The 122,142-nt window shown below is 38.1% G+C and overlaps 1 protein-coding gene and 1 pseudogene across 1 annotated transcript; both read right to left on the reverse strand.

Annotated features, from left to right (window-relative positions):
- Window positions 1-21,078: 21,078 nt before the first annotated feature.
- On the reverse strand, window positions 21,079-21,192 carry LOC132222988 (U2 spliceosomal RNA; annotated as a pseudogene).
- Window positions 21,193-25,931: 4,739 nt separating this feature from the next.
- Window positions 25,932-112,098, reverse strand: LRRC9 (leucine rich repeat containing 9). The gene is made up of 32 exons (XM_059694735.1): window positions 112,051-112,098; window positions 111,568-111,786; window positions 110,267-110,407; window positions 109,698-109,761; window positions 109,049-109,119; window positions 104,308-104,490; window positions 101,024-101,179; window positions 97,478-97,674; window positions 96,181-96,312; window positions 92,191-92,367; window positions 91,752-91,869; window positions 85,672-85,804; window positions 82,284-82,406; window positions 81,540-81,655; window positions 77,614-77,826; window positions 72,951-73,070; window positions 69,118-69,309; window positions 67,710-67,835; window positions 63,940-64,074; window positions 62,735-62,912; window positions 59,899-60,119; window positions 58,449-58,571; window positions 54,426-54,556; window positions 52,338-52,446; window positions 51,531-51,670; window positions 47,785-47,921; window positions 44,022-44,239; window positions 40,361-40,429; window positions 34,754-34,894; window positions 29,672-29,813; window positions 26,915-27,083; window positions 25,932-26,045 (listed from the first exon to the last, which is right to left on the reverse strand). The coding sequence occupies exons 1-32, from the start codon at window positions 112,096-112,098 to the stop codon at window positions 25,988-25,990; spliced, it is 4,500 nt and encodes a 1,499-aa protein (XP_059550718.1). The 3' UTR covers window positions 25,932-25,987.
- Between the last annotated feature and the right edge of the window lie 10,044 nt (window positions 112,099-122,142).

Below are 122,142 nucleotides of genomic sequence, written 5' to 3' on the forward strand. Positions count from 1 at the left end.
ATTTCAGATCCGGGAATCATTGCCCGGGGGCCCCAAGTCCCTAGTTGCTCTGGTGTAAGACTTACCCTTGCGCCCTGTGCCCCTGCCTCCATTTCCCGTGTTCCAGTTTCTTTCCATGTTCTGGACACCTTACAGATTGCCGGTTGGAAGTCTGCAAGGCAGCCCCTGAGAACTCGAAATTAGCGATTCGGCCGCCCCGTCAAGGGAACTTTAGGGCCAGTTCGTGGGTCTCAGTTTACCCGCGCGTCCGCCTTGTGACGGTAGCGGACGTATCGGTTCTGCAGAGCTGGGCTTCTGGGTGGCCTTACGACTGCCTCATTGGGATCTCCTAGTCTCAAAATTCTATACACGACCTTTTCTTTTTTTTTTTTTCCTGGCTTTACTGGAAATGATGGCTTAGTTCTTAAGCATTTAGGTTTTTAGGCCATAAAGGGGAAAATCGTGTGTGTGTGTGTGTGTGTGTGTGTGTGTGTGTGTGTGTGTGTGTTAAAAGAAATCCAAGGCTTGTTTTTATAAAAGGATGTGACTAACCAGGAGAAAAGTGCAGCTTATTGGAGGCATGTGGAAGAAAACCGTGGTGTGCGTAGCCTTGTATTGAAGGGCACATCTTACAGGGCGAACCTTCCGTCGTTAGGTGTGAAGGTGAAATGTGCCTCTAGTCATCCAGAATGTTTTATTTACACTCTTTTGGGGAGGACATAGCCCCAGCCCTGTTGGGTCAGGGCGCCACATGACGCATCTTTGAAAAATGAGCTACTTCCGCCCGGGCCGGTGTGGCTAGGTTGGTTGAGCGTCTTCCTGAAAGGGCGCTGGTTCGATTCTGGGTCAGGGCACTTGCCCAGGTTGCGGTTTGGGTTGGGTGGGGGTGCGTGGGGAGCTGTGTCTCACGTCGATGTTTCTCTCTCCCCCTCTCCCTACCTCTCTAAATTAAAAAAAAAATCAGTAAGAGCATTAAAAAGTAAAAAAGAAAAATCAGCTACTTCCACCAGTAAGAAGTCAGCACATTGCAGTTAAGGGTAGAGGCTCAGGAGTTAGGAAGCCCGCGTGGGAACCCAGATACCGCCCATCACAGCAATGCCTGTGTGATCTTTCAGTGACAGAATCTCTCCGGCCCTCCGTTCCCTTATCTCATAAAATCGGGCTAATAATAGAAATAGAACTTACCCCAGAGGGGTTTGTGTGGATTAAATCAAATAACTAAAGCGCTCAATAAGGAAACGAACTGGCACAGCTTAAGTGCATAACTGTTATCTCCATGTAGAGAGGCTGTACTTATAATGCCGGTTTTCACCATCTTGACTTACACATGACCCCACCAGAATGAACATTTTTGTTAAAATACCTGCAGTAGATATTTGGTGGTTAACTTTTTCTTTTTCCTTGATGTTTGTACTTTGCTTTATCTTAGAATAAAATTAGTAAAGCTTATGGTACAGGCATTTGGTTAATTGTGTACAAAGTAATCATTCAACATTTATTGAAATAGTGGATGCTATTTGCCAGGAACCACAGTAATTGCTGCAGATACAAAGTCAATTGAAACACGATCCATATCCTAGGGAATTCACCAAGATATGACTTGGGAGACTGACAAGGACATTAGTAATTACAGTGTGTGATAAACAAATATGCACTGGAGCTATAGAAACACGGAGGCGGGACACAGAAATCATTGTTGGGAAACTCAGGTGGCTGCAATCAAGTTTTAAAAGACAAGTATAAATTAGCTGACTGAAGATGTGGGAGAGGAGGTGTTCCAAGTAGGGGTACATTCATTCATTCATTCAACAAATATCTAGAGCATATATAAAGTCAGGTACACATATACCTTATTAAGTCTTAAACTTATGAGGTAGCCAATTATTCTCATTTCAAATATAAGGAATCAGAGCATCAGAAAAGTAAAATGAATGATAAGATCTGGAATTGAGCATATCTGTATGTCTCCAGGATCCGTATTTTTTGTTGCCCTGCTGGTTTACATAAAATGAAACTTCATAAAAAATGTAGAGCTGCTTTTTCAGCCAGAGAAAATGTTTACTCAGGCATTATAATGGCATACATGTTACTGTGTAATGGTAATATCCATTTTCAGTTCATAACTGAAGTTGCTCCTTTGTACTAAAAGCAAACAAACCATAAAATCCTCTGCCCCATTGCCCATAGACCATTTACCAGAGGGTTCTGAAAATAACCACAAGGTAGGATGGATTAATGAGGAGGTGAAATGGCCTCATGGGATTAGGAAACTGAATTTCCAGGGAAAGGCAGTAGATTTGCTAAAATTTAGTAAAAGATTGGATTGGGGGTGGGAATGAGTTGTGGTGGTAAGGAGACCAAAGAAAAAAGATGAGCCAAACCTTCAAGCTGGGTGACCACAATTTTTGAGGTACCCTAAAATAAATAAGCACAGAAGGAAGAATAACTTTGAGACATGTATTTAAGGGGCTTGTGGGATATGTCCGGTTAGAAATAATTAGATTGGATGTTGTGGGGGAAGTCAAGACAGACTTGGGAATACTTTACATTTTTAAAAAGTTGAGCCCTGGCTGGTTTGGCTCAGTGGCTAGAGCATCGGCCTGCCGACTGAAGGGTCCTGGGTTCGATTCCGGTCAAGGGCATGTAGCTTGGTTGCGGGCACATCCCCAGTAGGGAGTGTGCAGGAGGCAGCTGATCAGTGTTTCTTTCTCAATGATGTTTCTATCCCTCTCCCTTTCTCTCTGTAAAAAAAAATCAATAAAATATATTTTTTAAAAAGGTTGAAATCATAAGATTAGAAGGCAATGCCAATGTTTGGATATTAGTGGACATGAAGAAAATCGTAAGGCCCTGGCCCGTTTGGCTCAGTGGATAGAGCATTGGCTTGCTGACTAAAGGGTCCCAGGTTAGATGCTGGTCCCAGGTTAGATGCTTGGTTGCAGGCTCCTCCCAGGCCCAGGCCCTGGTCAGGCCTCATGGAGGAGGCAACCAATCGATGTGTTTCTCTCACATCGATATTTCTCTCTGTCTTTCCCTCTGTCTTCTATTCTCTCTAAAAAGCAATGGAAAAATATCCTCTGGTGAGGATTAAAAAAAAAGAAAATCATAAGGAGAGCAGAAAAAAGGGATTCTGAAATAAAATGGTCCATTTCTTACATGGTTTGTTGAAATTCATCTCATTGCTTTATATTGCAGATCATGATATAAATACATACAAAAACCACATGAGTGGGAATGTGGTGGGGAGAAATTTGTGTGCCCCCGCATGTTCACAGGTGCATGGGTTGGGTGACATTGAGTTAGGATAAAAAAACAAAACAAAACAAAACAGGGAGTGACCAATTATTAATTACAAAGTTTCATATCAAAACTTCCTTTAATATAGAAAAATTCCATAACATACCACATAAGTATTCATAAATAGAAACATTAAACCATGTATAATGCAAGCATAGCTTTGCCATTAATTGGTTTTACGCTTTATTGTGAAATACAATATATTTTTCAATTACAGTTTTGAAAATCTTACAGTAATTCTTGATGACAGGGTGAAATGATAGTGTTTCTGAGATTTTCGTTTTGATTAAAGACTTTGAATTTTCTTGTGTAGCTCTTAGGTTTTATTATTTCACATCAATAACCACAGATTTTTAACTTAGAAGTGCTTCAATTAAATGTTATTTTTGAAAATTATCACCACTGGAAACATTTTTTATTTAAAAAAATTTATTAAACTATGTTGTCATATACTATTGTTATTTTCAGGTGTGTTCAACTTAGCGATTTGATGATTATGTACCTTACAATGTGATCAAGGTGTAAGTCTAGTTACCATCTGTCACTGATAGAAACTTATTTTAGATAATTATTTTAAAAGAATATAGAATTATTGGTAGACTGAAAATTACTAATTTGGGATATTTTAAAGGCTAGAATTTCATTTTGTTAATTATGTTAAATTTTGTAAAAGCTTGTAAATATAACTTCAGTGGAAGATCAAATTTTAAGAATAACTGAACTCTGTAAATACCCACAGGAATATTTACCATTTGACTCTTTATAAAAATTAAGTTACACACATATCTGAATTAATAACAATAATTCCCCTTGGGGGGGGAGAGGAACATCTGTAATAATCTGAACAATAAAGATTAAAAAATAATAATAATTCCCCTTTATTTAGCACACATAATTAAGAGTTGACTATGCAGATTTGATAGTCTTTATCCCCAGTTCCTATACTAAGCTTTGAAAATTAATTAACCTCTTCTATTGACAGTGTTATCAAGGATGTTATGTTTTCTTATTAATAATACTAGTGGCCCTGTGCACGAATCCGAATCCGTGTGTGAGTAGCTTGCTGCCGCTTGCCTCAGCTGACTGCCCACCCACCGCAGCTTGTAGCTCTCCGAAGCTCGTAGCTCGCTGCTCCGCCCTCCTGTAGCTCTCTGCCTGCTGCCCCGCCCTCCTATAGCTTTCTGCCACTCCTAGCTCACTGCTCTGCCCTCCTGCTAATTGGTCATTATGTGACAGTGTCCTGACTAATTTGCATATTACCCTATTATAAATATAGATGAATTTCTAAAGCTAGAATTGAAGTTAGTAACCTGAAATAGATGTCCTTTTCCTGGCATTTGCCTACTAATACTTTTGTTTATAAATGTACCATCTGTTTAGAATTCTGTGAATATTATCTTTGCTTTCCTGTAGAATGAATGTACTAGTATAAGGAAATGCAGTGAACAAGTTACCTGATAAAATTTGTTTGAATCTGTAATTAAAAAAGAATGTGGGGATGGGAGGAGAGTTAGTTGTAATTTGCCTAAGGATAGAGGAATCCTATATAATAAAAGGCTAATATGCAAATTGTCACCTTGACCGGGAGTTCAACCTGGAGCTAAACTGGGAGTTCAACCAGGGGGCAGGGCCAGCCAGCCAACCACCCACGGCCCCTCCTCCCGGCTGGCCTGCTTGATTGGACGGAGGGATGGGCGGGCCGACCGGCCCCCACCCGTGCACTAATTTGTGCACCAAGCCTCTAGTAGTATCATGAGTCTGCAAAGATTGCTGCTAAATGGAAAAGTCCACTCTGGTTAGAATTACTTTCTACAGCTTATATTGTGATACCCTATTCAGGTTAATGTATTTAAAAATATGAGAACTGGAGGTTACTCACTGATAAATATTTAGGGAAAATGAAACCACATTTGGTAAATAAAATTTATACATAAAATATAAATAACAACATCAACAATATCTATTGTTGGCAGGATGGTATATTAGAGGTACATTTAAAACTTGGCTTGGTTGTAACGAAATTTAAAATCCAGTTCCCTTTGACAGAGAAATGCTATCTCTAGGAAACTACTTTATAGATATTTCATCTTGACAGATATCTCACCTAAGTATGCAGCAAAACTGTATTTGTACAAAGATGTACATACACCATTTGTAGTAGCAAAACACAAAATATTTTTCAATAAAAACAGGTTAAATAAATTAGTTAAAAAGTAAAGGAGGTGCATTTACATGTACTGTTATAAAAGCATGTTCACCTTATATTAAATAAAAAGTCTAAAAATTAAAGTTTGTATAGTATGATCTTATATAAAAACTAGATGTGTGCATGAACAACCATGCTTTATATATGCTTATTTTGGAAGGATACATATGATGCTATGAAAGAAGTTAACTCTCAATAGTTTAATGAGGGTTTGATGGGAAAGAGAATGTTTTACCGTTATTTTTGTGTTAATATAGTTTGCTTTTATAATCTTTAAATCATAAAATAAGGAACAATTAAATTGACAATTAAAAATATTCTTTCTACCCCCCAAAACCACATCAAGCTGCTTATAACCAGAAAAGTGGCATAGTGAATTTTTATTTTTATAATAGTACCTTTATCCAGAAAATCACTTAGAAAATATAGTTGCTAGTTTCTGTGAATTAATGACTATACTGTTGATGCCTTACAGGAAAATGGTATATTTAGTGTTATATTAGAGTTGAGAATTATAGTAAGTATTGCTATACCAGTAAATTTTGAGCTTTGATACTCAGATACTGCTTAGAATCTGCACCACTTCAATGCTTCATCAATAGGAATTCTTCATTTATCTTATATTAAATGAGAGCATTTACTGAATTTATGTATTCTCAAGATTTCAAATGTTGCATATAAAATCCTAATTTTTAGTATAGTATATGTAAAATATACATGTATTAATATATTTCTACAGATATATTTTTTACATGTAAAATAATTATATTTTTAGAAAGTATGTTATAAATAATATACAAAATAAAATACATGGCAGTCTTATTTTTTTGAACCAGCAATGACTAAGTATTAATAGAAGAAATCTTCATAAGTGTCTTATCTTTAGGAACATAATTTTTTTTAAATGTCTTTATTGGTTAAGGTATTACAAATGTGTCCTCATCCCCCCATTAAAGTACAACAAATTTTAATAAAATTTATGCAAGTAATTAAAAATTTCTAGTTTACTGTAGACACTTTATAGGCTCTTAGTTTAAATGAAAACCAATGTATAGAGATTGATATTAAAATAATTATTAATCCTACTGAATTTAGAAGATTCTGTTATTTATGAATTTCAAACCAAATATCAGGTTAAGGTTTTAAATGGAAATTTTCCTCCTAAAAGACTTTGTAATTATTAGAAAATGTATTTACCAGTAAATAGTAGCAGCAAGAAAGATGCATTTACTTGTAGAGGTAACCATATATTAAGAAACAAATTATGGATATTTTTAATTGAGGTTTTATAAAAAACTAGCCTATGGCTTTTTTTCCCTGTGAATTTTTTTATAGCTTTTTCTCCTTGCGATAATATTGAATAAATTTTTAAAAACAAGCTTTCTTTAAGGGTATAAATGCCCTTCCTACCACATGTAATAAAAACAAACAAATATGCATACTATCTACTGAAAAAATCAAATAGAATATTTCATTTTCAATGACCGAATTAGTGCAGAGTGGCATACATTGTAAATTCCACAATTCAGTATCCCTGGACAACTTGTTTCTGTATTATTAGTATACCCCAGCGTACTCTGGGCTAGAACACTGGCCTATGAAAGCATAAAAGTTACATCTACTCTATAAAAAAAGACTTCCTTTGTTTCTGTATGTCTCCTTTACCCAGCATACATTTTCATTAAAAATATAGTACATCTTAAAAATACTAACCTGAATGTGATATGGTTTCTCCCAGAAAGAATTTTTATTTCTTTTTCTCCTCATGCATGTAGTGAAGTGTTTATGAGACAGTGTACAATCTTTAAGAACAAGGGAGTCCTGAGCAGATTTCCCCCTCCTTTTGATTATAGCTCCAATATCCCATCCATTACTGCCTCCTCCCAAAGAGAACGTTTCATTCTGTTCAGAAACAAAAGCAGCCCTACCTGAAAACACTCTGAAATACTTGTCCTCTTTTCATAATCTCCATTTACTAGACCAGCATTTTCCTCACTCCTATCAAAGCATGAATCCAATAACTGATTTCATCTTTGTTGGGTAAATGGACATGGGAACTTTATTCCAGATTAAAATAGTGGAAATGTAATATTGTGAAGGAAAAAGCTAATGCTTTTCTTGGTGCTATAGAAAGCATATTTCATCAGAAATATTAAGACCTGGGTTATAATTCACTGTCAGCAAGGAACTTGATAATTTGACATTGGGCAAGACTCTTAAATTCTTCCGATTTCAGTTTCCTTAGTTAAATGAAGAGGTTGAGCTATATCACTAAATTTCCATTTAATTCTAAAAAAATTTCTGCTGTTGTATTATTTTTGTGTTAAATTTATCATGTTTGGATGGAAATAAAGACAGGATATAATATTTTTATGTAGTTTTTTTTAAAGGCGTACTATTATAATAAGTTTTCTAAACATACTTTAAAAATAACAGTGAGCTTTATTTATTGTTAAATAGACCTAAACAAAACATGATTATTATTGGAAAACTAAACTCTACCAACTTCTGTATTGACCATTTTATCTGGGACAGTGATTAAGTATTAACATTATGTAATATGTCATCTTAATCAGAATTCATTGAGTACCAACTATTTGCTTTCTGAGGCCTCTCTTTTCAAGGTCAACTAATAAAAATGTTAAAGCCAGCATTGTTAAGATTTCTGCTACATAATAGTCAAATTATTTTATGTTTAGCCTCTTTGATTAAAAGCAGTGGTCAAAGATGTTGAAGCTCTTGAAGGTGATTTTGAAGATGTAGAAGTGCTGGGACTACCCAGTCAGCAATCAGAAACAATTAGGAAAATGTACCAAATGTTTCATTCTTTCTCTAGGCTGCATGACAAATTACATTTAATATTTCAGGCTAGTAGAATTTTAAAATAAGGCCTCCAACTAAGTAAGCATTTTTCAAGACAGCTCCAATCAAAAGATACTGCTTAAAATTTTCTTATTGCTATAGAAATGGAAAGACTGATTATCTATGTTGATTAACTTGAAGATTGCTTTGGGGAGAATTTGACAGTTCTGGTAACATTCCCATAATTTACAGCCTGTGAAGAAGAATCGAATCAGGGTAGTTTAAAGCTTCCTTTTTATCTGATAATTTTATCCTACTACTTTAACATAAAGAAAGGATCCTTGTAATGTCTATTTTTAAATGAATATATAATGTATTTTATAATGATTCTTGAAAATTATTCTCAATTAGGTCAAACAGAAAATTAATATATAGCATGATAAATATACCAAAGTATTTATTGATGCCTACATGTGCAAAATATGTTGTGCTAGTCGGTTTGGCAGATACAAAGATGAAAAAATAAACATCTTTTAACACCAAAGAACTAGCAATTGAATGAAGAGGATTCACAAGAAAAAAATAAAATAAGGATAACTAATTACACTTTAGTTATGATGAGTTGAGTATGACTGGTACTATTTAATTTGCTTATACATAAATGCTAAATAGAACCTATATTTCTGATACCACAGAATGTGGCAAGTTAGGAAAGTGATCCCACAGTAATATTTTTTGTTAAGAAGAAAGGTTATAACTGAGGGAAATTACATTACACTTGGCAATGTATAGGAAAATGTTAAATATCAAGCTCAAAACATGCTCAGTCAGTAATCATCTGAGAGATGGAAATCAAAATGACGAGGTACCATCTCACACCTGTCAGGATGGCTATCATCAACAAACCAACAAAGGACAAGTGCTGGCGAGGATGTGGAGAAAAAGGATCCCTCATGCACTGCTGGTGGGAATGCAGACTGGTGCAGCCACTGTGGAGATGAGTATGGAGTTTCCTCAAAAAACTAAAAATGGAACTCCCATTTGACCCAGTGATCCCACTTCTAGGAATATATCCCAAGAATCTAGAAACACCAATCAGAAAGGATATATGCACCCCTATGTTCATAGCAGCACAATTTACAATAGTTAAGATTTGGAAACAGCCTAAGTGTCCATCAGCAGATGAGTGGATTAAAAAACGGTGGTACATCTACACTATGGAATACTACGCTTCAGTAAAAAAGATGGAATTCTTCCATTTGCAACAGCATGGATGGAACTGGAAAGCATTATGCTAAGCAAAATAAGCCAGTCGGAGAAAGATAAATATCACATGATCTCACTCATTTGTGAAATATAATGAACAACAAACTGATGAACAAAAACAGATCCAGAGACAGAGAAGCATCGATCAGACCATCAAATCTCAGAGGGAAGGTAGGAGAGGGTGGAGGTAAAGGGGAGAGAGCAACCAAAGGACTTGTATGCATGTATATAAGCCTAACTAATGGACACAGACACCAGGGTGGTGAGGGCATGAGTGTGTGTGCTGGGAGGGGGGGGGAGGGGGCGAGGTGGACAATTGGGGGATAAGGACACATATGTAATACCTTTATCAATAAAGAGAGAAAAAAATCTATAAAAAAGACCTTCAAGCTGGCAATATTTTTTAAAATCTAATTTGAGCAAAATAAGATTCAGTGATTATGAGGATTCCATTAAATGGCATCCTCATTTATTCATTAATGAATTCAATTAGTAAACATGTATTGTGTGTTTACTATATGATAGGCAATTTGTTAGAAATTAGTGATGCATAGAAGGATAATAGTACTTTCCATCATGGGTCCCTCTAGTGAGAGTGCTGGGGTAATAATAATCTATAGGATCCCTTTGGAAAGAATTTAGTGATATTTATTAGCAACTCTAAAAATATGCATACCTTTTAACTAATTAATGCCTTCCTATAGAAACTATTCAATAGAAGAAAAAGGATTTATTCATGTGTGTTTATTGCATATTTCTAACATATAAAATTGGAAGTAACTTAAATTTCCAAAGTTTTGATGATTAGGAAAATAATAGTATTTCCCCTTGGTTGAATGTAATACATTAACATGATTACATTGGCTTTGTAATATGGGAAATGCTTAGATGAAAAAAACAAAATTTGGATAAATTATTAGAATTCTGTAAAAATACACAAGTGAGAAAACTTTTGGTCTTTAGAAAATTATAGTTGTATTAGCATGGTGGTATTTTAGATCATTACAATATTTGTTTTTGAAACGTATATTATTTAAAAATTTTATAAAACATTTTAATGTATCAAAGTATCCCCAATTTGGAACCCTTAGACATTGCTGGTGGGAATAGAAAATGGTACAGCTGCTGTGGAAATGGTATGATTGTTCCTGAACGAAGTAAACATAGAATTACCATATGATTTACAAATTCTACTTCTGGATATGTACCCCAGAAATTGAAAGCAGGGACTCAGACAGATTTTTGTACACCAATGTTCAGAGCAGCATTATTCCCAATAGCCAATTGGTGAAAGCAAACCAAGTGTCCATCAGTGGATGAGTAGATAAGCAAAATGTGGTATATACATACATTAGAATAATCTCCAGCCTTAGAAATTCTGATATGTGCACAACATGAATGAACCTTGAAGACATAATGCTAAGTGAAATAAACCAGTCACAAAAAGATGAGTACTGTGTGATTTCATTTATATGAGGTAACTACAGTAGTCAAATTCATAGACAGAAAGTAAAATGGTGGTTGCCAAAGGCTTGGAGGAGGGGAGGTGGGGAGTTATTGTTTAATGGGTACAGAGTACCAGTTTTGCAAGGTGAAAAGATATCTAGAGATAAATGGTGTGGTGATGATTGCACAATGTGAATGTACTTAATGCCAATGAACTGTATGATTAAAAATGGTTCAAATGCTAAATTTTATATGTATTCCACAATTAAATAAAAATGGTTAAAATGGTAAATTTTGTGTTCTGTATATCTTATTAAAAGTAATTTTTAAGTGTTCTTGAAGCTGTGGATGGATTTCTAGATATGTATCAGAAATTGAAAAGAGGGCTAGTTAATAGACTAAGAGGACAGCCTGGCTGGCATGGCTCAGCGGTTAAGCATTGACCTATGAACTAGGACAGTGATGGTGAACCTATAACACGTGTGTCAGAGGTGACACGCGAACTCATTTTTTTGGTTGATTTTTCTTTGTTAAATGGCATTTAAATATATAAAATAAATATCAAAAATATAAATCTTTGTTTTACTATGGTTGCAAATATCAAAAAATTTCTATATGTGACACAGCACCAGAGTTAAGTTAGGGTTTTTCAAAATGCTGACATGCCGAGCTCAAAAGGTTCACCATCACTGAACTAGGAGGTCATGGTTTGATTCCCAGTCAGGGCACATACCTGGGTTGCGGGCTCAGTACCCAATGTGAGGTGTGCAGGAGGCAGCTGATCAATGATTTTCTCTAATCATTGATGTTTCTATTTCTCTTTACCTCTCCCTTCCTCTCTGAAATCAATAAAATAAAAATTCTCTTTAGATTTAAGAGTGCAGTACAATGAAAAAATGAAATGCATAAAACAATTGGAAAAAATAATTTGGTAATGAATATCACCAAATTCTATTCTGTGTTATTCTAAAATTTATGACTTGAAATCTGTTCTACTTATTTTTCATGCTTTGCTTTTTAAGCACATGTATGTTCATAGTAGCAAAAAATGTTATTGTCAGACTGAAATGAACCTTTAATGTTCATTCACAATTTTAGATTTGAAAGTGATGCTTGTTTGTGTTAAAGGTAAAACAAAACAAAACAGAGATCCAGACAAGTTAGGATTATACAAATAGGTAATGACAGATTTGGCCAGAATGGTCCCTTGACTTTTATTAGCATGTTATTTAAGCTCTATACCACCTCACTCAGCCAGATTCCAATAATTTGAAAAATTAATCTTATGAAACATTCAATTATTTTCCTTTTATATTTATCTTCATTGTTCAAAGTATTACAGATGCCCCCCTTTTCCTTCCATTGATCCCCTCCATCCTGCTCCTTCGCCCTCCCCAGGTCTCACTGCACTATTGTCTGTCTCAGTGAGGGACTGTTGTCCCTCTGGAGATGGTATTCCCCTCCAACCTGTCAGAAACTGGATAAGTTGGTGACATTAGAGGATAAAACTGAGGAGACCTACATAAGGACACTCCACAAAGATGGGGAGTCACAGCAGATCTGTCTCATACATAGAAACAAACACAAAGGTAGCAAAATGGGGAGACAAAGAATAGGCCCCAAATGAAAGAATAGGGTAAACCTCCAGAAAAGTGCCGGGAGCCGGTCCATGCTTGCTGTTTCAAGGGACCTGGCATATATGGCATACTGTTCTTAATATGTTTGCTCACCTTCTTGGCACTATGTGTTTTAACCAAGGTCTCTGAGAAAGGTTGTTTTCCCCAGGTAGGGATTTTCCCCTGAAGTTAGGGAGGGAATAAAACCCCTCAACTAAGTGCCAGGCGGGTAATTAATCCCTTTAACTATGAACAATCATGCTTAAACTACATAATCTTTTCTCCCTGGAATGGAGATAAGAAACGCCCTAACCTTTGTAATAGAGATTGATAGGATTGAATCAACTGGTATAAATACAGTTGTAACAAGACAGAAACACTCAGAACTCAGAACACAGAAATCATGAGACAGAATTCAGAACTCAGAACTTAGAACAGAATCAAGAAGACAGAATCTACACGGAGCCTAGAGACAGAAGAACTTCGCTGGCGAGAGCATGCCGGAGGATCCTGGAGAGGGACTGATCTCGGAGCCTAGAGACAGAGCCTAGCAGGAGAACATGGCAAGGGATCCTGGACTGAACCTGACTACAGAGATTGGCAGGAGAACCTGACTGGAACCTGGACACTGAACCTGACTGGAGAGCCTGGACAGAACCTGGCTGGAGAGCCTAGCGAGGGAACATGGCTACAGAACCTCGCTGGAGATCCGAAGCAGAACCTCTCTGGAGATCCAGACCAGAACTTGGCTGGAGATCCTGGCTAGAGATCCTGGCTAGGCTGCTGATCAACTGAACACTGTCTCCTTGTCCTTCCTTCTTCGCCGACTCCGTCCACGCCTTTGGGGAACCCCTGGACCCGCTGGGGCAGGACCCCGGCAGAAAAGGAGCTAAATGAAATGGAGGCAAGCAATTGATCAGTTATAGAGTTAAAAATAATGGTTATAAGCATGCTCAACAGTATAAAAAAGGACATCCTATATAATAAAAGGCTAATATGTAAATTGTCCCCTTGGGAGTTCGATAGCTCACTATGTGTGCTGACCACCAGGTGGTGGTAAAAACAAAGGAAGACCCCAGTCAGCAGCCGGCAGTCGAGTGAAGGTAGGCCCTGGCTGGCAGCCAGAAGGCCCCAATCAGCCCTGATTACTGGCCAGGCCTAAGGACCCTACCCATGCAAGAATTTCATGCACCAGGCCTCTAGTTGAAACCATAAAAAAAGATCAATCAGAGATGAAGAATAGAATTATGAAATGAGAATATACTGCAAGGAATAAAAAGCAGAGGATTAAATCAGTGATTTGGAAGACAAGATAGAAAAAAATACCCAATCAGAGCAGCAAAAAGAAAAAAGAATTCTAAAAAATGAGGATAGTTTAAGGGACCTTTAAGACAACATGAAGTGAAACAGAATTTATATCATAGGGGTACCAGAAGGAGAAGAGAGAGAGCAAGGGATCAAAACCTATTTTAAAAATAATGATCAAAAACTTCCCTAATCTGGTGAAGGAAAAAGACACACATGTACAGGAAGTGGAGAGAGTCCCAAACAAGGTGAACCCAAAGAGGCCTACACCAAGACAAATCATACTTAAAATGGCAAATGTTGAAGACAAAGATAATCTTAAAAGCTGCAAGAGAAAGACAATTATCTGTCAGCTGATCTTTCAGCAAAAACACTTTAGGCTAGAAGGAATTGGAATGAAATATTCAAAATGATGAAAAGCAAGGGCCTGAAACCAAGATGAATTTACCAGCAAGGCTTTCATTTAAAATTGAAGGAGAAATAAAGAGCTTCCCAACAAGGAAAAGCTAAAGGAGTTAGTTATCATCAAAACAGTATTACAAGAAATGTTAAAGGGCCTGCTTGAAGGGGGAGGAGGAAGAAGATGAAGAGGAGGAGGAAGATAGAAGGAGAAAAACAGAGGAACCAAGTTAAAAGAATAAATGCATACCTATCAATAATCACTTTAAATGTAAATGGTTTACATTCTCCAATCAAATGACATAGGGTAGCTGGATGGATAAGAAAACAAGACCTGTATATATGCTGTCTACAAGAGACTCACCTCAGAATGAAAGATACACACAGACTAAAGTAGAGGGGTGGAAAAAATATTTCATGCAAATGAAAGGGAAAAAAAGATGGGGTAGCCATATATATATACATATACACAAAATAGACTTTAAAACAAAAGCCATATAGTAAGAGACAAAGAAAGACGCTACATAATGATAAAGGGAGCAATCAAATAAGAGCATATAACCCTTGTAAACATTTATGCACCCAAAGGAGCACCTGAATATGTAAAGCAAATCTTGATGGACATAAAAGAGAGATGGACAGTAATACAGTTGTAGTTGGGGATTTTAACACCCCACTGACATCAATGGATGGATCTTCCAGGCAGAAAATCACCAAGGAAATAGTTGCCTTAAATCAAATGGATTTAAGCGATATATTCAGAGCAGCAGAATATATATTCTTTTCAAGTGCACATGGAATATTTTCTAGGATAGACCACATGTTAGGACACAAAACTAGTTTCAAATTAAGAATATTGAAATCATATCAAGCATCTCTAACCATAATGATATGAATCTTAAAATCAATCATAGGAAAAACACTGAGGAAACATACAAAGTCATGGAGGCTAAATAACATGTTACTCAACAATGAATGAGTTAACAGCAAGATCAAGGAAGAAATCAGAAGATACCTTGAAAGGAATGATAATGATAATACAACAACCCTAAGTCAGTGGGATACAATGAAAGCAGTCCTAAGAGGGAAATTCATAGAATTACAGATCTACCTCAGGAAACAAGAAAAGTCTCAAACAATCTGACTTTACACTTAAAGGATCTAGAAAAAGAATAACAAAGCCCAACGTGAGTAGCAGGAAGGAAATAATAAAGATCAGAGTATAAATAAGTAAAATTGAGTCCAAACAAACCAATAACAAAGATCAATGAAACCAAGATCTGTTTTTTTGAAAAGATAAGCAAGATTGACAAACTTTTAATGAAACTCATCAAGAAAAAAATAGCACCCAGATAAATAAAATCAGGGATGAAGGAGAAGTACCAACTGATACTAAAGAGATGCTAAGGGTTGTAAGAAAATATTATGAACAACTATATGCCAAAAAATTGGACAATCTGAACAAAATGGATAAATTCCTACAAATATACAATCTTCCACAGCTGAATTAGGAAGAATCAGAGAATCTGAATAGACAGCACAACTAGTGAAATTGAATCAGTAATTTAAAAACTCCTAACAAAATTTTTGAACTGGACTACTTCACAAGCAAATTTTACCAAACACAGGAAAAAACACCTATCCTTCTCAAACTATCCCAAAAACTCCAAGAGGAGGGAAGGCTCCCAAGCTCATTTCCAAGTCAACATTATTCTAATTTCAAAACTAGATAAAGATACTACAAAGAAAGAAAATTATGGGCCAATATCCCTGTTGAACATAGATGCTAAAATCCTTAACAAAACATTAGCAAACTGGATCCAGTAATAGATTAAAAAGATCATACATTATGATTAAGTAGGATTTATTCCAGGGATGCAACATTGGTGCAATATCTGCAAACCAATAAACTTGATACACCACATAAACAGAATAAAGGATCAAAACCTCATGATCATATCAATAGATGCAAGAAAAGCACTTGATAAAATCCAGCACCCATTTATGATAAATACCCTCAGAAAAGTGGTAATAGAGGGAACATACCTTAACATAATAAAAGCCATATATGACAAACTCACAGACAATATTATATTCAATGGACAAAAACTACAAATGTTTCCCTTAAAATCAGGAACAAGACAGGGATGTTCATTTTCATCATTCCTATTCAACATAGTACTGAAAGTCCTAGCCACAGCAATTAAAGAAGGAGAAATAAAAGGCATCCAAATTGGAAAGGAAGAAGTAAAACTGTCATTATTTGCAGATGACATGATACTGTATATAAAGAACCCTCAAGATTCAACCACAAAACTTCTAGATCTGATAAATGAATTCAGTAAAGTCGCAAGTTACAAAATAAATATCCAGAAGTCAGTTGCATTTTTATACACCAACTAGAGGCTCGATGCACAAAAATTTGTGCACTCGGGGGGTCCCTCAGCCCTGCCTGTGCCTTCTCGCAGTCTGGGACCCCTCAGGGGATGACCACCTGCTGGCTTAGGCCCACTCCCTGGGGATTGGGCCTAAGCTGGCAGTCAGACATCCCTCTGGCAGCCCAGGAGCCCTCGGGGGACGTGCACTTGCCAGCAGGGAGCAGGCCTAAGCTGCAGTCAGACATCCTTAGCACTGCTGAGGAGGTGGGAGAGGCTCCCACCACCATCTCTGTACTGGCAGCCGTCAGCCTGGCTTGTGGCTGAGCAGAGCTCCCCCTTGTGGGAGCACACTGACTACCAGGGGGCAGCTCCTGCATTGAGCATCTGTCCCCTGGTGGTCAGTGTGTGTCATAGTGACCAGTCATTCCCAGTGGTTCTGCTGTTAGAGTCAATTTGCATATTACCCTTTTATTATATAGGATAGAGGCCTGGTGCATGGGTGGGGGCTGGCTGGTTTGCCCTGAAGGGTGTCCCAGATCAGGGTGGGGGTCCTGCTGGGGTGCCTGGCCAGCCTGGGTGAGGGGCTGAAGGCTGTTTTCAGACTGGCCACACCCCCTTCAGGGTGGGGGTCCCCATTGGAGTGCCTGGCCAGCCTGGGTGAGTGGCTGATGGCTGTTTGCAGTCTGGCCACAGCCCCTTCAGGGTGGGTTCCCCGCTGGGGTGCCTGGCCAGCCTGGGTGAGGGGCTGATGGCCATTTTCAGGTCGGCCACACCCCCTTCAGGGTGGGGGGTCCTGCTGGGGTGCCTGGCCAGTCTGGGTGAGGGGCTGATGGCTGTTTGCAGGCTGGTCAAGCCCCCCAGCGGGGACCCTAACCCCATGAGGGTATGGTCAGCCTAGGTGAGTGGCTGATGGCTGTTTGTAGGCTGGCCAAGCCCCCCAGCAGGGACCCTCAATCCATGAGGGTGTGGCCATCCTGGGTGAGGGGCTGATGGCTGTTTTCGGACTGGCCACGGCCCCCAGCCACCCAAGCTTCCAGTGGAGGCTGGCTGGAAGCAGATATCTGGGATTTGTTTATCTTCTATAATTGAAACTTTGTTGCCTTGAGCGGGAGCCACAGCCAGCCAGGGTAGGCAGGAAGCTTGGCTTCCTCCATTGCCGGGGCAACCAAGCCTCCTGCTTGCTCCAGCTTCGTGGCTGCCAGCTGCCATCTTGGTTGGGTTAATTTGAATATAGTCATGCTGATTGGCTGGTGGGTATGGCTTAGGCGTAGCAGGGATGCAGTCAATTTGCATGTTCCTCTTTTATTAGATTAGATAATGTATTATCAGAAATGGAAACTTAGAAAACAGTCGCATTCACAATTGCTTCAAAAAGAATAAAATACCTAGGAATAAATTTAACTAAGGATGTAAAAGACCTGTTCTTGGAAAATTATAAGACACAGCAGAAAGAAATTGAAGAAGATTCAAATAAGTGGAAGCATCTACCATGTTCATGGGTAGGAAGAATTAACATCATTAAAATGTTCATACTACCCAAAGCAATCTATACATTCAATGCAATGCCTATCAAGATACCAATGGTATATTTCACAGAACTAAAACGAATATTTCAAAAATAAGGCCCCGAATAGCATCAGTGATCTTGAGAAAGAAAAACAAAATTGGATTCATCACACTACCTGGTATCAAACTGTACTATAATGCCATAGTAATTAAAACAGCATGGTACTGGTATAAAAACAAACATATAGATCAATGAAACAGAATAGAGAGACCAGAAATAAACCGCATTATATGCTCTCAATATACTGAAGCCCCAATATTCTTCCCCCCAATATCCTGAAAAGACACATAAATATTATGAATAAAACTATTTTTATTCATCTTTTGAATATAACTGAAAAAGTAATCAAAATCTATGCAGGATCAAATATTAGAAACAAATTCTAATTTTTAAAGGTTGTTTTTGAGTTACAAGAGAAAAATGGTTCCCAATCAAAAACTTTTTTTCCATTTTTATTTTCTCCACAAAAATAATGCTTTTTAAAAAAATGTTTTGCTTTTATTATCTTTAATAGTTTTTGATGATTTCTGAAATACCCATGCTGTAAGTATGTATTTCTACTCTTATTATAATGCATTAAAATATTAAAACAGCACCATATTAAAACAATTCCATGGTACTAGGCAATCTTCACTGTTCCTAAAGTCTATTGTAGGTGTTTAAATTCTTGATAAAGTCAGTTAATTAGTCAGTTGAGCTAACTCTTAAAAATATTAAATAGGTATTTACAACATTTAATAACAATTACTAAAGGATGACAATTATGTGGCTGACATTCTCATAGTTATTCTTTTTGAGAGTTAACAATGGCACAGTCTGTTAATATTAACATGTTTGGGTTTTAGTTTATTTAGTTTCTATGTGTAGAGGTTTTAGATATATTTCTATACAAATATACCTCTATTCAAAGCATAATATAACAATATAATGTGCCAAAACCGGTTTGGCTCAGTGGATAGAGCGTCGGCCTGCGGACTGAAAGGTCCCAGGTTCGATTCCGGTCAAGGGCATGTACCTGGGTTGCGGGCACATCCCCAGTGGGAGATGTGCAGGAGGCAGCTGATCGATGTTTCTCTCTCATCGATGTTTCTAACTCTCTATCTCTCTCCCTTCCTCTCTGTAAAAAATCAATAAAATATATTTAAAAAAAAAAACAATATAATGATGCTTCCATTCACTGTACATGAAAATATTAGAACTTTGATCTAACTTGAAAAATTATTTCAGTATCTCAGTAGTTGAAAGAACATACACACATAAAATAAGCCAGAAGACAAAAGCACAAATCAGGGACCTTGGCCATAATCAACTTCCAATGTTAGATCCTCAATTCAGGACACATTCTACATTCTTTTCTTTAGCTACAGTTTTTTCTAAAATTGTAAATCATGTACAACTATCAGCCTGAGGCACTATATAAATAATTGAAAACAAATTAATTTATTCTACTGCTAAAACAGGAAAGTATATCAATGCATTTAATAAAAGTTTCCCCCAAATCTAGAAAACAAGTCTTCTGATTGACTTCCAGGTAATTAAAAACATTAAGCCAATCAGTCATCTCAAGGTATCCTATTCTGTGAGTTATATGTGTTATCCAGGTTAATTTTCAAGTTTTTGTAATTGTACACCTGCAACTTTGCCGCTAACTCTAAATTACCCTTTTTTGTTATTGGAGGACAGGAAGTTTGACATACACAGTGCACTGACTGAGATAGACTACAATATTAAATTATCATAGTTATATATGAGACCTATATATTGTATTTTTACTTCCATGTATTGTGTTTGTATAGCTAGTATGTATATATGAAATTCACAGATGTACACTATGTTGTTGCTTAAAAACTCTAATGGTGGCACTTTAAAGACTATTTTATTATTAATAAGGGCTTAATATCTAAAACTGAACAGAGTCCTTCACAAGATAAATTAACCAGGGAAATATGCCAATTTTGACTTCATTTCCATCCTATTGAATGGCTGCATTCATTCCCTTTAAATTTAAAGCTCTTCATTCTACGGTTCCTCAACACTCTATATAGAATTACAGCTTGCTTTTCACCTATCTTTTAACAGTTTAACAGAGATGGCTGGAACAAGTCCATTGTTCCAATTGTATGTAGCTTAAAAAGCTCTGCAGTATTTTACTCTTTTCATTGTATCTGGCTTCCTTGAGTGCTCTGCTCATTGCATTTTACTTGTACTCTCTCTGTTTTCTAAATCCATTTATGCCTATTCTTTCTGAGACACTTGTTTGTCTGGGAGCTCAAATTGACTTCTCCCCATTCTATTTCCTTAACTAAAAATGCACCATTAAGGTTGATTGAACTCTTTTAAAGCACTTCATAAAAAATGAAAGGCCATAAGAAAGTAGGCTACCATTGTTTGTAAATACCTGTTTTCAGCCAAATTGATAGTAATAAGAAATAATTGGAAACTTTAAAATGTTATTGATATATTTTTTACAGATTAGTCTTTTTTTGTTGTTCTTGAGAAACATACTTGTAAAACATTCAGGGGAAAGGTGGGTTGAGGAGCGGCATTGTGTTGTAATTAAAGACGGAACAAATAGAGCCAAACTACTAAAATTATCTGAAACATTTTCTAAAAAATACAATGTTTTACTATAAGCATGATATACAGATCTATACCTTTTAAACCACATGACCTTATTTTTTTTCTAATTAAGATATAGATACTGTTATTTAAAAATAAATATAACCATAAATGGTTTATATAACCATAAACCATAATTGGTTTACAAAAATAGTTAGGTCATCACTAACCTTTTCTCTTATTTGTAATGTTTAATAATGGAACTCTGCTGGTATAAAAGATTTTTAAGCAAATTGGAAGTTAATTAGAATTATATTAAACTGATAAGAACAGATACTACACTTGATCTTAGCCAAAAGGCCGAGAAGCGATTATTAGAATTATATTAAAAATCAGATGTAAATGTAGAATATTATTTGTAAAAGTATTGCACATTAATTTTTATTTTAATGTTTGATCAAAATGTCATTAATTTAAATAAGTTACCAAACTATATTATCCCAATGGACTTTTATTCAGGGCATATAGAAATACGTTTATTTTTAATTATACAGTATAAGGAAAAATCTATTCTAATTTTTAAATTAGCATTTCAGAATCACAGGTATTTTATATGGAAAATAATGATGTTAATGAATTGGCTTTTTGTTTTACCTAAAAGAGCATATAGTTAAGGTAAGGCCTAATAAATAGGACATAAATGATAAATAATTTTATTTCAGGTAATTAACAGTTTCAAAGCTACTTCTTTTTAAGTTCCTTTGAATGTAGCATTTTCAGGTTACAGCATTTCATGTTTTTGCCAAAAAGTCATTCATTTTATTTTAATTAGAAGGAAAAATAATTATCAAAATAAAATTTTAAAATAAAAATGCACAAATTAGATCTGAGAAATATCTTTACAGTAGTCTACAAAACAATTTTATTCACAAATGAAAAAAAGGAGTAAGAATAGAATAGTATAATTCATATATTTATAAGATAAAAATTGTAGAAATAAAATGTTACTAATAAAATAACTGTGTGCTTCTGGCTGTCATCAAACTAAATTTGCAATTCGGTATAAGTTTTCTTTAAAAATATTTCAATAATGGAGAAAAGTGCAGAGAGGAACAGGGAAGGTAATTAAGCACTACAGCATGAGTAACAGTAAGATCTAATGTTTTAAAACATTAAACACTTCTCATAATGTATGATACTTATGAATAAGCAGTGAAATGCCATGTTAATTAAATATAAGGATTATTTTAAAACTAGTCATGAGTGCCTGCAAGCACACACAAAAATCTGTTCACAAACATAGTTGATTTTGTATCGTCAGAGAAATACAGAACTATAAAAATAGAAGTAAGTATAGTTCTTATTGCACAATTAATTATAGTCCATCTTCATATACTAAAATCAAAAGATTACTCTGGCATCATCTATATTCAATTCAGCATAGTAAACACCTAATCTGTAGTTAAAGTGCCCTAATTTTTTAGCTTTCCATGTTGTTTATGGAATTGTCCTTGAATTTAGAACAAGTCATATAATCATGTATATAATCATGCAAAACAAATCTATCAAATTATTTGCTGGGAATAAAATACTAATTTTACTGTAGAAAATTTACCTAAATACACCAGAAGAAAGTGAATAGTTTACAGTTTTTACATACACTAGGACTCTACAACAGTTGCTTAATGGCACATTAGTAAGAATCAAATGTCAATTTACTAGTAGTAACTGAAAGCCAATGAATTTAGAGTTGAAAAAAATCTAGGATTTGGTGTGATATCTGCTCTTTTACTTTTAAAGCCAATCCTATATAATAAAAGGCTAATATGCAAATTGTCCCCTTGACCAGGAGTTCGGGAGTTTGACCAGGGGGCGGGGTTGGCCACCAACCACCTGTGGCCCGATTGGGGGTGGGGCTAGCTGGACCCCACCTGTGTGCGAATTCATGCACTGGGCCTCTAGTCTATATATATATAAACCCTAATATGCCAATGGACCGAACGGCAGAACAACCGAACAACCAGTCGCTACGACATGCGATGACTACCAGGGGCATGCGTGGAACATGGCAGGCATCGGCAGCAGGTGGCAGAGTGTGGAACATGGTGGTCATTGGCTGTGGCAGGATGGTGGAGCAGGTGAGTGGGGGCGCCAGACCAAGGTGGGGTGCCAGTCACTGTCATCAGGGCGAGCCTCTGTTGGTTACTGGAAATTCTTCGCTCCCGTGCACCATGGTCCTGCCAGGTGCTCGCACCCATTGCTGGTGCTGGAGTTGATGCTAGCACCCACTGCCAGTGCCCGGCGCTGGCCCCAATCACTCTCTAGGTGCCATCAGTGGGTGCAAGTGGCGGCTGCCGGCCCTGATTGCCTCTCAGGGCTTCTCCACCTCCCCCTGCTCCTAAGGGGTGATAGGGACCAGCAGCTGCCTCTCACACCCGCTGATGGCGCCAGTCCCAATATCTCTGCACCATCAGAGGGTGCGAGCGGGGCCTTCGCTGTCAGTGTGTGGGAGCAGCAGGAGCGGGGCTGCTGGCAGAGAGAGGACCAGGGCCACAGTGGGAGGTGCTGAGTGGGGGTGCAGAGGATGGGCCAAGTTACATTCAAGGTGCATACATTCGTGCACTGGGCCCCTAGTTTATCTATAAATAAAGGCATTTCATATCTACTTCATATGGTTGTTATTGGGATAAACCATGTTAAAACATGGACTAGTGGTTTGTAGATTTAAAGTACTACCTGTCTGTTTTGTTGCAATGAGTTGTGAAGTGTGTTATAAATAATTTATAACTATAACTTAAAATTTTAGTCTGTGACTTACTTAGACAATTTAGAGCAAATCTAAAGTCACTCCTACAAAAGCATCCCTCATATTCAAGTACATTTTTATTTGTTTTATTGAATAAGAAAGGGTGAAGTTATAGCTATTGTTTTATGAGGTACACATAACCAATGGCTAAACCTATATAGGCATTCCCAGGGGAGTATGTTGTATATTATGTCAGTATCATCTGCCATCAGAATGACTGTGCTAAATTATGTTAGTAATCACCCCTTATAAATAAATTATTTTATATAAATATTTGTATTAAATTATTCCACATAAATTATTTATTGTATATTTATATTATAATATTTCTAAGATTGCGTTTGTGTCTGTTTTCTGTACTTAGCAATGTTTAAATACATGTTTATTATTACTCTTAGTATGATTATCAAATTATATATGCAAATTTATCTTCAAGGAAAAATTCAGATGTGTTTTAAAATTTATGAAATAAGATATCTCAAAATTTAATAATGTGTACGTAAGAATGAAGTTATATATCTGAAATATATTATAAATAGGAAAAATAGCTAAAAAAATTTGGCAAATGTTAAGTGGATGCTGAATAATGAGTTATTTTTTTCCTGCTTTATACTTTTCTATTCTTGTAAAATTTTCTCCAGTGAAAACATGTTATATTTATTTGTCTTACCCAGATTTTTATTTTAAAAAACACATTTTATTATAAAAGTAGAATGTATTTGGTATTTCATTTATACATTATCATAAAGGAAAAAAAGGCAGATGATGCCCGGTTAGTAACAAATAGTGAACAGCAGACCCTTATCACTACACAGTAATGTAAGCAGTTGTCAAAACTAATGGGCAACAAAGACATCTTCTGGACATCTTAAGAACTGCACAGTTGTTTTTTAAACAAAGAATCTTATTTCTACCTAAGAATAATAGTTTTTTAAAAACCACACATTAAAAAGTGTAAAATCAATTTGTATTAGGTTTGAAATTTTAAATATCACATGATTTAATTACAAACATACAGCCTTTAAAGAAGAAAAGATACAAAGTTGTTGCATACACATTGAAATTCGTTTCCAAAATATCTTTAAAACTCCAGATAAATTAAAAAATACAAATATTTTCGTAAAATTAATTTATTTTCATGTTAAGAACATAAAATAGTATGAAAACTATATGCAATTTTGAACCAATACTTGAAAAATTTAAAGAGAATAGGTCATGAATCATGGAGCTCATTTATATTAAAATCTGACTGGTAATTATAGTCATTAATTAATTTGAAGAACTGTATTTAACAAACAAGCTCATTGAACATCATATTTGTGATATGTGCTAGTACTATGCAATGTGATATTTTAGAAAAATTATTTCCAGTGAAATATAATTATTAAGGGTCCAAATTTTAAATGTCTATTCAGTTTGAACATATGTTCTTTTTAGCCTAAAACTGTTTGTAAAATTATAACACTATAGGCTATTAACAAATTTTGTATATGAAATAGCACTCAGTTATTCTTAGAGCACGAATGACTTGTTGAACTCACAATTAGCCACCTTTAGGAAGAGCTAGCTATTGATGTCCATGTTTGCCTCTAAATAATTCTTAGAGCAAACCCAGTTGAGGATTTTTTTTCTAAGTATAGTCCTAAAAAAACTGATCTGTGATTCAATTGGTGAAACTCAACTTGCTTTAGTAATAATTGTTTGGTAAGAACTGTATGCTTTAGTTTAAGGTAACTCTAAATGAACATATTTTACAAATGAAAGCATGCTTATTTCCTAAAATTATGTTTCTTAGTATCTTCACATGATAGACCACAACGAGATTTTATAACCAAAGGTTTCCAATACCAGGACTAAATATTTGAGCCTTTGGACTTTTATGTCACTTGTATCTTTTTAAATTGTTCTATGATATAATAGTTAATAATTTTTCTAATATAGAAATCTAATCAAATAATTAAGATAACCATAAAGAAAATTTAAGAGAGAGCCAGTGTTGCTCAGTGGTTGTACATCAACCCATGAACTAGAAGGTGATGGTTTGATTCCCTGCCAGGGCACATGCTCAGGGTGTGGGCTGGATCCCCAGTAGGGGGGCGTGCAGGAGGCCGCTGAGCCTTGATTCTCTCTCATTGATGTTTCTATTTCTATCTCCCTCTCCCTTCCTCTCTGAAATCAATAAAAAAATATTTTTAAAAAGTTAGTAAATGAAATTCACTAAGGGTGACAAAGATTACCTTCACATGAAACTGAAGTGCTTTAGTAACATAGGTAACATGATTATCTCCCCCCCCCCCACCCCGACATTATCTGCTAGTTTTTGCACAACTACTAAACAGAAAGAGGTTTCTTGGTGTATGTTCATTTCTCTTTAGGTAGTGCCATTCTATTTGATCTTGGGAAGTGTCTGCCAGGAATTCTGTCAGAAATAAAATATTTGAGTCAAATAATTATGATAAGTTCTTAATGGATCAGCTAACTTAAGATAATTCTGCAGTAAATAATTTCTGTATTTTATATGTGTAAAGTTCAAAAAGATACAAAAGAGAAAATGATCCTAATTTTTGGCTATCTAAAAATTGGGTTATCCTGAGGACTCAATGAGACATGACTGATTACAGCAGGGAAGTCAGTTCAGCAAGAGCCAGGCCTAAGCTAGATCTGCTGCTGAGTAGGTCCCTCTAACAGATCACCTAGAGCTTGGCCACCAAGAGGCTGGTAGACAGGTAACAATTGGAAATCAAGGCAAACAGGTTTTGAGCAGCAGAGTGAGTTCTTAATGAGAAGTAGCAGGCTCTTAGGCATTGAGCTGGCCTCTAGGGCTAGAGCCCAGAAGGGGGAGGGGCAAATAGGAACTATAAGGAGAGATTTGAAGAATTTACAAAATTCTCAGTCTTTGTGATTTCAGAGAGTTGAAATTATTGTTTAAACATAAGTGATCTGCTTTGCATATTCAGTGAGTAGAAGTGACTTGGGAGAGAATACAATTAAAAGTAGTTCCCATGTAATTATTTCAATTTTCCCTCACACAAATACTAGGTGAGCACTCTTCTACCTTGATAGCCATTCTAACTAAGCCTTTTTGAATTATGATGCAAAAATACTGGACTTCAGGAGAGATTTGGTGAATGAGATAAGAAGTCCATGCTATGTCATAGTTTTTCTCAGTTCTCAGAATGAATATGCAATAGCATATAATAATATTTCCTATTTTTATAAATGAGTAGCAGATTAAGAAAGTTTTTTTTTAATGGTGAGAAATTATATTAAAGCACAGAATAGCTTTACCTTCCCTCATCTTGGTTGCTTTGGTACATTTGTGCCGTTGGAGATGCCATATTCTGATGTGATAAAAGAGACGGAGAGAGAGTTATTCCTCTGAGTTGCCGAAAAGCTATTTCTGCATGGATGCTCCGAGGATTATTTGTCAGAATTCCTGCATTCTTGTTTTTTTTTCCTGAAATTAGTAGTTATGAAACAATAGATACATTAAGTAATAAAATAAGTGATAAAAATTTGTCCTTCAGCTGAATGTATGCTACACATATTTCATAATATGAATTAAAATTTTTAATATAGAATTGTAATATATTTTTTAGCACTTAATAATGCTTAACTCTCTGAGCTAGTGAATCAATTTGATCCTTTCTAGCTTTTTTTAAGTTGAATTTATTGGGGTTACATTGTTCCATAAAATATATAGGTTACAAATGTACAGTTCTACAGTATATGATCCGCACATTGCATTATGTGTTCAGCATCCCAAGTCTAGTCTCCTTCCATCACCACTCATCCCGTTTATCCTCTTCAATCTGCCCTCTCTAGGTAATTTTTAAGAATATAAATATCCAGAGCAGTGTACTATAATAGATGTATAGATAAAATGACCATAATTCTCAAAATAAAAACTGATAAAACATTCTATATAATAAAAGGCTAATATGCAAATAGACCAAATGGTGGAACAACCGGACAACCGAACAACTGGTCGCTATGACATGCACTGACCACCAGGGGGCGTACGCAGAACATGGCAGGTGTTGGCCACAGCAGGATGGTGGAGCAGGTGAGTGGGGACATCATACCAAGGTGGGCACCGGTTGCTGTCATTGGGACGAGCCACTGGTGGTTACTGAAAATTCTTTGCTTGCACCTGCTGCCAGTGCTGGCCCCGCTGGCACCCACAGCTGGTGCTGGAGCTGCCACTTGTACCCGCTGCCGGCACCTGGTGCCAATCCCAATCACTCAGTGCCATCAGCAGGTGTGAGCTGGGGCTGCCAGCCTTGATTGCCCCTGAGGACCTCTCCACCTCCCCCTGCCCCTAAGAAGCAGTCAGGGTAGCAGCGGGGACACCATACCAAGGTGGGCACCCACTTGCACCCACTGCTGGTGCTGGCCCAAATCACTATGCACCATCAGCAGGTGTGAGCGGGGCTGGTGCCGTCAGCACGTGGGAGTGGCAGCAGTGGGAGCGGGACTGCTGACAGAGAGGGGACTGGGGGCCATGGCAGGAGGGGCCAGGCAGGGACATGGAGGATGGGCTGAGACCCAGCCCTATGCCCACCGCAGCCTTGCAGCCCAGTTCCTTTCAAGGTGCATGAAATCGTGCACTGGGCCCCTAGTAGAATATAAGAAATCACAGGATCTTTCCAGAAAATCCTAAAAAATAGTTGCACAATGAATCTTGAAGAAAGATATCTGAGAAGGAAGTTATGGAGATGAATCCAGGGTTGAACTAATTCCACATACATTGACTAGAGGCTCAGTGCACAAAATCCATGCACTCGAGGGTGGGGGTCCCCCAGCCCAGCCTGCACCCTCTCGCAGTCAGACATCCTTAGCACTGCCACGGAGGCAGGAGAGACTCCTGCCACCGCTGCTGTGCTTACCAGCCATGAGCCCAGCTTCTGGCTGAGTGGCACGCTCCCTGTGGGAGCACACTGACCATCAGGGGGAAGCTCCTGTATTGAGTATCTGCCCTCTGGCAGTCAGTGCAATCATAGCGATGGATCATTCTGCCATTCGGTCGATTTGCATATTAGCCTTTTATTATATAGGATGACTTTCCTGAAGATGGCATTATCTTGTTAAGGAGCCTAATAATTTGGTACATCCAGTTTTACAGATAGCTCTATTTATTGGATAAAAGCATAAACATTCTGATTATGATTAAAACCTTGAAACCATAAGTATGTAGAAGTATGAAAAATAAATTAAAAATATTATCTTAACAGAGTAAATTATGGTGGGTTTTGAGTTTTCTTGAAAAATAATCACATAGAACAATCTGTTATTCTTAGCAGGCTCTTAGTTCTTTTTACAGTTATTGTGATGTTCAGTTTTATTGTCCAACAGTGGCCTGAGCAATGTGGGATATTAAAAGCAATGGAAGAGATGAGCGCCTCAGAGAAGGAGCAGCTAATCCTACTTTCACCAAATGGTCGTCAGTGAAGATCTGAAATTAGGGGAAAGATCTGATCTAAGCCTGAATTAAAATGTACATAATAGAATGAACTATTTCCATGCCCTGTCCTTGTAGCATACTTTCTCCTTTAGAGCTCTACCTCTTAAAATTCTACACTAGTATTGTCTCCATGAATATTTATGGTTTCAAGGATAAAGTCTGATCTTTCTAAGATATCTTTTAAACCACACAAGTCTTATTATCAATATTTTTAAGCCTCTATTTTCTACTTTCAGCAGGATGTACTAATGAATTGGTATTAATTGTCATTTGCTATAAAATATACAAAATGAAATAAAAACTTTGAAAAAAATGTCAGGAAAGAATTGTGCAAGTATCACAATGTTTGAATTGCAAACAAATGTTTAGTTACAGCGTATTAATAGTTGAGCAGAACCAAAAAATACTACAGACTTCTTTGAAATCAGAATGGCCAGATGAAACATGCAATTTTAAAGTGTAAATTTAAAACATGCAATTTTAAGTAGTCATAGAAATTAAACAGAGTTTTGTTTCAAATGAAGTGGGTTTTGTTATTTTTTTGTTTGTTGAATATTCACTTTGAAACTCTGTCAAAATACCTTCAACTTCAGGAGTTAAAGTGAAGTCAGATCCCAAGTAATGGCTAAATCCACCAGGCAGAATTATATTTGTTATCTTTATGGGAGATTTCACTTGGCCAAATGGTCCACCATCCATAGGAGCGTTGGTAACAGGAATAAACTATGTAATAAAATAAAAACAATTAAGAACCCTCAACTCCAAAACTCAAGTCAATAGGTTTAGTTCTACCACAAGCCCCACTTGATAGTAAAATTTTTTTAGGTTATGACATATATTTGTCTAAACTCAGAGTTAGTTAGAGGCAAAATCTGTTAAACAGTCTTTGGGTCTTTAACCTCCCATAGAACCCTATGTTCTGTCTTTTCAGATGCATTATATTCATCACTAGAATCCAATGTGATGGCACCTTCCCATTTCCAAAAGATCTTCACAAGAAAAATGTAGAATTAAGAACATGAAAATTAAGCCTTTCCCCTTTGTAATGTTCGTTCTTCTTTTCTGAACAGAAATTTCTGGACGGTAGAAGTTATATCTTCTACATCTTCATATCCTCACAGTATCTCATCAGGAGCCTTGCAGTAAATTAGTTTTTCAAAACAAACGAACAAAATGAGGACTAAGAAAAGCATCTTATAACAATCACTTGTAATGATTGTGCTCACTCTCTAAATAGTGTTTACCTTTTAAGTTAGTTGAGGATTAAGAGGCTTTTTAAAGAATTTCAGAATCAGTAAATAGAGGAGGGAGACTCTTGGTTTCCCTAGAAATTTGTGCTTTCTGTGTCTTCATTAAGACTGATCCTGTTTATACTTTTAAAAATGTAAATTCTGAATATATGACAATTTCTTTAGAGACATAGGCTTTTGCATTTGTATAAAATAACTGGTTTTCTTCATATTTCAGTGAGTGTTGTCAAGAATGCAGCTTTGTAATGAACACTAAGACATCAGGGCTTTTACTAAAGCTGGCAAATCCCAAATTCCCTAAACCAATTCTTTTCTGGGGCTCTCTCCCATTACTAATCTAGAATGTTGTCAAATTTTCTTCTGAAACCAAAGCACCAAAAATGTGTTGGTTTAAAGTACAATTTTAGATTTCATTTATTCCTTCTTTATTTGCTGTTTAAAAAGAAAGAACAGCAGCAACTTCAACAAAGAAAAATACAAAGATAACTGATAAACTTCAAAAGTATTTTGTCTCCTAAACAGCTAAAAGAAATAATGGCTCAATTTTGTTCTAGGCATGAAAATAAAAAAAAAATTATTGAATTTTAAAATAGGTTTCTCTAGAACAGTGATGGCGAACCTATGACACGTGTGTCAGAGGTGACACGCGAACTCATTTTTTTGGTTGATTTTTCTTTGTTAAATGGCATTTAAATATATAAAATAAATATCAAAAATATGTCTTTGTTTTACTATGGTTGCAAATATCAAAAAATTTCTATATGTGACACGGCACCAGAGTTAAGTTAGGGTTTTTCAAAATGCTGACACGCCGATCTCAAAAGGTTCGCCATCACTGCTCTAGAATAAAGATGTCAAATATCCCATTTATATTATTAATCGTGTTGATAAATTTTTAAAAATTAAATGTTTACGTATAGAATAAGTTGACATATATAAGAACTTAATTTTTATATATGGCTCTGATTCAAATGGCAAGAATAGGTATCTAGAATCACTCAAGACAACATCATAGCAAAGTAATGGAAAATGAGTTCACTATATGAGAAACAGAGAAGAATAGGCATTAAGCAAACCCTCTAGTGAAATACTCATCATTGACTAAATTTGACTTTATGTAATTTTTCTGCTATCTAAGTCAATTAATAATATATATGAAAATTAATGATCTTTAAAGTTACGCCAAGTGATATCCTTATATGTAATTTAATGAATTTATATGTAATTTTTCAAATTTAATCAACATTACCTTGAAATAGAATTTGTAAATTTTAAAAATATACTTTATTGATTTTTTTTTACAGAGAGAAAGGGAGAGGGATAGAGAGTTAGAAACATCGATGAGAGAGAAACATCAATTTAGCTGCCTCCTGCACACTCCCTACTGGGGATGTGCCCGCAACCAAGCTACATGCCCTTGACCGGAATCGAACCTGGGACCCTTCAGTCCTTAGGCCGACGCTCTATCCACTGAGCCAAACCAGTTAGGGTGAATTTATAAATTTTAATGTAACGATTTTTATAGTTCTCTCACTGGAGCCCTCACATATATGGTGTGGTAGACAGAAAACCCATCCCCCTCAAAAATGTCCACACCCTAATCTCCAAAACCTGTAACTACATTACCTTACATGGTAAAGGGACTTTTCAGTCATAATTAAATTAAGGATTTTGAAATGGGTAGATTATCCTGGTTTATCTAGGTAGGCCCAATACAATTATAAGATTGTATTTAGGCCTTAGATGAGGAAGGCAGGAGGGTCAGAGTGAAAGAAGATGTAATTTAATGATGGAATCAGAGGTCAAAATAATGCCATTGTTGGAAGAGGGCCACGAGCCGAAGTTTGAAAAGACAAAGAATAAATTCTCTCCTAGAGCTTCTAGAGGAATGCAGCCCTGCCAATACTTTTGATTTTAGCTCAGTAAGACTGATTTTTTGGACTTTTGACCTTCAGAACTGTAAGATAAAAAAATTGTGTTGTTTCAAGTCACTAAACCTAAGGTAATTTGTTATCGCAGGAATAGGAAGCCAAAGTTTCCCACTCCTGGAAGCAAGTAGTGACTTGCTCCAGAAATATGAAATAGAGAAAGGGAAAGGAGGCTTAAGTCACTGAATTAAATTTTATTTGATTATTTGTTGAGCTTTGAAAGACTGGAACTTGTGACAATAATTTCAGTAGATGACATTAGATCATTCTCTGTCTTAGATATATCATACAGATTAGTAACTAAGATTTTTTTTCACAAAACATAGTTTTTAGAAAATATTTTTTGAGATATAACCCACAAATAAACCAGTTTCCTTGGCCTAATCTAGGTAATCTTTATTAACATTATACACCTTAAGTCTCACAGGCCTCCATAGCTCCTTTGACCTATAATTGAATCTTCTTGGTTAATTAAGAAAAAGTCAAGGCTAATAAAAATGTCAGGGAATAATTAAGAATTATATATATATAATTATATATATATATAGAATTCATATTTCTCTTTAAGAATTTTAAAGCATAAAATACATGCATTCAGCAATGTTTTGATGAAGGGCCAAGGTCTTCTCTGTAAGCAAGAGTCCCTTGATTGGTATTTTATCTGATTGTTCTTGGATAAATCACACCTAAGGTTTTGCCTACAATGTCTAGTTTTGGTTTCTTTAAAGTAGCAAGAATTAAAGACATCTGGAGAAAATTTGAACACAAGAATCTGTCTAGATTTAAAAAAGAATTTTCCCACGTATTTTATCTGAATCTATGTAATTTTCTCCCATATTTTGCCATTTTCCCCTCCTAACCTAATTTGACATTGTGTGTGTGTGTGTGTGTGTGTGTGTTTGTGTGTGAGAGAGAGCTTTATTGACCTTCCAAAGTATCCTGTTTGGTTTTCATAGAAACAGAGAAATAGTAATTTAAAATTTGCATTTTAGTGTATCTGCTTATTTCAAATAAGAGAACATTAAATTTTGAGAACACACACAACCAACTCTTGAAAAATATATGAATATATTACTGAAAGTTAAAATGGACTGGAGAGGAATATAGCATATTCAGTGTGCTCTGAGATTTAGTTTGTTTTACAGAGGGAATGGAAAGAGTCGGGTAATCTAAGTGAAAGCAACTATAGTAAAGTCATATAGTAAGTCATATCTCTTTCCGCAACATAACTTTTAGAAGTAATCTTCATTTGCTAAGGTCTATGCTCTCTGGCTTTCATTTACATTAAAGGTTCACTTACCTTCTCACTGCCCTTCTCCCACCAACAATACCAACCAGTCCAGGTTTTCATAATCTCCTTCTTGGATTATTTTAAAAGCTTTTTAACGGGTTTTCCTGTCTTTAGCCTCTTCTTTCTAAACCCTTGCAAAGGCATTGCTCTAATCATGCTGCTTCTTTAAAAAAAATATATCATAGCTTTTCTGTGTTAAATTTAGTCTTTGGAGGATGGTCAATGATAGAATTTCCTTATGATATACTTTGGTGGCTTCTCTAATTTCTTTCCTACCATTTTTAGGAAAGAATACCTTTTTAGGGTTCATGGGTAAAGGCCCAATTATTCTACCAATATACAGAAAAAGAGATACACATCTCTCTTGTTAGATGAACTACACAGTCCAGAGAATTGTGGTTAGAATTCCTTCCTTCCCTTCCTATCTGCTAAGTGGAAAGAGTTTTGCTAGTTTCAGTTTATAAAAGTGACTAGAGGCCTAGTGCATGAAATTTGTGCACTGGAGGGGGGGCGTCCCTCAGCCCGACCTGTGCCCCCTTGCAGTCTGGGACTCTTCGGGGGATGTCCACCTGCTGGAAGTCAGACATCCCTCTCACAGTCCAGGACCCCTTGCTCCTTACAGCCCGCCTGTAGTGGAGGCAGGAGAGGCTCCCACCACTGCTGCTGCCCTCACCATCTGTGAGCCTGGCTTTTGGCTGAGCAGTGCTCCCCTTGTGGGAGCACACTGACCACCAGGGAACACCTCCTGCAGTGAGTGTCTGCCCCTGGTGGTCAGTGCATGTCATAGTGACTGATCATTCTGCCAGTTGTTCCGCCATTCGGTCGATTTGCATATTAGGGTTTTATTATATAGGATATGTTGTAGTTTCTTACCTTAGAGCATTATCAGACATATTGAGCAAGAGGCACACATTTTAAATAATTAGCTTTATATCAAAGTATGTTATTAGAAAACGGAGCTCCCCTGGCTTGTGAGTGTGTGTGTATATGTGTGTGTGTCTATGTGTGTGTGTGTTGAGTGCTCTATTCACCAGTTCAAGTCTTTGATAGTAATCACTAAAAAGATACTAAATAATCTACAAAAACATCATAGCCTGGGTTTAAATATTTAAGTAAAAATGCACAAGATAGAATGTTCATTTACTAATAATATATATATTTTAAAAGAAAAAGTATAAATAATATAATTGTTACCGAATTTTTCCTTGCTTGTAGTTCAGAGAAGTGAAATTCAGCTTTTGCCTTATCATCTGAATTCACAGGAATTCCATCTAACATCTGTAAGTTAGGTAGTCGAAATATGAGCATATGGCGATGTACCATTTTTCTAGAAATCTGATTAAAGATAAAAATAATTTATTAAGAAAATCTTTTATTTCAAATGTTAACTTTTATAAAGAAGGAAGTTTAGCATAGGCAACAAAGAAGTAGATGATACAAATATGAGCTCCCTTTTTGAAAGATTTCTCAATTCCCTGTTACGCTAAATGAAAGTAAGAACTTTTCTTTTTTCTAACTAAGGCTACCATTTGATGGTTTAATCTCTTTTTTTTAGAGTACATCTATAATAATAAAAGCATAATGTGCTAATTAGACTAGACAGCTGAATGACCATCCAGACGTCCTTCTGGATGAAGCCAGGGTTGTGAGGGCCGAACCCCTTGCATGAATTTCATGCATCAGGCCTCTAGTATATAATATTGTTCATTAATTCCAGACAGTCCTACCTCAGGAATGGGGTTGTATTATAAAAGTTCACTTGTAAGTAATTAGTTTGAAGCATACTTTCCAACAGGCACTATTGGAAAAGTTTAATTCAATACACATCTATTGAACTGTATAATCTATCACTTCATAGTACCAAACTACTCTTAAAAATATTTGCATATGTGCATAAGAAGGTGTGGAGAAAGAGTTAACATAGTAGGCCTGAGGTTTTTATTTTTAGAAGGGTCTGCTTACAAGGATAGCTCTTGACTAATGTTTGGTACTTAGATTTTGGAAGTGTTTCCACCATCCTTAACTTTCACTGTACCTAGACTACTTATACAATAATATTATTTATGCTCAACCTACTTTCCTTCTGAGATCCTGGAATTTTGGTATGTGATAGGCATAGGGTACCTATGTGACTAGCCCCCAACAAAATTCTTGAGTGCCAAGTCTATTGGGATTCCCTAGGCAGAAACATAGCACACATGTTGCTGCATTTTTGTTGCTGAGTGAAGAGTATGTATTGTGTGACTCCTCATGGGAGAGAAATAGCATAAGGAAGGCTGCACATGGATTTCTCCAGACTCTGCCTATGTCTTTTTCACTCATCACCTGGCTGTGTATCCTCACTATACCACTGTAATAAATCTTAGCCATAAGTACAACTATATGCTAAGTCCCACAAGCCAGTCCTTCTAGCATATCCTTGAACATGGGGATTGACAACACAATCATGTGTTGTGCTATTTGTGATAACAAAACAGTCATCAAAAGGGATGAATAAACAATTTATTTCTTAAAAATGTAGCAGATACATATACATTAATGGAAAGAGATCTCTAAGACAAATAATTGAGTGAAAGGAAAATTATTTTTGGCCATGAAGCAAGTTTAATAAATACCAAAGATTATAATAAATAGGTTCCTCTAACTAAAATGTAATAATGTGGCAGGGTAGTAGGAAGCTAGGAAAATTCCTGGGCAAGTGGAACGGGGAAACTGAGATAAGAAAATTAAGCATGGACAAACAGTTTGGGCAGCTTTCAGCTATCTTGTGAATCACAAGACGTTATCTTACCCAAGCACGACACTTGAGAGTAAGTGGTTTATACCTCTCCTTCTAACCAGAGAATACATAGCCTAAATCACCCTGGCCTGGGAAAATAGAGAGCAAAGGCCAAATTAATGTCATTTTTTCCAGCTAAACCCAAGGACACATAAAATCTGGGAGACAAATAACAAAAGCCCTAAAAGCACTGGGTTGGTATCACTTAAGGGGAGAATGTTAGGCAGGACTGATTAGCTGCTAGGGCAGAAGGTGGGGAAGGGGGAAAAAAGGGGAGTTTATCTCACCCACTGAACAAAGAAGTCAGTAGTCTTGGTACTTGCCAAGATAAAATCTCCAGGTGTTTTCTAACTTCTTGGAAAAGCTACAACAATGTAAAAGGGAGACCTTGAAATCTACTCTATCTGGCAAGGGAACCTTGAAACCTATGGAGCAGTGGTTCTCAACTGCGACCCCTTTGGGGGTTGAACGACCCTTTCACAGGGGTCACCTAAGACCATCGGAAAACACATATATAATTACATATTGTTTTTGTGATTAATCACTATGCTTTAATTATGTTCAATTTGTAACAATGAAATTGGGGGTCACCACAACATGAGGAACTGTATTAAAGGGTCTCAACATTAGGAAGCTTGAGAACTACTGCTATAGAGGGTAAAGGTATAAAACCCTTAATCCCCCACCAGGCAGGGCACTCAGACTAGCTGAGTTGCTCGCTTGTGCTTTATGGCAAGAGTATTCTTAATAAATTTAATTGCTTTGCTTCCTTAATAAATCTGCTTGCTTGCCCAGACAGCATGACTTAGTGGTTGAGCATTGACCTATGAACCAGGAGGTCACAGTTCAATTCCTGGTCAGGGTACATGCCGGGTTGTGGGCTCAATCCCCAGTGTGGGGCGTACAGGAGGCACAACGGTTCTCTCTCATCATTGATGTTTCTATCTCTCCCTCTCCTTTCCTCTCTGAAATCAATAAAAATACATTTTCAAAAAAGGAACAGGAAAAACACTATATAGCAAAACTTTTAGAATGCTGCTAATGCAATATTTTGTACCCTAAAACTTATTCAGTTACAAGAAACATAAAAAATTAATGAGTGAGGAATCCACTTAAGCATCTTTTTAAAAGCAAATTCTAAGAAACTAAAAGAAAGAAATAATAAAGGGTGGAAATTAATGAAATAAAAAGAGAAATAATACACTTGATAAAACCAAAATATGATTATTTGAAAAGAGTAATACAATAGACAAACTTTTAGTAAGCCTTGTCAATAATAAAAGAAAAAAGCAAAAATCAAGAAACTTAGGTATAAAAAGATAACAAATAGATATAATAGAGATTTTTTAAATTCATGAGAAAACAATGATAACAATACATTTAAAATTCAGATGAAAAGGATAATTTTATAGAAAAATAAGACTGCTTAACACTGGCTTTTGAAGAAATAGAAAACATGACTAGATTTATAGTCACTGAAGAATTTGAATAAGTAGTTTAAATCTACTTTTTAAGCCCAGATGGTTTTAGAGATAATATTTAATTATCCTTTAAGGAATACGTGTCTTCTCCTAGATAAGCTAACTCATAGACTAGAAAAAGAGGGAGAATTCCACAGTTAATTTCATGAGGCAAATAAAAAAGTTTGATGAACTTGAATAGTATAAGAAGATAGAATTATAGTATAAATTTACTTATTTCTATAGGTACAGATATGTATGCCACATGAAATCTTAGCAAATTAAATCCAGAAAAGTAAAAACATGACTAAATAGTATTCATCCCAAGAATTTTAGAGTGGTTAAGCACTAGAGTCTATTTTTTAAAAATGTAATATATTTTTATTGATTTTAGAGAGGGATAGAGAGCTAGAAACATCAATGATGTGAGAGAATCATCAATTGGCTACCTCCTGCAAGCCCCTCACTGGGAATCAAGCCTGTAACCCAGGCATGTGCCCTTGACTGGAATTGAACCAAGGACTCTTCAGTCCGTAAGCCGACCCTTATCTGAGCCAAACTAGCTAGGGCAGCACTAGAGTCTATTAATGTAATTTACATGTTGACAAATTAAAGCGAAAAACTGTGTTACAAACTAGTCAAAACCCAATATCCATTCATAATAAACTGGAAATAAAGGAATTTCCTTAAAATGTTGAAGGTTATCTACCCATAACCTAGAGCAAACATCATATTTAACAGTGACAACTTAGACACATTCTTTTGAAGTTAGTAACCTACTATAATTGCTTCTATTCAACACTGTACCAGAGGTCCTAGTCAGCACATCAAGTGAAGTAAAGGAAATAAAAAAAACATAAGGATTGGAAAGAAATAATTGAGTCATCCTATATAATAAAAGCCTAATATGCTAAGTCATCTGGTTGGCTGTTCAACCAATCAAAGTGTAATATGCTAATGATATGCTAAGGTTGCTCAACCGCTTTCTATGACGTGCACTGACCACCAGGGGGCAGACAGTCAACCAGTCGACTAGTTGCTATGATGTGCACTGACCACCAGGGGGCAGATAGTCGACCAGTTGACCAATTGCTATGACGTGCACTGACCACCAGGGGGAAGGCACTCCAACAGATGGGCCAGACATTCCCTGGAGCCCTCCTGCAGTCCTCCTGCAGTCCCTCCCCAGCTGGCCAACCTCCCACATCCCTTCTCGGCCCTGATAGTGCACTGGTGGGTTCCCTTGGCCTGGCCTGTGCCCTCTCACAATCCAGGACCCCTCGGGGGATGTTGGAGAGCAACTTTTGGCCTGATCCCACAGGCCAGGCTGAGTGACACCACTGGTGCACAAATTCGTGCACTGGGCCTCTAGTTTATAGATAATATGATAGTCTACAGAGAAAATGCAACAAAGTTTACAGTCCATTAGAACTAAGAATAGAGAGTTTAGCAAGGTTCCTGGATAAAGAAGAATATGCAAAAATCAGAATTTCTATACTCCAGCAATAAACAATTAGAAAAGTGTAAAAAGACATTGTTTAAAACAGCCATTAAAACAACAATAAATCTAATCAAAGATGATTAAAACCTTTAGGAGAAAATTAAAGGACATAAAAAATGTAGGGATATTTGTGTTTATGAATGGGAAGGATTAATGCTATAAATATTAGGGGAGACTGCTTATTGTTGTTTTTTGTTTTTTGTTTTTTGTTTTTTTTTGGTGGAAATAGCTCTCTGATGTAACACTACTGGGCTCTCTCAATCATTTCACTTTTCCACTGGGGAAGTAGGGTGATTTAATAAATCTGGAATTAATAAATTGGGCTTGTTTAGTTCCCATCTTTCCTTTTGGAAAGAGCTCACTGTTGGAAAGAGCTCACTGTTCCTTCAGAAAGTCCTCAGTCAAGTATTTTCTGCTAATGGGTACTCATGATTGCTTATTTCTGGAATCTGTTAGCAGGCCCACTTGGCTTTCTCACTAAGGTAAGCAAAATATTTTCACCTCTCATCTGCCACTATCATATTTCTCAGCTTGTTATTAGGTGAATAATGGTGCTACTTATTAGATGCCTTCAATGACTCCAACAGGAAAGGTGGCAAATTTCTTCCAAACTTAATTTAAATTCAATGCAATTCTAATTAAAATATCAAGATTCTCATATAACTTGAGAAGCTGTTTGCTGAAACTCATAGAAAGAGGGCCAAGAATAGCCAAGACAGTGAAGAAAGAAAAACAGAAGGTAGAATAGAAGGAGAGGTGCTTACTCTATCAGACATCAAGACTTAATATAAAACTTTAGTAATTAACACAGGATAATATTGGTATACAGGAATTGGCAAATGGGCCAATGAATATAATGTAGAACCCTAAAACTGAGCCTCATGTATATGACAATGGAAGTTTATATTGGAACCAGACGAAAGAAGACACTAGTCAATAAATTGTGCTTGGAAAACTGTCTGTGAATACATAAAACAAATAAAATTAATTATGTATATAAAAATAAATTATGTATAACTGTAAGTAAATTAACTAGTAAGTTAGAAAAGTAACATACTCACTGGATTGCCATAAATTGTAAGCTCTCTGAGAGAAGAGATACCATCAAGTTTTTCCAGTTCTGCTATATCCTATTTAAAAGTCAATAAGTTATTATTTGGTTAAATCCAACATCTTCAAATATATACTGATTTGAAGCTAATTACAGCTAGCTCACGATTGAATCTTGTGAAGTTAGCTTGAGTGACAATATTCTGTATTGTTGATTAAAGACAAGTCTGTGTAATATTGATTCCAAATACGTGATTGGCAGAGATGACATTCTATCATGGGAAAGAGGCCATATAGCAGCAGTTACAAGAAAAGACAATTTTTTTTTCTCAGAAAAGTTATGATCTATTCTAGGACTCAGATTATAATTGACTATTTTCCTAGAGAATTGACTCAGAAGTGTGGAAAAGAAGGTGTATCAATCTAAACAAATTTCAAATGTATATATGCAATACAACCTTAACCATAAAGGAACATATGATATTGAGTGGACTGCATCCTGATATATTTACTGGGAATATATGTAGTTGAAAAACTATTTCTCTAGTTGAATTACTTGTCTTCCCTAGGATTGGATTATTTCTTATGTATTTAACATTGGTGAAAGTTTGCAAATGCTGTACATTTTAGTTTTTTGCACAGAAAGTCCCAAACAAGATAAATCCAAAGAGACCCACACCAAGACATATTATAGTTAAATGACAAAAGTTAAAGATAAAGAGGCAATCTGAAGAAAGCAAGAGAAAAATGAGTCACATAAAAGGAAACCCTATATAGCTATCAGCTGATTTCTCATTTAGCAACTTTATAGGCCAGAAGGAAGTGGCAGGATATCTTTAAATGAGATGCTTAAAAGTAGATGCAATTGTTGGATGTCAGATAGGGGAATCATTTAGACACAAGGACCAAGCAGGACTATAAGAATGAATTAAATAACATCTTTCAACTGTGATCCTGTGATTCTTCTTGCAGAAGCAAGACTATTGGCAACAATTTTCCAAAACATGATAGCTAAGTCAAAAGCACCAACTGGAATATGTTATCAAGAATATGCAGTGTATGAAAGACTTTAAAGTAGATTAATAAAGGACTGCATATACCTTTTTTGGAAGTACTAGTTTGCTAATTTTTCAGTGCTTTTACCCTTCTAGGCTATAAATCCTTGTTAATTCAGGAATTATAATCTGATTGGCCACTTGTGGTAATTAATGCTGGTGTAGTCTATCCATGTTGGTATGAATCTAGAGAGAAGATCACTCCCAAAAAGAAAAATTGAACCGAGAGTTAAGAATTTTGAAGAACATAATATTTTCAGTAGAATTAAACAGAATCTCCAACTTAACCTTATTCTTCTCAGTTCATTTCCCCCCCAGCTAAATGTATGGTCATATTAAGGGACTATAATTTGAATGGTCAGAAGAAGTGTAATGGTAAAATGATCAATTTAAATTCAATGAATAATACCATTCTAAGGACACAATAAACAAATAAGGGCTGATAATTAAATAATAATCAATACCCCTTCAATGTATAATCTCCCATGATTTATCCTAGCAGTTGTCCTTTAGCTATCTTAAATTTTGATAATAAATAAGCTTGACTAAGCATTATCCTGTTTAGGTTACTGGAGAGGAAGTTGCTATATCAGTTGATCTGCCTTCCATTCACTTTCTTTAGTGGATTAGTGGGGTGGGGAATTGGGTTAGAGACACTTCTAGGGAAAAGCAAGTTACCTGGTCTAAACTCCTTGTGAGTACACTGATAACTAGATGTTCTGTCAAATAGACCAATGTTATTTACTAGAATGTCCTTGTTTATTAGATGCTCTTAGTGGATCTCTCTGGTTAAGGACTGTTTATAATAAATAAACCTAGGATATAAAGAATTATCAGGCATGGCTCCCTATAAAATGTCATATAAACTATAAATAAAACACTCCCTTGTTGTATGGGATCATATTGTTCAGAGAGCTCATATTTTATTCTAAGCTGGACAGTGTGCATGTGTGATGTGGAAAGAAAGGACCTGAGAAGCCATGGGAATGTCCCAGGTCTTGTATATTCTTGAAATTATTTGTAAAGTGATACTGGGTAAGATCTTTGATTCATGTAGGTCTAACTTGACAATCCTTTGTGTTAACTCAGTTGCTATCATTGGAAAGATTGTTTATAGGATAACAATTTTCCTAATTTATATTTTTTTGTGGATAAAACTTTGTAAGAATCATTGGGTTTTGAAGTCTTATCTCAGATGAATTTTGTTGAACCTTGATAAATTAATTGCATGATGTTTTCTTCTCTGAATGTATATTTTCTAATTGCTATGTAGAAAAGGGCACTGCTTATGATTTCCTTCTAGCTTCAGACACCTTCTAGCCTTAGACCAACCAAGCAAAGGCTATCTGAACTGGAGTAAGTAGAGCCACAGACAAATATTGATTGTGTACCTATTATGTACCAGACACTATATATACTGACACAAATGTGGGCAGGACAGACTCAGTCCCTGCCCTTTGGGGCAGCCCACAGTTCATTTTGTCTTGTAGTTTGTTTTAGAGATATGGGCAGAGTAGTAAAATTGATAAAAGGAGGACTAACAGATCAACACCAAAGCACTGAGAGAAATGTTAGGGTTGTATAAAGTTATGTATACTTTTAACCCTCTCATCTGCATACTATCTCAGGAAAAAGTCTGGGCAGACTCAGTTGAGGCAATGGCCTAGGTTGAATTTTGAGCAGTGAAAACTAAGGCAGGATCCTAAGGAAGCCTTGAGTAGGGGGAGATGGAATATTAAACCATAATTAGGAATGATTGAAATGTCAGGTAGAACAAGTCCATATGTGAAGTTTAAAGGACCAGAGGAAGTTTGAAATTGAGATGCAGAATTAGCATGGACCAAGAGTAAAGTAGTCAAGAACAAAGGCGATCTCTTAGAGAGGACTGCTCAGAAGAGCCGTAGGACATTAATATATATGTATATATATATATATAAAATTTCAGAGAGGAAGAGAGAGATCGAAACATCAATATGAGAGAGAATCATTGATTGGCTGCCTTCTGCACGCTCCACAATGGGGATCAAGCCCACAATCTGGGCATGTGCCCTGACCAGGAATCAAACTGTGACCTCCTGGCTCATACTTCGAAGCTCAACCATTGAGCCACGCCAGCTGGGCGAGCCTTAGAACATTTAGAGCTAACCTTTTTTTGTTTGTTTGGATGCATGTGGGTTGGTTGGATTTATGTGTAGAAGCAGAGTGACATCTTTGCATCACAGGCTATTTCTATGCCTCTGTCTCACAGAGTATCCGGCATATAAATGGTAAGTAACACACTAGCAGAGCTTTCATTGGTGTATTTGGAAGCTTTATGTTCAGAGGAGTTAAGTCTTTTTTTTTTATTGCTTAAAGTATTACAAAGCGTATTACATATGTGTCCATTTTTCCCCCCTACCCTAGACAGTCCCCTAGCCTCCCCTATCCCCCAGTGTCTTATGTCCATTGGTTATGCTTATATGCATGCATACAAGTCCTTTAGTTGATCTCTTACCCCCCTACCTCCTGCCCCCCAACCCTCCCCGGCCTTCCCGCTGCAGTTTGACAATCTGTTTGAGGCAGCTCTGCAGAGGAGTTAAGTCTTGTAAGTCTCTTAACAAAAACAAAATAATGTTACCTGGATTTTATTATATCCTAGGAAAAGTTTTTCTAGTTTTACCAAAGGTTGTAAGTTGTTCAGCTCTCGTAGTCTGTTTTCTTCCAGGTGAAGTGCCAACAGGGAGCTTGGTTTGGCAAAGGCACTGTCATTAAATGCTCTGATGCGGTTATGGTCCACTACCAATTCCTGAAGAACTAGTAAGTTGTCAAGCCCTTCAACTTGACTGATTTCATTCCCTGAAAAAAGATAAGTCATGATATATCAGGTGAGCCCAAACTTCCTGAATGAAGGGTTATCTATCTTCATTTAAATATTTTCATACATTTATTTTTGAAAAAGTATTTAAAAGAATATATTTCCAAGGAGAAATAGAAATGTGATTTTTAAGAAGGAAGACATCCTCAAACAATATTTTGTAAAATTTCCTCTTTATGTTTGAAAGATTAAGATGTGACATACACAATATCTGTTCAGTAATTAAGTACTAAAATAGTCTTAATTACTGGTTTTGACAAAAGCAGATATATAAAAGTGCTGCAAAAGATATGCTCCTGAGTATATCTGATTATTCTAATAGGCATTCAAGTAGGTACATATAATTATTTATTAAAATGATTTTTTGTGTTAAGTTGAAAAAATACACCTTAATACACTTTCTCATAAAAACATATTTTATACTATAACCACATTAAAAATTAAGAATTCATTACATTATGTTAAAAACTCAGTCCTCTATTTTTTAAAAATATATTTTTATTGACTTCAGAGAGGAAGGAAGAGGGAGAGAGAGAGAGAGATAGACACATCAATGATGAGATAGAATCATTATCGGCTGCCTCCTGCACATCCCTTACTCGGGATTGAGCCCACAACCTGGGCATGTGCCCATGATCAGAATCAAACCCGTGACCCTTCAGTCTGCAGGCCAGCACTCTATTCACTGAGCCAAACCAGCTAGGGCTCAGTCCTTTCTTTATAACCTATGAGTTCTCTCTACTGTCACAATCAATAGTTTATAAATATTAATGATCATTAATATGAGAAGATGACTCTTGAGTTGACAAAATACTTTTATATGTGTTTCCTATTAGAGTCCCCAAATAGGACAGGGTAAATATTGTTTTTTAATTATCATAATACTAAGGGTCAGAGAAGTTAAGTGATTTCCTCAAAGACATAAAAATGGCAACACCAGGTCGAAAAATGATCTTTCCATACTGCAAATGAGCAACCTTTCCCAATGACTTTATTCTGCTTTGCTGGGGTCCAGCCCCAGCGGTCCAGGGGTTCCCAAAGGTGTGGACGGAGTCGGCGCAGAATGTTTTACACGGAGACAGCATTCAGAACTCTCTAGCTTTCCTTAGTCTCCGTGGATCTTTCTCTGTGGCCTCAGCCAGGCACAGGGAAGATCCACGGAGACTAAGGAAAGCTAGAGAGTTCTGAACGCACCCGCTGGGGCTGGACCCCGGCACTGCTTTAATACCGCCTTTTGCCCAATTTCCTAATGAAATCATGAAAAACATATCCGACTATATTTCTTTTCTCCCCTAATATATCTAGTTAGTCATTAAATCCTAGTATTTCCTTCTTTTAAACTGCAGTTTGGACTTACCTCTTACTTATTGTTCTCTCTGACACTACTATAGCCGGGGCCCTTATTGTCATTCATGTCCTTTGGAACCAGAAAGAGCATATGCTTGGATCCAGACCTGTGTTTTATCCTATACCATATCATTTACTGGCAAAAATTTAGATACATTATTTAACCCCACTGAGATTCAATTTCTTTTCTTGTAAAATGCTTATAAAATTACTATGCTGTGAAGGTTGAATTAGATAATCTATGTAGACAAATACCTTAACCCATGACTCAATAAGTGACAGCTATTACTGTCAGAGTAAACTGCTTCACTTCCTGCATAAGGCTACCTCAGTGTAATTTGCCATGCTAGACACAGCAACACAACACATTGGTCCTATACATTGTTAGATTAAATAGACCTTCCAGGGGTAGGTTGTCTTTTTTTTTTTTTAATGTCAATGTATCTTTTAAAAGATCTGACATTGTTATGTTCAGTTTTTTGTTCTTTTAAGGCTAATTCTCCATGTTTTTGACCCAACTGACAAGGACCTTTGATAGGCAAAAATATGCATTAAAAACTTAAAAATGGTCTAGAAAAGTCTGTCTTTCAGAGAAAAATTATTATACTTAGATAAACTATGCAGTTATCTTCCTATATGTCTCACAGATGTATCTCCCAATCTTTCTTCTATGTCATTTAATAATTATATTTTGTTTTTAAATTAAATTTATTGGGGTGACATTGGTTAATAAAATTATATAGATTTCAAGTGTACAATAGTATGCTGTATATTGCATTGTGTGTTTACCACCCAAAGTTGAATCTCCTTTCATCACCAAATATTTGACCCCCTTTATTGTTAGACTAATGTTCCAAACCCTGTTTTTTTTTATGCCACTTTTCTAAAAATTTACAATTCCTACCTATTTTCAACTACAAAATGAGCATTATCTATAAGATTGATAATATTTAGAAACTTTATAACTCACCCAGAGAACTATATGTTCTGTTTTAGTTAGGTTAGTGCCTTTCCAAGTGCTGGCCCATAGACACCATGATCTTGGCCTTATGACTCTCTCCTTCCCCCACACCCTCACTTGAAAAACTCTTGGTCTTGCTCACTTTTACTCTAAATTCTTTCACTTTTTCAGACTCCTAGATACATAGAGGGGTCAATGTTTCAATTTCTCTAAACTTCTGTTGCACTTAAGTTAATGACACATATTCAGAACTTAATTTATTTTTGTTTCAGTATATTTCTACAGGTGGATCTTAAATTATTTTAGAGCAAAGATCTAAATTATATATAATAGCAATAATTTAGTATTTCTGTATCCTTTCCAGTACTTAGCACAATTCTGGGTTTAGTAAGTTCTTGTGAATTACTCATTGGTTATTTTTTATTGTTTTAAAAATAGAAAAAAAAAATATATGTGCCTAAGCGACCGTTCGAACATTTGACTCTTCAACCGGTAGCTATGACGCACACTGACTATCAGGGGGCAGATGCTCCTACCAGTAGTATAGCTTGCTTCTGGGGTACGGCTCATCGGGACTGGCCGAGATGGGGCAGACACGCCCTGGAGCTCTCCTTCAACCCCTCCCCACCCTGATCGTGCATTGGTGGGATCCCAGATTGCAAGAGGGTGCAGGCCAGGCCGAGGGACCACACCAGTGCATGAATCTGTGCACTGGGCCTCTAGTATGATATAAAAGTAAATTATGTTGTAATACTATACTGTACATAGTCCTAGGATATTGCATTTTCTAGGGCTATAAAATGTTGCATTTTCTAGGGCAATATTCAATAATCCTAGGATGTTGCATTGACATTATTTATGTAAATAACCCAAGAGAAACCCATTTGTGATCACTAAAATATTTTCATCAGTGAATCTGTTTTAAGTAAATGTTGAGGCTTGTATTTGCTTATCAAAAAGGATGATAATCAAGTCAGTTTTTTACAAATATATTTTTATTAATTTCAGAGAGGAAGGGAGAGGGAGAGATAGAAACATTAATGATGAGAGAGAATCATTGACAGGCTACCTTCCACATGGCATGTGCCCTGACCGGGAATTGAACCCAGGACACTTCAGTCCACAGGTCAACGTTCTATCCATTGAGCCAAACCTGCTAGGGCTATCAAGTCAGTTTTTAATAACAAAGACTTATGTATTAACAGTGTTGCTACTCACCCTGTAGAAAGAGGAATTTTAAATTTCTTAGTCTGTTTAGTTGCAGCTGATTTAAATTACAAATTCCATTGTAGCCCAAATGAAGAACTTCTAAATTGTGCATTATTGGAGGCAAATTTTCATTGCTCATTATATCTCTGAAACACACATGTAAGTTTGATTCCATAAGCTTAATTTCAAACCAGTTATATTATAAAAAGACAGCCTGTATATACTTATCTTAAATTGAAGATTTTTTAAAAGGATGAATTTCTTAATGTATCTGAATTAAACTGTAATAAGTTGTTTCTATATTTTATATAATAATTTTATAATCTTTAAAATATTTTCATATGGTAAAGTATAGAGTTACTTAAAATAAAAAGCAAAAAAAAAAAAAGTGCAATTAGCCAAGAAAGAGAAAAAAATGTATCCAGATTAGAAAGGAACAAATAAAATTGTTTTTATTCTAAGGTAATATGATCTTATACTTACAAAATCCTAAGGAATTCACCAAAAAACAAACAAAAAAACCCAATCCCCTAACGTCCCCCCACATTACTGCACTAATAAATGAGTCCTGCAAATCACAGGTTAAAAACTTAGTTTACAAAAATCATTTGAATTTCTATAGATAAGCAAAAAACAGGATGAAATTAAGAATTCTATCTACAATAGCATAAAAATAATACAATACTTCAGAAAAATTTAACAAAATAAGTGCAAAATGTATACACAGAAAACTATAAAACATTGCTGTGATAAATTAAAGAAGCTCTAAGTGGAGAAATATTTCATGTTCATGGTTTAGAAGTTTAGCATTACTAAAATGGCAGTTCTCCACAGATTGACCAATAGATTCAATGCAATCTCTATCAAAAGCCCAGCAGCGCCCCCTCCCTCTGAAAATAGCCATCTTAGTCTAACAATTGTAAGGAAATTCAACGAGCCCAGAATATCCAAAACAATCTTAAAAAAAAACAAAGTTGAAGGGTTTACAATTCCTGATTTCAAAATCTATATATATAAAAGCCTAAGCGACTATTACAATTGAACAACCAAAATGATCAGAATAACTGGAACTACCGGTCAACCAGTCGCTATGACACACACTGACCACCAGGAAGCAGACACTCAGTGCAGGAGCTGCCTCCTGGTGGTCAGTGCACTCCCACAAGTGGGAGGCTGTTCAGCTGACCAACCCATTCCAGCAGCCCACCAGCCTGGTGGTAGCCACCCACTCCCTCAGTAGTTCTGCAGGTCCAATCTCTGGAGAATGGGCCAGGCACTGATGGACCAGCACCACCAGCTGGATCCCAACAGCGCCACTGGCCTTCTGGAAGTCGGCCTCAGGCATCACAGCCACTTCCCCTCCCTAGATGTTCCGCAAGGAAGATACAATATAAAAGTGGCCGCCAGGTGGCTCCTGACAACCAGCACAAATGTCAATGGGATGGATCCGGATCCTGGCCAGCAAGGGTGTCCCACTGCCCACCTGGAGGGCCGATAGCGTTCCTGACCCCCCCCCCCACCCCTCCCATACATAAATTTGTGCACTGGGCCTCTAGTTCATTATAAGCTGCAGTAACCAAACCAGTCTGGTATTGGTAAAAGGATAGATACATAGATCAATGTAATAGAACTAAGTGTCCAGACATAAACTTCTACATTTATCATCAATTGCTTTTCAACAAAGGTACCAAGACAAGTCAATGGGGGAAAGGATCGTATTTTAAATAGCACTGGAACAAATAGATAACCACATGCAAAAAGATGAATTTAGACTGCACATTTTACCTCACAATATGCACAGAAATTAAATGGTTCTTAGTCCTAAATGTAAGAGATCAAACATTAGACTTTGGCCCAGTGATTGAATGTCAACCTATGCACCAAGAGGTCACCAGTTCGATTCCTGGTCATGTGCAGGAGACAGACGATTAATGTTGATGTTTCTCTCTCATCGATGTTTCTATCTCTCTCTCCCTCTCCCCTCCTCTCTCTCTAACATCAATGATTTCATATATTTAAAAAAGAAACATAAAACTTTGAAGAAAATGAGAAAAATCTTTGCAACCTTAAGTTAGGCAAAGAGTTTCTAGGAACAATTCACAAATCCCTATGTGTTAGAGAAAAAGTTGATAAATTGGACTTTTTTTAAAAAAAAATTTAGACACCATTTAAGAAAATAAAAAGTCACACATTGAGAGAAAATACTTGTAAATCATTTATTTAATTATGTGCTTATATCCAAAATATATAAAGAATTCAATAATAGAAAGTCAAACAAACTAATTAAAATATAAGCAAAAGTTTTAAACAGTTCACCAAAGAAGATATAATAATGGCTAATAAGCACATGAAAAGCTGCTCATTAGCATTAGTCATGAGGGAGATGCAAATTAAAACTATAATGAAATTGCACTTCAAAACCACTAGAGTGGCTGTAATAAAAAATACAGACAATAGCAATTGTTGGTGAGGATATGGAGAAATTAGAATCTGTATAAAGTATTGTTGTTAATGCAAAATGGTGCAACCAATTTTGAAAATAGTTCGGCAGTTTCTTAAAAAGTTAAACATTAAATTACTATAAATGTCTACCCAAGAGAAACTGCTCAGGAGTTTCTCTGGTGGAGGTGTCAGGCCTGGGCAAGGGGCCGATCCGGCAATTGGAGGGTGATGGTGGTTGACGCCTCTGGCTGAGGCGTCAGGCCTGCTCAGGGGGTGGAGCTGGCAATTAGAGGGGTCTGGGGTTCCCCTGCCCAGGCCTGACGTCTCTGGCCGAGGCACCAGGCCTGGGCAAGGGGCTGATCCGGTGATCGAAGGGTGATGGGGGTCGATACCTCTGGCTGAAGCGTCAGGCCTGGGCGAGGGCGGAGCCGGCAATGGGAGGGAGATGGGGGTCCCCTGCCCAGGCCTAAAGCCTGGGCCAGAGGCGTTAGACCTGGGTCGGGGCGGCCAAGCTGGTGATTTGTGTGAACTACAGAGGAAACACCTTTTCTGACAGCTCATTGGCTAAGCTCCCTGTATGCCACTGGTAATATTCTTAGTAACTTGGGTAATAAGAATCCAAAAAGGTGATCTAGGGTTTTTCACCACACTCCTGGTGAAAAAAATGAACGTCCACTGCTGGAGGGCTAAAAAATGTCATATCCTGCCCTAGCTGGTTTGGCTCAGTGGATAATGCCTTGGCCTGCTGATGGCAGGGTCTGGGTTCAATTCTGACCAAGGGCATGTACCTAGGTTGCAGGCTCCCCCCTGGCCGGGGCCCAGGTCAGGGCTCATGCAGGAGGCAACCAATCAAAGTGTTCCTCTCACTTTGATGTTTCTCTCTGTCTTTCCCTTTCTCTTCCACATTCTCTAAAAATCAATGGAAACATATCCTCAAGGTGAGGATAAAAAAAAAAAATAAAGAAATTATTATATGAAAGACACATCTTGAAAATGCCTAAAGAAAGTTGTCATTTTTTCATGGTGAAGAGACTGGAGTCTGTGTTGATGAAAAAACCTTGCTGGCTGCAGTGACTGGCAGTGGCTGCAGCAGCAGGGTGATGGGGCTGGTGTCTTCCCCTGATCAGCCCGGTCACCTCCTACAACGGGAGGCCAGACTGTGGCTTAGGCCCGCTCCCCAAGGGACATCCCCTGAGGGCTCCCAGTATGTGAGAGGCGGCAGGCTGGGCTGAGGGACACCCCCCCCCCAGTGCACGAATTTCGTGCACTGGGCCCTTAGTTTATTTATAATTGTAAAAATAAAAGGAAAGTACCTGTTTATTTTTGAGTTTCCTTGCTGTCCATACCCACTTGAAGACACTTTCTGGTAGAGCACTTGTCTGTTGGTCAAGTGATTCTGAGGCCTTAGTCTGGGTATGATTGATTCAATATGATTATAGTTGAGGCATAAGACCTAGCAAAAGAATACCTTATTAGTCAGGCTATATATATATTTATAAATATATATATAGTTTGAATTAGCATCTCAAAAGCTATTAAAATGGATGGACTGTACAACATAATTTAATAATATCAGTGTTAAAATTACAAATTTTATATTGCAAATTGTCTGGATTTGGCTTTGAATTTTTAAAAAATTATTTGACATGCTGGGAAATGACATTTTAAACAAAATAATGGAGACAAAAGAAAGCTGTTTAACTTTCTCAATCTGCACTGATTTCTCCAAGCCTGATTTAGAGGAAATAACTCTTTAGTTGGAGAGATTGCTATTTCCTTATGTTTAAAAGACCATAAAATGGCTCAGTCTAGCTATAGGACAGGATGCCATGAGGCTGCTTTGAGAACTGCAGTGTCCTCTGACTTCGTACCATACCCACTCACTATAGAGGCAGCCTTCCATCCCCATCTCCTACACTGCGTAAGATTTACTGCTTATAAGACAATCACATAAAACTGAGGTCAACCAAAACAACTTTGGAAGGTAATACTTTTTCTTGTTTGGTGAAAAAAAAACTTTAGGAATTGTTTTTCTTTAATAATATGAAAATACATTTTAATCCAAAGTAAGGAAGATTACAGCTTTCACTGAAAACTTTGAAAGAAAATTTGTGATTTACCTTCACATTAGGCAGATAGATTAATCCACTGAATGAGGTAAGATTATTGTTCTGTAGGTTCACATTACACACATTTCTAAATTGGTCAATTGGAATCAAATCCACGGTTCTGAATTTAGACAAAGTAAATACAGTTACAATTTTAGTAGGAAAATTATTTAGGTGAATCCCTCATGTACAACACCAAAAGCATTTTAAAAAATCTCATCTGACAAATGCTATAAAAGGAATTGCCTTCATGTAAAATGTATGGGCCAAATGATGAGATAAATACATTTTTTGGAGGAGCACATATCTAAAAAATATGACATAGAATTTAATTGTTTTAAAAATGTCTATTACAACATAACACTATCATAAACGAAACTTTAAACAACATCTTCAGTTTCTTTATAAATTCACATGTTCATGAAATCATAGTGAAGTTGATATGGTAAATCATAAGATTTTCAGATTGTAAACTGGAGAGGCTATGAGTGAAATAGGTTATTTCTGAAATGCCAGGAAGAGGTTAGGAATGGAAAAGAAAAGGTGAAAGCAAGTGAAATCTTTGACAGCAGGCTTTTTTGAGAGATCTGAAAACTTTTATTGCATTCCACTTTGTAAGAATGTTTCAGTAATTAAACAGAATGCTTTACTCTTCCACCTCCTTTGAGTTGTGAGAAAGAGCATAAAGCTAAATAACCTTGCTACCCACTTCTTTAAACAAATTCGAAACCCTGAAATTATAATTATGACATACTTTTATTCATTCAACATATTTTCGTTACTATTTCATAAGTGCAGACAATATGCTAGGAAAGGTTATAGCAAATATGAAAAGACACTGTCTCTGCCCTCACGGAGTGGGATCCAGAAAACTGAAATGAAGAAAAATTGCTATAACAGAGTTAGGTGTAATGGCATTTTTAGGAAAAGAAAAGCGTATTTGGGAAAGTCAGGAATTACTTTGCAGGGGAGAAGGATCTTAAAATGAGACTTGGAGAATTTATAGGCATTTGTTAGGCAAATTAGAAAAGAAAGAGTTCTAGGCAGTGGAAGAGGCATAAGCAAAAGCAGAAACATGACACATCATCTTATGGTTGAGATTGAAGAACTATAATATTTTAGGATTTCTGGAGCACAAAGAGTTATAGGGCACTAGAGGTAAGGATTACAAGAGATAAAAATAAACAGGTACTTACAGCGTTTTCTGTGTTGTGCAATGGAACTTTAAATGTTATTATGTAGACAATGGAAAGCCATTGAACAATGTTAGCAAGGGACATGTTCTGATAAACCTTGCATCTTAAAAGGTGGTATGGATTGTAGACGGACTTTCAGGAAAGGTTATATATGACAATAAAAGGTCAAGAAAGTTTCTAAAATTGTTTCTTTCCCAACCTAGGCTAATGGTAGTGACTATGGAAAGAAGAGGGTAATTATGAGACATACTTAAGACATAGACTCTGTAGAACATGGTGATTAATTAAAAACGAAGGACAAAGGAGAGAGAGAAGTAACTCTTAGTTTTTTTGGCGTGGGCAACAATACGTAGATATTATTTTCTTGATGGTATCTAGAAAGCAATGGAATATTCAAGTGTGGAGCCTAGGTTTGGGAAAAATTTGGGGGTCATTATCAAAAATTAAATCCTTTTATTGCCTCTTCTTTTTCCTTATTCTGTGTGTGACTAGTACAGAATAAGGAAAAAAGATAGGCAATAAAAGGATTTGTTAACCAGGAGGACAGTGATGACATTCATAAGAATAGTGTCAGAGGAATGAAGCTAGATTGCATTAATTAGGGTGATATGATGTGAAGAGTAAACTTAGTGTATTCTAACTTTTAAAAGCTTGGTTGTAAAAGAAAAGAGAAATACAAGGTCTTAGAAAGAGATTAATGACATTTTTAACCATAGTGTGTGATGATAAAAATTATAAGAGTATTTCAAAGGGTGGCAAAGTTAGCATGAGATTTTGAAGTAAGGTAGAAAATTTTCTGAATTATAAGTTATATTTGGGTAGATGTATAAATTATAAACCTTAAAAACTGATAATAATTACATGTTTAATTATAATATCAAACAACATATAAAAATGTTTTTACCTGATGGATGATGAGGTCCAATTTAATTCTTGCATTTGGGTGAAGTTTGAATGTCCTTGTCGTTCTGCGATCATGTCAGAAGTTAGTCTGCCACCAAACAAATCTTTTGCACACTCAGTCTCTGGTGGGTCCTATATATGAGAACATTTAGAAAGGAATGTCTTCCCATACAGATGACTAAATGACAGTCATTCTTTGGTTCCTGGTCAAAATGGAGTGGAACTCATTTCTCTCTATTCCTCCTATTAAATACAACTAAAACCCCTGCACATGGTATCCTCCTATATAATAAAAGGCTAATATGCAAATTGTCCCCTAGGGAGTTCGATCACTCGCTATGATGTGTGCTGACCACTAGGGGGTGGTGTGGAACATGGCGGGGGACTGGGGGCGATGGTGGGGCGCTGAGGGAGCGAGGGAAGGAGGAGGCAGGGAGGCCAGGAGGAATCAGATTGGCCCTGATTGTCAGCCAGGCCTAGGGACCCTACCTGTGCATGAATTTCATGCACTGGACCTCTAGTATAAAATAAAGGAGACTGAAAGGTACAGTGAAGACAGACCAACCAGCTAGGGACCTTGGGACTTGAGGAATGACATTGTGGCGAGTTCCCTGGTGCGTTTTATTTATAATAAAAATATATGTGTGAGGTCTTCATCTATTGTTCCTGGCCAAACCATATGATCAGGCAGGAGGGCAATGGAAGCCTGGCCTATTAAAGGGATGCCCATATGGGGCATGGCCCTATGGAAATTTGAGGGATACATTAAAGTAGGTCATGTTAATACCCGTTAGAACGTCCTTCTAGGTTTGGAAAGTAATTGGAATTGGCAAGCAGATATCACCCTATGCTTAGTTAAGGTGGCCATATGGGCCCACGAAGTAGGTGAACATTGGAAGGTCTATAGCAATGCAGAGATGGACCTAATCTGACAAAGAATGCCAATGATACTGTTCTGTCTGCCAGCAAAAGAGAGACTACAGATGGACAAGTTGTAGATTCCCCTGGGGGAAGGCCCTGAACATAGCTGGTAAGTGTTGTGAGTGGGACAGTGATGTAAGAGTAAAGGAAATACACAGAAGTGAATTCTTCCTTTAGACCTGGGTTTTCTTTTTTCCTCATGTATGCTGAACTAGGTGTTGGAGAAGCTAGAAATCCAAAAATGCCAATAAGAGAAAACATAAAGTCCACAAAAAGCCTGCTCTCTGTGGTCACAAGACTAAGAAAGGGGAAGCCAATTAATCAGAAAACTTAGACAATAATGGGTTTTTTCCCCTCCAAACACTACAAAATAAATTATGGCCCCAAACAGAATGGGAGCAATGAAAAAGAACTTGAAGCCCTACCTGGCTTGGTTCAGTGGACAGAAGGGGTCAGGGTTCGATTCTGGTCAAGAGCATATACCTCGGTTGCAGCTCGATCCTGGCACATTTATAGGAAGCAACCAATTTATGTGTTTCTCTCTCTCTGTCTCTCCCTCTCCCTTCCACTCTCCCTAAAAAAATGAGTCAAGGGGAAAATATCCTTGGGTGAGGATTAACAAAAACAACTCTAGAATCATATTGCTCTTCTATTTCCCTGGGCACATACTTCTTATGGCTTCTTTTCCTCTGTAAATTTCCTAAATGGAAGTTTTAAAGCCTCACTTGGATTTATTTACTTCCTCTACTCTCTTAATTTAGACAATATTACATATGCTTTTGGTTTTAACTATCAACTTTCTTCAAATTACTTCCAAATCTAAACAAATGTAAATTAAATTTCCATAATTAAAATTAGTCCTGTGTATTCAACTGCTTGCTTGGCCTTTCCAGTCAGATGATCCACTATCATATAAAACTTAGTGTGCTCAACATTAATCTTATTTCTTAAAAGTGCTTTTCTTCTTATATTCATATTCCTGTTGTAATATCTTTTACTAGTATAGACTCAAACCTTGTAGACATCTTTTACTCTTCCCTTTCTTTGTCCTTTAAATCCAATTGATTACTAAATTCTGTTAGTTCTCCCCAGTATTTCTCATACCTTTCAGCTCTCCATTTTAAAGTCAACTCCCCATGCCCTAGCCAGTTTGGCTTGGTGGATAGAGCATCGGCCCGCGGACTCAAGGGTCCCAGGTTCGATTTTGGTCAAGGGCATGTACCTTGGTTGCGGGCACATCCCCAGTAGGGGGTGTGCAGGAGGTGGCTGATCGATGTTTCTCTCTCATCGATGTTTCTGACTTTCTATCTCTCTCCCTTCCTCCCTGTAAAAAATCAATAAAATATATTTTAAAAAAATAAAATCAACTCCCCTTGATTCAGGTTCTCCGTACCTCACATGTAGACTATTCTAATAGTCTTACTGGTCTTTCATCTATTACTGTAAACACTTCTGTTAGATTAAAGTTCCTAATATATAGTTTTGAATATGTTACCCCCCTACTCAATCTTTTGCCTTCCCATTATGCCTCAATTAAAGTCTAAATTATTCAGTCTGGTCTTCATGTTCCATTATTAATTCATATACTTATACTCTATCTCATCCCACAGAGAATGTGTGGCAGCTTACAGGAAGCACATATAATTCAACAATAAAATGAAAATAATAAATAGTGGAGATGGGGTCCAAGAATGATCTAAGTGAAAATAGATAAAAACAGTGTAGGGACAGATAGACCATAAATCCTACAGGGTTTTCTGTTATTGAACCATAATTTGTCCCTGAACTTTTAGGTAGTCAAAGTGAAAGGAACAGTAGTTAAACAACACTCATTGTCAGTGAGCAGAGCATAACTTTTCCTTGGGGGAAAAAGTTTTCCCACACTTATTTCTAAAAGCACTTTCTCACGTGATCCTTCAATGAGGGCACAGAGAGATAGGAAGGATAAGATCTTTGCCACTATGATTTGAGCACATGCGTTTCCTATGTCTACTTTTAAAACATCCCTCAATGAAAGCCAATATCTAAATAAAACCCAGTACAAGATTTTAGAGAATTTGTTTGTGTTGGGGGAGAATGTTTTTGATTTTCTATTTTGAGGAGTAGATGATCTGTCCACTGTGCCAAACCGGGGAGGGCTTCAAGGCCTCTCTCCTTGCTCCCATTCTGTTTGGGGCCATGATTTATTTTGTGGTGTTTGGAGGGAGTAAACCTATTCTTGTCCAAAAGTTTTCTGATTAATTGGCTTTCCCTTTTCTAGTTTTGTGACCACAGAGAGCAGCAGATTAGAATTAGCAATCTTCTCAGAGCATCTGAGAGTCCCAAACAGTCATAACTATCTCTCAATTTTCTAGATTAATGAATTTTATTGTTTGGCAGGAGCCAGGCAGCGTTACACAGGAGCCCTGTATTAACTTAGTTGTTACAAAATTCAAGTTTCTAAATATTGCTTTCATATTTAGTCCTGTATTATTTTTCTTTACAGTTTACTGGTAATGTTGACATATCATTTGTTGGTTCATTTACTGGTAATGTTGACATATCATTTGTTGGTTTAAATATATTTTTCTTAAGTATAATAACTGTATTTTCCAGGAAATAGGAAGCTATTTTGGAGTCCAAGTGGATGGTAGGACTCCAGAGCAGTTTTTTGGTAGGGTTCCAGAGCAGTTTTTTTCTATCCTGTTCTATAAAATTGTGCTCTTTATTTTTTAGGCATTGAATTAGTGGGTGCAAATGTAGCCAGCATTTTTCTTCCCTGCCACCTCAATTCAGATGATTAGAATTGGCCAGAGGAGGAGGATGAACACACAATACAGTGTACAGATGATGCACTGTATAATTGTGCACCTGAAACCTGTATAGTTTTGTTAACCAGCGTCACCCCAATACATTTAATAAAAAGGGGAAAAAAGAATTGGCCAGAGGAAAAAATTTGAAAACCCAGGTCCATAATGTGTTTTGGAAACCTAGATGTTAATAAGCATAGTAAGTTTGGGTATCATACTAGAGATAAAGAGTGTTAAATATAATTATGGCCTATGAATATGTGAATATTCATATATTCCATATGGACCAAAAACTGAGTCATAAAACAACTTACAATTGAGATTCCATCCAAAGCTTTCAGTTCTGGAAGATGAAATATTACAAACAACCGGTAATTTTCTTGATTCCATACAATAATGTTTCCATACACATTTAGAATGACCAAGTTGCATAAACTCTGGGTAATAAAAATACATACATTTAAAGTTATACATATATATATATAAATCTCATATTTTTTCCCTTTAAGAGTTTATCCTTGAATTTTAATATTTGAATTACTCTATCACTTTATAGTGATTTGAGTGATTGTAAGTATACTATTTAGTACAGGTGTTACCCATTCAGACCATTAGAGTCCAATTTTGTACAATATGACCAGAATCCATTTTTGGATGCTGGTGCTAAATGTATGATCTATCAGTGGTAATAATTTGGAGGGAATTAAGTAAGTTTAAAAGAGTATATTTTGTTTATGGAATAATGGCCTATTAAATAGTACATATATGTGCATAGAGATATAACTGGGATGGAGAACACTGCCTTCTGATGAGGGATAAAACTAAAGTGCTCTTACCTTCTGAGAGTGTGGCAGAATTCATTTTAAGGAAAATGTGCTTTCTTATTAGAGAAGACATTTTAATGTGCCCTTGTTGTGAAGAAATGGTCCTGAGTGGACATGGCTGGGAGAGGTTAAGGTTAGAGGGAGTGAAACTATTTTGTATCATAATGTAAAATGGTTTATTTTGTTGCTGCTATTGTTGATTAGGTTGCCTCTGCAAGCTTTAGAAGAACTATTTATATTGGGGAATAAGATGGGGATAAATCTGAACTTGAGGGAAGATGGGAAATGGACCTACATTTTGTTAGGAGATAAAGTCCTAGAACTATGGTATAAGCAAAAGAAAAGGGGCCAAGGTGAGAGTTCCCGTGGTAGGAAATGGCCATTGAACTTTATAAGCAATTAAACCACACATTACATTAGAAATGAATTCCTATTCTGCATTGTGGTAAACTCCCATTTTATTCAAACTTTTAGTAAAGCCTATTATACAGTAGCTTGAATGAGAGGTTTCTTTGGGAGAACTACAGAGAGCAAAGCTAGGCAAAGTTGACCAGAAAGACAGATCCACCAGTAGGAACCAGTAAGGAAGTGAGAGATAATTAAGAATTGCTCTGAGAACAGGAAATGTTAAAGAATCTTACTCACTATCCAGGTTGGGAAATCTTTAGAAGTACTGAGTTAGGAGGAATGGGGTTTGGGTTATTTTATTTGAGTACTAAAAAAATTTACCCATGGAGGTTATCAACCTGGGGATATTGTGGTTACACATACATTTGTTTGTATGTATATACATAAATGGGATAAACTGTGTTATCCTTGATTATTATTTTCTTTTTACATTTTTCTGTATTTCCCAAATCCTGTACAGGGAACATGCTTTACTTTCAGAGTACAAAGAAACAATATTTTTAAAGACAAAAACATTACCCCAGATAGTCACCTTTAAATTGTAGATCTCCTGATTGAGAGCAACATAGTTATTGCTTATGTATAGTTCAATTAGAGTAAAAGCTTTTTGTAAACCACTCAATGAAGTGATCCTGTTGTTCTCAAGAGAAAGGGAGTGAAGATGAAGCATGTTATTAAAAGTATGCTTTTCCAAACCAGTGAGGAGATTATTATTTATGCTGAGGCGGGTTAATTTAGTCAGGTTGGAAATGCCTAGAAAAATAAGCAAATTCAAGAAAACATTCAGACAGCACTGAAAGGTTAATTTAAAAAATAACCATCTGGTCATTTTTCTGTTTCTCTTTTTCTAAATTCAAGTGGCTTTTCTGATTCTGTAATAGTAACCATCATCGTTTTTACTTTTATTTAAGGATATAATGTGTATGAAGTCCTAGCTAATGTATTAAATTCCAGTTTTGGAATTCTAAGTAGACTCATTCTTCTTAGCTGTTAAAGGAAGGTATTACATAGTAGGAAATAATAAATTTTGCTTTCAAATAAACTTCAAGTGATATAATTAAGATTTTTCACCATCACAGTAACACAGCGGTTCTCAACCTGTGGGTCGTGACCCCTTTGGGGGTCGAACGACCCTTTCACAAGGGGTCGCCTAAGACCATAGGAAGACACATATATAATTATATATTGTTTTTGTGATTAATCACTATGCTTTAATTATGTTCAATTTGTAACAATGAAAATACATCCTGCAAATCAGATATTTACATTATGATTCATAACAGTAGCAAAATTACAGTTACGAAGTAGCAACGAAAATAACTTTATGGTTGGGGGTCACCACAACATGAGGAACTGTATTAAAGGGTCGCGGCATTAGGAAGGTTGAGAACCACTTCAGTAACACAAAACTCTACACAAAGGTAAAAATAATTACCCCATTTAAAAAGAGGGTAAGGAACTGGAATACAATACTCTGGAGCATATTCCTCACTGTGGTATTATTTGCATTAAAAAGAGTCAATTAGGCTAATTCCACTTTTGTATGATTAAAAGTACTCTAGACAGAACTGTTAAAAAAAAATGCCACCTCTCACCACAATCTAACTCCTGTGTATGCTACATAGTGTAGGCACTTTATAACTGTAGATAGGAAGGTACAGTTGAAAGATAAGAGCTTTGGAGTCAGAGTTGGTTCCAAATGTATCACTACTAGATTTGTAAAATGATGTGACCTCTGAGCCTCATTTTCCTCATCCACAAAATGGACATACTAAAATCTACTTCTAAAGGGCTATGGGATTAAGTGGCATGGCATTTGAAGAACATCAATGATAGCTTTTGGCAAATAATTGGTCCTCAGTAAATTTTACCCACTCCCCTTTCCCACCAACTTCTATCACAGGACTATGCAATGCTGAAAGTAAATTGATCTAGGGTCTGTTAAGATAAAACCATCCAAGCAGAAATTCTTAAATGGATATTCCACCTATCTGTGTCTGGAAAAATGAAGAGAAATATCTGTTAAAGTTTAGTGGGGTAGCTATCTTCTCTGAGAAGTAGGTATAGGGAAAGTGAGTATAGGTTGGAGGATTCTTCCCTTCAGTGGGCTTATGGAAGGGAATAAAAAGGAAATGGGGTTCTCAATTATATGTACAAAGCTAAACTAACACCCTATTGTATAGGAATGGAAGACTAATGATGGTTTTCAAGACAAATGCCTGCGCTAGCCTCAGGAGTACTAACTGAAATCTACAGAGAGACCTGTGAATCTGTATATTCAATAATTAGTTCAAGTGATTCTTATGCTCAAGCAAGGTTTAGAAATACATTGTTAACAGCCATTAACATAAAGTATAACCAATGCTATTCATGCTGTTTTAAAAGATATTTAATATTTGCTTTTGCATATAGGATTTTTTGAAATAAAATGTTCTATTTTATGTAAAAGGTAGTACACACACATGTGCTAAAAATAATCCAAGAATTCAAAAGTGAATAAAGTATAAAGTAAGTCTTTTTTCCAGCCATGATTTCCAATTTTTACCTTCAGTCCTTGCAAAGGGCCTCTCTGTTACTAAAATGCACATCCAGAAATGTTTGATGCCCAGATAAGTATGTGTGTGTGTGTGTGTATGTGTGTGTGTGCATACCCAGACATTAGTGAAGCTGCCTAATTGTACTTGCATATAGATCCATATAAAAGGTTACATAGTACATTTGATTTTCAATCTCTTATGAATATTTTCAGTTTTGTTAAAGTCTTCAATTTCCAAATGTAACCTTAATTCCATATTTTGAAAAACAAACAGGGCTGTTTTATCTTTTTTAAAGCACCTCATTCATTCATTTTTTTCAACTCAATAAATACTAATTACTGCCTCGTTTGTAATGTGTTAGGTTTGGTAAGAGTTGGTAAACACTGGCATAGAGGAGAGGAGAGGGAAGGGGAGGAGGTGAAAGTCAGCTACCTGGGCTCATGATATTCAGCAGGTGGTCACTGAGCCCACTAATACAGTGGTTCTCAACCTTCCTAATGCCGCGACCCTTTAATACAGTTCCTCATGTTGTGGTGACCCCCAATTTCATTGTTAAAAATTGAACATAATTAAAGCATAATGATTAGTCACAAAAACAATATGTAATTATATATGTGTTTTCCATGGTCTTAGGCGACCCCTCCAAAGGGGTCGCGACCCACAGGTTGAGAACCACTGCACTAATAGGTGTTTAGAATACTCTGCTCCTAACCTTCTTGGCACTTCTCTAGAGCTTTTCCTCTTCAGGAATGGTACCCTCAGTGTCATTCATTTTTTGCTCTTGTCAATTAGATATTCATATTCTGACTTTCAGTTTCTCAAATACTTTACCTTCTATCTTTGAGATGCAGTTTCCATCTAATGTGAGCTCTTCTAAGTTAACACAGGATTCCAAGCCTTCCATTTTAGTGAGATTGTTGTTGTTGAATGATGCCCATTTCAAATTTTCCAATTTTTCTAAATTTGTGATTTCAAAGAGATGCTGCCCATCTAAATTTAAGGCAGTTATCTGTAGAATAATGAGTAGTTTATCTTACTTTTGAATCTCATCAATAAATTCAGTGTTATAAAAGGAAATGATTAGTGAAATGATTCAAATATGGTAGCATCCAAGGAATTCCTTCACAATATTATGAAGCCCTTAGGTTACAAAAAAGTAAAATTTGACAACATTTTAACTCCAAGAGGGACTTATATGGAATTTGGTCATTGTGCTGTGCCAGTCAGACGCCCACTGCAATGAAAGAGTTGTCCCAGCTGCTAGGAATGCTGTTGGCAGAAAGCTTTCAGCTTTCAGCCCCTTCAGGGACAGCCAGCCTCAGCTGCAGAGAGCTGCCTTGCCCAAGGTCATGCTCCAGCCCAGGTTGGCCCACATCCAATGACAGAGGGATATAAAGGCCTGGCCAACTCAGCCCAACTTGGAACAATTTAAAGGGCTATTCTAATTCCAGAACTCCCTGTGTCCCAAGGCTGTCACTGAGCCTGCATCAAAGCTAAATTATCTGTATATATTCCATCATAAAAATAATGCCACTAATATCTTCCATTTTCAAGGCACAGCTTTTCTTAACCCAGTTTCCATCTTTGGTAAGATATATAAGGGTGCTCTATGCAGCAAGAAGCTGCTGCGGCTCCAGAACCTTTCCTTTAACCGCAGCTGAATTCTAAGGAGGTTCCCCTATGCCCACGACAGGATTTTCCATCCCTTTTACCTTGCCACCCAAACTTTTGGTTTGATCTTTGGCTCCGAGCTTTCAAGTTTGCTTGCTTATTTTGACATATTATCAGAACCTGCTCTTTGATTTTGTAGTCTACCTTTATGCAGAAATCTCCAATTCTGTGGTGACTACTGTCAAGGCCCAGCCCCCATAACATAATTATAAACAACTTGATCTCCCTGTTTAATTTTAATTCAGCTCTTCCACTTTTCTGACACCCATCTGTGTCCTCTTTATGATATACAGAACAAAGCTAATTAAAAATCTATTGAAATTAAGCTTTTTTTAAAAATGGAGTTTAATAGAATTAGCCTTTACCTTCAAGTACCAGTTTACATTCAGATGTGCATGCGGTCCTAACTTCGAAATCTGCGTCAGAATTTTGGCAGAAGGCCATATACTGAGTATCCGCGGTCTCTCCTCTTTACTGCTAGAATGCCGTAAGAGAGATAACTAATACAATAAAAAACACATGATGAGTAAAGGAAATGACATGTAGAAGTTTATTTATATCTAGTTAAAAGTACAGTTTCCTAGCCCTGACTGGTTTGGCTCAGTGGATAGAGTGTCGGCCTGCAGACTGAAAGGTCCCAGGTTTGATTCTGGTCAAGGGCATGTACCTTGGTTGCGGGCACATCCCCAGTAGGGGGTGTGCAGGAGGCAGCTGATTGATGTTTCTCTCTCATCAATGTTTCTGACTCTCTGTCTCTCTCCCTTTCTCTCTGTAAGAAATCAATAAAATATATATTTTTTTAAAAAGTACAGTTTCCTAGAGGCGTGGCCCAATGAATAATTTTAAAATATGACATTTCCGTTGCCTTAAAATGTTTTCAATGTGTAGATAAACCTTAAATTATGTGCTTTATTTTTGTTTTAGCAGATATTTAACCATACAAATCATATTTATAAAATTGTGAAAGGAATACTGTAATACAAACACCATATAATCCATCCTGAAACCAGCTTAAGAGCTAGAATATTCCTATTACCCACCCTAATCCTTTCCTCTTTTTCCTCACAGGCCACCACTCAAGTGTATCAGTTGATCCCCTAAGAAGTGATCAAATGATCTCAAATTTTGTATCTACCATTTACTTACTTTATTGTCCTGTTTGTCTATCATTTAGTCTGCACATATTTGAACTTTATGTAAATTGAAAAATATATAGGAAGTTTTCTATGACTGGCTTTTCTGTCAACATTATATTCAAGAGACTCAACTATGCTGCTGCATGTAGCTGTAGATTATTCAGATGTCATTGCTGTGAGGGGGCATTTCCTATCAACTCTTCTGTTAATGAACGTTGGAGCTGATCTCAGTTTTTTGCTCTTATAGACATTTCTGTCACGAATATTATTGTGCATGACTCCTGGTGTATACAGTAAGAGTTTATTTAGAGTACATGCAAATATGTACCCAGTATATATGCTGGGTTGTAAGGTATATTTATATTCAGCTTTACTAGATAATGCCAAATTGGTTTTCCAAAGTAATTGTACCACTTGTAACATTAATTCAGATCTTTGCTAAAACTTGATATTGTCAGGCTTTAAAATTGTTGCCAAGTGGTGACTATAAATTGGTAAATCACTGCAGTTTTTCTTTTTTTTTTTTAAATCCTCACCCGAGGATATCTTTCCATTGATTTTTAGAGAGAGTGGAAGAGAGAGGGAAAGACAGAGAAATCTCTATGTGAGAGAAACACATTGATTGGTTGTCCCCTGCCTATGCCGCAACCAGGGCCCAGGCCGAGGAGAAGCCTGCAACTGAGATACATGCCCTTGGTCAGAATCGAACCCAGGACCCCTCGACCACAGGCTGACACTCTGTCCATTAGGGCAGTCACTGCAGTTTTAATGTTCATTTTTTTTTTTTAATACAAATGTGGTGGAGCATCTTTTCCTAAGTTATTTGGCTGTTCTGATTTCCTCTCCAGTGAAGTATCTGTTTAAATCTTTGGATCATTTATTTCTGTTTGATGGGTTGTTATTTTCATGATATAGTCTAGTTATATAAAAAAATATCTGTTGTTAGTTAGATGTGTTGCAAATTTCTTTTTCTAGTATGTCTTTTCATGGTATCCCCTTTGAGGAACAGATGTATTAATTTTACTGTGAACAAATCCAATCTTTTACAGTTTTATGCTCTGTTTCTTGTGTAATAAATTCTTTTTGAATTCAAGGTCATAATGAGAATCATTGATATTTTTTTCTAAAACATATTGGTTTTTCTTTTTACAGTGAAGTTCTTGATGCATTTGTCTCTGTGCCTTTTTAAAAAAATATATCTTATTGATTTTTTACAGAGAGGAAGGGAGAGGGATAGAGAGTTAGAAACATCAATGAAAGAGAAACATTGACCAGCTGCCTCCTGCACACCCCCTACTGGGGATGTGCCCACAACCAAGGTACATGCCCTTGACTGGAATCGAACCTGGGACCCTTCAGTCCGCAGGCCGACGCTCTATCCACTGAGCCAAACCGGCTAGGGCTGTCTCTGTGCCTTTTATTGACTAGCCTCCCTAATCTGCAAAGGCAGCTCTGTTATTTGCCAAGTTTCCATGCATGTGTGGGTCAATATTGAGTCTTTATATTCTACTAGAGGCCCAGCGCACAAAATTGTGCATGTAGGGTCCCTAGGGCCTAGCCGCCTTCGATCAGGGCCATGTTCTGCCCGTTTGCCAGTCCCCAGGCCAAACACAGCCTCTGCCGCAGGGCTGTCAGGTGTTTGGGTTCACCAGCTCATCCCCAGCTGCTTAGGGGCTCAGGCCTGCAGGAAAGCAGGTGCCGGGGACTTCATGCACGTGTGCCAGGCCAGCCGCTGATGGAACACGCTGCCCGCTTGGGGCTGCTCACGCCGGGGCGGGTAGGCATGAGCATGCCCCACAGCTTCCATCAGTACCTCAAGACCCAGCAGCAGTGGCAGTGGCGGTGGGGGCGGCACCGCGTGAGCAGCCCCAAGCGGGCATCGTGTTCCATCAGCGGCCGGCCCGGTGCACATGCATGAAGTCGCCGGCACCTGCTTTCCCACAGGCCTGAGCCCCCTAGCAGCTGGGGATTTAGCTGGTGATCCCAACGGCCTGACAGCTGACCTGGTCCTCCTGCCACCTACCCCTATTCCCCTGTTCACCATCCCTGATCCATCGGAGCCTGTGGGCAGGGGGCAGGGACCAAGAGGTCAGCTGTTCGGCCCGCTCGCCAGTCTCTAGTCCCACCCCACCCTGCTTGTGGACTGAGAGGTGCTCAATTCACCTCATGGTGACTGGTCATTTGGTCATCATGGACACTGGCTTTTTATATATATAGATTCTTTTTGGTCTATTTGTCCAACTCTGCACAAATTCCACATTGTCTTAAAGCAGGGATGGGAACCTTTTTTCTGCTAAGGGCCATTTAGATATTTATAACATTATTCTTGGGCCATATAAAAATTAGTCTGCTATATTTGGTCAAACATTTAATTAACTCACCCCTGATGTGTTGGCAGGGCCAGACCAATGATTTCACTGGCCTTATACAGCCCTCCGGCCAGATATTCACCACCCCTGTCGTAAAGGATTTTAATGAGTTTTGATTTCTGGTAGGGTAAATCCCCAACTCTTCTTCAGGAGTTAATTGTATTTTTAATCAACAAAAAAGTATCTTTCCTTCATTTTGATAGATCCAAAATTAACTAATATTTAAGTGCCTTACAAAAAGTAAATAGATAGAAAACTAGACTGGAGATATTTAGACTGTTGAAGCGACTTTGTCCAAAATATTAGCATTATTAATCTGGGAATCATAGACCTCTCCCCTCCTTCAAGTTAATAGATTTTGTTTTTTTCAAACACAAACATATAATACCAATACTATGTAGCTAATTCACTAAATGATTTCTCATGGCCTCTCAGCTTATCTTATTTTATAGAAAGTTAAATGGGATACATTTAAACAGAAAAAAGTTCAAGGGATATGATTGTTATATATTAATTGCTTTTTTATTAGCATGCTAAGACAATATAAAATCTTAATAACAAAATAAGAAAATGGGAAATGTTATTTGTATATTCAAAATATCACAATAAGTATAAATAGTAAAATCTAACCTGAGTAATCTTTGTGCCACTGATGAATTTCATAGCTGCTGTAGCTTCTGCCTCTGAAACTAGAACCCCATCTAAGTGAGTCAGGGTCTTCAGTCTGCCAAGAACACTCAACCTTAGTGTGGCTGGCTGGGGAAAAAGAACAGAAAGTTAATTTTTACAAAATACTACACCTGTTATGGCATGGAAGGGGGTGCTTCTTCATTCCTTCCCAATATAACTCAAAACTATGCATCTTTTATTTTATTATATATCTAAAAATAAAGGCTTAACTTATCTATAATAATAATAAAGGGGCTGAGGAAGAAATGGTTAGGGGCAATCAGGCAGGTAGGCGAGCAGTTAGGGGCAATCAGGCAGGCAGGCAGAGTGGTTAGGGGTGATCAGGCAGGTAGGCAGAGGTGGTTAGGAGCGATCAGGCAGGCAGAGGGTTAGGGGCGGTCAGGCAGGCAGGTGAGCAGTTAGGAGCCAACAGTCCGGGATTGCGAGAGGGTGCAGGCCGGGCTAAGGGACCTCCCCACCACCCACCCCCCCACATGAATTTCGTGCACCAGGCCTCTAGTTCTTTACATAATAGTTGAAATTAAATTATATTTATGAGTTAATCTGTCCTGTTTGGAGGTGGATGGTTCTATTCTTATGAAGGGGGAAATCCCATATGCTGTTGAAAAGCGACTGTGGTGAAAGTGTTCAAAGAACAATGGCCGTGCCTCCTTTTAATCTAGATCAGCAGTCAGCTAGTAGTAAGGGAGATGATAAATTTGTTCCCCCCTTTGTAGTATGTTTCTTTTACTATACTCTATTGTTCTTGGTCCCTTTGCTTCATTACAATAAAGTTCTAGCACACTGAGCTACATAAACTCTCTGAAGTTTTATAAATGGCAATGACATCTAACATTCTTAAAACCATACTACTATCAAACTATTAGATTACAAAAATGTCTGGCATGAAATTATTGCCTTTTATAGGCTATAATGTTACTTCTTATAGTAACATTTGATTCATTTGATAACTATACTAAATTTAACTTATGAAATACTTAAAGAAATTCTAGCTCAACTGGTATGGCTCAATGGTTGAGCATTGACCTGTGAACTAGGAGGTCACGATTCAATTCCTGGTCAGGGCATATTCCTGGGTTGCGGGCTCAATCCCCAGTGGGGAGCGTGCAGGAGGCAGCCAATCAATGATTCTCATTATTGGTCTCTCTCTCTCTCTCTCTCTCTCTCTCTCTCTCTCTCTCTCTCTCTCTCTTTCTCCTTTCCCTTCCTTTCTGAAATCAATTAAAAATATTTTTTAAAGAAGAAATTCTAATACAATGAAGATAATTTGCTTATTTTTGGCTTTCATTGAATAGTAGTGAGAAAATGGCACTGAAATAATTGCTTTCTTATTGTATCTGTTGCATACCTTTTGCCATGGATTATGTCGAATATCAAGAATGAGAAGGCTTGTGGTGTGTTTGCATAATATGTTTATTTCATCACCAGATTTTTTCAGTTGATTCCAGCTCAAGTCTAACTGCTTCAGTTTCATCAGACCCCTGAATCCCTCAAGGGTTATCACATGGTTATGGCTTGCATCCAAATATTCAAGGTTGTACTGCAATAGATGCAAATAGAAGCGATGCTGAAGGGATCATGGTTTGTATTTACGTAGTTCCTTTCTCTACGATCCTCTAAGTATTCTACATGCCTTTTGGTAATCCTCACAGAAACCTAACCATTAGTTATACTGCAATCATGGTATCAATATATGTATTCACTATAGAGCTACAGGTATTTTATTTTAGTCATTCTCTCTTAATTCACACTTCGCCCTTGTTAACATAGAGTGGCATTGCTTGCTTTCAGAGAAAAGAAGGCAAAGAGGAACTGGGAAGATAATTTGTCCCCAAAACAAGGAATTACACTTCTTAAGATTTAGGCTTTTGCTTTAAACTATTGAACATGGTTAAAAGGTTGATCTTCAGAGGTACAAACCAAACCTAGTTTATGGTTTTTCTTATTCAAAAGTGCATGAATTTTAATAATTTTGAAAAATCATTAAAGTAACATATTCTGTGTTAGAAATTTGGGAACTACAATAAACAGATACAAAGAAAATATAGAAAACATATAATTCTATTGCTCACAAAGAATAATTGAAATTTTTTTTATTATATGTACATATTTTTGTATAAAATAGATTATATTGTATAAAATTTTGTATCCTTTAACATGCTACATATCATTAAATGTTCTTCAAAATTATTTTTAATGATAGCATAATATCTAATATGTGTATTATTAGGATAGTTTTATTTTTATGTTTTTTAATTAATTTTTATTGTTGAGATTACTACAGAGGTCTATTTCTCCCTCCCCCATAGCTCCCCTCCACCCGGTTCCCACCTCACCCCAGGCCCTCGCCACCCTATTGTCTGTGTCCATAGGTAATGCATACATGCATATAAGATCTTTGTCTAATCTCTTCCCACACCTCCCTCCCCCCCACACACACTCCCTTTCCTCTGAGAATCATCAGTCTGTTCCATTTCCATGCCCCTCATTCTATTCTATTCACCAGTTTATTCTTTTCATCAGATTTTTTTATTCATTCGACTTTTAGATTCAATGGTTGATAGATATGTTGCCACTTTGTTGTTTATATTTTTTATCTTTACTTTTTTCTTCTTCCTCATCTTAAAGAATACCCTTCAGCATTTCATATAATACTGATTTGGTGGTGATTAACTCCTTTAGCTTTTTTTGTCTGGAAAGCTCTTTATCTGAACTTCAATTCTAAATGATAGCTTTGCTGGGTAGAGTAATCTTGGTTGTAGGTTCTTGCTATTCATCATTTTGAATATTTCTTGCCACTCCCTTCTGGCCTGCATAGTTTCTGTTGAGAAATCAGCTGACAGTTCCCTTGTAGGTAACTAACTGTTTTTCTCCTGCTGCTTTTAAGTTTTTCTCTTTGTTTTTTGCCCTTGGCATTTTAATTGGTGTGGTTTTCTTTGGGTTCCTCTTGTTTGGGGTTCTCTGTGCTTCCTGGACTTGTAAGTCTATTTCTTTCACCAGGTAGGGGAACTTTTCTGTCATTATTTCTTCAAATAGGTTTTCAATATCTTGCTCTCTCTCTCCTTTTGGCACCCTCATAATTCAGATGTTGGTAAATTTGAAGTTGTCCCAGAGGTTCCTATACTATCTTCATATTTTTGGATTCTTTTTTCTTTTTGCTCTTCTGGTTGGGTGTTTTTTGCTTCCTCATATTTCAAATCATTGATTTGATTCTCTGGATCCTCTGGTCTACTGTTGAATCCCTATATATTATTCTTTATTTCAGTCAGTGTATGCTTAATTTCTGACTGGTCCTTTTTCTTTTTTATTTATTTATTTTTTTGGCATTCTCAGTAAGATCCTTGAAAGTCTCACTGAGTCCCTTAGAGGTTTGTAGAAGATTCTTGAATAACTTTATAACTGTGGTTTTGAACTCTATAGCCAATAGTTTGCTTTCTTCCATTTCTTTAATTTGTGACATGTTTCTTTGTCTCCACTTTTTGGCTGCTTCCCTGTGTTTGTTTCTATATATTGGGTAGAGCTGCTATGTCTCCTTGAGTTGATAGAGTGGCCTTGTGTAGTAGTTGTCCTATAGGGCCCAGTGGCTCAGCCTTCCCAGTCACCTGAGCTTGGAATTCTAGGTGCACCCCTTTGTGGTCTGTGAGCACAGTCTTGTTGTAGTTGAGACTTTATTGCTGTTAGTGTCACTGGGAGGAATTGACTTCCAGGCCAATTGGCTGTGAGGACCAGCTGAGACTACAGTGGGGGAGCTGCTGTGTAGGAGACACCCTTATAGAGCAGGACTTGCTTCAGTGTGGCTTTGGTGTTCACTGAATCTGCCCCTTGAGTGTGTCACTAATGTATGTGTAGAGTTGTAATCTGGTATGGTCTGACACTGACCACTGGGTACACTGGCTCTTGGTTCTCCAGGGAGGTGCAAAGTCAGACACTGCCTAGGGCCACCCAGCAGGAGCTACAGAGAGATCTGTAGATTCCTCCTCTTTGTTTCTGGTTTGAAAGTGCCCAGATGAGGCCCAGCTGTGAAGCAAGGCAGGATAGTGGTGGTACCAGGTCTTGGACCTTTTATTGATAGGTTTGGGACTCCCTGATGGAGCTGCAGCTTGTTTGACAGGTTTTTAGCCTGAGAAAGGACAGGCCATTCATATGCAAATGCTTTTGCCCACAGCTTGGGTGGGGTTGTAAATTGGGAGGAGTGGGGTCTCAGGGAATCACCAGGGCAGAACAAACAGAAATGGGCAAAAAGAGGAAAATGGGGACTGAAAGAGACTTTGCTTTGGGCAATGGGTGCACGATACAGTATGCAGATGATGTTTTGTTGAGTTCTACACTTGAGAACTATATGGCTTTATGAACCAATGTCACCTCAATAAATTCAATTTATAAATGAATGAATAAATAAATAAATGGGACTTTGGCTTACCATAAAAAACAAGGAAGGGGGCTTAATTAACACTGAAACCAAAGGCCAATAAACAAAGTAACCACTCCCACATCAGTGGTGGAAGCAGCAGCGCAAGGACTTTGATATGGTTGCTAGGAGGTAGAGAATGAATAAGAGCTGAGAATGATAGTCTGAAAAGGAATGTCAATAAGCTGGGACCAACGGAAACTTGGAATGATGGATTGGAGTTATGAAATTACATATGTAATTAAATTTGCTATATAATATATGACAAGGAAAGCAAAAGCCAGACAAGATCCAAACTAATGTGTATATGAGCATTACTATATTTGTCCTATGAACTACGAGACGACAAACATGAGTCAAACAAGAGCCATGCATGTGACATTCAGGTAGAAAGGACAAGGCAGAGAGAAAAAGAAATAACATGGATAATGAATAGATGGGAGGAACTGACAATCTTAGATGTGAAGTAGTAAGAGCAGAACAAAATGAAAACAACACTTTCCAAAGGAAATTTTAAAAACAATCTGGAATTGTTTTAATAAAATTTTTTAAAGTAGCTAGAAATCTGATATGACCACAGTTGTATATTTGGTTTTCAAATGGAATCTATATTTTAGAGAAAGTAAGATAGTGCAGAGTATGTAGGTTTTGTTCCTGATCTGGGCTGTATAATCTTGAATATGGTATATATGAGGTCATAATTACAAACACAATTTATCCATCAAATTAATAATTCTGTTTTACTTAAATAATTTTGAAAGAACAGTTCTTACCAAGTGGTATACATCATCTAAACAAGTAAATTCGTTAAAACTGATGTTAAGTTTTCGAAGTCCTGTTAACTTGGAGAGATCTCTCAGTCTACTCAAGCTGTTTCCATGTAGATTCAGATTCTGAAGTAAAATAAAACATAAATTAAAAATAAGACACATTATACTCTACACCATAGTTACTTAAATGACATTAAGATTGAGCCAATAAGAAAAAGAAATCTGCCCATCCAGTGGCTCAGTAGTTAAGTGATGACCTATGAATCAGGAGGTCATGGTTCAATTCCTGGTCAGGACACATGCCTGGGTTGCAGTCTTGATCCCCAATGTGCGGTGTGCAGGAGGCAGCCGATCAATGATTCTCTCTCATTATTGGTGTTTCTTTTTTTAAAAAATACATTTTATTGATTTTTTACAGAGAGGAAGGGAGAGGAATCGAGAGTCAGAAACATTGATGAGAGAGAAACATCAATCAGCTGCCTCCTGCACACCCCCTACTGGGGATGTGCCCGCAACCAAGGTACATGCCCTTGATGGGAATCGAACCTGGGACCCTTCAGTCCACAGGCCGACGCTCTATCCACTGAGCCAAACTGGTTAGGGCATTATTGATGTTTCTATCTCTCTCTCCCTCTTCCTCTCTGAAATCAATAAAATATATTTAAAATATCTAATGTATGGTTTTTGGAAGGTATAGTTTATTATAGCATCATTAGATCTGGTTCTTGATTAATTTGACTTTCCACTTGGTCCAAGTTTATCTATAATTGGCATGAAATTATTTTACAAAAATAGTTTAATACTAGAGGCCCAGTGCATGGATTTGTGCACCAATGGGATCCCTCAGCCTGGCCTGCGGGGATCGGGCTGAAACCAGCTCACCAACATCTCCCAAGGGGTTCTGGATTGCGAGAGGGCAGTTCTTGGGTGATGCACCACAGAATCGAGCTCCCTTCTCTCTGGTTCCAGGTGCGTTACCCAAGAACCCCAGCTGCCAAGTCACTGCAGCTCAGCAGCTCTTGTGTTGAGCATCTGTCCCCTGGTGGTCAGTGCACATCGTAGCTACCATACGGTTGGCCAGTTGGCTGGTCGGCCAGTCACTTAGGCTATATATATAGATATTGTTGAGATATTTATGAGGACAGATATATTGCTTAGGCTAGCCAGTGAACAATATAGGCCCTAAAGATTTTGGATATTAGCTGGGTAACTCACAAGAGAGAGTGGATGGCAAGGATATACCTTGACTGCAAGAAACCCTGCGAGAGCACTGGACTGAGGAAGAAAGGCTGAATGAGATGCTGAAGTAGGAGGGCAGAACATCAAAGAAGGAGGTGGAAGAGTGGATAAGACAATTTCTATGTCAGGATTTGGCCCAGACTTCCCCTGTCCATTTTCCTGGGCTATATAAAAATGATTATTATTATATATTTTTATATTTGGGGAAGACCCTGATATCTACATATCTTTTTGTCTTTAAGCTACAGCATTGTGAATGGTATCAAGCGAAGATTATGTTTATGTATAGTCTACAAAATAAACAGTGGCATAAGAAATGTATTAATACAACTTCCTGCAGTAGTCACAATAAATTGGTATTATGATAAAATTAGGTGTCTACCTCCCAATCTTCTTCACTTACCTCTACCATCTAATACCTTATTATATATACTATGGACATAACTAAATTCCTGGTAGGGAGAAACAAGTAAATGTCAAATAGTTGTCAAAACTTAGCTAAAATTAAGAAGGGCCAGTTTATGCATACTAGTTTATTCCACAGGTCATATGTAGGTATCAACCATGATAAACTCTACAGATACCTTACACCTAACATGTCCACAACTGAATTCATCAACTTCCCTATATATTTGCTTGATAGTTTATGTTGTCAATCCTGATTAAGAGTTTCACTATCTAACAGATATTGTTGATCACCCCATTTCCCTCTTTTCCACATTCATTTGATTCTAGAAATGTTTCTCAAACCAATCACTCCATACTATCACTATCATCAGTGCCTTAGTTTAGACTATTATCTGTCATTTGGACTACTACAATAGCTTTTACTGGATTTCCATACCACCAGTCTGACTTCAATGAAATCTAAACACAAGCTGCCAAAATTAGAGTCTTTACAGAGAGCCAGTTTCTTAAAGAATCTAAAATTTTAAATTTGCCTTTAAAAATCCATTCTAATCCTATATAATAAAAGGCTAATGTGCAAATAGACTGAACAGCAGAACCTAATAGTCACTATGATGTGCGCTGACCACCAGGGAGTGTGTGAGGAACATGGTGGGCGTTGGCTGCAACAGGATGGTGGAACATGTGAACAGGGAACCAGACCAAGGCGGGGGTCCAGTCGCTGTCATTGGGGCAAGCCTCTGGTGATTACTGAAAATTCTTTGCTCCCATGTGGCACTCACACCAGCTGCCAGCGCTGGCCCCACTTGTACCTGCTGCCGATGCCTGGTGCCAGTCCCGATCACTCAGCGCCATCAGCGGGTGTGAGCGGCGACTATTGGCCCTGATTACTCCTGAGGGCTTCTCCACCTCCTTCTGCTCATGAGGGGCGATTGGGGCAGCAGCCGCCACTCACACTCGCTGACAGCACCGACCCCAATTGTTCTGCACCATCAGTGGGTGCAAGCAGGGCCAGTGCCATCAGTGCATGGGAGCAGTGGGAGCAGGGCTGCTGGCAGACAGGGGACTGGGGCTGCGGTGGGAGGGGCCAGGCAGGGTCACAGAGGATGGGCCGAGACCCTCCCCTGTGCCTACTGCAGCCTTGCAGCCCACAGTTCTTTTCAAGGTGCACGAATTTGTGCACTGGCCCCTAGTATGGCTATAATCTCCTACTCTTCCACCTATTGTTTCATGTTGCTTCCTGTATTCCAACTGACACCTCTACCTTCTACCATCACACATCCTATGTTCTAGTCACACTGAGTTTCTCTGTGTTCCCTGAAGACACCATGCTCTTTCAAAACTATGTGCCTATGGGTAGAGTATTTCCTCTGCCTGGAATATGTAAACAACTAAATTTCACTTAACCTTCAAAAATCTGCACAAAACTCACCTCTTTCTGTGGAACTCTCCCAGCAACTCCAAGCTTCCTATGTTTTTTACATTATCTGTCTCCACTAAAATGATGTCCTTGATGCAGGATAAATAATTTCTTCATTCTGAACCCCCAATACTTACCTCATTGCCTAAAACATAGCACATTCTCAGTAAATGCTAGATGAATAAATCAGTGCAAAAAACAGACTGTAACTGACAACCCTAATTTTTTGGTATGTAATTGTGCTATTAGAGAATATAAAATTATGTTACAAATCTGAGGGTTTTACTTCTAAATAATTTATTTATTTTTATGTATGTTTTCATAAAACTCAATCCAGTGGGGAAGACTGAAAAGAAAATATGAGGTATGTACCTGAACTTATAGTAATGACACAAAGGAAGGAAAACAAAGGATGCGCTCTCTAAACGTTCTTGTGACATCAAGTATTCTTACTAGAAGCTCTAGAAAGTTTGCTGGCTTTTAAGCAGTATAAACAAATTTAAGATGAAAAAGCCTCTCCATTCTTATGTTATGGGTGTTGATCAAATTAATGCATCCAGGCTGAGGTCATATCAGGCTAAGGCATTCTGAAATTGTATTCTCCTCCTCTCTGTTTTGTTTGTTTTTTTCCTCCTCTCTGTTTTTTATCTTGCAAATCACAGATAACAAAAAGACCTATCTTCTGTTGTATTTTTAACTTTTATTCAATCCCTTTAAATCTACAGGAATACATGTTATAGAGTTTTAATCCAGTCAAAACACACCCATATATTATACCTTGCATTACTAAAGCTTTATTATAAAAAATTATTACTCAAATATGACATCTTGATATTATAGTGCAGAAACAATGAATTGCAGACACCAGGGGGGTGAGGGCATGAGTGGGGGGATGAGGGGGCAATGGGGGTATATGGACACATATGTAATATCTTAATCAATAAAGAAAAAAAAGAAAAAAGAAAAAATGAATTGGAATGTGCTGTAAAACCTATTCCAGAATTCAAATACTTATTATGAAACAATTTGATTAATGAATATTACTATCCGTTGTATTTTGAAATGATAATATTTTGGGTATGTTAGATTAACTAAAATATATTACTAAAATTAATCCTGCCACTTAAATTTTATTATCTATTTATTGATATATATATATATATATATATATATATATATAGAGAGAGAGAGAGAGAGAGAGAGAGAGAGAGAGAGAAAGAAACATTAATTTGTTGTCCCACTTATTTATGAATTCATTGGTTGATTCTTATATGTACCCTGACTAGGGATTGAACCTGCAACTTTGGTGTATTGGGGTGACACTCCAACCAAGTAACCTACTTGACCAGGGCCAATTTTTAAAATACGTTGTAAATGTGAATAGAAAATTTTAAATTACATGTATAGCTAATATTACATTACTACCAGACAGCACAAATGTAGTCCACATAGAAGGAAAGGGTTGGGTACTTTGGAATTTGACCACATGATGCCTGGCATGATCAGATAGGTGGTTTAATACCTTTAGATTTCATATGATAGATTCTGATTCCAAATTCAAGGTTCTTGTCCAAAAATGTTATTCATCATAATACTTACTACAATATGACTGTATACGTTAGTCTTGGCAAGGGAAAGTATTGTTTTATCATCCAAGCTAATAAGTTTTGGTCTTGGATTGATCCTGGGGTCCATTTTTATAACTTCATCATCAAATTTCAATTCCTGGGACAATACTGATCCTTCTGAACTTTTTTTGCTTTCTTCTAGAATAGCATTGTTGACTGAAGAAAATAAAGAATAAGTCTTGACCTAAAAATTTATTTAAAATATTGAAAATTTGGTTGCTGAGTTTATCGTTTTTAAAAAAGAAATAGGCTATTTAGAAAAGGTTTTTAGTTATATAGTAACTAGAGGCCCAATGCACGAAATTAGTGCAAGGGGCTTGGCCCCTACCCGCTGCAGCAGCCGCCTTTGCCTCAGCCCTCTCAGCTCCAGCTTTGTTCTGAAGGACATCCAGTCTAATTAGCATATTATGCTTTTATTATTATAAACCAGTGGCCCAGTGCACAAAATGCGTGCATGGAGGTGGGGGTCCCTCAGCCCGGCCTGCACCCTCTCCCATCTGGGACCCCTTGGGGGATGTCTGATTGCCGGCAGTCAAACATGCCTCTCGCAATTCGGGACCGCTGGCTCATAACCGCTTGCCTGCCTACCTGTCTCATCGCCCCTAACTGCCTCTGCCTGCTGGCCTGATGCTGCTAACTGCTCTCTCCTGCCCACCTGGTTGCCCCTAACCACCTCTGCCTCGGCCCCACCACCATGGCTTTGTCCGGAAGGTCGTCTGGAAGATGTCTAGTCTAATAAGCATATTACTCTTTTATTAGTATAGATACCTATGATGATAAGAATCACATTAGGCAATGTATGAGAGTAGATTAAAGTTGTGGGCTAAGAATAAGTGATGTATTCATCCCCTCCCACTAAATATTCCTTAAAATTAGCAAAAATTTATATAACAATGGATAGGGCACAGCAAAAGACTACAAATTGTGAGACATAAATCAGAGGGGACTGAATTGACAGAGAAATAGGATCAGAAAGGTAACCTCTAGTCAAAACAAATGCAGGAGATAACCACTGCAGAGCAGGTCCAGAGAAACTTGGTGTTCTGAGTGGACAAGTAAAATAGCAGGAGAATGCTCCAGGTAATTGGTAATCAGATAATTATATAATTATGGTAAGAATTACATATTGATAAGCAAGAACAACATGAACAAATAGAAATGACTCTAGAAAAAAACAAAACAGTCTATAAGAGAATTTTCAAAAACCTAGGAGAATAAAGCATCTACTATAGGAAAAATAGGATACAAAACTTTGAAATAAAAACAATAAGTGGAATTAATAAATGCTTTGACAAACCAAATGGATATGGCAATAGATCAAATTAGCAATGTGGAAGCTGATATTGTGGAACTCATTCAGAACACAAAATTTTAAAAATGCAGATATAAAATATGAAAGAAAAAATGTACAAGATGTGGTGGATAATTTAGAATGTCCAATGTTTAGTTTCAGGGAGCTTGACAGAAAATAGAAGAGAGGAAATAATCAAGGAATTACAAGAAAACTTCCCTAAACTAAAGAAAAAACTGACTCTTCAGGTCAAAAGAGTTCATGAAGTGGCAAGCAGAAGAATGATGGAGTTACTGTCTTTGCTGACATCCCTGAATAGTCAGGAACTGCCCACCTCTCAACTACTTATAATTTGAGTTTTTTTTCTATTTACTATTTGTCTGGATTTCTGTATCTTTTGCTGAAAGCATACTTGACTAATACAATCCCATTCATAATAACAATATAAAATATACATGCCCAGAACTATACTTAACAAGAATTAAGGCCTATATAAAGAAAACTGTCAGAGAGGACTTGAGTAAATGAAATAACTTATCATGTTCCTGGATGAGAGGCCCAATACTGCAAAGTATTCATTTTACCCTAAATGAAGTTTTAAATTCAATACAATCTCAATGTAATCCTAATAGGATTTTAAATAGAATTTAGCAAGCTTATTCTAAATTTTATTTAGTAAAGAAAATGCTCAAGAGTTAGCTGAGAATTTTTTTTTTCAATGAGTTGGGGGCAGGGAAGGAAATTTGCCCTTTCATTTATCAAAACATATCATCAGGTTGTAATAACCAAAACAATGTAATAGGGGTCCAAGATTAGACAAGAAGATGAATAGAACAGAATAGTAAGATCTATAAATCGGCCCCTTGTATATGAAAATAATTTTAAAAACAAAGATGGTATCTTAAAGTAGAGGAAAAAAGATGATGTTTGTCAAGTAGCTATTCATTTTTAAGAGACAATTTATTTGATCACCATACCTCCTTCACACAATATAGAAAAATACCTAGATGGAACTAAATATCTAAAAGTTTTAGAATAATCTATATAAGATTTGGAAGAAAATAAAGAATCCTGTCTAATAAAGAGAGAATATGCTAATTGACCCTCACACCATCGCAAAGATGGTGGCACCCACAGCCAATAAGGAGGGATATGCTAATTGACTGCCCCACCCTCAAAAATGATGGTGCCCACAGCCACATGATGGCCAGCAGGGGAGGGCAGTTGGGGGTCACTGGGCTGGCAGGGGATCAGTTAAGTGTCGATAGGGCTGGCAGGAGAGTGGTTAGGGGGTGATCAGGCTTGCAGGCAGAAGTGGTTAGGGGCAATCGGGCAATCAGGCAGGCAGGCAGGCGAGCAGTTGGGTGCCAGCAGTTCCGAACTGTGAGAGGGATGTCTGATCGGACCTAGATTGGCAGTCAGACATCCCCCAAGGGGTCCCAGATTGGAGAGGGTGCAGGCTGGGCTGAGGGACACCCCCCGCCCCAATTCACAAATTTCATGCACCAGGCCTCTAGTATTTATATAAGCCTTCTGAAATGAGACATAAAATTTAGAGTCCATACTGGAAAAGAAATATCTGACTTCTTAAAAATTAATGTGTAAATTACAAATTAAAATGAAAGGTAAGTCTTTTGCTACAAATAAAAAAATACAAGTGACAGAAAATATTTGCAACATATAGACATGATAAAGGATTAATATCCAGAATGCATATAAGAATTTTTCCAATCAGTATGAAAAAAATAGAGCCCAATAGAAAATTGTTAAAGGATATTATAGGTGATTCAAAAAATTATAAATAACCCATAACATATGAAATAATAAAATATCCTCTCTTTTTTTCCCCATCAGAGTGAGGAAAAAAAGATTGGTAATATTTTGTGTTGGTAAAGATGCAAAAAACAAACACTATAATACTGTTGGAAATTTATAAAATAGTAAAATCTTTGAAGAGAATGCTCAAATTATCAAAATTTAAAATGCATATTCCCTTTTACTATCCAAATTCTTCTTTAAATCTATGCTGCAGAGAAACGTCTACAATGATGTTCACTGAAATATTGTTTTAAATAGTAATAATACTGAAAGAAACCTATGTTTCATCAATAGGGTAGTCAAATAAATAAGATTATTTCTGAATAGTATGCACCTACCGAAAGACTGATGTATAGACCTATATGTACTTAAGTGAAAATATGTCCAAAACATATTGTTCAAGGCAAAAATCATCACACAATACTTAGAATTTGATTTTACAATGTAAAATGGTATGTGTTGTTATATTTGTAAATGCATAGAATAAGTCTGAAAACAAACCTACAAAGCTGTTAATAATGGATGCCTCCTGAAAGAGAGTGGGGTTGAAGTGAAAGAAGATTTTCATGTTTATTCCATATTCTTCAATATAGTTTGAATCTTTTCCAGTGGGACTCCAGCCATATGTTACTCATGTAATATATTTGCATAATTAAAATATTTAGGTGTCATAGTGATTTTTTTAAGTATATATACATATACATATGTATATGACATAACATTATTAGACTTCAAATTAATGTTATGTTCTCATTTAAGAAACTCTAGTATTAAAAATACATCCATACCACTGTAACAAACTCAAATTCAACGATGTATTCTGGCAAAACAAGGTCATGATCAAAGACAAACCACTTGCACTGCCGAAAGCTGCAATCACAGTTTCTTTGTCCCACTATAGAATCTAGAGTAAAATCAGAAACAAAAACAGGCAAAATAAACTCTCTTGAACATGACACATTATATACTTTTTTCATTCTTACATAGATTCATGAACAACAAATTCAGCAAGTTCCAACTATTATTTTAGTGTGTGGAGAGTTTTTTTCTTATATCTTCCCACAATACCTAGACTGTTTGTTAATTCTGTAAGTACTCACTAGTCACTCTGTCACAACATAGACTAGTAGGATTTACTTTTTTCATATTATTTCCCTTTTCATACTTTTTCACTTTTCTATTCAATATGTGATCATATAGTTTTGACAAATGTATTTCTCTAAAACCTTTGTTGTTAAAAGGGTTTTTATCTTTTATCATGCTATATATATACACATCTATTTATATATATACACACATATGAGATTATATGTGTGTAAAATATAAAATGTTACAAATAATATATTTGCACACATAAATGACATTGAAGTAGGGGATAGAAAAATGGAAGTTCATTAGTAGCTAGGAACATTTTTTTGTAGAAAAGTTTACAAACCACTTGAAATAGAGGTTAAATTGTAAGCATCTGTATTAAATGCAAACGTTTTGTATTCAGAAAGATGAAAGCACATTCCTCTTTATGGTAGACATACTTAGTGCACATTTTCGAGGGACGAACACTGAATTAACCATTGGATAGTTGGCCTGACTGATGGAGTCCTGCTCACGAGCCTGAACACTCTGGCCAAGGAAAACCTTTGTAATGAGGAGGATGCCTAAGTTGAAAAAACAAATAATTTTTAACAATTCATTTTAGTAATTTTCCAATATCACATTTCTTATTGGCCCCAGACCTGACTGTCTGTTCTGTAAAGGCAGAGATCCTGCCTAACTCGTTGCCACTGGATAGCACATAGCACATTGCTTGATTTAAAATAGTAGCTCAAGAAATACTTGAATAAATGCAATGGTTATAAAAGGAGATTTCGGTAATTATATCAAGCAAAGCTTTACAGAAATGGAAGAAAAGGACCCAAAAATTTAGCAATGTTTTTATTAAGTAATTTAAAATAAGAAATCTGTTGTCCTTAATGTTAACTGTTGTAAAAATTCATCTCTGCATCATTAGTATTTAGCATGTGGCTTGGAGCATAGGAGGCAATCAATAAATGTCGACTGATAGCTGAACATTTCTTTCCCCTTTAGATTTTAGGGAACCTTGAGATTCACTAAATCCTAAGGATTTCCAGGAGTCACTGAATCATATAGAGTAACTTCTAATTATAATGCATAAAACATTCAGATGACTTTTTAAAGAACTACATATCAACACTAATAAAAGAGAAAAATGGTAATTGGCGTACGAGCTACTCTTTTCATTGGCTAATCAGGGCTATATGCAAATTAACTGCCAACTAAGATTGGCAGTTAACTGCCAACAAGATGGCGGTTAATTTGCATATGTAGGCACAATGCAGGGAGGCGAAAGGGAAAGCAGGAAGAAGCCCCCTGCCACTGACAGTGATCGGAAACCCAGGGGGGAGCTAAGAGCTGGGGGGCAGGGCAAAGGCGGCCCTGGGGCCGCCTTTGACCTGCCCCCCAGCCATGATCGGAGAATCAGGCGCCTTTGCTGCCCTGGCCAGTGATAGCAGGAAGTAGGGGTGGAGCCAGCGATGGGAGCTGGACACGGTCGAAGCTGGCAGTCCCGGGGGCTAGGGGTCCCTTGCCTGGGCCTAAAGCAGAGCCCACGATTGCGGGGCCGCTGCAGCTGCGGGTCCCCGCTGCCCGGGCCGGACGCCTCAGCCAGAGGCGTTAGGCCTGGGCAGGGGCGGAGCCTGCAACCGGGGGGAGCTGGGGGTCCCCTGCCCAGGCCTGGCACCTCTGCCGGAGGCCTCAGGCCTGGTCAAGGGGCCGATCCGGTGATTGGTGATCAGAGGGTGATGAGGGTCAACTCCTCTGGCCGAGGCATCAGGCCTGGGCGGGGGGCTGAGCCGGGGATTGGGGGGATATGATGGTCCGCTTGCCCAGGCCTGAAGCCTGGGTCAGAGGCGTCAGGCTTGGGCCGGGGGTGGAGCAAGCGATCAGAGGGAGATGGGGGTCCCCTGCACAGGCATGATTCCTGGGCCAGAGGCCTCAGGCCTGGGCGGGGGCCAGAGCCAATGATCGGGGGGAGATGGGGGGTCCCCTGTCCAAGCCTGACACCTCTGGCGGAGGCATCAGGCCTGGGCAAGGGGCCGATCAGGTGATCAGAGGGTGATGGGGGTCTACGCCTCTGGCTGAGGCATCAGGCCTGGGCAAGGGGCAGAGCCAGCAATCGGAGGGGTCTGGGGGTCCCCTGCCCAGGCCTGATGCCTGGGCCAGAGGCATCAGGCCTGGGCTGGGGGCAGAACCAGTGATGGGGGGAAATGAGGGTCCCCTGCCCAGGCCTGATGCCTCTATCTGAGGCGTCAGGCCTGGGCAAGGGGCCGATCCTGCGATTGGAAGGTGATGGGGGTCAACGCCTGAGGGCTCCCAGTATGTGAGAGGGGGCAGACTGGGCTGAGGGACACTTCCCCCACCCCCACACCCAGTGCACGAATTTCGTGCACCGGGCCCCTAGTCCTATATAAGAGGGTAATATGCAAATTGAGCCTAATGGCAGAACAACTGGTCACTATGATGCGCACTGACCACCAGGGGAAAGATGCTCAATGCAGGAGCTGTGCCTGGTGGTCAGTGCGCTCCCACAGGGGTAGCTCTGCTCAGCCACAAGCCTGATGGCTGTGAGCACAGCGGTGGTGGTGGGAGCCTCTCCCGCCTCCTTAGCAGCACTAAGGATGTCCGACTGATGGCTTAGGCCTGCTCCCCCCAGGGAACAGGCCTAAGCTGGCAGGTGAACATCCCCTGAGGGGTCCCAGACTGCAAGAGGGCACAGACCAGGCCGAGGGATCCCCCCAAGTGCACGAATTTTTGTGCACCAGGCCTCCAGTAAGCTATAAAATGTTAATTGGTAGAAACTAATTGCTTTGGAAAGCATATGCTAGAAAGATAGAAAACACCATCCTTAGGATAGGAATGGAGAAGGATGAAAAAAAAGATTTAATTGTTTTTTTTTCCCAAATAAATAGTTCTTTCTAGGTTCAATAATCTGCTTAATTTTCTGGAACCTAGAATATCACTCATATAAATGAGTTAACCAAATTTCTGACTACTCAATCTTCAGTAGGTTGGATAGTTAAGACCAAAGAATAGGTGTCCCTTACTCCCTGACCTGATCAATTCTCATTATGATTGATACTATGCATTAATACTTCATCTTTGTGGCTCTTATGATAATTATAATTCTACATTAATTTGAATAATAATTAATGCTTGTGAGCACCATAAAAGACAAGACTGTCTAGTTTGCATTGACTATCCCTATCACCTACCAAGTGCCTCATTGTGTGTAAGCATTCAGTAAATACTGGTGGAATGAAAAATGAACTGTGTAAGAGGGCGAGGCAAGAAAGGACAGGATGAGCTGGTCTTTTCCCCTAATCTGTAGGTACCAAGGAACCTCTTCTAGAAGTGTCCTACAAATGGGTCATGTACTTTTATTTATATCTACTCAAGATGCAAATAAAGTTCTGATGATTGAATAAATGAAATAACAAAAGTTTATCTTTAAAAAGGCAACGTATAAAGCAATCCATTTGGGGTATGTGTAAGTATAAATAATATATATACATTTATATGTATGTATATATGTATATTTAAAGTTTATTTTAGGACACAATGAACAAAAGCAAACTTTATATTAGATAACATGGATTAAATATGAGTAACAAATGAGTCTCATCCTATTAATGTTGACACATAAAAATCACTCAGTAATATTTGTTGACAACCTGACTAAAGTAATAGACCAGAAATTCATGTATCACTACACTGATAAATACTAAATAAAATGGTTTCAGAAAATCTCCTGAGTTGATAAACCAAGTATCAAAAATGATATGAAACTAATGAATTTGAAGACTTAGAACTTAAAGGTTCAGGAATAGAGTATATTTGTATTACCATATTTAAAGAGCTCATGGTCTAAAGAGTTTTTCTTATCATCCTTGTGCTTTTGCTGTAGAAATTCAATTCTGGGACATTCACACATGCTTAGGCTGTTAGCAAGAGTGACAGCTTCCTTTCTGAGAGGCAGCTGTAATGAAAAACAAAGTCAGTTTTTTATAAAATTGGTAATATGTCAACTTCAACATAGTGGGTTTGTTATTTTATGTTTATGTGGTGTAGGATCTACAGTTTTACACATATTCAGTGATACCCCACTAATAATCGTGCATATTCCAAAAAGAAAATCCTATGGGAATGAGATATTACATCAGTGAAGGTTCTTATGTATGTATATTTTTTCTAATAATATATCTAGTCTAATAATCTACCTCATTTTTCAGATACATCTCACTATGCTAGTGCATGAAAATTTTAGTTTGCATTGTGACTTGATTTCTTTCTTCAAAGTGTTTTATCAGAAATATTTATGTTACTTGTTGTGAAAGCAACTCTAAAGAGCAATAAATCTCTAGTTTTAGCAGTGAAAAAAACTAGAGCTAAGAGACATTGTATAATCTATCCAAAGACAGAAGTAGAAGTTGGCAAAGCCATGATCTAAACTCAGTTCTACTTCTCCATGTCACTATCACAGTTTTGAAATTATTATTAGTTTAATGTTAGTAGCCAAATTATCTAGAAATACATCTTTTTTATAAACGCTGAATTGCCTATATCTTTTTTTGTATTGAAATCTGTTGTCCAAAGAGGTTTTATAAAATAAATGCTGAAATGTGGCTCGTATGACCACAATTTCCACATTCCAGTAAGTACAACCTTCTTAGATTTCTAGGGAACATCACTAAATATTTATTAGATGCAAGCTATTTGTATGGCATTGTGAGGCCATAGCATAGTCTTGGCCGTCAAATAAGTGAGGGGCTGGAAACTATACCCAATAATAAAAAATACAGGGGCCCTGACCGGTTTGGCTCATTGGATAGAGCATCGGCCTGCGGACTCAGGGGTCCCGGGTTTGATTCCGGTCGGGGGCATGTACCTTGGTTGCGGGCACATCCCCAGTGGGGGGCGTGCAGGAGGTAGCTGATTGATGTTTCTCTCTCATCGATGTTTCTAACTCTCTATCCCTCTCCCCTCCTCTCTGTAAAAAATCAATAAAATATATTTTTAAAAAATACAAGGCATCACTATATGCATCAAATAAGATATCCCTTTTTAATTGAAGTGGTTGAGATTAGACATTATTCCAATAATCAGAAACTTTATAGAGGAAAGTATTTTTAAGAGGAAGAAAACATATGAAGGCACAGAAACAGGTGTGATTGCCATTCATCCATCTGCCCAACTATCCATCTTTTATTCCTCAGACTTCAACTAAGAATCTATAAACAGCCCCTATCCTCAAGGACTTTTGGAGAAATCATAGAAATGATTACATTTCAATATAACAAATGTGCTCCAATTGCTTGCCACTTAATCAATTTCCACTTAACCAATTCACAGCATTAACCAATATTTTCCATTCTCTCTATAACCCACAGTATGGTGACAGTCAGTATAAGAGGGTACTTTTAAAATTACTTCTAATTAGATGTACTTCTAATTCCATCCAGTCATGTTGTATGCTTATCAAAAGTCAGTTAATTTTATTCCTAAACTTGTTTATACTGGTTTTATTTATTATTAAAATTATGTGCATTATATAAAGCAATTAAATATGAGATATTTTCCAGCCAATATGTCCCCCCATTTCTAAGATCTTAACAATGAGAGTAATTGATGATGGGTGTAGAAAGAAGGGCATGTTAGTAAAATTTAATCTTTGGGTATTCTCATGTTTTGAAGCAAGACAAGGAACAAAAAGGAAACAAAGATAGGGCAATCAGAAAGATAAGAGGATAAAAATAGTGCGATATCATGGATGCCAAAGGAGAGTTTCAGAAAGGAAAGATCAGTCAATAGTATCAAATGTTTCAGACAATAGTAGTAAATATTATAAAAAAATTCTTATGTGCCAGGAACTGGTCCAAGAACACTTTTGATAAATTTTAATAATACATTTTAGTTAATTAAATATTTCCAAAATATTATCATTTCAATAAGTAATCAGAATATAAGGAATTACAGTCCTGTTTTCTGTACCATGTCTTCAAAACCTGGTATATATTTTAAACTTAGAGTCCATCTCAGTTCTGGCTGGTAGCCCTTCAAATGGTCAGCAGTCACATGTGGGTAGTGGCTACTGTACTGGGCAGAGCAGTGCAGAGGATTAGAGATATCGCATCTCCTTTAGGAAATGCAGGAGTTGAAGCACTAGCACAATGTCTGGCAAGCAGAAATGTTAGCCCCATCCTTCCCCTACCCTCTGTGCCCATGATGGTTCATAGTTCTCTGAAATGACCCTGAGCACTTTACCTTCTAAAACTCTCAATTTCTCACCTCCTACATACTTCTCTTCCAGAAAGTACGGGGGGTGGGGGGTACCCTCACCACACCACCTGCTGAAGCCACCACCAGCTCTGGCCTACGCTGCCTACCACCTCCTGCATAGAGTGCCCTTGTTATTTGCTCCTACTCCCTTCAATCCATTCTCCACAGAGCAGCTGGAAGGTGGTTGTTTTGTTTTAAAATGTTGGTAAAAATATGGTAAAAGCTACCATTTTGAACATTTTAAGCATACAATTCATTGGCATTAAGTACAGTCATAATATTGTGCAACTATCACCACTATCCATTTCCAGAACTTTTCAACATTCCAAATAGAAGCTCTGTACTCATTAAGCAATAACTCCTTATTCCCCTATCCTCCCCACCCCCTTGTTCACCCCTATTCTACTTTCTATCTCTATCAATTTGCCTATTCCAGGTACCTTATATAAGTGGAGTCATATAGTATTTAACCATTTGTGTCTGGCTTATTTCACTTAATAAATATTTTCAAGGTTCATCCATGTCATAGCATGTATTAGAATTTCATTACTTTGTATGGCTGAATAATAATAATAATTATATATAATTTGTTTGTTTACCCATTCATTGGGTTGTTTCTCCTTTTTGGCTCTTGTCAAAAATGATGATGTGGATATTGATATGCAAGAACATTTTTAATGCATATGTCACTAAATCCTGACCACAACTCTGTGAAGTAGATACTATTATCATCTTCATTTACAGATAGGAAGAAACAGGCACAGAGAGGGGAAGTCCCACAGCTGGCGAGTAGGGAAGCAGGATTCAAATGCAGCAATGTTTTTGTTTTATGTGTGCCATATGTGAAAAGGGTTAGGAAACACTGCTCTATACCAGTGTGCTACAGTTGCCTCAACAAGAAGGTAGAGAACTGAGAAGGGTTGATGACATTTTGGAGCTCAGGAGTGACCAGGAATAGAGCAATATGAGCATCAAGGTGGGGACAGTGAAGTAGAGAATAAATAAATGGTGGCAGTAAAAAGAAAGAGAAAAATAGGATGACAAAAAGCACAGCAGTGTTAAGTGAATGTATTTTTTTTTTCAAGATGGGATGGACCTTGGAAAGTTGAAAACAGATGAATGTAGACTTCAAGGTCATCAACAAAAGGATCACAACATAAAAAGTAAGATACATAGAAAGATTAGTCATGCAGATAAATTAATGGACTTATTGTGCAATCCAAAGAATGAGGATGCTGTACTTTCTATGATAGCACTAAACCTTTTGTGAAACAGAAGTTTCCTACCTTATCTAGTAAAATAGAAACATGCAAATTGACTGTACCTCTGCTACAGTCACAAGCCACGCCCACAAGCCAGGCCCACAAGCCAATCAGAGCAGCTATATGCAAATTAACCCAACCAAGATGGTGGCCAGCAGCTATGGAGCTGGAGCAAGCAGGAGGCTTGGTTGCCCGGGTGATGGAGGAAGCCAAGCTTCCTGCCGGCCCTGAGCCAGCGCACAGCCATTAGACCCTCACCCAGGTTGGCCAGGCACCCCAGCAGGACCTCCCTCCCTGAAGCGGGTGTGGCCAGCCTGAAAACGGCCCTCAGCCCCTCACCCAGGCTGGCCAGGCACCCCAGTGGGGACCCCCACCCTGATCAGGGACACCCTTCAGGGCAAACCAGCCGGCCCCCACCCATGCACCAGGCCTCTATCTAATCTAATAAAAGAGAAACATGCAAATTGACCACAGCACCACTATGCCCCACGCCACACTCACCAGCCAATCAAAGCAACTATATGCAAATTAACTCAACCAAGATGGCGGCCGGCAGCCTGGGAGCTGGAGCAAGCAGGAGGCTTGGTTGCCCCGCTGATGGAGAAAGCCAAGATTCCCATCAGCTCTGGCCGGCTGCGGCCTCTACTCAAGGCAACAAAGTTTCAATTATAGAAGATAAATAAATCCCAGATACCTGCTTCCTGCCAGCCTCCACTGGGAGCTAGGGTGGCTGGGGCTGGGGCCAGCCTGCAAACAGCCATCAGCCCCTCACCCAGGCTGGACACACACTCATGGGGTGAGGGTCCCTGCTGGGGGGCTTGGCCAGCCTGCAAACAGCCATCAGCCCCTCATCCAGACTGGCCAGGCACCCCAATGGGGACCCCCTACCCTGAAGGGGCTGTGGCCATCCTGCAAACAGCCATCAGCCCCTTACCCAGGCTGGCCAGGCACCCCAGGGGGGTACCCCACCCTGAAGGGGCTGTGGCCAACTTGCAACCAGCCATCAGCCATTCACCCAGGCTGGCCAGGCACCCCAGCAAGACCCCCCTCCCTGAAGGGGGTGTGGACAGCCTGAAAACGGCCCTCAGCCCCTCACCCAGGCTGGCCAGGCACTCCAGCGGGGACCCCCACCCTGAACGGGGTGTGGCCAGTCTGAAAATGGCCCTCAGCCCCTCACCCAGGCTGGCCGGGCATCCCAGCAGGACCCCCACCGTGATCCAGGACATCTATAAGGGCAAACCAGCTGGCCCCCACCCATGCACCAGGCCTCTACCCTATATAATGAAAGGATAATATGCAAATTGACCTTAACAGCAGAACGACTGGGAATGACTGGTCACTAGACACACACTGATACCATGGGGCAGACGCTCAGTGCAGGAGCTGCCCCCTGGTGGTCAGTGCACTCCCACAGGGGGAGCTCTGCTCAGCCACAAGCCAGGCTGACGCCTGCCAGCACAACGGTGGTGGCAGGAGCCTCTCCTGCCTCCTCAGCAGTGCTAAGGATGTCCGACTGCAGCTTAGGCCTGCTCCCCGCTGGCAAGTGGACATACCCCAAGGGCTCCCAGGCTGACAGAGGGATGTCTGACTGCCAGCTTAGGCCCAATCCCCTGGGGAGTGGCCTAAGCCAGCAGGTGGTCATCCCCCGAGGGGTCCCAGACTGCAAGAGGGCACAGGCCGGGCTGAGGGACCACCCCCCGAGTGCACAAATTTTTGTGCACCGGGTCTCTAGTCCTATATAATAAAAGGCTAATATGCAAATCAACTGAATGGCACACTAACCACCAGGGGGCAGATGCTCAATGCAGGAGCTGCCCCAGGTGGTCAGTGCATGCCCACAGGGGTAGCGCTGCTCAGCCAGAAGCTAGGCTCATGGTTGGCGAGTGCAATGGTAGTGGTGGGAGCCCCTCTTACCTCTGTGGTAGCGCTAAGGATGTCTGACTGAAGGCTTAGGCCCGCAAGCCATCAGTTGGACATTCCCTGAGGCTCCCGGACTGTGAGAGGGTGCAGGCCAGGCTGAGGGACCCCCCACCAAGTGCACGAATTTCGTGTGCACCGGGCCTCTAATATATATATATACGATTGCCTGGCTGGCATGGCTCAGCTTGGTGATTGAGCATCAACCTATGAACTAAGAGGTCATGGTTCAATTCCTGGTCAGGGCACATGCCTGGGTTGCAGGCTTGATCCCCAGTGTGGGGTGTGCAGGAGGCAGCCGATCAATGATTCTCTCTCATTATTGATGTTTCTATATCTCTTTTTCTTCTTTCCTCTCCAAAATCAATAAAAACATTTTTTAAAAAGGATTTAGGAAAAAGTACATGCTTAACCAAAACTTTGTTCATGAGGTAGAGAGCATTGTTCTGAATGACATTTTTTCCTTACCTTGCTTGTTTCATTGTCTTTGAATCCTTTTTCAAGTATTTGTAGCAGATGTTTTTTCTTTAATGCAACTTCAGGATCAAAAACATAAAAAAGGCATTCGAGCATCTTTCGATGGCTCCTTAACAATAGAGAGGGGGGGAAATTGCAGTCTGATATTAAAAAAGCTTAGCTGTAGATAAGACAATTGTATGTCCTGCCCAGGATTATCCTAATTATATTAGGTGTTCCAGTGTCATTATTAAACTTCCATTTATCCTCAGTCTCAAAAAGAGCCCAAAGGTAGATAAACTAGGTCATCTTAGTCAAGGGAGATGCATGGAAAGGAAATATTTACTAAGAAGTTATATTTTCAATATTGTAAACTTTTAAAACAGAAAGACATTTTTACAAAATAAAACCAGACTTTAAAAAATGTTCCTTATGGAATTTAACTTCTTACTCTGAATCATGTATCTCTTCATTGTCCAAAAATGTTTGGAATTTATCTTCAAATTTTAGTCTCAGAATACGGTTGTTAACTTTGATGACGCGTTTTACTTTCACTCCTGTAATACCATATGTTCTGAAGTCCCATGAACAAAAACGTGCTAGAATTAATTCATAGCAGGAATTAAACCTAGGTGGGGATACAGAATATATATACAAAGAAAATAATAGATTTTCCTCAAAATGTTGAAGAACACAAAGTTGCATATGGTAATAGTTATAGCCCATGTTTTATGTCCCCTTCCCCCCACAAATATACATGATCATATAGTATCTCTATGTTGGTTCAAACTGGGCACACTTATTCAATCGATAAAAGAGATGCTAAACTTTGAAACATAAAAATAATAGTTCTCTTCTTAATCCTTATGTATTTATTCTGACTAAAAGATATATTAGTAGAGCAATCCTGAATTTCTGAAACACTCTTTCTTTTGGCTTCAGGGAAACTACATGTTTCTTGCTTGCTTCTTCTTGGCTGCTCCTTCATGGTTTTCTTTGCTCCTTCTTTTTCCTCTGACACTCTGGACTGTTGGACCGACCTAGCACTAAGTCTTTGGCTCTCCTCTTGTTTCCATGAACACTATGCCTAGATAATTTCATCTGTTTCTTTGGCAATATATAATTAATAATTATATAATTATTAATTTTATAATTAATATATAATTATAAAATGGTGTTTATGAAAATACATTCCATTTTCAAAATTGAGCTACCAGCTGTTAAAGTGTGCATACATTTGGGGGATATATATATACATACACATATATATATATATATATATACATACACATATATATATATATATATATCCCAATGTTTTATTTCTAGACTTTATCTCTACTCAACTTATTGGATATACCCAGACCAGATATATGCAACTACCCACTTAATATGTTCACTTGCATATGTAATAGGCCTCTCAAACGTAACTCGACCAATGCCAGCCCCTAAACCTGTTCCTCCTGAGTGTTTTCCATCTCAGTATATGGTACCACTATTAGCTTAGGTTAAAAAATCAAGAATAAACCTTGCCTCCTCTCATTCTCATCAGTATCCAACTCTTCAGCAAGTCTGTTTGGCCCTACATCTACAATACATCCTTAATGTGACCCTATTTTATCACTGCCACTGAGATGAGACTACTCTAAGTCACTGCCATCTCTCGGTGGGACTCTTGCAATAATTTCATAACTAGGGATATAGAAGTGAAAGAGGCAGGATCCCTGCTCTCATGGAACCTATATTACAAGGGGGTTGGACAAAGAAATAAATAAGCCATAAATAAAATCATTTCTAAACGGACAAGTGCTTTGAAGAAACAGAGGCTTGGGGTAAGGAATGGAGTGGGGGCTACTTAAGAAGGGTTTTGAATTAAGAATGCGAGAGAAGGAGGAGGGACGGGCCATGTGAAGAGCTTAAGAAAATGTACTGAAGCTTCTCTCTGCTGCCCTCATCTGGCCATACAATAGTTCTGGTCCTGTCTTAAACAGAATTTAGATTAAGAGATTTAAAAATGGATCAATTTGAAAGGAAATTAAGTGATCCTATATGGTATACATTTGCCTTTGCTTATGAGATGTCTGTTCTCACTAGCACAGGATCTGAGCATGGGTGTGGACTAAGATCACAGAGGTTCCTGATGGATGGTCTCTCCCTAAGACTAATATCTGAAGGGTAAAAACCACATGATCATTTCAATAAATGCAGAGAGAGCATTTGATAAAATCCAGCAACCGTTTGAGATAAAATCTCTCATGAAAGTGGGAATAAAGATCATATATGACCAACTCACAGCCAACATCATACTCAATGGGCACCAACTAAAAGCTTTTCCCTTAAGATCAGGAATAGGATAGGGATGTCTGCTTTCACTACTCTTATTCCACATAGTACTGGACATTATTTCTATTCTATATAGGCTGTGTATCATATCATTCCTGTTTTTACTATGTTAGTATTATCTTAGGTTTTGTGTATTAAATGATATGATTTGGTGGATTGTTTTGGGGGTTTGGGAATGCACAAAAAATTTCCCAAATAAGGTAATGGTAATTGCTTCTTCACTTTACACCATTTTGGTTTATGAAAGGTTTCATAGAAATGCTCTTCTTTGAAATAGTGGAGAAACCTATATGTGAGCTCTAGCTCTATTCTAGTTCATGGGCTAAATCACTGCCTTTGAAAATGTTAATAAAAGAGAAGCCAGTGCAATTTAAAGCACTTTAGTCAGTATTTCTTAACACACATAAAAGATCAGGACTAAGGTGGCCAAGTTTGAAGTGTGCTATAAGTGAAAAACAGTCCTTGGAATTCTGCCAACATATACTTTATTTTCTCCTTAAAATGGATCAAGGTTATTTTTATTAAAACCAAGTAAACAATTGCTAACACTTATCACAATCCATCAAGGTATCTAATTTACTATCAGGCTGACATATTAACCTAAATGACTTTATGCACAGCCCATGGACACAGACAGTGTGTATGGGCCATTTCTTTTACATATTTTTCCACTAATCTACCTGTTTCATAAAGAGCTTACTTTATAATAAGTTAAAAATAAACAGATATAAAAATTATGTTTAGATTGAGTGCATATAAGTGACAGGTTGAAAATTATTCATGCATCTTGCAAAGACACACCATTCAGGTTTTGCACTTGAAAAATTAAGGTCTCTACTTGTTTGCATGGGAACTGGGAAGAACACCTTCTATATTTTGCACATAAAAATAAAGTATGGTGGTTAAGCAACCATTGGTAACTGCTGGGCAAATGGATGTATTGATAGAAAAGAAAGATTTTAAAAGGTCTTTTTCTTCCTTAGGCAGAGCTTCTCACACTTTTCCACCAAGGTACCCACAAGGTTCTTAGAACCACATCTAATAGAAACCAGGGGGCTTGGTTGAAAGTAACCCCTAACAATCACACTTTTTCCCCCCTAAAAGATTAGTGCAAATTTTGCATTTGATTCCACAAAGAATCAGATCATTTCAACCCTGACTGCGAGTAAAGGCATCCCCTGGGGTGAAGTACCAAGTCCATTCGATAGCTCTATGTGTTTCTTGGTCTCTGTCCACACACCCAAGTGTGCAGTCTGCCCCTAGAGTTCTAGGGCAATCTTTGGCTATTTCATAGGTTTCCCAATTTTGAGAAATTGATTACAGAAATGTGAAAGTAATAATTAGTGATACTTTTCTGTAAAGGCTTTTTTTTTTTAAAAGATCATTATTTTTTTGGTTGTACCCTCTAGTTGAGGCAACACAACCACCTAATCACCTCCTTGTGTGTACCAGGAGGCCTTGTTTCTGAACTGTGGATGCTGGATTCTGCTTCTGTTTCTGGCACCTGTCTCTATTTTTGTCTAAATACACTGGCCATCTGGATTCCTGGTTTTCAAGTGTATGCCTTACTTTAACTTGTATAGTCTATGTGCACCCGGACTCTAGCTAGCTCTAGACAGCTTGGTTTGACTTTGATCATGGAGCCTCCAGGAAATTTCTTAGGCAGCCTTCTCTGGTGTTTGTAGTCTGTGGTTGCCAAGCCTGCTTTGCCATTCCTTTTCTGTTCTAACTTCTCACCCAATATTCAGAATCCAGCACTACAATCTGTCCAGAAATAATCAGTATAAACATTCATAAAATTAATACTTGACTGTGAACTTTTAAATTATATTCTTCTTTTGGGGTAAGGTAAATTGGGTAAAGACCAACGAAATACCATTAGGATGTTTTCAAGGTTAGTTCATGGCAATGATATAAACAGAAAGATGTATAGACGGTAAAATAGGTAACTGTCAATTCTCAATGAATGAATATTCTATATAAGAACAGTTTTGAAAATAGGGTATTTTTAACATTTTTATAAGTTGATATTTTTATTGATGATCCAAAGCACTTAGAATTATTTTTAAAGCTATAACTAAATTTAAAACAGATTTACCATTCATCAGATCGAGTGCCTTCTTCAAAGTGGATATTTCCTACAGTCTCCAACTCAATTGACAAAAATGGGATCAATAACCCACTACTTTTCTTCTTTCGCTTTGTTTCAGTACGATAAATTGTTTCAATTCTATTTAAGAAAAAAAATTTATCAAGCTATTAAAATTATCTACAAGTCACAACATTGAAATTCATGATTGATTTTTTAAGAAGCTGATGTTAAAATACAAGACTTTTTGTCAATGGATAAAGACAATGTGGTGTTAATAGTTAAACCATGTAAAATACATTATATTTTTGACAACTAAAATCACCTTAATATTTGTTAATCTCAGAACAAGTGAAGGTTCAAAGACTCTCCTGGCTCTACCACTTGCTCTCAGATCTTAGACAAGTCACAACATTGTTATGCTGCAGTTTCTCAGTAAAATGGCAATATTAATGGTACCGATACCTGAATAGGCTTTTTTGAGGATTATATGCAAAATGCATGTGATGCTCTTGGCAAAGAATTTGGCACTGAGTAACAATAAGAATTCAATAAATGTTAGTTATTATTTTGCTAGCATTATTAGAGGGCATACTAACTTACACACTTGGTGCCCTAGTAAATAAAATAAAAAAATCACAATACTTACTGAGTCTTCTTGCTTTATATTTCTAGTTAACATTCAACCTGTATTTGTTTCTACATTATTCCACACAACTGTGTATGTGCTTTGCTCATTCTCCTCCATGCCATGAGCTTTTGCACTGGTAGCAGTTAGTTTGAAAAAAACACATAAATGTTTTTAGTTTGCAGACACTAGAGTAGTGATGTGACAGAATGCCACTCAGTGGACGTTCACTGTTCCTAATTAAATATGGCCTCTGTAAAAACCTATATGCCAGCTTGCTCTGGCCAGTGTGGCTGAGTTGGTTGAGCATCATCCCATGTACCAAAAGGTTGCTGGTTTGATTCCTGGTCAGGGCACAAACCCAGGTTGTGGGTTCAATCCCCAGTTGGGGCATGAATGGGAGGCAACTGATTGATAATTCTCTCTCACATTGATCTTTCCCTCCCACCCCCTTCCTTCCTCTCTCTAAAATCAATAAAAACATATTTTTTAAAAAAACAACTATATGTCAGCTTTGAACCAATGATGCCAATCTCTACCAGGAAACACATTCCATGTTTTACTTAATACTATAATTCTTTCCACTCCTGAAGGGGACATTGAGATCAACTGATAGCCCAGAACATTATAGTCTCTCATGTTTTAAATTTGAGCAACTAGATAATTTATTAAACATACTCATCTAGTTTTTTGTTCCAGAATTTTACTCTTTCATTCAAGGCATTTAGTTTGGTCTGTATCTTCTGCTGAAGGCTTGGCTCTTCTGAGACAGTTTCAGAGTTCTTTAATATTTCAAGCTCAGTTACTTGATTGTTATTGGGTCTTTCAATTTGCCCTTTGCCAGATCCCTTGAGTTCAGCCAGTTCCCGTTCCAACTGTTGAAATCAATGTACCAGATAGCAAAATTTTTAGTGGACTCTATTAAATATGTAGTTAATTTAAATGAACAAAGTAGAAATCTAGATAATAAATAGACCAGACTTCATAAAACATGGCCAGCATGTGATTATAACTTTGGTATAAATTTAGTCAGCCAATTTCTTCCAGCTAAGTGAAAGACAGCCTTAAATATTAGGATTAAGGTTAGGGTTAGGGTTAGGTTTAGAAAAGCAAAGAAATTGCTTTGAAAATATTGTCCATTTTCAACACTTCCTCTCTTGTTAAACATTTAGGTGATTTCCAGAATTTTTGTTGTTGTTAATTGTGCAGTAATGAATAGCTTTATATAAAGAACTATATCCAAATCTTCAGAATAGAGTGTTAGAAGTAGATTTACTGGGTCAAAGGCTCTGAGCATTTTTAGGCTGTTACTATATCTGACCCAATTATACTCCCATCAGTGGTGTAATAGTCTCACACTCATCTTCACCAGGCTGAGTACTATCATGTGTTATACTTGGACTATTTTAGAGGTGAAAATGGTTGCTCATTATCTTAATTCACATTCAGAGATTAATAATTGGCTGAGGTTCTTTCCAATGTTTATTAGTCATTTTTAATTTCTTCTTTTATAAAATGACTACTGGCCTGGTACACAAAATTGTGCACATTAAAAGGGAATTAATTAGAGAAAATATTTTAATATTGCTATTTGCCCTTTCTCTATAATAAAAGTGTCAGAGAGCAAAGAAAATTAGTAAAATGTATATGAAAATCTCCCTCCTGTCAGAGTCTGGGGTGTGCCGCGGGACCCAGAGTCAAGTCCCCACCCTCCCACACACGCTTCAAAATTGCAGGAGACCCAGACCTGGCCAGCCCCAGAACCAGCCAGCCTCACCCCCGTCAAGCCCCTCTGGGCGGGGGGTGTGCCTGAGGTCCCCCAGCCCAGTGTTAGGACAGGGAGCATGGCATGAGGTTCCCCAGCCTGGCGCTGGGGCAGGGGGTGCAGCCTCAGGTCTCCTGAGCCAGCACCGGGCCAGGGGGGCACAGCCTGAGCTACCCCTCCCCAGCTAGGTGCCAAGCAGCCTCAGGTCCCTGCTAATTGGTTGTTACATGATGGCATCCCAACCAATTTGCATATTATCATATTATTAGACTAGGGGCCCGGTGCACGAAATTCGTGCACTGGGTGTGTGTGTGTGGGGGGGAGTGTCCCTCAGCCCAGCCTGCCTCCTCTCACATACTGGGAGCCCTCAGGCGTTGACCCCCATCACCCTCCAATCGCAGGATCGGCCCCTTGCCCAGGCCGGACGCCTCTGGCCTAGGCGTCCGGCCCGGGCAGCGGGGACCCGCAGCTGCAGCGGCCCCACGATTGTGGGCTTCGCTTTAGGCCCAGGCAAGGGACCCCTAGCTCCTGGGACTGCCAGCTTCGACCGTGCCCAGCTCCCATCGCTGGCTCCACCCCTACTTCCTGCTATCACTGGCCAGGGCGGAAAAGGCACCTGATTCTCTGATCATGGCTGGGGGGCAGGGCAAAGGCGGCCCCAGGGCCGCCTTTGCCCTGCCCCCCAGCTCTTAGCTCCCCCCTGGGTTTCCAATCACTGTCAGTGGCAGGGGGCTTCTTCCTGCTTTCCCTTTCGCCTCCCTGCATTGTGCCTACATATGCAAATTAACCGCCATCTTGTTGGCAGTTAACTGCCAATCTTAGTTGGCAGTTAACTGCCAATCTTAGTTGGCAGTTAATTTGCATATAGCCCTGATTAGCCAATGAAAAGGGTAGCTCGTACGCCAATTACCATTTTTCTCTTTTATTAGTGTTGATAACTAGTGACCCAGTGCATGGATTCATGAACATTCAAAAGAAATTAGTTAGAAGGTGGCCGGTGGGGTGGGACTGGGCAAAATGGGCGGGACATGCTCTGGAGCCAATTTCCCACGGTCCCTCCCTGCTGTCTGTGGAGTGAGCTGGGGCCCCTCCGGCAGGTGGGGTTCCTTGGCCTGGCCTGCGGGGATTGGGCCAAAACTGGCTCTCCAATATCCCCTGAGGGGTCCCAGAGTGCAAGGGTGCACTCTGCAAAGTTGCTGTCTTACAGAGTGTGGAATGCAAATGCAAGTGTGCAGTAAACCAGATTCAGGGCTGACAGTGCCCCAGCAACAACCTAACCCACGGATGAAGGTGGAATTGCATGGCCCTGCGAGGAATTGGGCTCCCTCCTGTCTGGTTTCAGGTGCATCACCCAAGAACCACCACTGCCAAGTCACTGCAGCTTGGCAGCTTTTGCGTTGAGCATCTGCCCCCTGGTGGTCAGTGTGCGTCATAGTGACCGGTCAGACGGTTGGACACTTAGCATATTAGCCTTTTATATATATAGATTGATGTACTTTGATCAATTTTTCTATTTACTTTTTTCTTGTTTTATTTATGGATAGATTTATACTAAGGATATCATGTTGTCTAACATGTTTATTGAAAACAATTTTTTCAGATTGTCATTTGTTGTTTATTTTCATTAATTATGCTTTTTAGTACAAAGGTATTTTACCTTCTTTTTCAAACAAATCTATATTCTGTTCCTTTGAGATTTCTAGTGTTTCTTTTATTTGGTAGGCTGAGATAGTTACATCTATATATTCTTAAATTTTTTCATAGTAACATTTAAACATTTTTCCCATTGTTATTTACTTTGGTTAAATGTGAATTAAGGGTCCAACTTCCCCACCCCAAGTAGTTCAACTAGTTTTGTAACACCATTTGTTGAATAACCCATTATTTTCTCATACTTAAAGAATATATAGTTCTTTTATATGCAAAGTTCTGTTTTGAGGAAATAATCTTTAATTTTTCAGGATCTACTTTTAGTAAAGGAAACCTAATTTATTCTAAATAAAAAAGGTACACACAATATAACTACTAAAGTATGGCTTGAATATTAGTAAAAGGATATTTCATCCTTTTAGACAAGAAAATGAATTTTGAGTGTAAACTGAAGATATCTAGTTAATGGTGCAGTAATGAATAACCGAGGCTAAAATAAGTCTAACATATCTCTATAACTCTGAATCATATTGAATTAATTACTTTAAAATTCTTATATACTAAAAAATTTTAATTTTTATATATTAAGCCTATACCTTTTTTGAACTATATATTTATAAGCACAGAATGAAGCTTAATAAAAACACCTGGAATGAATACATTTTGGGGAATAAGCTTGACTTGAAATTCAATATTAATTAAAATAACATTATATGTGTATATATACATAAAATGAAAATATAATGCTATCTTATCCACCAGTTTCCTTTCAGATGTGGCCACTGAAATTTTACAGCAGTATATCTTACATTTTTTTTCACAAAGCTGAAGAGTTTTATTCGTTCTTCTGGCAACTTCTGTAATTTACATTTTCGATCAGCCAGTTTTTCAAGCTCTTCGTGAAGATGCCTCTGAACAGTTTTTATACGCATATTGTAATACATTATCTTTTTCATAGCTGTGGTCTAAAAGTAAGAAAAATGGAAAAGATTAACTGAAATAAAACACATTATAGGTAATTATTAGCAGTATATTATGAGTGCAATATGTTCTAAATAACAATTTGAAAGATATGCATGTTCAGTTACTAATAATGATGATGTTGAAATAATAATGACTACACAGAGTCCTATATTTAAACTTGATAAGCAAAATATAAAATTCCAAAGATTTTTCCTTGTGGATGATATTTTAAATGTGAGGCATATTCACATTTACTTCCAAGATAACAACATAAAGAGATAGAATTTAATTTATAAAATAGTATCATTTATCTAAAGATAGTATCATTTACTAAAGTAAATATATAACTACATTTTTTCTATCTGATTAACTTATGGAGAAAGTAAGGAAATTAAAAATAATTAAAAGCAAATGTAATATTAATTCATTTTTAAAAGCATGGCTAAGAATAGAATTTCATGTAGGGGTGTTTTGTTTTTTTCCCAAATCTATAAAAGGATGCTCTAAGTCAGTGGTTCTCAACCTTCCTAATGCCGCGACCCTTTAAAACAGTTCCTCATGTTGTGGTGACCCCCGATTTCATTGTTACAAATTGAAAATAATTAAATCATAGTGATTAATCACAAAAACAATACATAATTATATAAGTGTTTTCCGATGGTCTTAGGCAACCCCTGTGAAAGGGTCGTTCAATCCCAAAGGGGTCGCGACCCACAGGTTGAGAACCGCTGAAGTGAACTAATTTTATTTAAAGTGAGAAAATTACTAAATTATCAATCTAATCCAATACAGGCAATTCTATAAAAGAGCAGACTCATATATCTAGCTATTTATTGGATATACTCCTTGGATGTACAAAAGGTTATTCAAAATTTATAAGCTTAAAATTAAACCATAATTCTTCCTTCTGAACCTACTCCTCCCATACTCATCCTCGTTTCATGAAATAGCAATTTCCTCCCCTCTCTCAGTTGTTTGGGCCAATAACTTGGACTTATTCTGTACTACTTTCCTCTGTACTTCACATCCAATCTATCAGCAAATCCAGATGAGTTCTACCTTCTAACTACTACCAAAATCTGACTACTTTTCACCACCACCTCTACTAAAACCCTATATGAAACCATCATCTCTCATCCACGTTGTTGGAATTTCACTGGTCTCTCTGCTTTCACGTTTTCCCCTCTAATTCTGTATTGTTAATCCATTATCCAAAAGGGTCCCTTTAAAACATGTCATCTCGTCATTCCTCTGCTTAAAATTTTCTAGTGGTGCCCATCTCACTCATTGTAAAAGCCAAAGTCCTTACAACATTCTAGTCTCCCATGATCTGCTCCCCACCACTCCTGTCTTTATCTCTAACTTCTCTCATCCTCACTTTCTCCAGTCACACTAGCCTCTGTTGTTCTTTAAATATGAGGCATGCATCTGCATCAAGGTCTTTACATTTGCTGATCCCTGGACAGCTTGCTTTCTTCCTTCCTTCCAATCTCTGCTCAAATGTCACCTTAGCTGCACATCCTTCCCCAACAATTCTATATAAGATAGTCAACACCCTGTCTTCTGCCCCTACCAACAGTCCTGTTTTCTTCACCCTTGTTTATTTTCTCCATAGCGTTTGTCACCATCTGATGCACTACTTGGTTCCTTATTTAGTTGCTTATTATCCGTTTGCTCTCAGTAGAGCTCCAAGAAAGCAGGGATTTTGCCTGCTTAGGTCACTGTATGTCTCTAGTGCCTTAAATTGTGCCTGGAATGCAATTTGTTAGATGAATGAACCAGCCAAGTAATATCATGAATAATATTCACTCTGCTCACCTTTGCAGTAATAGCCTTATGTCAAACTATAGCCTGATGTAAAAACATGGTTTTCACTGCAAAGCTTTGCTTTATTTTAGACTTAACATTGTTAGAGAAGGCATTCCTCCTTGGCCCTTCAATGATTCCAAACATCTTCTAATAGACAAGAACTCTAGCCCTTTGCTTAATATTGTAAGACAATTTATTTCTCAGATGGGGATGGGAAGGATGATAATCCCAGTTTGGGGGGAGGGGGGAATGAAATTTTAGAATAAATTCACAGACTAGAAAGAGAAGAGAAAGAAGTTACAATAAAAGAATAAAAACATTATCTATTTGAGATGATGGATGAGCCACAAGAAATAATGGGAGGGGCATATGTGAGGGCATCACATGGTTGGCACATTCTACATACCCCAAAACTATGTATTGGATGGTTAATTTAATGAACAAATGTGGCAGGGAGAGGTAGAAATATAATGTGGAAAGACTATTAATAAGCATGGTGACTCCCTATGCATTCTATTCTGAATTACAGACCCTCAAGAACAGCGGTTCTCAACCTTGGGTCGCGACCCCTTTGGCGGTAGAACGACCCTTTCACAGGGGTCGTCCAAGACCATCCTGCATATCAGATATTTACATTACGATTCACAACAGTAGCAACATTACAGTTATGAAGTAGCAACGAAAATAAGTTTATGGTTGGGTCACAACATGAGGAACTGTATTTAAAGGGCCAGAAGTTTGAGAACCACTGCTTTAGAAGCACATCAAAGTAGACCCTCTACTGGGTGGTTCACCATCAGCAGCAGCCCCGGAATAGTTTCTCTTCAAGATTTCAGAGATCGTCAAGATTTTGGCAGTGTAGGTGGTTCCCCAAATCACCTTTAATTAGATTAAAATTGACCTATCCTAGCATACTACCATCCACCATGGATTTTTTCTCATTTTTATACATAAAATTTCAAATGAGAGGAAGTTACTTGATTCATTTCTACTTTATTTAGGCTTTATTAATGTTTGTGTATATATAGCACTAGTGCAATTATTCTTAACATTGATGATAATTTTTCAGATTACCTTTTATTTTTGTATAAATTAAAATGTTTATTATTATTTCACCTTTCAGTACTGTCATCAAAATTGAGATCTTAACACTAATTTTATTAATGGTCTATATTTGTGTGAAAAAGCCAGCTCACTGGGGCAAAAGTAGAATTGGTGACAAGAACTGACAAGATAATACTACCCGCCATATGTGGACACAGCCAGAAAGAAGGAGTTAATTAAACTTAAGTCACAGATACCCCATTAGGGATGCACTTACATCTGCCAGTTCCTTGATTGGCTTTGCTGACACATCATATGTGTCAAGTCTTTGAAGGCAAGGCAAGTGGTACAGTACATGTGTGGAATAATTACACAGCAGACAAACCGGGTTGGTTTTATATTGAGGATCATTCAGACATAAATCCTTTAAGCGACGAAGCCTGGTTAAGTTGGTAAGGTCCTAAAACAGCAGCAGTAATAATGTTTAATTAATTGCAACTGTCCATTTCTAAAGGAGGCTTCTGAACACTCAAGGTCACGATAATGTAATGTAATGCATTCTAATTATCTGCTTAAATATGCTAAAGTGATTTCTATGGATAAAATGTTCTTGTCTAATGAAAATCACGCTAAATATATGTAGATCATCGATAATTAAATAGCAGACTCTATGTAACTATGCGTGTAAATTGAAATTGTACTTTCTAAAAAAGGCCAAAGAATATTTACTAAATCGTGTATTTCACCCGGAGCCAGTTACTTGAGCACATTTATTCAGTAAGAGGGTTCCTCTGTGCGCAGCTCCTGTGTAACACCGCCCCCTTGTGCCTGTAGGTCTCCTACTCCCTTCACCAGCATTCCCCACACTTACCACCTCTGCACACAGCTCGCCATTTCCTTGGCCTGCAGATCTGCTCTTCTCATCAAAGGCTAGGGGACCCTGGCTCTATTACAGTCACCATTAAATTCCTGATTTTTAGTTGTTAATTTTTTTTTCTGTAAATGCCTTTTCTACCTATTAAGGACATCTGAAACCTAGCTTTCTCCTGAGGCCTCATTTTTCTCACAACGTATGGAGGCAGAGGGGTTGATAATGCACTTCCAGACTGTTTCTCCTTAACATCTTTTATCCTAAAGTTTCAGCCATCTTTCCACCTGCCTTTAGTTGGCATCTGGCCCTTGCTTCCCCCTTCAGTCTTCTTTCTTTCAATTTAAACCCTGACATTTTATGCTTTAGCCACGTACTGAAAAACTAGAAATTTCATAATGTATCAGACCCTACCTTATCTTTAGACTCTCACTCAGACTGTTGCTTTTGAGTGGATTGGACTTCACCCCAATTTAACCTCTTAATCTGTCAAGACTTAACCTAAAATTCTTCTTCTCTAGGAGCCCAGTTTCATCACCCCAAGCTTGGGGTAGATGCTCCTCCTATGAACTCTTAGCCACTGGCTTACCTTTGCTTTAGAATTTCACACCCTACTGCCAATTGCTTGTTCATCCATAACTCTATAAGCCAAGGGTCTATATGGACTTTGGCCCTAAGAACGGTGATTGCATTTTTAAAGTGTTGTGGAAAAATAATTTAAAAGAACATGTTACAGAGGCCATATGACCTACAAAGCCTAAAACATGTCCTACCTGGCCTTTTATAGAAAAAGTCTGGCAATTCCTGAGATAAACTGTTTGAGAGCAGGGTTTGTGACCTGTTTAACTTTACATCCCCAGCACTCAGCATTTCGAACACAGTAGGCACTAAATAAACATGTGAATTGAATTGAATGATTATTACTTTCTTCCAACTTCCAAGATATCCTCATAGTTTCCTCAACAATAGCATTACTAGGGTGATTCCTGGGGTAGGAGGGTGCTATGGTGGGATTGGACTTAAAGGGATGCAATGCTACCTAGGAGCATCAGAATCAGAGTTAAGGGACATCTAAAGCAAGAACCAGGAAACATTAGTTCTGAAGATAAAGCACAAATGGAACATGGAAGCAAGCAGTGAAGTCAGACTGTGAGAGGAGAAAGTAACAGGGTTAGGGAGCCAATGTGTCTCCAGACTCTCTGGACAAGTGAGACTTTGACTCTGCAGGCAGGAGCTGAGTCCATGAGAGGAGTGGCGCTAAGGAGAGCTGCTCTGAAAGGGCACTTTCTGGTCAGAGCTGTGCAAATAGTTATTTGGTGTAATTCTGCAGGAACAAGGGAGGCAAATCTCAGAGTGTTCTCGTAAGTAAAGACCCCCTTTAATTTATGGGTGGCCATGTTGCATTTGACCATCAGTCTGGGCTAGGAGACTGTGAACTCTGAAGTCTTACACAGGAACCGCCCCCCCCTCCCCTCCCCCCCCCGCCCGCCCGCCCGCCCCACCCACCCACACTCAAAAGGCAGATGATATTGAAGTCATTTCATCACTGAAAATCAGTGTTGCGCTACCTGGTGTGGATGGAAAGTGGCACAGAAGTTATTCCATCATTACCAGGGATAGTATCTTTTTAGGGTGAATGGAAAGATTAGAGATAAAAACTCAAAATAACAGTGTTTCAAGAATATTCTTAAGATGAGACTAGCAAAAGTTGCTGTGAATCATGTTCAATGCTTTTATAATAAATAGCCATCATTATTATAGGGAGCCTTTTTAATATTATGCCATACAACAAATTTTCACAACAACCCTATTTTCTCCCCAGATTGAAAGAGAATAGGTTAACATAAAGTGATAGTAATAATCATAAAATAGCATATCTATTGAGTGTCTACTATTGAGATCTTTACATTATCATTTCACTTAAACTTCATGTTACCACTGCGTCTGGTTTGTGGCAGGGCCAGAACTGACAGATCTTTCCGCCTGGGAAGCCCATGCTTTTGGCCGCATGAGGCCGCCACGGCTAGCCAGCGCAAGGTAACCCTCCATCTGGCTTCTTGGCAGGGCAATCCCTTCTCCTCCCAGCATTCTGCCTCATCTTCTTCAGCCTCAACTCATGATTCTCTCCCTCACTCTGTTCCAGCCACACAGGATTTTTAGTTTCTTGAATTTGCTATATCCCTTTCCACCACTTAGACCATTTCACAAATTTGTACGGAATGCGCATTCCTTAGATAACTCCTAGTTTTGGTAGCTTAAACATTACCTCCCATGGCATTCTGGATTTCTCCTTCATACCTTCCTCTGATCAAAAACACCCTTTGATTTCTGACCTCCATGCCTTTGTGCATATTGTTCTCCCCATCTTAGAATGCCTGCCTGCCACTGCCTGGAAGATCTGCCCACAACGCCTGTCAAAATCTGTCAACCCTTCAAGGTGTGACCACATCAAATATTCCCTCTTGATTTTGACCAAGAAGATAAAATTGTGCTTAAATTTCTTTTTAAGGTGCATATAACATTCTGCCTCAGTCCATAGCTTTTTGGTGTCCTATATATTCTTCTCTGAGTAAAAAAATGTCTATTTCAATACTGATCAATTCAAAACTATTTCTATAGTAAATTTGCTCATCTTTCTTCAGTATTGTATAGGAGAAGTGTTGGAATATGCACCTTCAATCTGACACTGTCAAAATTATGAATGTCATGTTTCCACCCACATTATGTGCCATAAGCATGAAATCTTTTTATGTTTTTTTTTTTGTCTTTCATTTGAGTGCTTGACAAATGTTTGTTAAGATTTATTAAATGTCAAGTACTGTTTTAGGCTTGTGAAGATAGCAGTGAACAAAACAGGTGAAGTTTCTGTATTCACGAAGCTTGTATTCTAGTAAGGGATGTGGATCAGCGCCAAGACAAAAAAATAAAACGGAAAGAGATATGGGAGTGCTTCAGGATGGGGAGGGCAGTAGAGTAGGGGCTGTTGATATTTTATCTAAATTGTGCAGGAAAGACATCATGAAGAATATAATGTTTGACCAAAGTCCTGGAAGAAATGAGGAAATGAGCAATGAAAACATATGGGGAAGACTATCCCAGCAAGTGCTAAGGCCCTAAGGTGAGTATGTGCAAGGAACAGTGAGGAGATCAGAATGGCTGGAGAGGAGTAAGCAAAGGGGAGAGTGGTCAGAGAGACAGTTGGGGGACTAGATTATTTAGTGTCTTGTGGGCCAGTGTAACCACTGATTAATGGCTTTTACTCTGAAAGAGATGAGAAAAGTCAGGGGAGGGGTTTGAGCAGAAGAGTGATTTGATCTGACATGCTTTTAAAGGAATGGACTGCTGTGCGGAGAACAGACATCATAGCAAAAGGGTTAACACAGGGAGACCTGTTGGAGGCATTTTTTTTTTCTTCCCAATAATGAATGTTAGGGATGATGGTGTCTTAAACTAGGTCGGTAGTGATACAGGTGGTAAAAAAAAAAATGGTCAGACTCTGGACATATTCAGAAGGTGGAGCCAACAGAATTTGCTGATGGATTGAATGGAGTTGAAGGAATAGGGGGGTCAAAAGGACGGTAAGTACTGGTATTTGGCTTATGTTACTAGAAGAATGAAGATCTCTTTAGAGAGGCAGAGAAAACTGCAGAAGAAGAAGGTTCGGTGGAGGGGAAATCAGTTTGAGTCAGCACAGGTGAAATCTACAGTTTGGGGAGTTGTTAGGGGAAGTAGAGATGCCAATCTAGGAGGCATTAGCGGATAAAAGGTATTTAAAGTCTTAGACATGATGAGATTATTTACAGAGTGAAAGCAGACAGAAATAAGAAAAGACCCTGGGACTGACCTGGGGAAGTTCATTTTTTAAATGTTATGAAAGGATGAGTAACCAGAAGAGGTATAGCTAGAAAGACCAGGGGGAAACTAACAGAAATTAGTATCTTAAAAGCCAAGTAGGTATTTGTTTGATTTTAATAGTGTCAGATCATTATGGTCAATTTAGTCAACTAACTCTAAAATTCTCAGGAGCACTGGATAGTCCAACATGATCAAGTTATTTCTTAAAAGGGGGCTGGCTATTTAGTCCATTTTCTGCAATAAGATGGCTCATGATCCAGGCTGGTAAATAAAAATTCATTCCACTGAAACATACCTTGAAAGAACATATTTGATTACCAGAAAGGTTTAATTTTTCCAGTTGTTCATTGGGATCAAGACATCGACCTTTAATTTAAAAAAGCAAGATGAAAGAAAAATTAAATTTCTTGTTTTACCTCCTATTCATATCCTCTTATTTCTGAATTGTATATGGGCATCATTTCTTACAGGTCAATAAGATAAACAACACCACTATAATTATTAACCTCTGATTTAGAAGCATAGATTCAGAAATGCTTTGCAAAGGTATCATGCAAAAAGGTCTAAAAGAAAGAAATGTACTTTTTATACTGATAAAATATTATTGTAGCACTAGAGGCCTGGTGCATAGATTCATGCACCAGTGGGATCCCTTGGCTTGGCCTGCAGGGATCGGGCCGAAACCAGCTCTCTGACATCCCCAAAGGGGTCCTGGATTGCGAGAGGGTGGTTCTTGGGTGACGCACCCTGTTATTGGGCTCCCTCCTCTCTGATTCTGGGTGCGTCACCCGAGAAACGCAGCTGCCAAGTCACCGCAGCTCAGCAGCTCCTGCGTTGAGCATCTGCCCCCTGGTGGTCAGTGTTCATCATAGCTACCAGTAGGACGGTTGCTTAGGCTTTCATATATATAGATTGCCTTACATTCCAAATGAAACAGTACATACCAATGCTGCTTATTAGATTTCCAGCAAGGTTGAGATCATTTAAGTTCTTCAAAGTTTGCAAGCCCTAAAAATTTAGACAGTATATAATTTAGGAGAAATCATTAAAATCTATACTTATAAACCATCTGATCAATCTGGTAGTTCTCCGGGTGTTCTGAGCATTGAGCACAGAAGTAAGTGGGAACCTCAATGAAGCCATCTTTGTTTCTCTGGCACCTGGAGAGAGTTATTGGAGGAGGGAACAGGGAAATGAGGAAGAGAAAGGGGAATAGGGAAAAAGAGCACATCACACAAAGTGTGCTTGTAATCTTAGGCAAGTAATATATAAAACTTCTTTAAATCTCTTTTTTTAAAAAACCTCCAAAGAAGAAATAACATGTTACCTTTCAGGCTTTGTGGGAGGAGTAAAGAAAATAATGTAGATGAAGTTCTCTTTGTTAGTTCTTCTTAACAACAATAATTAAACAAATTATAAGTATTTTGGCTCTTAAGCATAATAAGATCTTGGACATTCTGGTTTAAACTCCATAGTAGTAATTAATTTTACATATACAGTGAAATTATCTTACCTCAATATTCTTAATTGTATTGTGGTTCAGCCAAAGAACCTCCAATTTCAATAATTTCTCTAAACTTTCTATTTTAGAAATTTTATTATAATATAAATACAGTTTTTCTAAATTTTTACATTCTCGAAGACCTTCAATTTTCTGTTAAAAAAAAAGAGCAGACTGAGTAGTGTTAGCTTATATTTTACCATAATCCTTATAATAAAGTACATATCAAGTACATTTTCTTTTAAAAGTCAAATTTTATTGCAAAATAAATATCCAGCAAAATTAACTAAATTTTTTAAATCCTCACCCAAGGACTTGTTCATTGATTTTTTTAGAGGGAGGGAGAGAAAACATAAATTGCTTGCCTCCCCAACACACCCCGATTGAACCCACAACCTAGGTATGTGCCCTGACTGGGAATTGAACCCATGACATTTTGGTGTACGGGACAATGCTCCAACCAACTGAGCCATACCGGCCAGGGCTAACTAAGTTTTTTAAAGGAAAAACATATAACTTCTGTATCCATGTACAACTATTTTCAATTTTATATTCTCTTTTTATTTAAATCAACTCTGCACCTAATTTTATATGGTTATAATCATAATATCTCTACAGATTAGTGTTTTGTTAAACTTAAGACTATCTAAAATGTTTCCATAATTGTCAAATATTTAATAATTTTCAAATATGAAAATATTTAATAATTAAAAAATATTTCAGGAAGTTTATAATCATTTTCTTTAAAGTAACCCTATATGTGGCATATTTATATTTCAAAATTTTAGCTATTATAAATAATAGTGCAATAAATAACTTCATGAATACAGTTGTTTTCTGCTGCTGAATTACTTCTCTTGGACAAAACCTTAGAATGGGGATTTCTGAGTCAAACAGTATGTACCTTTGTTTGGCTCTTCACACATTTAGCAATACTGCTTTTCAATATAAATGTTATAATTTTCACACTATCAATAGTATCTAAGTGAACTGATTTAATTCCTAAGCAATACTGGGTATTTTTTGGTCTGATTTGGTTACTAAAAAGTAGATATGTCTATGTTTTAATTTTTTATTTCTAGTTTTTCCCATGTATAAATCTATTTCTATCCTTTGCCCATTTATCTGTTTTGTGTTTTGTTTTCTTTTACTGGATAACGGGTATTATTGCAATTCATCATGTATGGTCTCTTTTTCCCCCTCACTCATCTATTTTGATCCATGTCTCAAGCACATATTCCAATGAATTATTTTTCCAAAGCCGCAGAATTCAGTATAAAATATTTCGTGTAAAATGAAATGTTTAGACTTACCTCTAGATAGCATTCAGCAATCCAAAGTTCTTTGAGTTGTAAACAAGTCTCTAATCCTGAAATTTCTTTTATGTCTTGAGCAACGATTGTGAGACTTGTTAAATTAGGAAATAATGATAATCCGACTATACAGGGATACCCTGAGAAAAACATCTCCAGTTTTGAAGTATCTGATCCTTCTTGTACAACCATCTCATAAGATAAACCATTGCATAAACACTGTTTTCAAAAAAGAAACTGGGTTATTACCTATTTAAAATAATAAAAATGTGTTTTTGCCATTAAAAATTATAAACTGTCAATTGCACTGATGCCATGTTTTATTCTCACAAGAAGGAATGTTGTACCATATGTATAATTTCTCTCTGATTCCAAAGGTCACGCTGTAGAAGAAATCTCTAGGTAAACTCCAGAATGTAGTGTAAAGTATTCTATTTGATATTCTTGCAGATATGGTTGGAAATAAATTTGACCCTCACTCACCAGTTCTTTAATTATTTCTTCTTGGTTTAGATTTTCACATTCAATCATCTTCCATTAAAAATAATGGTGACAATATATTATCTGTTAAGGAAAATAAAAAATTAAAATAAACACTAGAGTGATGTCATTCCACATTGAAAGGGCTCTTAAACCTACTTAGGTGCAACTGCCCACCTGTGGCTTGAAATCTTCACACAGTACATTACCAAGCTACCAAGCATCTTCCTGGGCCCCAAGACAGTCCATTGCATCTATAAAGTTTCTGTTAGAAAGTTATTTTTTATTTTGAATTTAACTGTCTCTTCATAACTTCTTGCTATTTGTTGCCATTTTACCTTCTGGATTCATATAAAACAAGTATAATTTTCTTCCACAGTATGAGCCTAATTTACCACTTGAAGAAAATACTTGAAGAAAATCTACACCCTTACCCTGCCTCCAGTTCATGTCTTTTAGTTTCCTAAGTGTACTTACAGAGCAAAGAAAAGAATCCACGGGCATAGAGACATATCTGTCATGTTAATAAATGTTGACTAAAATGAATTAGCCAACTTCTTCATTTTAGATGGTATGAATTAATTAATAACTAAATAGATTTAATACAATTTAACCCAGTTTTTCATTATTTTTAATATTTTCATTATGTTATTCCAGATACAAACTATTTAAAAAACAGTTTGGTTTTAATATTATGACATGATAAAACAAGATGCAGAAATGGTATATATTGTGATCCCATCTTTTTAGAATAACTCCCCAACACATACATGTGTATGCGTGTATATTTATGTGTAGGCATGTGTATGTATGATTATGTAAGGAGAACATATGGAAAGATACATACTAAGTTATTAACATGTGTTATCTTTGATGCAGGTGAAAGCTGATGTAGTTATAATAGGCATTCCAGATTGGATGGGGTTAGATCTAAAAAATAGAAAAGAAAAAATCCACACTTTTTAAATAGCATGTTTAGTAATGTGTAACATGAATATATGACCATTTATTTATTCATCCTACTGTTGGTAGACATTTGAACTGTTTCCAGTTGGAGCTAAATAGTGCTTCTCTGAACATTTTTGTCATACAGGTACACATTTCTACTGGGTGTATGCCTACAAGTGGAATGAGGAAGAAACTATTGTTTCTTCCAATGTAGATGACTCTCGCAAACACAATGCTGAGCAAAGGAAGCTACACAATGAATATATACTGCATGACTCCATTCAATAATATTTGAAAACAACTAATCTCTGGTATCAGAAGTCAGGATGACAGTTACCTTTCAGGGGTGAGTGACTAGGAGGCAGCATAAAAGGGCTCTGTAGTGCAAATGAAGATATATTTCTTGATCTGGGTTCTGGTTAAAGGGATATATGTTCACTTTGAGAAAAATAAAATTAGATTCCTAAGACAGATGTTATACATCAATGAAATTTTACTTAAATGTTTATTTTAAAAGCATTTATATGCTTATTTTTATTCTTTTACACAAAGTAATGTAGGAAGTGAGCCATGAAGATACATGAGGGAAGACCCAAGGACCTAAAGTGAGTGTGTGTGAGGTACAGTCAAGAAACAGTGAAGAGACCAGAGTGGCTGGAATGGAGTAAACAAAGAGGACAATGGTAGAAGCTACAGGCATATACATAAATTAAAAATCTAAGGCAAAAAAAAAAAAAAAAAGGTTGCTAGCATCCATTTAGTTACCTAACTTCTCGCCTCCAAATCCCACTGGAATAATGAGGGAAATCTACACTAATAAAAGACAAAGATGCAAATTGACCATAGCTTTGCTATACCTTAAGCCATGCCCACCAGCCAATCAGAGCAACTATATGCAAATTAACCCAACCAAGATGACGGCCGGCAGTCTCAGAGCTGGAGCAAGCAGGAGGCTTGGTTGCCCCAATGATGGAGGAAGCCATGCTTCCCAGCCTGCCGCGGCAGCTCTGAGCTCCACTCAAAGCAACAAAGTTTCAATTATAGAAGGTAAATAAACGCCAGACACCTGCTTTCAGCCGGCTGTGGCCACAGAGCTGGAGCAAGCAGGAGGCTTCCCTCCTGCCCGCCCTGGCCGGCTCTGAGCTCCTCTCAAGGCTACAAAGTTACAATTATAGAAGGTAAATAAATCCCAGAATAAAAAAAAAAAGAAGAAGAGGCTGGGAGCTTCCATTGCTGGAGGGGCTTGGCCAGCCTGAAAACAGCCATCAGCCCCTTACCCAGGCTGGCCAAACCTCCATGGGGTGACGGTCCCCACTAGGGGGGGCTTGACCAGCCTGAAAACAGCCATTAGCCCCTCACCCAGGCTGGCCAGGCATCCCAGTGGGACCTCCACCCTGAAGGGGGTGTGACCAGCCTGCAAACAGCCATCAGCCCCTCACCCAGGCTGGCCGGGCACCCCAGCGGGACCCCCACCCTGATCCGGGACACTCTTCAGGGCAAACCAGCTGGCCCCCACCTTGCACCAGGCCTCTACCCCATATAATAAAAGGGTAATATGAAAATTGACCCTAACAGCAGAACGACTGGGAATGACTGGTCACTATGACACACACTGATCACCAGGGGGCAGATGCTCAATGCAGGAGCTGTCCCCTGGTGGTCAGTGCACTCCCACAGGGGGAGGTCTGCTCAGCCACAAGCCAGGCTAATGGCTGCCAGCACAGCAGTGATGGTGGGAACCCCTCCTGCCTCCTCAGCAGTACTAAGGATGTCCGACTGCAGGTTAGATCTGCTCCCTGCTGGTAAGTGGACATCCCCCAAGGGTTGTTGGGCTGCCAGAGGGATGTCTTACTGCCAGCTTGGGCCCGTTCCCCCAGGGAGCAGGCCTAAGCCAGCAGGTGGACATCCTCCGAGGGGTCCCAGACTGCAAGAGGGCATAGGCCTGGCTGAGGGACCCCCCAAGTGCAAAAATTTTTGTGCACCAGGCCTCTAGTATGAAAATAAGAAAGAAATGTGTAGTAGTGCTAGGAAAGTGCATTGATTGCCAAAAATGTTGGAAAAGGACTTTTCAATGAAAATGAAGCAAATGGCATCAAATTGAGAGAAAAGCTCATCAGCACAAACCAGCCCAAAATTTGAGGTACTAGAGAAAGCTTCACAAAGCTAACTTAAAAAAACTCACCAAACTCAGAGCAGCAGTGATTGGGAAAAGGATGGCTGTGGCCATCCAAAGGGACCAAATCAAAGGATTTTGATATCTATATCACAGTCCTGCACACAATCTGTATTTGTACTCTGGCTTTGTAAACTGGAGACATAGTTCCACCATGCTGAGTCAAGGAGGGGAGGGAACCCAGCTAACATCCCAAAGAAAAAAATCCTAATACACTAGATTTTCTGCTCATTCATTCACTCATCCATTAACTGATGTACTGAGGGCCTAATACCTACCTAGTCAGAGAATTATGGGGTGGGAGGAAAGAGAAGACTTCTCTGGTAAGTTAGTATCTGGGCAAAGAGCTCAAGGAAATCAGAGAGTGTGAGCTATGAGAAAACCCCTGGTAAATGCATCCATGCAGAGGGAAGAGCAAATGCAAATGCAAATGCAAAAAAAAAAAAAAAAAAGGAGTGGGAGTGTACTTGGCATGTTTACCAAATAGCAAGGAAAATGATGTGGCTGGAGCACAGCCAGGGAAATGGAGAGAGTAGGAGGCCAGGTCATGTGCTATCTTGTGAGGATTTTGGATTTTATTATGAGATGGAAAACTACATGAGGATTTTGAGTGAAAGAGTAACGTGAGCTGTCTAAGTTCTGAAAAAGATCACTCTAGCTACTCTGTTAAAAATAGACTTGTAGGGGTCAAGGGCAGAAGCAAGGAGACCTGTTAAGCGATAGTTCAGAGAGGATGGTGGTTGGAGTAGGGTGGTAGTAGTCAGGATGATAAATAGATGATGGATCTATATTGAATCATAGAGAACTTGAGAAGAGTGATGGAAGAATGGTATTAATTATACTGATCTTTCTTTCCCTGCTTTCTGTTGGCAATTGTCTCATACCCCACTCTTGGACAATTCCAAGTTATTACAGCATAGGTGGCAGGAGTGGCCAGGCAAGGGAGTGCTTAGCAAGGAACAACCTAAAAGAATTTAGATATTCCATCAGAGTCCAAGACATAGATGCAGGCTATAGACTTCCCTCCATAGGCTTATTCAGATGGCACACCAAGTAAGGGAGGGCTTATAGCACCTCTTCTCACCAGAAGAGAAGCCCCTACATTTTGGTTTAATGTCTGTGAACACCAAAGAAAAGCCTGCCTTTCCACCACCACCACACAAGGGACAAAGCCCGCCCTCAGGACCTCACAGTCACCAAATGGTGATACAAGTTATCTAGCCTGTGTCCAAGAGAGCTTTTTCAGAAGACATTGACTGTTCCCTTTGTTATTCACTAAATTACCACATGTACTTGAGCCTAGTGTTGGACTTTCCAATCTGCGCCCTCTTTCAGCTCTATTTCTATCGTATTATCCTGTTTTAAGCACTATGATTTATATTGTGAATTCCCATATCATATTCTGTTTTGGAAAAATCCTGGCTATTCTTCAATATTTATTTTTCCAAATAGAATTTATGATTATTTCAATTTGGTTTTAAAAAATTTGCATGGGGTTTTGAGACTCCATTGTAAAAATTAATTTTAGGAAGAACTTCCATCTTTATAGTATTGAGACTTTCTTGAGAACAAGGTATAGCTCTCCATTTAAGAAGACTATGTTTTCTTGATAGAGAAAAATATACATATTTGGGATACTAACTTAACCTGGCATTCACCTTGTTTTCCCTTCATCAATGCCCTAATTTAGGAAAAAATATTATAATTCATAGTTAATTGGCAAAAAATAATACTTTTAAAATGCCAAATTCTATAATTTTCATAATTAAACATGAATTATGAGAACCCTGGACCTTTCTGGAACTTATAAGCTTTGTGTACTTTTTCTAGTCACAAGGAGGCTCAAGGCTTCCAGCTAAAGCTTTTGATTCCATCAAGACCTGTGGAATGGCCAGCTTGTCCTCACTCTCCTGCACTTTGGGAAAGCGCTTTTCAGGACCTGCTCATCTAAGGGCCCGCAGGTCTTCTCTGGTCCCTCCAGGGAATCTGGAACCCCTACGAGGTTCTATAGCTTTCACCCTTCAAATCTCACATCTCTGACTTATTCCATCACCTCTCTCTTCTGCTCTGGAATGCTGCCGGAAGACTTCACATAACCAGCGTGGAGTTTAAGTTACTACAAATGCATGCCTCTGACTTCAGCAATAGATATTTATATTTTCCTCTTCAGCTTCCTTTCCTAAGGAGAGTAGGACTAGAGCTACAGATCTGGGACTCATGACTTAGGGACTATTCTAAACTTCCACCACTCTTTTCAAATTCTCTTTTCCAGGAGATAATCTTGTCCTAGAGAACAGTGATGCCATCATAACACGCATTCTAAATTCCATCTCCTCCTAAACATGTATTTATTTCTCTTCCTGATTCCTGTCTTAGTAAAAGTATTCCTTTTTTTGGTCCAAAATTAATCTCTCTTCTTGTGTACTGATCCCATCCTCTTATGTCTCTTTCAGAATATTGCTCTGTCAGCATTTCTTCTTTCTCATGTGTTCTCTTTTCTTTTCTAGAGTCTCTTTTCTCTTCAATATATGAATGTTAGGTGGTTACTAACTTTTAACAAATCCTCCTGCCTGTATTCTAAGAATAGCTGGTTTTAGATACCTTCACAGAAAAACTTCTAGTCATTACCAATACTCCATTATCTCTATTAGTTCTTAGCTCAATGCAATCTGATTGGGGACACCTTAGGCCTTACAGTTTCTTTTACCAAGAACAACAATAATCTAATTGCCAAAGACATTGGGCATGTTTCAGCTTTAAACTTGACTTTGACATGGCATTTGACAATTCTGATGAGTCTCTTCTTTAAGTTGTCCTCTTTGGTGTGACTTTTTCTTCTCGGCTTCTCTCTACTTGTTACTTCAAACCTACTTTTCTGAGCAATTGTTTCCTTCTTGGTGAAAAATTACTAATCTGTATCTCCCTCTTCCCTGTGCAACAAATCCAACTACCCATGTGGAAAAGGCCAACTGAATGTGTCACACACATCTCGAATTCAGTATGCTCAGACTGAGCTCACTATCTTTTCCAGCCAGCCTGCTTCTCCCAATGTGTGCCTTCTCTTAGTAAATAACACCATCCTTCTACTCCTCCAAGCCAGAAACCTGGGACTTACCCTCAGCCACCCTTTTCCATTTTCCCCACATTCACTCACACATGAAAATTCTTCTGCATATACCTCTTAAATTGTCTATCAGTTTTTTTCTCCTCTCCATTCCAATTGCCTCCTCCTTAGTTCAGGCCCTCATCATTTCACCTTAACTGGATGCCCTCCCTATCGTCCCACCGCCCTCCAATCCATCCTCTACTGTGACAGCCAGCTTCCTGAAAGGTAAATTTGTTCACACTAGTGACTAGTCCCCTTGGAAGGTATTCATGGTCTCTGTGCTCCGACTCCTGCCTACCTCTCAAGCTCATCAGTCACAAACTCCCTAGACCAGTGGTAGGCAAATCGCGGCTCGCAAGCCACATGCAGCTCGTTGGCCCCTTGTGTGTGGCTCTTCCACAAAATACCACATGCGGGCGTGCACGTACAATGTGATTGAAACTTCGTGGCCCATGCACAGAAGTTGGTTTTCAGCCTGGGCGAGTCTACTTTGAAGAAGTTGAGTTAGAAGAAGTGGGGGGTGTCGGTCGGGCGAGGGGAGATGCAGCGCAGGCAGGCTGCGCGCGATTCATGCACAAGTTGAGTGAGCCAGTCAGTCAGCAGTCTCATTGTGCAGTGGTTAGTGCTAGTCGCATCCGCAAATCGTGCGCGGGTGACAAAAGTACCTACTTGAAGCATAAAGTTACCTGTATTTTTCCAACCAGCTGCAAATCCTACAGGTATTTTTGTCATCAATTTAAGAATTGTAATTCTTTTGTGTTGGTGGCTTTATTATTATAAAATGAAACATTTTTTTAGGTGCTCTGTTTGAGATGGCTACAAAGAAGCAAAGAAAAATGGAAGACAAAAACCGTGAATTTAAAGTTGAATGTACCTACCTATATAGTTTAAGTTTAAAAAATTTGGCTCTCAAAAGAAATTTCTATCATTGTACTGTTGATATTTGGCTCTGTTGACTAATGAGTTTGCCGACCACTGCCCTAGACCACCTCAGGCTTTGGCCATAACTATATTCCTCTGAACAGGCTGGGATATTTTTATACTTTGGCATATGCTGTTTTTCCTAACCTAAAAAGTCTTTTCCCTTGACTTCATGGTACACTCTATACATCCTTAAAGGTTTAAATTGAGAATTTTCTCTGTGAAGGCTTTCGGTCTGGCGGTATTTTAATCACTCTCTTCCTTGTGATTCCATTTAAGGCCTGCATGCATATATGCCCCATATATGGAACCTGCCTCACTCTATTGTGATGCTTGCAGGTCTTTCCTCCCTACAAGGTTACATGTTCATTGACGGCAGAGACCATGAACTTATCACAGTGCCGGGCACACACATGGTGTTTGATAAAAGTTTGTTGAATGGTTTGAATGAATTGTCATACCACAGGGTCCTTTATGGTATAAATTAAATACTTGCTGTACATGACCAATCAGAGTGTAAAGGACCATGTATCTGTCTGCCAAGAGAGTCAGGCAGAGTGTCATTCTGAGAGGATCAAATTCCTTTTCTACAAACTAGAAGCCCTGTGTGATCATATTGTTTCCTCCCTTGGGTATAAAGTGGTCAGAATCCATCCATTATCACTGATGGGCCAAAGGCCCTCGTGGCTGGAGGGGAGCGTATCAAGTTGGTTTCTCCCGGCCCAGCACCTCGACCAGCGCAGTAAGGGCAGTACAGGTGGCTCTGGGCCACCCGCCCTTTCCTTCTCATCTTTCCAGTAAACTTTGCTCTGGTCACTGATGGCCTCAGATGAAGCCACGTCACTGTCTCATGATTATCTCTATCGCACCATTCCCAGATCCTTTGCCTTCAATGTCGCTTCTCTCCTGTCTTACTCCGAATGTGGCTGGAGACAGACAAGAGGGGAGCCGAAACTCCAAGGGTCAGACTATGGGTAACGTGCGCCCAAAGGCCGCCAGGTGACAGACACTCACCAAATCCCGGAGAGAAGATGGATTCCGAGGCAATCGAGACAGAAGAGTCCGCTCCAACCTCTCAATCCTTGTCTCGCAGCAGCAGGCACGGCACTCTCTCTAGCTCCTGGCCTGCTGTGGTCACTCAACCCTAGCGGTTGCCCAGGAAACGCGCTCAGCCTCGGGGCGACTTCTGGGTGGGGAGGGGTGGGAGGGTGGGGAAAGCAGTGGCGGACGGACCGTTTCTGGATCACGTGGCGGCACCCTCCAACCAATCAGCAGAAGTCGGGGTCCACCCGGAAGACCGGGCTGGTGCTGCTTGGAAACTAGTGGGGTGCTTGCGGCCCGCGGGTCTGTTCACTTGCTGTCGCTGGGTCAGAGGACGGGACTGGAAGCCGTGGGTTGTGAGCATCGCTGCGAAGACCTAGCCGTTGCCTCCTCGAGTCCCTGCTCGTTCTCATTGAAAATCCTTGAACCTCAGGGCCTGGAAACCCGCAGGCTTGGTGGGTTTGGAATCCCTAAAACACGGCGCTGTGATGTCACAAAGATGCCCGAGGTGACAGTCCCTGATCCCCAACGGCGTGGCCTCCCTTTTGCAGCCCGCGACTGCTGCCTTCCATGAAAGCAGCTGAGCGCTGCACAAAGCCGCCGAGCGCCGTGCAGCCTAATGGAAGGGCAGCGCTTCGTACCCTGAGAAATGGGCCCACCAAGTGTCTTCTTGAATTCTTGTTTTCGGACAAGCTTTCGAGGGTCGTTTAAGTATTCTAAAATGTTCAGGAGGCAAAAAAAAAAAAAAATTTACAAAATAAAGTAAAATTGAAAGAGGGAAAAGGAGGAACTTTTAAAAGAGTGGGCAGAGGAGAGGGGCTGAGGAATGAATGAACTTCGTTAAAAGCAAATGGCAGCTCTCCTTTCCTTCTCCAGATCTGCTCTGTCCAGCGTGGTAGCCACTAGCCATCGCCACGTGTGACTTTTGAGTACCTGAAATGTGGCTGGTCCGAACTGAGGTGTGCTGTCAAATGCGCATCCCATTGTGAAGACCTACTATGAAAAAATAAACTATTTTTTGTATTGTTTACATGTAGAAATAATATTTTTATATATTGGGTTAAATCAAAATGTATTATGAAAATTCCTGTTTCTCTTTACTTTTTAAAAGCGGTGATTAGAAAATTTTAAATTACATGTGTGACTTACATTATGTTTCTGTTGGACAGCGCTACCATTTTTTTGTGTGGTTCAGATGGTTTGTGTAGAATATGACATTAAATTCATACAAAACAGTGCCTGTAGTGCTCGTTTCCATCACCAGGTGGCCACCTCATTCAATAGACTATGGTTTTAAACTGTATTCTCAAGAAAAATATAGGAGTGAAGATTTTAAAAATATTTCCATTAACCTAACAACTACCAATGATTCAATATATTTGTCATGGTTCAATTAATATTGACTGTTGTAAACATACATGAACATATAGAAAAAGGTAAGTTTTTCCTCTACATTTTTGTTTGTTTGTTAATCCTCGTCAAAGGTATTGTTTACATTGATTTTTAGAGAGCGGAAGGGAGAGAGTGAGGAGAGAGAGAGCAACAACGATGTGAGAGAGGCACACCGGTTGCCTCCCACATATGCCCCGAGGTGGGGGTTGAACCTGCAACTCAAGGTACATGCCCTTGACAGGGAATTGAACCCTTCACCCTCAGTGCACAGGTCGACACACTAACCACTGAACAACACTGGCTCCTCTATATTTTTTATTTCACAGAACTTTTAGTTTTCATGTTATTAATTGATTATTTAAAAACAAATTAAAATGCTTGTTGTTTCTGTATGGGCTTAAAACAAATACCAATGAAATTTGATACATAACTGTACTTTTAATATTATCTTCTCTGAAAATCTAGTTGAACAAGATGACCTATCTGGACAAATGTTTACCTTAGCATATAAAGA

The sequence above is a fragment of the Myotis daubentonii genome, chromosome 1, assembly GCF_963259705.1.
Source record: "Myotis daubentonii chromosome 1, mMyoDau2.1, whole genome shotgun sequence".
In the NCBI taxonomy this organism is placed as follows: Eukaryota; Metazoa; Chordata; class Mammalia; order Chiroptera; family Vespertilionidae; genus Myotis; species Myotis daubentonii.

What these genes read in the sequence shown, in the direction of transcription:
- LRRC9 (XM_059694735.1), bottom strand. Translation starts at nt 112,098, where the DNA reads ATGATTGAATGTGAAAATCTAAACCAAGAAGAAATAATTAAAGAACTG. An exon ending in ATGTAAACTGGTACTTGAAG is followed by an intron (nt 62,913 to 63,939) that starts GTAAAGGCTAAT and finishes ATTATTCTACAG; the next exon opens with ATAACTGCCTTAAATTTAGA. An exon ending in TGGACCTCATCATCCATCAG is followed by an intron (nt 52,447 to 54,425) that starts GTAAAAACATTT and finishes GTCTAAATTCAG; the next exon opens with AACCGTGGATTTGATTCCAA.